The 144,179-nt window shown below is 42.2% G+C and overlaps 1 protein-coding gene and 1 pseudogene across 1 annotated transcript; one reads left to right on the forward strand and one right to left on the reverse strand.

The window, feature by feature from the left end:
- Positions 1–2,047: 2,047 nt before the first annotated feature.
- On the forward strand, positions 2,048–65,368 carry LOC124553368 (beta-1,3-galactosyltransferase 6-like; the record flags this gene model as incomplete). The annotated part of the gene is made up of 4 exons (XM_047127240.1): positions 2,048–2,293; positions 11,933–12,120; positions 27,322–27,438; positions 64,638–65,368. Coding segments are annotated over 4 exons (849 nt in total), but the record flags the coding sequence as incomplete, so codon positions are not given.
- A 72,794-nt stretch (positions 65,369–138,162) lies between these two features.
- Positions 138,163–138,280, reverse strand: LOC124554270 (annotated as a pseudogene).
- Positions 138,281–144,179: the final 5,899 nt, after the last annotated feature.

The raw sequence follows: 144,179 nt of genomic DNA on the forward strand, positions 1-144,179 counted from the left end.
CAAGCAAATCATTTAGTATTTCTGCACTATTAAGACTATTGAAAGCTTTCTTGAAGTCTACATAGAAGTTATGAAGCACAATATTGTAGTCATATACCTTTTCATATACTAGCCTCAGCACAAAATTCTGATCTGTTGTTGGTCTATTGGGCCAAAATCGACACTGATATTCTCCAAAAGTCTCCTCTGCATATGGAACTTGTCTGTTATAAATAATACTAGAGAGGATCTTATAGGTTACATTCAGCAGGGTACTGCCTCGGTAATTTGAACAAGTCTTGTCTACTTTCTTATGGCTTGGCTGGATTATCCGTAGGGTCCACTATTCTGGGGTTCTTTCCTGATTCTGTATCAACTTCATAAGTGTGTGGATTTGCTTATGGAGACCAATTCCCCATTTTTCAACAGTTCTGCTGTTATGTCATCAGACCTGGTCTCTTGTAGTTTTTTCAGACAGTGCAATATCTTCTGTAGCTCCTGTAAGGTGGGTTCTTCCATCTCTGGATCAGCAGTGTAATAGAGTGGTTGCACATTTCTGCTTGAATAGCCCTCCAGAATTTCCTTGATGCATTCTTTCCATCTATCCAGAACATCTTGTTTATTTGTCAGCAAATTTCTCTCTTTTTCCCTTACATGCTGCTGTTTTCTGTCTATATTCTTGAGTTTTTTCTTTAATTTTCTTACAAAACTTTCTGCTCTCATTCCTTTGACGGTGCTCTTCTATTCCTCTATCTTTCTCCTTATGACTTCCCTTTTTTTTCTCTCCTACACACCCTTGCTGCCTCTATGCCTCTATCTCTTTTCATTATACAGGGTGTTTATAAATGAATATCGGGGTTTTAACACTTCGTAATATTTATTACATAAAACTTACAGTTATAAATGATATGTCAAATGAAAGAGCAACTCAAACAGTTCTACCAAGAACCTTATAAATGTTCAATATGAGCACCATTTGTCACACAGCACGTATCAAGTCTATAGCCGAGCGCTGGATAGCCCGCAAGAGGCCCAATGACGGGGTGCGCTTTGCATCGCCTCCACATTCACCCGACTTAACACCATGCAATTTTTTCCTTTGGGGCTTCATCAAGGATCGTGTGTACGTGCTTCCGCTACCAGCAGACCTCCCTGAATCAAGAAACTGGATTGAAGCAGCTGTTGTTACAATTACTGAAGACACACGTATCAGCGTTTGGGAAGACCTCTTTCTATAAACTTGATGTGTGCCGTGTGACAAATGGTGCTCACATTGAACATTTATAAGGTTCTTGGCAAAACTATTTGAGTTGCTCTTTCATTTGACATATCATTTATAACTGTAAGTTTAATATAATAAATATTATGAAGTGCTAAAACCCCAATATTCATTTATAAACACCCTGTATAATGCCTGATCTGGTCTCGTATTTTGCTGTAAGCATTCCATCCTCACTTCCTTTTTCTGTTCTGCTGCCTGCATTCAATTTCATACCAGTCTTCATTTCTAATTCTCCTTGTTTCCCCCAGTACCTAACAAGCTGTTGTCAGAATGGCATTTTTAATAGAGTTCCATTCTTTGCCTACACGGTCTCCACCTTTAGTTTGGAGCTCATGTCTCAATCTGTTCTGATACTCTTGAACAGCAGACCTATCTTTCAGTTTTTATGTATTCCATTTCTTTGCCCTAGTGCTATTTCCTTTGGGAGACACAGCAAGTTTCTGTCTCATTTTGAAGCCTACTAGAGAACGGTCAGAATCTGAATTAGCTTCTCAGAAAGTGTGCACATTTTCCACATCATATGCCCACCACTGCGATACCAGTATACAGTGTATTGAGTTTGCCGTAGCAAACCCTATGCCACGGATTCGTGTTTTGCCCCAGAGCCGGGCGGGCGCCATGTTGACGCGGCTGCTGCTGCACGTGCTGGTGCGGCGCTTCTTCTCCGTCGCGTACGTGGCGGTGGCGCTCGTCCTGGCCGGCAGCTTCCTGCTGCTGGCAGTGACGAGCGGCGGGCTGCCCTCGCCGTGGCCGGCGTGCCCGGAACGGGGACCTCCGCCGGAGCAGCCGGCCGGCCACTTCCTGGTAGTGCTGGTGGTGTCGGCGCCGGCCAACGAGGGCGCCCGCGACACGCTGCGCGACACGTGGTTCCGCTCCTGCCCGCAGGACGGCGACGTGCGGTGCTACTTCGTGTTGGGGACCGCCGGTCTCCCGAAGGACACGGTGCGCGAGCTGGAGGACGAGCGTGACCGCCACCACGATCTGCTGCTGCTGCCCGAAGTCGCAGACACGTTCGCCAATCTCACGCTCAAGGTGCGTGGACCGCCCTGCCCTGTACGGTTCTCTCCCATTTTGTTCGCACGAGAGTGATCTGATTGTGGTGTCGGTTAACAGTTCCTTTTGCATTACATTACTTACAGGGTGTTTCAAAAATGACCGGTATTTTTGAAACGGCAATAAAAACTAAACGAGCAGCGATAGAAATACACTGTTTGTTGCAATATGCTTGGGACAACAGTACATTTTCAGGCGGACAAACTTTCGAAATTACAGTAGTTACAATTTTCAACAACAGATGGTGCTGCAAGTGATGTGAAAGATATAGAAGACAACGCAGTCTGTGGGTGCGCCATTCTGTACGTCGTCTTTCTGCTGTAAGCGTGTGCTGTTCACAACGTGCAAGTGTGCTGTAGACAACATGGTTTATTCCTTAGAACAGAGGATTTTTCTGGTGTTGGAATTCCACCGCCTAGAACATAGTGTTGTTGCAACAAGACGAAGTTTTCAACGGAGGTTTAATGTAACCAAAGGACCGAAAAGCGATACAATAAAGGATCTGTTTGAAAAATTTCAACGGACTGGGAACGTGACGGATGAACGTGCTGGAAAGGTAGGGCGACCGCGTACGGCAACCACAGAGGGCAACGCGCAGCTAGTGCAGCAGGTGATCCGACAGCGGCCTCGGGTTTCCGTTCGCCGTGTTGCAGCTGCGGTCCAAATGACGCCAACGTCCACGTATCGTCTCGTGCGCCAGAGTTTACACCTCTATCCGTACAAAATTCAAACGCGGCAACCCCTCAGCGCCGCTACCATTGCTGCACGAGAGACATTCGCTAACGATATAGCGCACAGGATTGATGACGGCGATATGCATGTGGGCAGCATTTGGTTTACTGACGAAGCTTATTTTTACCTGGACGGCTTCGTCAATAAACAGAACTGGCGCATATGGGGAACCGAAAAGCCCCATGTTGCAGTCCCATCGTCCCTGCATCCTCAAAATGTACTGGTCTGGGCCGCCATTTCTTCCAAAGGAATCATTGGCCCATTTTTCAGATCCGAAACGATTACTGCATCACGCTATCTGGACATTCTTCGTGAATTTGTGGCGGTACAAACTGCCTTAGACTCACGGCGAACACCTCGTGATTTATGCAAGATGGTGCCCGGCTACATCGCACGGCCGACGTCTTTAATTTCCTGAATGAATATTTCCATGATCGTGTGATTGCTTTGGGCTATCCGAAACATACAGGAGGCGGCGTAGATTGGCCTCCCTATTCGCCAGACATGAACCCCTGTGACTTCTTTCTGTGGGGACACTTGAGAGACCAGGTGTACCGCCAGAATCCAGAAACAATTGAACAGCTGAAGCAGTACATCTCATCTGCATGTGAAGCCATTCCGCCAGACACGTTGTCAAAGGTTTCGGGTAATTTCATTCAGAGACTACGCCATATTATTGCTACGCATGGTGGATATGTGGAAAATATCGTACTATAGAGTTTCCCAGACCGCAGCGCCATCTGTTGTTGAAAATTGTAACTACTGTAATTTCGAAAGTTTGTCTGCCTGAAAATGTACTGTTGTCCCAAGCATATTGCAACAAACGGTGTATTTCTATCGCTGCTCGTTTAGTTTTTATTGCCGTTTCAAATATACCGGTCATTTTTGAAACACCCTGTATATACCGTGGATCCTGCAATTAGAGATATCTGAAATGTGAAAAGTAGTCGAGCAGCTACCTTTAAATTAATTTTAGTTCAATCCAGTGGTATACGGGATATTCAAAAAGTGTCTCCGCAGTGCCATATGATTGTCAGCCGCGCGTGCCGTTTGATGTTCGACTGCCTGGGTTACTTCCCTCCAAGTGGACTCTCCCAACATTCCACTGTTCTTTTTATATCAGCCAGCATCAGTATTATTGTTGGTGTGTGTTTGACGTGAACGTTTAAGCTTAGTTCCTTTGTTCGTTTGTTTCATTTTTGTCACTGTTAAAATGCTAACCATTGAAGAACATGTGTTTTTAGTCGAACAAGTGTTCAAAGATGGCTTTAAATACACAGTTTCAGTTCATCAAACATTTAATTCAGTTTTCCTGGAGACAACACTCCCACATCGTGATACTGTGCGAGATTTGATTAACAAATTTTGAACAACGGGTTTAGTGACAGATGCACCGAGAAGTGGTCGTCCTAGTGTTTTGTCTGAGGGTAAACTACTCGATATTTCTGATAAAATGTCCACAAGTTTGAACAAGTCAGTAAGAAAACTCGCCCAGGAAATCGATGTTAGTGTCGGAACGGCCCACACAGCTGTTAGGAAAAAATTAGAACTTTTCCCATACAAAGTGACAGTCGTGCAAGAACTGAAAAATGCTAATCATAGCAAGAGACTGCATCATTGTCAATGGTTCAAAAATTTCGTTCAACAAAATGGAAGGGTTTTTCTTAATGAAACGTTTTTCACTGAGGAGGCGTGGTTTCATGTACTCAGGTACAAGAACTTGCAAAATTCTCATATGTGGAGCACTGAAAATCCATTGTGTACTCATGAGAAACCACTTCATTCTGTGAAAATAGGAGTTTGGATTGCTATTTCTAGACATTGGATTGTGGGTCCCATATTTTTCAATGAAACAATAAACACACAATGATACTGCAGTGATATTCTGTACCCATTCATAGGAGAACTTGTGTTAAGTGAAATACTGAACGGTTATTTTCAACAAGATGGTGCAACCGCGCATACAGCTAGTGTTTCAATGTCACTGCTTGCTGAGGTTTTTGGTGATGGCATAATTTCAGAGAGACTTTGGCCTCCACGATCGCCTGACCTAACATCACCTGACTTTTTCTTCTGGGGTGCAGCGAAAGCAACTGTCTATAAAAACCGTCCAAAATCCATCGATGGATTGAAAACTGCAATATCCACTTTGTCTGCTTCTCTTACAGAAGAAATGTTACAGCTTGTGTTTGGAAACATGATTAGACGAATTGAATTGTATATAATTGAATTGTATATTCAACAACAGGGGGGACACTTTTAACATTTAATGTGAAAATTTGTAAGTAAAAATGAATATTCAATAAATGAATAACTTGTATTTCACTGACTCTTGTTTCGGTATATTTACTGCAGCATACGGCACACACGGCTAACAATCATATGGTGCTGTGGAGAGGCTTTTTGAACACCCTGTAGTTTAACAATATTAAACACTATTATTATTTTCTATTTCCTTGCGTCCACACTGCTGCAGTCTTTTAAAAATAACATTTTCCAGCCAGCACTCTTATTAAATGTATGTATTCACAGCCACAATAGTGGCCATTCTGCCCATCTCCAGTGACAGCCCACTGTGGAGTGTGTGTGTCAGTGCCTAATCATTCCTTTTATGTGTACACCACTCCCATGTCACAAGTGTTTATTTCATATGCATATGCAGGTTATTCTGTACGCATAAGAAGACAGGATTCTTGGTCATATATAGATAAGTAAACTTTCGCCATTTGGAAACAACTTCCAACCCCCCCCCCCCCCCCCCTCGAAAAATGAGTGATTGTAGGACAGTGAAACTTGGTGGAAACATTTGTAAGGACAGGTGGAAGAGAAATAACAAATAAACCATTCAGAGAAACACACAGTACAATGGTTGAATGAAAAGTAATGCCACCACCTTTGTTAATTGGGTTTGGATGGGAATATTTTAATAAATCAAATGCAGAAATAATCCTTAGAATGTGATCTCTAATTACCAATATACACTTTTCGACATAATCACCAGTCAATTGGATACATTTCTGCTAATGATGAACAAGTTTTCTGAAGCCGTCACAGAAGAAGTTGACACTCTGTTTCCACAACCACAGTCTCACAGTTCTTTCAATTTGTTCATCAGAAGCATTATGAAGTCCCCGCAGATCGACTTTCATTATCGGGAACAGATGGAAGTCAGACGGCGCTAAATCTCGACTATACGGAGGATGCCATACGGTGGTGAGATTCAGTCTCTGACGTTCTGCTGTGGTGGCACGTGAAGTGTGTGGTTTGGCATTGTCGTGCTGCAGGAAAACATTTCCCTTTTCCTTTGGGACCCTTGTTAGTCACCGTTTCAGAATTTGCAGCATTGTGATATAACGCTCTGAATTTATTGTTGATACACGATCAAGGAAATCAACATGGATAACACCATCTGCATCCCAGAACACTGTGGCCATGATTTTTCCAGCTGAGAGCTGCATCTTGAATTTCTTTTTCTGGGGTGAGTGTTTGTGTCGATATTCAGTAGTCTGATGTTTCATCTACAGGTCGTAATGGTGTACCCACGTTCCGTCTCCTGTCACAGTTGAATGGATTAAGGCATCACCTTCATTCTCGTAACGCAAGAGGAGTTCCTGGCAAATTTCAAGTCCGTGCGCTTTCATTTCAGGAGTTGGCATCCAGGGTATCCATCGTGCACAGATCTTCCAATAGCCAAGGAAAGCAATAATGTGACCCACACATTCTTGTGAAATGCCGATCGTGCTTTCAATTTCTCTCCGAGTGATACGACAATCATCCTGAATCAATCTGTCAACATTTTGCTTGTGAAACTTGGTGGTTGCTGTCACAGGATGTTCAACCCTTTCTTAGCCATGCAGGTCAGTTATTCCCGCCTCAGCATCTTTAAACTTACCCAATGACACACAGTACTCACGTCGTCACAATCACCATAAACTGCTTTCATTCTCTGATGAATCTCCTTTGGGGTAACACCTTCTGCTGTCAGGAATTCAATGACTGCATGTTGCTTAAATCGCATTGACCGACCATCTGCGCAGGGTTCCGTACAGTTCACTGTAACAACACAACGGTTCAATGCTAAGGCTTCCCGCCAATTGGAGCTCTAGACAAGAGGTTACGGAACAAGCCAGTACCTGCCACATACCAATGCTGCCAACTGTTGAAGATCTATGAAGGTGGAAGCTTTACTTTTCAGTCAACCCTTGTAATTTCCATATGAGATGGTAATATTTGTTACTTGTGTGCAATGTTTACGTGAAGGGGTACAGACTTTGTACTGTGATGACCATCTGCATCTCCAGTAGCCTGCAGTCGCGTAAGAGATACCATTTCACAATTGTTCGCAGTACTTCTTGAATGGTGAGTCACGGAATCTTCAGTTATCGAACACAGCTCATGCACTGCTCGAAGATTATAGATTGAGTCCAACATTCTCAGCTGTGGTAATGGTAACTTCTTCAACAATTTGTAGAGCAATTGGGCGTCAGTCTCTATCAGGAGCAGTTCCCGAATCGCCAGTTAATGTGAAATTCTAAATTGTGTTCTTCAACCCACTTTGCAAAAAGAGGAACTCTCTGTATTCCTGTAACGTATCTGTACTTGTGAAGAGCAACAGCACTGTTGCTGTTGTTTTGATATACAGACATATGTTAACTGTCTAAACTGCAGTCCACACTGATGCCTGTGTTTCAACCGTATATCATACCAGTATCAGTACCGGTGCCTAATGGCAAATCATGACATTAACACTACTGACAACGCAAATCGTGCAGCACACAGTCAGAGCATCATTTCTATAAAGTTCAACAACAGCACTAACAGCTGTGTTTTAAAATTATGAATTACCTCGGAGAAAATGACTCGTTGCCACAGGGTCAACACAGTTCCAGAAAATGTCTTTCTTGTGAACCTCTCTTTCACATAAAGTAAGGACAGCAATGAACAGGGGATCTTGAGCTGATTCCATATTTATAGATTCTCGGAAGGCTTCTGATACTGTTGCTCACAAGTGGCTTCTAATCAGATTGTGTGCCCACGGAGTATTGTTGAAGTTATGTAACTGGATTCGTGATTTCCTGCCGAGGAAGTTTTGTAGGCTCCTTCCTATTCCTAGTCTATGTAAACAATTTAGAAGGCAATCTAAGCAGTCTTATTACATTGTTTGCATATAAACCTGTTGCTTAGTGTCTAGTAAAATCAACAGAAGATCAAAACCAACTGAAAAATGAGTGAATGTGTTAAATGCATGATATCAAGCATATAAGTGAGAATAGTTTATAAAAGGCTTGAAATTGTGCTTAAAGTTTGTTGGAAGTTACTAAGTACTCCCATTATGAAGCAATGGATGAATATACACTACCCTCCATAAGTTTAGGAACACCAGGCAATTATGGACACTGGAAACAAAATACATTATAAAATTGCATTTTATTGTTTTTTAAATGTTTATTAAGCTCAAGCAATACATAGGTAAATGCAGCTATTATATTTTAGATCCCTCAGAATGTTATTTGAAATTGTACCGGGCTGGGATTCGAACCTGGGATCTCCTGCTTTCTAGGCAGGTGTGGTAACCAGTGCACCACCCGGAACTCCGCATTATCACAACTGCACAAACTATCTCAGTATGCCTCACGGCCGATCGACACTCCCATTAGGTGCCACCTACCCGCAGTCCCAGTCCATTATACTCCTGTTCGCTACTTAGAGATTCCCACAGAAGGTCGGGTGTATTTATGCATTCGCACTGAAGAAAGTGGATCCATCATCCAGCCAGGCTTATAAGGCTTAGCGAAAATGTGTACCGGTTGCCAGTGATTCCTCTTATATCCCACTGCAACTGATAACAGTGATCCCCATTCAATTTCCATTCCTCAGAATAGCCACACATTTCTTCAGTCACTGTCTTGCATACTGTCGGCATGTGATGGGTCAGTTTTGGCAGGCTCTCAGTTGGAATTAGTTTCCATTCTTGCTGCAGGACTTCCCATAGGTGTGTCCCTCACAGATTCCCAGTTTTTGGATCGCCCTGGCTAACTCATACCATAGTAGCTCAATTGGGTTACAATCAGGGGACTGGGGTGGCCATTGCATGTTTTTCAAAATTTTCTGAGCCTCTTAAGACTTCACATAGTTCCGACACAGGTGGGGATGTATGTTTTGGGTCGTTGCCTTGCTGCAAGACAAACACTTTCCCAATCAGACGCATGCCTTGGCATGCTGCTGAAATAGCACGATAAACCTTTTGGTTCATTTTTCCATCTACTTTCACCAAATCTCCAACTTTATTCCCTCCAAAAGATCCCCATACCATCACAGTTGGAATTACACACTGAGGAATCAATCATTCGTCAGGTAAACAGTGTACGAATCAATGGTGTTTACTTCCAAATGTTTTGAACTTGGATTCGTCAGTGAATAAGTTTCTTTCCCAATCCTTGGATGTCCAGTGTTGGTGTGCTGTAGCCCATTGAAGCCATTTACTCTTTTATTCTTATTAACAGGATGTAAAAATGTTTTTCTTCCTGCTAACATAACACTGGAGGTTGTTTTCTGCCACGTGTCGTCTCACTGTTGACTCACCCACTGGTGTATGCTCATTGTGTTTAGTTCAGCAATCAATTTATGGACACTTTTGAATCTGCTACATTTACTGGTCATTACCAAGTACTTTTCCTGGCATTCTGATATTTTCCCAGGTACTCCTGAGTGGGGACGATCATCGTAGGAGAATCTATCTGATTGCTGGTGTACGGTCTTGACAACTCTGCTAATGGAAATTTTCAATTTCTGTGATGGTTGTCGGACACTATTGCCTTCTTGGTGCAAAGTGCTTATCTTTACTCACACATCATAAGGAATCTGACCTCTTGTGGCCATTTTCAGTTACTTTTGCTGTGTGTACTACCTTCTTCGGCAGTGTGTCCTCCCTTCGTACAAAAATAACTACAAGTGAACAAAACTGTGAACAACATACCTCTACACAGTCATGCTGTTTATTGGTGCCACCTGGTGTGTTTAGTAGAACTGTTTAGACAGGAAAAGTCAGTTTATATAAAAATGAGCAATACTGGTATGTACCAATATGTATGTATAAGTACAATAATTATTTGTAAAATACTGTAAGTGTCATTATTAATTGTTATTTGAGCATACTATTCTGTATTCTAACCAGTAACTCACATAGATCACTTCCATTTTGCACTGTTGTTTGGTGTTTCCACACTTATGGAGGGTACTGTAGTCTGAGTAATTTGTTCTCCATTTTAAGCAAAAGCAAGTATTTCACACATTTCAATGTTTGCAACATTGTATCTCATGAGCATGTCATTCAGCGATATAATTTTGCAGCTGCATTCAGTGCTATATGTGGGCACTATATGGGAATTTTGTTGCTAATACAGTTAGTAGTAAAGAAGAAATAAATTAAAACATTGAGCCTGATGCCATAGGTTTACTGTGTAAACAGTGAAACTGTAATAAGCGATAAACTATTTTACTTTCATCGTGATGTGGAAGGTGTCACTGACAAAAAGTTTCATAAAGGTTTGAAATTATGTGTAAAGTTAGCTGGAAGCCGCCAAGTGTTCTTTCTGATTCTGGACAAATAAAGCCTGGATATTTCTTGAAATTTGGTTGGCGTAACCCAGTTTATTCAGAATAATAAACATTGATCAGAAATTGTCTGTCTTTCGATCCTTCACTGCAGTTGATGTTTCCTGTAAGTTTCTTAAGTAAAATAAGATTAGAGAATACTATGGTTCTCAAATGAGGTGAAATGTTAGTTATTGTTTTAGGTGTACAGTTTATTACATCACAGAGTCCTGCTCAAGATCTTACGTTGTACTGCGTCTCTCACACAGTTTCTTGTGGATCTTATATACTCCTATTCACAATTGATGTATTGTTGTGTGTAGCAAATTTGCTGATTACAATTGCTGAAGTTGCCGATAACTACAGAAAATGTTATCCAGTGGTTGCAATTGAAATGCATGGAATATGATACAAAAACGATTACATACCTCTTGTTTTTAGAAAAAAAAAGGTGAAATGATATGAGTAAACAATGTAGTTACATTTTTGTATATTATACTGAAACTACTTTATCCTAAGCATTCCTACCATGTTTCTTGTTTCAAATATGAGTTGTTGTTGTTGTTGTTGTTGTTGTTGTTGTTGTGGTCTTCAGTCCTGAGACTGGTTTGATGCAGCTCTCTATGCTACTCTATCCTGTGCAAGCTTCTTCATCTCTCAGTACTTACTGCAACCTACATCCTTCTGAATCTGCTTAGTGTATTCATCTCTTGGGATCCCTCTACGATTTTTACTCTCCACGCTGCCCTCCAATGCTAAATTTGTGATCCCTTGATGCCTCAGAACATGCCCTACCAACCGGTCCCTTCTTCTTGTCAAGTTGTGCCACAAACTCCTCTTCTCCCCTGTTCTATTCCATATGAGTACAATATATAATACAGCAGCCAAAATAAACAATTTGTTTACATTCTGAATCTGGTTTCATTTTATGAAGTGCAGTAATTGAAAGGTAACTAGATGTTGTTATCTTAGCCAATAGCGTAGCAAGCTGACGGTATGATAAACAGTTGTTGTAGGTTTCGAACATTATAGTACAACATTTTTGCTATCTCTTTTGTTACTTGATAGTAAGTGAAAAGCCCTAATTGCATTTGAACACATTGACAATACTTGTTCCTCACAAAATTGTTGAAAGTTATGTTACAGAGCTCAAAAGGTGAAATTACTTATCTGGATCATACCTAATGATATAACAGTTAATCATGCAATCCGAGCTAGTTTCAAAATCGTATGAAAAATGAACTGTTATGTTTCAAGTCAGGCAAGTGTAATCAGCCAGTGCCCATTTGACAGGTGCTGACGGCTCTCGTTTGGGCGGACGAGAAGGCGGGGGCACAGTACGTGCTCAAGTGTGACGACGACACGTTCGTCCGGCTGCCGAAGATCGTCAACGAGCTGAAGGAGGGCGAGACGGCACCGTCGTCCGCGTCGCTCTACTGGGGGTTCTTTGACGGACGTGCTGCTGTGCAGAAGAAGGGCAAGTGAGTGCTGCTGCACCATCCCCCGTCCCTCCCACTCTGTTGCAAAAACTCCCTGACCGGCCATCTAACTCCACCTCCAATACTCATTCAAAATTATAGGTCTCAACTTAATTCAGTGAATGTCTCAGTTCCAGTTTGAGATGTCTGTTACTGATCGGTATTTGATGCTTTGAAAGCAGAAAGCAAATTAGTGAGCAAATTTACATGTTCTCACAGTGCACTACGTGGTCCATTAAATTGTAAGGATTCAGCTTGCGATGCCACTACCTGAATTTACTGTATTATTATTACACTGTGTGGCATCGGACTTCCGGAAAGCGGCTCTCGCATGTAATAGGTTTGAATAGACACCTTGTAGTGATCCAACTACTATACGGAATTTTTGGAATAAATAATGATAATGGCATGTAACAAACTTATTTTTACATCTATATTTGATTATTAGTAGCATTGATAATCTCTTTGAAGTGACTGAACAGGGAGCAGTTAATTCTGTATGTTTGATATTGCCTAGCAGGAGGTCATTATTCATTTAAAACAGTACCACAGCCTGAAATCGTTTCACAATACATAAACAAACATGATAACCACTTGAACTTGTTTTACGTTAATGTAAACTGCACAAAGTGTAATTACTGAATTTAATATTCAGCTTGCATTGCTGAAGGCACAATGTGTACCGTGGTGGCAGCAATTTCCTTGAATGCTTAATTAAAGCACAATATAGATATGCTTCTCAATATAGTTACTGAAAACACTAATTGAGAATCACGTTGCTCGGACAGAACTGAGTAATTTTTGACTATGGCAATGTACTGAAAAGCCACCACATTGAGCTGGATAGTAATTAAGGTGGCACAGTACCTGGCATCTTCCATCTGTTGCATGAAGCGGCGGTCTGCTGGCAATTTCGGCATTAATTCCGACTATTTTCTCTTGCAATATAGGTACACTGATACTCACGCACCATAACTTTTCACTGATGTGGCAGCACATAGAATTCACTGGATATGGAGTAATAATGAGCTATTTCCTTTAAATAATTGATTATACTCAGGGAATGCAATTTAAACCACAAAATTATTATTGCCCCCAAACTTTACACACTGTAGAGAACTTGGTTTGACTATTACACAAACTGATTTACAAAATATTAATGTACTGGTAATGGCGTCTGTATAACAACCGTTGTTCATAATAATACTCTTGTAAGATAACTTGTAGTTCATTGCTACCAAAGTGAGCTCACGAATGGACCTCATCAATTATTGAGATCACAATACGCCGTTGGATGCAGCTACTGGTCCTTTCACACCTCGCCGTTGTCACAAGCAACTCGTCGCAATTAACACAGCATTGCACCATGCAGTGCCATGTACCCCAGAGTGGGAAACCATACTATTTTGCTGCTCACAGCCCATCTCCGTCGAAATACCACGTCTTACAAGCCTTAGTGCCCATTTAGCTTGTAGCCATACGATAAACGAAGTCCACATCTGTTTTCAGCTCACTTCTAAATGGTCTGTTAGCAACGTTACCGTAGCACACACCGTCAGTCACTTTTACGCCACTTAACACTTGTTCTGCCTCAGAGCTATGACAACTTACTTCTACTGCCAATATTACGCGCCAACCTGTACACTGTTCTCATTCTCGGGGCTCCCCCCACACCTAAACATTATTTTACATTACACAAGTTCTCTATTTATAATTAAACATACCATAGCATTTCAATATTCAATTACAGTCATTTTCATATATTAAAGTAATATTACATTTATATTTTTACTACACATAACAATATTATTTAGTTTAATTCTTTTGTTATTTCGCTGTCAGAGTGCAGCACAAGCCAGCCGCATAGTGTTCTTTAATTTAGCTGCCACCAGGTGGAAGCACTTGTGATTTGCCTTCGATTCTGGCCCACAGATGGCATAAGTGTCCACTTTCTCTACCATTGCGCCTTGACTATGCCTGGCATTCACTAGACAGCACGTTGTCAGATTACGAGCTGTAACCAAACTTCGACTTCTGCTAATATTTCTGCTGCAAACTTTTCCACTATCTTGGGAGCTGGCTGTAGAGACTTGTGGTAAAGTGCTTCTGTCTACCTTGGGGGCCATTAGGGCAAGCCAGATGTGCTTCTATACACGGTAAATTGTAGTGAAAAAAAGTACCACACAGCAGAGATATGTACTACTGTGACATACTCCGTGGAGGATGTTATGTTACAAATTCTTGACAATACTGAGGTAATATAGTTGTCTGTCAGTGCTAATTATTGCCTTTGCCGGATTCAACATATTGACGGGGTTGAAACCATCATCACAATTAATTAAATCACTAATCAAATTTATTTCCCTGGAAACCCATCTTTCTCTCTCACTCGTGGTGTTTCTTTCACCATGATATGAAGTACCGGCTGATCAAAAAGTCAGTATAAATTTGAAAACAGAATAAATCACGGAATAATGTAGATAGAGAGGTACAAATTGACACACGTGCTTGGAATGACATTGGGTTTTATTAGAACCAAAAAAATAGAAACGTTCAAAAAATGTCCGACAGATGGCGCTTCATCTGATCAGAATAGCAATAATTAGCATAACATAGTAAGACAAAGCAAAGATGATGATCTTTACAGGAAATGCTCAATATGTCCACCATCATTCCTCAACAATAGCTGTAGTCAAGGAATAATGTTGTGAACAGCACTGTAAAGAATGTATGGAGTTACAGTGAGGCATTGGCGTCGGATGTTGTCTTTCAGCATTCCTAGAGATGTCGGTCGATCACGATACACTTGCGACTTCAGGTAACCCCAAAGCACGGACTGAGGGTCTGGGGACCTGGGAGGCCGAGCGTGACGAAAGTGGAAGCTGAGCACACAATCATCACCAAACGACGTGCACAAGAGATCTTTCACGCGTCTAGCAATACTTTTTTTTGTTCTAATAAAACCCCATGTCATTCCAAGCACGTGTGTCAATTTTTATCTCTCTATCTACATTATTCCGTGGTTTGTTAAGTTTTCAAATTTATACTGACTTTTTGATCACCCGGTATATTCCATATACATATGAACAATTTTGTCACTCTACCAGTATATTAGTGCCCATTCATGTGGACAGACAGTTGTCGGTTGTCAAGCCCACGTAGAATGCAGCACAGTGGTTGTAACTTAGCTTGTAGATCACATGACAGGTTTCGCAGGTAGCCCTGCCTTTGATGGGATAGGTGATGCTTGTGACCGGACTGGAGTATGTAGTGGTGGGAGAGTGTATGGGACAGGTCTTGTATCTAGGTCTATTACACAGGGTGTATACGACCCGGGACAACCGGGAGATGCGGGAAAAACCCGGGAATTTTTTCATCCGGGAGAAAACCGGGAAAAACCCAGGAATTGTTTAGAATTCCAGGAATTTTTCATTGTTTTAGTTATGAGTTAAATTTTTGTGATTTTGACTGGTGAGAACCAACACTCTAACAAAAGATATTACTGTATCCTGCTACTGCAGAATAATACTGCAGCAACAAAACATGAACAGGAGAAAAAAAAAGAAAGAAAATGAAACTTAAGTTGCAAAGGAAATGCGCCATATACAACAACAAAACAGTGTTCATACAAGCGTTTGCCAACTGTAAAGTGTGTCAAAGGCTTTAGGAAGACTATGCAATGCTTTGTAACAACAGATTGCCTCTGATGAGCATGGCGTGACAACTGTTTAAATTAGATTCATTTGAGCAGTTGCAGGTGGACTCTTGTGCGTGCGCAGTCGAGTCGCATATGAGTAGTACCTTCTCTTGCTTCTGGTTACAGAAGTGTGGCTGGACGCCACTACTTCATATTGCCCCGGTTTCGAAATTAGTAAGCCTGTGGCTGATGCACAGAGCAGTCTGAGTTATGGTGGGGAGGTGGGTCGTCTCCACGTGACCTGTGTTTACGTTTAGTGATTTTGTTGTTTCCTCTTCATTTATTGCTCTCATGTTAAATGATAACAAAATGGATTTTTGTGGCTGGGAGCTATCAAATGAATTAAAATACGTTCGCGTCATTACGGAAGGCTAAAATATGTTATTAGTTGTAGATTTTATTTCCACCTTTCTGACTGTCAAATATTAACCGTCTTACAGAACAATGAAGTTATTTTGGCCGGTTTGCTAAAGAGATTTTGCTTTTATTAATCTTTTCTGTTGAGGCAGTCAATTTATTTGAAACAAAGTGTTTAATTTCACACTATTGGCTAGTTTCAACTGTTCGCTGCATTTCAAGTGCACGTATGGCATTATGCCATAATAAAGAACCAAACATGAGATAATACAGTTCTGGTACTCCAAGAAAATTTGCATACGAATGTGCATTTAATTATGCGTTTTAGTATGGTTCACGAAATTCCGAGGCTCTTGAAGTATCCTCTGATGTCATGTTTCTTTTATGACATAATGTAAGATCTTTTAATGTTTTACACGTACGAACATATGGGCTTCCTGCATCATCGCAGCTGCGCAAGCACGGTGACGCTTGTTATCTGGCGCTCTCTGGCAACTGCTGAAACGACCCTATTTCTAACAGGTCGCGGGAAAATATTGTGAATGGTGCTTTGAAAAGCGTTACATTCAAAGCAGATTTCCTTTTACGTAAGATGAGCTATGTGTGAGAATGTACGATGAATTTCTTAAATCACAAAGTGTTTGACTCTCATTTAAAAATCAACTCTTTGAGGATGACCATTTAGAATAATTTCGGGCCCAGAAGATCAGACATTTATGTCGCTATTAAAAATTTTACTGGCACATTTGTGTGGTGTATCTTAAAGTGTAACAAACTTCTCTTCCAGCTTATTAATCTTAGAGACCAATATTATAGATGAATGGTATATATATTAATTTAAACCATTAACTTTTCTTATTTGTGTGTTCGCACAACTTAAGAGTGATGTTGCTATTGGCTGACTACATCACGTGTCCAATGCTGTCATCAGCTGGCGAGATCACGTGACATAAACTATGACTGGCTTACAAAAGTGCATCCCAATCTCAATTTCAATGCTTCGGAAAGTGACATGCAATGTTTGGTGGAATTCGAATTTATACCTTCATAGTAGGTACTGGGAGATGAAGTTTGCACAGGGTAGAGTAGCATGGAGAGCTGTATCAAACCAGTCTCAGGACTGAAGACCACAACAACAACAACAACAACAACAACAACACCTTCATAATACGAAAATATGCAGCGTACATGTTGCTGCACATCAAAGGTCTTTCAAAACGTGTTTTTCCCCCCTGAGTTAAGTTTTCTAAAGTGCTGGGAAATTCTACTCTGGTATATAAAACCATTAACATTCAAAGGATTGATGAGTTTTACAGTGCCGAATAAGAGTATACTGTCACCTGGGAGAAAGTGTATTTTGAACCGCAAAATCTGGGAAAATCTGGGAATTTTTTTTCCTTGTCCATGTATACACCCTATTACAGGGGTATGAGTCAGGAGGTAAGAGGTTGGGAGCAGGGGTTGTGCAGGGATGGACGAGTATATTGTGTACGTTCAGTGACGGTGAAATACCACTGTGGAAGGGGTGAGAAGGATAGTGGGCAGGACATTTCTCATTTCAGGGGATGATGAGAGGTAGTGGAAACCCAGGTGGAGAATGTAATTCAGTTGCTCCGGTCTTGGATGCTACTAAGATACGAGAAGAATGCTCCTCTGTGGCTAGACAGTGAGACTTTGGCACTGGAAAGATAAGGCAGAGGAGATTTGTTTTTGTACAAGGTCGGGAGGATAATTACAATCTGTAAAGGCCTCAGTGAGTTTCTCAGTATATTTCGTGAGGAGCCGCTCGTCACTACAGATGTGACGGCCACGGGTGGCTAAGCTGTATCGAAGGGACTTCTTGGTATGGAAAGGGTGGCAGCTGCCAAGTGGAGGTATTGCTACTGGTTAGAAGGTTTTATATGGATGGAGGTACTGCTGTAGCCATTAATGAGGTGGAGGTCAATACCTAGGAAGGTGGCTTGTTGGGTTGAGTAGGACCAGGTGGAGCGAAAGGGAGAGAAGGGGTTCCGGAGGAATGTGGATAGGGTGGATTGATGTGCTGTGGTCGTGTTTTTCATGGAGGGGGTTTGCACCCCTTGTTTTGCATGGCGCTATCACAGCACAGGCCTACATTGATGTTTTAACCACCTTCTTGCTTCCCACTGTTGAAGAGAAGTTCGGGGATGGCGATTGCACATGGTGTATACGACCCGGGACAACCGGGAAATCCAGAAAAAAAACCTGGGAATCTTTTCATCCGGGAGAAAACCAGGAAAAACCTGGGAATTTTTCATTTTTTTAGCTTTCAGTTAAATTTTTGTAATTTTGACTGGTAAGAATTGATTCTCTGGCAAAGAATGTTACTGCATCCTGCTACTGGAGAATGATACTGCAACAATAAAATATAAATGAGAAAAAAAATAAAACTTTAGTGGCAAAGGAAATGCACCATTTACAGCAACAGAACACCGTGCATGCACAAGAGTCTGCAAACAGCAAGAATATGTCAAAGGCCTTAGGGCGAAGATCATGTAATATTTAGTAGCAATAAACTGTTTTCTATGAGCGTGACGTCATAACTGTTTACATTAGGTTCGTTTGACCAGTTGGGCTCATGCACATGTGCAGTTGACTCGCATATGAGCAGTACGTTCTCCCGCTACTTGATGTGTGGCTGTTAGTTGTATCGGCAGTAAGCAGCAAGCAGCCAGATGCTAACGAGAAAATTTTTTCTCGCGCGCCCTAGCTGCCAGATTCGTGCATGCGCAGAGTTGTCTGAGGTGTAGTGGGGAGGGGTTTAGTCTCCATGTGACCTGTATGCAAGTTAAGTGATTTTGCTGTTTCCTCTTCATTTACAGCTCCCACGTCAAATGAAAACAAAACAGATTTCTGCGGCCAGGAGCTATCAAGTGAATTAAAATACATTCACGTGATTACGGAGGGCAGAAATATATTATTAGTTTCAGTTTTCTGATTTTATTTTATTTACAAATTATTAGCAGTCAAACATTAATTGCCTAGCAGAACAATGAAGTTATCTTTGTCAATTTGCTTAAGAAATTTGGCTTTATTAATCTTTCCGCTGAGGCAATCAATTTATTTGAAACGAAGTGTTTCGTTCCACAGTATTGGCTAGTTCCAACTGTTCGTGGAATTTCAAGTGCACCACGTTTTCATCTTCTGCCATGTATGGCATTATGCCATAATAAAGAACAAAATATGAGATAGTACAGTACTAGCACTCCAAGAAGATTTACACCCCAGAAAACCACACTGAAAACCTTAATATCATTAGGGACCTACTTCATTGTGAATCTGGAAAAAACCAACACTCACTTCAAGCCAAAGTATGCATTTTAGTATGGTTTACGAAATTCCGATGCTTTTGGAATATCCCCTAATGACCTGTTTCTTTTATGGAGCCAAGTAACCTCTCTTAGTGCTTTATACATACTAAGATGCGGGCTTTCTACACCACTGCAGCTGCCCCCACGCAATAATGCCTGTTTTCTGCCGCTCTCTTCCAGTTGCTAAATTGAATCTATTTCTAACAGTTTCGGGATAGTATTGTGAACAGTGGTTCGAAAAGCGTTACTTTCAGATTAAATTTCTTTTTACGCAAGATGAATTATGTTACATGAGAGTAGTGTGATGAATTTGTTGAATCACAGAGCGTTTAAAACTGAACACTTTGAGGACCGACCACTTACAAGAATTTCAAACCCAAAAGACCAGACATTTATGTCTTCATTTTAAATTTACTGTCACATTTATGTGATGTTTCCTAAAGTATAACACACACAAAATAGATCAATATTACATGTGAAAGCTTAGCTTCTCTTGCAGCTTATTAATCTTAGAGACCAATACTATATGTGAAAGCTTAGCTTTTTTTGTAGCTATACTATGTATATTAATGTAAACCATTAACTTTTCCTGTTTGTGTGTTTGCGCTATGTAACAGTGATGTTGCTATTGGCTGACTATAACATGTGTCGTGTGCTCTGAATATGTGCTGTCATCGACCGACAAGATCATGTGGTATGAGATATGACCGGCTTACAAAAGGACATCACAATCTCGATTTCAACGCCCTGGAAACTAACATGCTGTGTTTGGTGCAGTTCAAATTTATACTTTCATAATACAAAAATATGCAGCGTATATGTTGCTGCACATTAAAAGTCTTTCCAAATCTCCTCTCACCCGGATTATTTATTTATTTATTTATTTTTTTTTCTTCTCTTCTTTCCCCCACCCCCCTCTCAGGAAGGAAAAAGTATATTTTTAAATGGGATATCTGGGAATAATCCTGCAATTTTTTTTCCTTGTCCATGTATACACCCTGTTGCATCTTTCAACACAATCGAGCACCTGTTCATAATGCACAGCCTGTGGTGGCATAGTTACATGACAATAACATCCCTGTAATGGACTGGCCTGCACAGAGTCCTGACCTGAATCCTATAGAACACATTTGGGATGTTTTGGAACACCGACTTCGTGCCAGGCCTCACCGACCGACATCGATACCTGTCCTCAGTGCAGCACTCCGTGAAGAATGGGCTGACATCCCCAAGTAACCTTCCAGCACATGACTGAACATATGCCTGCGAGACTGGAAGCTGTCATCAAGGCTAAGGGTGGGCCAACACCATATTGAATTCCAGCATTACCGATGGAGGTCACCACGAACTTGTAAGTCATTTTCAGTCAGGTGTCCGGATACTGTTGATCACACAGTGTACACTAATATGGGGTCTCAAGTGAAGTTTGTGACTGGATTGAGGACTTTTTGGTAAGGAGGACACAGCATGATGGTGAAGTAGAGACTGTAGCAGGCCTGGAGGCTTTTAACAGTTGAGAAATTATTGCTTATCTGACAGTTCAGATTTTTGAGGTGTACACCTTATTATATGTCCACAATGCCTTTGGTTCTTGGGACAAGGAATCATTGCAAAATAAATGAGTCAGAGTCTGTGTCTGTATGGGGTAAAGGAGGTCTTAATTGCAGCCGGATGGATGGTCATCATCAGATGTAGAAGTAACTTCGGGTGTGCCCCAGGGAAGCGTTTTTGGACCCTTGCTGTTTGTGTTGTATATTAATGACCTTGCAGACAATTGTGGTGTCACCGCCAGACACCACACTTGCTAGGTGGTAGCTTTAAATCGGCCGCGGTCCATTAGTACATGTCGGACCCACGTGTCGCCACTGTCAGTGATCGCAGACCGAGCGCCACCACGAGGCAGGTCTCGAGATACGGACTAGCACTCACCCCAGTTGTACGGACGATGTAGCTAGCGATGCACACTGACGAAGCCTCGCTCATTTGCAGAGCATATAGTTAGAATAGCCTTCAGCTAAGTCAATGGCTACGACCTAGCAAGGCGCCATTAGTAGTTTATTGCCTGAATCTACAGAGTCTCACTTGTATCGTCAATAGCGATGTACAACAAGGATGGATTAAAGTTAAGTATTCCAGCAGCTACGTACTTTTCTTTATAGCATTCATTACGTATTCTGTTTCAGACCTCACGCCATCCTTCGTGTGTTTATAGCGTGCATTGCGGTCCCCTCAAATCACACTGTGTCAGCACTTCTGTCGATACATCAACAATATCAATAGTAACCTCACACTTTTTGCTGATGGTGCAGTTATCTGTGATGTACTTTCACGTCTGAAAGAAGCTGCATAAATATTCAGTCAGATCTTGATAAGATTTCAAGTGGAGCAAAGATTGGCAATTTGGTTTAAATGTTCATAAATGTAAAATTGTGCTCTTCACACACACACACAAATATGACTATAATATCGGTAAGTCACTGTTGGAATCGGCCAACTCATACAAATACCTCAGTGTAACACTTTGTAGGGATATGAAATGTAATGATCACATAGGTTCAGTTATAGGTAAAGCAGATGGTAGACTTCAGTTTATTGGTAGAACACTGGGAATAACAGTCAGTTTGCAAAGCCGATTGTTTACAAATCACCCCTGTGAGCAGTTCTAGAATATTGCTCAAGTATGTGGGACCTGTACCAAGTAGGACTAACGGGGGATATTGAAAGTATGCAGAGAAGGGCAGCACAAATGGTAACAGGTTTGTTTGAGCCATAGGCGAGTGTCACAGAGATACTGAAGGAACTGAACTGGCACATTCTTGAAGACAGATGTAAACTGTCCCAAGAAAGTCTGTTAACAAAGTTTCAAGAACCATCTTCAAATGATTACTCTAGGGGTATACTGCAACCCCCTGTGTATCAGTCACATAGGGATTGTGAGGATACGATTAGAATAATTGACAATGCATTCATTTTAATGTCTTATTGGAAACCAACAATCTGCAGAAAAGTAAAGTAAAATTTGGAAACAAGTGTTACATTGTAGTTAGTAATCCCCAAATATGTTACAAACAAAAATGAATTCTAGATGTGACAGCCAATGTACACTACTGGCCATTAAAATTGCTACACCAAGAAGAAATACAGATGATAAACGGGTATTCATTGGACAAATATATTGTACTAGAACTGACATGTGATTACATTTTCACGCAAATTGGGTGCATAGATCCTGAGAAATCAGTACCCAGAACAACCACCTCTGGCCATAATATCGGCCTTGATATGCCTGGGCATTGAGTCAAACAGAGCTCGGATGGGATGTACAGGTACAGCTGCCCAGGCAGCTTCAGCGCGATACCACAGTTCATCAAGAGTAGTGACTGGCGTATTGTGACGAGCCAGTTGCTCAGCTACCATTGACCAGACGTTTTCAATTGGTGAGAGATCTGGAGGATGTGCTGGCCAGGGCAGCAGTTGAACATTTTCTGTATCCAGAAAGGCCGGTACAGGACCTGCATCATGCGGTCATGCATTATCCTGCTGAAATCTAGGGTTTCGCAGGGATCGAATGAAGGGTAGAGCCACGGGTCGTAACACATCAGAAATGCAACGTCCACTGTTCAAAGTGCCATCAATGCGAACAAGAGGTGACCGAGACGTGTAACAAATGGCACCCCATACCATCACGCCAGGTGATAAGCCAGTATGGCGATGACGAATACACGCTTCCAATGTGCTTTCACTGCGATGTCGCCAAACACGGATGCAACCATCATGATGCTGTAAATAGAACCTGGATTCGTCCGAAAGAATGACTTTTTGCCATTCGTGAACCCAGGTTCGTTGTCGAGTACACCATCACAGGCGCTCCTGTCTGTGATGCAGCGTCAAGTTGTAACCGCAGCCACGGTCTCTGAGCTGATAGTCCGTGCTGCAAACGTCGTTGAACTGTTCGTGCAGATGGTTGTTGTCTTGCAAACGTCCCCATCTGTTGACTCAGGGATCGAGACATAGCTGCACGATCCGTTACAGCCGTGCGGATAAGATGCCTGCCATCTCGACTGCTAGTGATAAGAGGCCGTTGGGATCCAGCACAGCATTCCATATTACCCTCCTGAACCCACTGATTCCATATTCTGCTAACAGTCATTGGATCTCGACCGACGCGAGCAGCAGTGTCACGATACGATAAACCGCAATTACGATAGGCTACAATCCGACCTTTATCAAAGTCGGAAGCATGATGGTACGCATTCCTCCTCCTTACACGAGTCATCACAACAACGTTTCACCAGGCAACGCCGGTCAACTGCTGTTTGTGTATGAGAAATCGGTTGGAAACTTTCCTCATGTCAGCACGTTGTAGGTGTCGCCACCGGCGCCAACCTTGTGTGAATGCTCTGAAAAGCTAATCATTTGCATATCACAGCATGTTCTTTCTGTCGGTTAAATTTTGCGTCTGTAGCACGTCATCTTTGTGGTGTAGCAATGTTAGTGGCCAGTAGTGTATTTCTCCAAAAATGCAATAAAAAATACGTCGTTTTGTACGATAAAGCGATGTCGTACTACATATTGTTAAATATAGTATTTAATAGGATTCAAATGGGACCTTTAGATTTTGCTTTTTTAACCAATATGTCATTAAAAGTAATGTTGCTATAAACAGTACTGACTGTGCATGATGCGGTAACCGTGATTTGTAGTGTAGCCAGAGAACAAGGTTACATAACTCTCAGAATTCTGTAAAGTCAGGTGATTGTTTTAAATAGAAGGGAAGTGGTGGAATGCAATGCAAGATTAAAGTCTGGGGCATTTCTGCATTTCGAAAAAGTGTTTAGAGATGCCAGGATAGATGTGACTGCTGTAGAAAATTCAGAACACTTGAGAACCATAAGCATTGACAAATTGTGCGCTATTTCAAATTAAGAAACCATGCGTTAGATAATACTCTGAGAACATCGGCATCCCCACCGATGGGAAACCACAATGAAAAGGGTGACTAATTATTGAAGAAACTGTGGCTTTTTGATTAGCATGTGCAGTGAGCAAGCTGATTTCCAAAGTTATGTCCTTCTCACTACTTTAAGATACTTATTTTTTCCTAAGAAGACCAAGATGTAATGATTACTGTATGCCATGTGAAACACGATGTTGACAGCTATAATGGTTGCCAATCATACATGCACGTGTGTGTGTGTGTGTGTGTGTGTGTGTGTGTGTGTGTGTGTGTGTTTTATGGGGGGGGGGGGGGGGGGGGGGAGAGAGAGAGAGAGAGAGAGAGAGAGAGAGAGCACAAATATGAGCTGTGGTCAGTATTTGGAAAACATGACACATGCATGATGGGACACTACCACATGTTGCTGCTGATGTAAGATAATATCAAATGGCCGATACCGTTCAAGGTGAGTAGGTTGAGCAGGGTCTGTATCTGGGATTCTGAGGTCACCTTGTGGGGCGTCGAATAAGTTACTTCACTGGTTTAAAGTTTTGATGCCGTCTTTAATCACGTGAGCCTGGCAACTAATTTGGTGGTCAGCCAGAAAGCGAAGGGAGACATACTGACCTTAGTTTCCAGTCTGCACGGCCACATTCCAGTCCAGCCCACTGAAAGAAAAGTGTCTATTTCCCATTTCTTTGCGGGATCAGGACTATGACTTCAGTAAAAGTTTAAAGTTCCAACAAGATTTAATTTAATTAAAGATTCTCACAAACAACGCTTAAAATTCCGTTATGTTCAATTGAAAACAAGTCTTTCTAATCTAACAGCACCTTTAGCAGTTCAGAGGCGACCTCTACGGTAACTTCCTACCAGATCGTTTTTCGCCCTGACTGACATCACTCAATTGAAAGTTCACAATAAATGTTCAAAAATTAATGCTTGCCATAAAAGTGGAAATAAATTCACCACTTGCCACGCGAAATTGAATTCCACACGGACAGCACACTAACAGTTATTTTACCGAATTCTAAACGATCCAGGACGGTGTACAGTCCTCGCGAGTTCACTCTCCGTTTTCACTGCCAAATACGCCCTTGTCACAGCTCGGTTATGACATCATCCGAGGCAGAGCGCGACCAGACATTTAACTGGCGTGGACCTCACAGTGTCTGAGAGCGAAGTGAACCTTCCTACTGCTTCAGGGGCTGTATTTATAAGGTGCCGGTGCGGACTGCCGAGACAGCATCTGTTGTCTCTGTCCATTTGCATATGGCGGCAGTCTACAAACGACTGCTATCTCGGGCACATAATTTTTAATAATGTAGTTACCAATTACTTCAGAAACTTCTTAATTTTATGCTTGTATGCATATAAGCAGTTTGAAAGCATGTAGAAAGTTTCAGCTCTCTAGAACAAAAACTTTGCTTAATAGAATTTATTTAGTGGAACTAATGGTAGATTGTTACCTCTGAACCATACCTTTGCTAAGACTTATATCAGTTGCATTTTAGTTACAAAGCTATAATGGAAGTCTGAGCCTACAATGGAGCACCAGGATGGAATCGAGGCTCAGACAATGTTAGTCGGTGCTTACCAGTGGACTGCAAGGTCAGCAGCTCAGCAACTGCCTCTGCGTCAGCAGACCACACGTGCTGATGCTGGACAAGCCTTAAACTTGGTGTGGCTCTATTATTTGATATATTTGACCATCTGGTTTAACCAAAATCCTCTATCATTAAAATTTCAAGTACTTAATCTACAACACTTAGGTACATTTTAGTTACAAAATTAGTTTTTATTTAATTACTCAAAAACTATAAGAGGTAGATTAACGTGGACTCTCTGTTATTATTTTTGGGGTGTACTGAAGCATAAAACAAATTTTCAAGTTTCTAAGTCCATTATTTAGCACTTTTGATTTTTCCGAAAAATGTGGATTCTGGCGTTAATTTTTGTTTTATGGTTTTGGAAACCAGCATCACTTATTTATAACTTCTAACTGCACCTTCTGACCAAATTTTGGCTTCCTAGCGTCATTATTTAGTGCCTCTGATTTTTCTCTTAAAACGGCATTTTTCCGTAAACTATTAAGTTTAGAACATCAAGACGTGGTATTTGGAACATTATTACACTAAACTATAATTTAACAAAGTTTTAAACATAAATTTTGATTTTTAATTTCATACTAAATTTTGGTGCAATACTTGTGCGCTACATGCAGACGCGTGAAGGTAACGTGACGCTACTAGCAGTGAACCGGGGTAAGTCCCGGCGCACTCGTTTGCCTCTGTATCTCACACATGATACAGCGCTTGGTTTGCTTCAACCTGACCTCAGTCCTCTGAATTTTTCCATCTGGGGCCATCTCAAAAGTGTGCAGTACTTCCATTGATACAGTTGAACTGCAACAGCAAATTCTAAAGTTCTGTCAAGTTTTATGAAATGCAGTATAGCCTTGATATGTGATGACATGTAGAATATGTACTTTAACAGGTAACATGTAACATGCTGCAGTTGTATTGTAATTCTTGTTAAAGTGGGTGATGGGTGAAATTTGAGCCTGATTTAAAAGATTACATTTCAAATAAATTTGGATTAACAAGGACATTTCATGCTGAAATCTGAGCTGGTTGTTATGCAGTAACATGTTTGTAATAACTCACAATACAACTACTTTGTGGATCCATGTTCACTGTAAAGTTATTGCTTCTCTCATTATATACTTTCACCCACATCAGTTGTCGTTATTAATTATGGTACACCTCTGATGAATGTGCCTGCTCCATAAATCTCGTTACTGTGCTGTTAAAAGTAAATATAGTAATTCATTAATCTTTAAATTCACTAACATTATTTAGCTAAAGTACTGTTTGTCCTTGCAGGTGGCAGGAAAACGACTGGATTTTGTGCGACCATTACCTCCCGTATGCCCTCGGAGGTGGTTACGTCCTGGGTTCCAGACTGCTGCATTACATTACTCGTAACCGTCATGACCTCCAGTGAGTATCCATTATCTGTGTAATGTAATATTTTCTCAGTAGGTACTTCCATTTGATGCCATCTATTTGATTTTTTTGAAATCAATTTTTACCTTAAGGTGTTGTGGTTACCTGTAGTATATAACTATTCTGTGAATCATCATAATGATTTCAAGTTTTGCTGTGCTGAAGGCTGGACACACATAAAATCAAATCAATATGGAGCACCGTTAATGAGGGATGGGGAGAGAAGTCAAAGAAAATGATACTTCATCTATAAACCTGTTGGCTGAGATTCAGAAGACTTGTCTCATGCATTTTCTTCTCTTGCCGTGCACTGCCGCCTTAGTATTGATTACTTCTGATATTTCTCATTATCCTATAGGGGGAGCTATAGATTTTTATGTACAATATATACACCACTAACATTCATGTGTAATCAGTTTCTGTTGGGAGTATGAACACTTTTACAGTTACAACTTTAAACATAGCTGTGTGCAGCAACCGTAAAAATATTTTTTGTAGTAAAGACAGCCCACTGGTTGAATGGATTTTATAGTCAAATTGACAATGGTTTCGACTCCTAAACTAAGGGAGTCTTCATCAGAATTTATATTACCTAAATAAGGGGGATACAAAGTTAGTCAATAAGAAAAATACAAGACAGTAATAATTAATATTTGTATATAAAGATGTACTTACATATGTAAAAAGTTGAGCATTACAGCTCTCGTCATACAATTTTAACACCAAAAAGGCCACGTCACATAATAAAACATCCTACGTAAAAGTTTTACTGTCATTTCTAGTTAAAAATTAAAGATTGCCGCTAAGGGCTGCTTGTGTATACTGAAACAGGTGGCCGGTTATACTGTGATGTGGACATGAGGTGTCACGCCATCTAGTGATGAAAATTGGTAACATCTGCTTACGTGATGTTGCATAAAGAAGAAATAAAGATGACAACTAATTAAGAGAGTGAAATACATCCATATTGCTACTTTTTAGTTATGCATTGTCTTTTGTAACTGATCTGTCAGGAGGGGGGAAAGGGGGGGGGGGGGGTGCAGGAGGGTGGTTCATGTCCTGCCAAAAGTGTTTCCCCTACACGGGTTGACAGATATGTGTACTTTCAGGAAGTGTGATCTTGTTGTTCAGTAATATAGTGAGCTACAACCATCAAGTATTGAAAGTTGCATAGTATGGTTATAAGTTTCACATTTACAGTGATTTTGGAGACATTGAAAGTATAATGGTTCTCATAAAGTTTTGAGAAAATAAAGCTACAAACTAGACATTTGATGATTGTGTCAGTTCTGCTCTACATGTTTGCCCCTCACTGTGTTACATTTATTCAAATTGGATGACTCAGTGGAGACCTCTGTCGTACAAGTCTGTATTTTGCTGTTCAGTAAATGTTCAGAGTTGAAAATCACATTACCGTTCTGGAAATGCCTGCCGTGCAATGTTTTCTTTATCTGAGCCAAGACTAGGAAGTCTCTGGGCGCCATGTCAGCAGGATATAGGAGGTGGGGCATAATTTGATAGCTGAAAGAAGCCGCAAGTTAACTGTGTCCTGTGCATAAATAGCTGGGGCATTGTCATGCAGCAAAACATCCCCTCAAACAACTTCCTGTGATCCAGGACAGAAAGGAGATTAGCTTCAGTTGTAACGTCATCTGTCTTCTTATTGCATTGCAAATTCTAGATTTCAATTGACAGAGTGGCCATCATCATGTAGACTGAATGTAATTATAATGACACACATTTCAATCTAACTCAGGCATATAAAAACATGCTAGGCGCTCAGTCCGGAACCGCGGGACTGCTACGGTCGCAGGTTCGAATCCTGCCTCGGGCATGGATGTGTGTGATGTCCTTAGGTTAGTTAGGTTTAAGTAGTTCTGAGTTCTAGGGGACTGATGACCACAGATGTTAAGTCCCATAGTGCTCAGAGCCATATAAAAACATGGACTAATGCTTGTACATTCCTGAGTTAGACTGGAACATGTGGTGTTATAATTACGGTCAGTATCCATGACTGCTTATAACACACTGATGATGGCTGCACTGTCAGTTGAAACCTAGATCTGCAATGCAGTAAAAAAGAAAGAGGACATTACAACTGGTGCTGACCTTCTTCCTGTCATGAATTACATAATGGTCATGGGGCACAATCATCCTGTAGAATTGACTATGATGAACTTTCTGCGATTGCTTTAGCTTGACAGCCTCTCGTAACCTCATCATGATATTTCACAGGGTGTATACAACCCGGGCTAACCGGGAGATCTGGGAAAAACGCAGGAATTTTTTCATCCGGGAGAAAACTGTGAAAAACCCAGCAATTTTTTAGGATTCTGGGGATATTTCATTGTTTTAGTTTTCAGTTTAATTTTTGTCATTTTGACTGGTAAGAACCAAAACTCTAACAAAGGATGTTACTGTGTCCCGCTTCTGCAGAATAATACTGCAGCAACAAAACATGGACGAGAGGGGGGGGGGGGGGACTTAAGTCGCAAAGGAAATGTGCCATATACAACGGCATAACAGCTGTTTACATTAGATTCGACTGAGCAGTTGCAGGCGGGCTCTTGTGCACGCGCAGTTGAGTCGCGTATGAGTAGTACCTTCTCCCACTTCTGGCTACAGATGTGTGGCTGGGTGCCACTATCTAATATTGCCCTGGTTCTGAAATATCATAGATCTGGGGCTGATGCAAAGAGCAGCCTGAGTTGTAGTGGGGAGGTGGGTAGTCTCCACATGACCTGTGTTTACATTTAGTGATTTTGCTTTTTTTCCCTTCATTTATTGCTCTCACATTAAATGAAAACAAAATGGATTTCTGTGGCTGGGAGCTACAAAATGAATTAAAATACGTTTGCATAATTACAGAAGGCTAAAATATGTCATTAGTTTCATGTTTTATTTCCACCTTTCTGACACTCGAGCATTAATCACCTTGCAGAACAATGAATTCATTTTTGTCGGTTTGCTAAAGCGATTTTGCTTTTATTAATCTTTAGTGCTGAGGCAGTCACTTTATTTGAAACGAAGTGTGTAATTTCACACTGTTGGCTAGTTTCAACTGTTCACTGCATTTCAAGTGCACATTTTCCTTCTTCTAGCTTGTATGGCATTGTTGTTGTGTTGTTGTTGTTGTGGTCTTCAGTCCTGAGACTGGTTTGATGCAGCTCTCCATGCTACTCAATCATACAGTAAAGCTGCATGCCCTCAGGAAAAATTACAGCTGTAGTTTCCCCTTGCTTTCAGCCGTTCGCAGTACCACAACAGCAAGGCCATTTTGGTTAGTGTTACAAGGCCAGATCAGTCAATCATCCAGACTGTTGCCCTTGCAACAACTGAAAAGACTGCTGCCCCTCTTCAGGAACCACATGTTTGTCTGGCCTCTCAACAGATACCCCTCCATTGTGGTTGCACTTACGGTACGGCTGTCTGTATTGTTGAGGCATGCAAGCCTCCCCCACCAACGGCAAGGTCCATGGTTCATGGGGAGAAGCGTATGGCATTAATGCCATAACAAAGAACCAAACATGAGGTAATACAGTACTGGCACTCAAGAAAATTTACATCCGAATCTGGACATATGAATGTTCACTTTAAGCCGAATTATGCATTTTAGTATGGTTCACGAAATTCCGATGCTCTTGAAGTATCCTCTGATGTGTTGTTTCTTTTATAATATAACACAAGATCTTTTAATGTTTTACACGTGCGAACATGCGGGCTTCCTTCGTCATCGTAGCTGCGTAAGCGCAGTGACACCTGTTATCTGGCACTCTCTGGCAACTGCTGAAACGAACCGATTTCTAACAGGTCACGGGATAATATTGCGAATGGTAGTTTGAAAAGTGTTACTTTCAAAGTAAATTTCCTTTTACTCAAGCTGAGTGTGAGAATGTATGGTGAATTTCTTAAATCGCAAAGCGTTTGACTCACATTTAAAAATCAACTCCTTGAGGATGACCATCTAGAAGATTTTCGAGCCCAGATCGTCAGATATTTACGTCGTTATTAAAAATTTTACTGGCACATTTGTGTGATGTATCTTAAAGTGTAACACGCACAAAAAAGAGCAACATTATATGTGGAAGCTTAGCTTCTCTTGCAGCTTATTAATCTTCTAGACCAATATTATATGCAAAGGCCTTGTTTTCCTTGTAGCAACACTATGTATATTAATTTAAACCATTAACTTTTATTATTTGTGTGTTCACGCTACTTAACAGTGATCTTGCTATTGGCTGACTACATCGTGTGTCCTATGCTGTCATCGGCTGGTGAGATCACGTGACATGAGCTATGACTGGCTTACAAAAGCGCGTCGCAATCTCGATTTCAATGCTTCGGAAAGTAACGTGCGGTGTTTGGTGGAATTCGACTTTATACCTTCGCAACATGAAAATATGCAGCGTACATGTCGCTGCACATCCAAGATCTTTCTAAAACGTGTTTTTTTCCCCTCTGAGTTTCGTTTCCTAAAGTGCCAGGAAATTCTACGTCAGTGTATGAACCCATAAACATTCAAGGGGTTGATAAGAATATAATAGAAAGAAACATTCCACACTGGAAAAATATATTTAAAAAAAGATGCTGTGACTTACCAAACGAGAAAGTGCTGTTAGATAGACACAATAAAAAACACACACAAAAATTTCAAGCTTTCGGTGTCTATCTACCAGCACTTTCTCGTTTGGTAAGTCACAGCATCTTTTTTTAAATATATTTTTCCCAAAGATTTGATAAGTTTTACAGTGCTGAGGAAAAGTGTACTGTCACTTAACATGGAAAAAGTGTATTTTTACCTGGAAGAATGTGTATTTTCAACCAGGAAATTTGGGAAAAATTCGGGAATTTTTTTTCCTTGTCCATGTATACACCCTGTTTCAGTAGTGTAAAGGGTAAAGTTATAAATGAGACATAGTGCAAGCAGTGCAGCACCAGGACAGAATCAAGCCACAGTTCGACAGAGCTGCTAGCCTTTGTACTGCGTGCCCACTAGCCTTTGTACTGTGTGCCCACCAGTTTCGCAGTGCCGTCTGTGTCGACACACCGCACGTGCCGACGCCAGGCCAGTCCTCGGCAAGGAATTGCCTCCCCCGATTATTACGTCTGGGTCGTCATCCGTTCCAGATTATTTTTCTGTGACATACTAACACTGCCATTACTGTGAAGTCGGCAGGGAGAAACAGTATCGAAGCTTTCGCTGACCGACTCGTTATCGGGCTAACAGTCGGGCAGTTACGTGACGACGAGCACGTGCCGTTCGGCACCGCACCGATGACACGGAGGCATCTGCCACTGCCGGGACACGAACTGCTTTCTGCTGCCTAAGCACTGAGGTACCTCAGCAAACCTGCACTTTGCTGCCTTCCCAGAAGTACGACACGAAGCCCGGCCGTCTCTGCACGTGCCGCGCTGTCGACAGGAGGCCGACAAACCGTAGGCCCTGTAGCGTGGCACCGCTTGACGTCCTCAAAGCGACCACTGTTGCCACGAGAGGTGCTTGCTCATTTCTGTGAATAAAGTGCCAGCTTACCAGAGATGACAGTTTAGCACTCCGCCTGCTGAGCAGTGCGAGCACACCGTCTGCTGTACGCCATTGCCAGCTGCTGCGGTGCTGGAATATTATGAGGGAACACCGTGCCCTTCCAGAGAATAGAGTGGACTCAGAAGACATTCCGAGCACAGTGAATCTACACTGAAGTGCCAAAGAAACTGGTATAGACATGAGATATGCAAATGGGCAGAATATGGTGCTGCGATTGGCAACGCGTATATAAGACGCCAAAGAAACTGGTATAGGCGTGAGATATACAAACTGGCAGAAAATGGTGCTGTGATTGGCAGTGCCTATACAAGACGCCAAAGAAACTGGCATAGGCATGAGATATGCAAATGGGCAGAATATAGTGCTGCGATTGGCAATGCCTATGTAAGACGCCAAAGAAACTGGTATAGCCATGAGATAAGCAAACGGGCAGAATATGGTGCTGTGATTGGCAAGGCCTATATAAGACGCCAAAGAAACTGGTATACCCTTGAGGTATGCAAACGGGCAGAATATGGTGCTGCGATTGGCAACGCCTATATAAGATGCCAAAGAAACTGGTATAGGCATCAGATATGCAAACGGGCAGAATATGGGGCTGCGATTGGCAATGCCTATGTAAGACGCCAAAGAAACTGGCATAGGCATTGAGATATGCAAACGTGCAGACTATGGGGCTGCGATTGGCAATGCCTATGTAAGACGCCAAAGAAACTGGTATAGGCATGAGATATGCAAACGGGCAGAATATGGCAACGCCTATGTAAGACGCCAAAGAAACTGGTATAGGCATGAGGTATGCAAACGGGCAGAATATGGGGCTGCGATTGGCAACGCCTATGTAAGACGCCAAAGAAACTGGTATAGGCATCAGATATGCAAACGGGCAGAATATGGGGCTGCGATTGGCAACGCCTATATAAGACAAGTGTCTGGCACTGTCGTTAGCTCAGTTACTGCTGCTACAATGGCAGATAATCAAGATTTAAGTGAGTCTGACCATGGTGTCCTAGTCAGCGCACGTGTGATGGGACACAGCGTCTCCGAGGTAGCAGTGAAGTGGGAATTTTCCTGAATGACCATTTCATGAGTGTATCGTGGATATCAGGAATCCAGTAAAATTTCAAATCTCTGACATCGCTGCGGCTGGAAAAAGATCCTGCTAGAATGGGGCCAATGATGACTGAAGAGAATTGTTCAATGTGATAGAAGCGCAACCCTTCTGTAAATTGATACAGATATCAATGCTGACCATCAACAAGTGTCAGCATCCGAACCGTTCAACGAAACATCATCGATGTGGGCAGCTGAAGGCACACTTGTTTACCCTCGACGACTGCACGACACAAAGCCTTACGCCTCACCTGGGCCTGTCAACACCGAAATTGTACTTTTGGCGACTGCAAAAATTTTGCCTGGTCTGATGAGTCTCATTTCAAATTGTATTGAGCAGATGGACATGTACAGGTATGGAGACAACCTCATGAATCCATGGATGCTGAATCCATGAGACTGTTAGAGCTGGTGGAGGCTCTGCAATGGTTTGGCGCATGTGCAGTTGGAGTGATATGGGACCCCTGATACGTGACACGTACATAAGCATCCTGCTGGATCACCTGCATCCATTCATGTCCATTGTGCATTCTGATGGACTAGGGCAGTTCCAGCAGGACAATGTGACACCCCACAAATCCAGAATTGCTACAGAGTGGCTCCATGAACACACTTCTAAATTGAAACAATTCCGCTAGTCACCAAACTCCCCAGATATAAACGTTATTGAGCATATCCAGGATGCCTTGCAACATGCTGTTCAGAAATCTCCACCCACTCATACTTTTACAGGTTTATGAACGGCCCTGCTGGATTAATGGTCTCAATTCCTTCTATCACTACTTCAGACATTAGTTGAGTCTGTGCCATGTCGTGTTGCATTACTTCTGCCTACTCGTGGGGCTCTGCACGATAGTAGGCAGGTGTACAGTTTCTTTGGCTCGTCAGTGTATAGAGAACTGTTGTATGATCACGCTGGTTTGTCTGCAGCCTCCCTACATGCATCAAGTCATCCACCAAGCCTACGACACCCCCAGAAGACTCGAGCACATCCTGACAAGTGAGAAATATTCATGTCCAATGTAATGCACTGTTATAGTAGTATGCTCTTGTTACAGTTTGTCTCTTACAGACATAATCTATTGGCATCACACAGTGGCAGCTGCAAGAAAAACACTTAGCACCTCCTTGCCTGAAGGTGGTTGTATCGTGTGCATTTTAGGCAGTTGTTAATCAACGTGTTTCCACTGCTTGCTTTGCTACTTTGCCCCAGGATCATAGTGATATAAGTAGCACTCATCCACAGCGATTAGATGGCTAGACAAGGCATCTGGTTTGGCATGATATGGCTGTAACTTTCCGCTGCTGCCTCAGTTTGGATGGCTTTTTGAATGGGGACAAGCTGTTGCGGAAGCCAGAAAACAGCCTTTGTCATCTTAAAAATATTGTGCAAGATGTTTAAACTGATCTGTAGCTGATTTTTAGCTTTACCGCTGTTGCCTCGATTGTGAAATGCCAGTCTTTCAGCAACAGGGCCTGCAATTATCTTACAATTTCCAGTTCTTCACAGAGAGATTGTCTGCTATTTCGTTATTGCTCATTAAGACTTCTACATCTACATCTACATCTACATTTATACTCCGCAAGCCACCCAACAGTGTGTGGTGGAGGGCACTTTATGTGCCACTGTCATTACCTCCCTTTTCTGTTCCAGTTGCGTATGGTTCGCGGGAAGAACAACTGTCTGAAATCCTCCGTGCGCGCTCTAATCTCTCTAATTTTACATTCGTGATCTCCTCGGGAGGTATAAGTAGGAGGAAGCAATATATTCGATACCTCATCCAGAAACGCACCCTCTCGAAACATGGACAGCCAGCTACACCGCGATGCAGAGCGCCTCTCTTGCAGAGTCTGCCACTCGAGTTTGCTAAACATCTCCGTAACGCTATCACGGTTACCAAATAACCCTGTGACGAAACGCGCCGCTCTTCTTTGGATCTTCTCTATCTCCTCTGTCAACCCGATCTGGTACGGTTCCCACACTGATGAGCAATACTCAAGCGTAGGTCGAACAAGTGTTTTGTAAGCCACCTCCATTGTTGATCGACTACATTTTCTAAGGACTCTCCGAATGAATCTCAACCTGGTACCCGCCCTACCAACAATTAATTCTATATGATCATTCCACCTCAAATCGCTCCGCACGCATACTCCCAGATATTTTACAGAAGTAACTGCTACCAGTGTTTGTTCCGCTATCGTATAATCGTACAATAAAGGATCCTTCTTTCTATGTATTCGCAATACATTACATTTGTCTACGTTAAGGGTCAGTTGCCACTCCCTGCACCAAGTGCCTATCCGCTGCAGATCTTCCTGCATTTCGCTACAATTTTCTAATGCTGCAACTTCCCTGTATACTACAGCATCATCTGCGAAAATCTGCACGGAACTTCCGACACTGTCTACTAGGTCATTTATATATATTGTGAAAAGCAATGGTCCCATAAAAATCCCCTGTGGCACTTGCATGACAACACTTAAAATGAAATGTCTGCTACACCTTACCACTGTGTCACTCAGTGCTGCACCACTGCCTTACACTTCCACAGACTCTGTAGGGACTGTTACACCATCCTTCCCCTTCAATTGCAGAAAAGAATTGCTGCACAGTACATCATATTATCATTTTGTTTTGCCTCTTCTAGTAATTTGCCACAGTTCTGTGGTGAAGAAAATTCAGTGTGTATGAGGACTGCAGACCTGTACCTGCAAGCAAGCAAGCAAACAAACAAACAAAAAGTTACTTGACAAATTACCTGTTGGCTTCTGTCACAGGTTCTTTGGCCAACGTTTGTTTGACAGTTTTTCCGATCCTTTGCCAGCACAAATAAACTGTCAAAGTTTACTCATCCATTGCTGGTTGTGGACTATAGTCGAGCTAGCGGCCACAGATTATATGTACTGGCATGCTAACATCCGAGGTCTTTTTTGCGCTCATTTCCAGTGTGGTTCTCCCCTTGCTACCTGTAACAGTTGTTTGCTGCAGCATATAAGTCCAGAATCCGTTCACCTGGAGCCATTCTCCTTTCTTGTTGAAGCTACTGTCGTGATGTGTACGAGGGTTGCTCAGAAAGTAATGCACCACATTTTTTTTCTGCTGAACACAATGTTATGAATCGAAACATTATTTATATATTATTGGAAGTCTCCTGAGTGAGTGCACCAAGTTTCCGTCACTTCCGACAGATAATGTAGCTGCAGGACAGTTTCAAAATGGTGTCTCTAGGTTATGTACATTACAAGCAAAATGCCGTCATTGAATTTCTCACTGCAGAGAAAGAAACTGTGGGGAATATTCACAAATGCTTGTGCAAAGTCTGTGGAGGATCTGCTGTCAACAGAAGTACAGTTAGTCACTGGGCACAGAGGGTGAGGTCATCAGAAGGCAGTTCAGCAGAGCTCCACGACTTGTAGTGTTCGGGGAGACCATCCACGGCTGTTACGCCTGACACGTTGCAGTGAGCTGATGTTGTCATGAGGGCCGACGCATTACAACTCGGCAGTTGGCACTGCATCTGTCAATCGGCAGGGAAAGTGTGGATGCATTTATGTGCACTCTTAGATATTCAGAAGTGTGTGGAAGATGAGTCCCACAGTGTCTAATGGTGGATCACAAATTGAACAGAAAAAACGTTTGTCTCGATTTGCTGCAATGTTTTGAAACTGAGGGGGAGGCCTTCTTGTCCCGGATTGTGATGAAACCTGGGTTCACCAGTTTGAGTGAGAAACAAAATGACAGTCGATTGAATGGCACCATTCCTACTCCTCGCGGAAGAAAAAATTCAAAGCAACTGCTTCTGTCAGTAAGGTTATGATCACCGTGTTCTGGGACTGTGGAGGTGTGATTCTCATTGACATGATCCTAAGAAGTGGTACCATTAGTTCAGAAGCATATGACAACACATTAACAAAACTCAAGAGAGACTTCCGTGCCAAGCAACCCAAGAGATGTTTTGCTGCGACACGATAACACCCGGCCTCACACAAGTCTGAGGACTGCTGAACACATCGCAAAACGGGGTTGGACAGTGTTACCCTATCCACCCTAAAGCCCTGACTTAACCCCCTTGGACTTCCACTTTTGTCCTTTACTGGATGCCATTCGTGGAAGACACTTTGAGTACAATGAGGAGCTGATTCACACAGTGAAGCACTGGCTCCGCCACCAGGACAAGTATTGGTACTGACAGATTATACACGCCCTCTTTTCACGTTGGAGGAAGACCACAGAACGGGATGGAGATTATGTGGAAAAGTAGGTAGTAATAGTATGGTATTCTGCCTTATGGCAGGTCTTGTCATGGGTTAAGCCTCTTCCACTTTTGTTTGTCCATAGCCAGTCTTTTCATTTCTGGAAATCTGTCTCCTTTTATATTGTCTAGCATTTGATATCTTCCTTTTCCTCTTCTCCTTTTTCCCTACACCATCCTTTCTATTCCTTCGTTGAATAAACAGTCCCTCCTCAAACAGTGTCCAATCCAGTTCCGTTTTCTCTTTCCGATAACGTTCAGCATGTTTCTTTCTTCTCCAACTCTTCTTAATACTTCTTTATTTCTTACTTGGTCTTCCCATTTCGCTTTTTCCATTCTTCTCCATACCACATCTCTAGTGCCTCCAATCTTCTTTCATCTTCCTTCCTCAATGTCCAGGTCTCCACGCCATTCACTGCAACACTCCAGATGTAACATTTGGCAAGTTTTTTCCTCAGATCTTTGTTTAGTGGTCCACAAAGTAATTTCTGTTTCCTCTTGTATCCTTCTTTTGCCATTGCAATTCTTTTACTAATTTCTATCGAGCAATACATATCATCCATTATTACACTTCCCAAGTAATTGAAGTTATTCACTTGCTCTATTTCCTCTCCCCCTATTTTCATACGGCATTTTCTCCCCTTTCTTCCAGTTACCATGATTTTCATTTTCTTCTTGTTAATCTTCATTCCATATTCTTCTAATTTTGTGTTTAGATCATCTAACATTTGTTCTGTCTCTTGCACTCTCTGCCATCACAACCATGTCATCTGCAGATCTTATACACTCCACTCTCTGACCCCCTACACAAACTCCTCTCCTTCCATCAAAACTTTCACTAATAATTTCCTCCAGATATATACTGAACAGTGCTCTTGATAAACAACCACCTTGTCTTATGCCTCTTCCCAGTTCTATTTCTTCACTCATCACACATCCTATTCTTACTCTTCCTCTCTGTTTCAAACATAACTTTCTAATTAGCCATCTATCCCTCCAGTCAACTCCATGTTTCCTTACAATTTCCATCAGTTTGTCCCATCTGACACAGTCAAAAGCCTTTTCAGGATCATTGAACACAACATACACCTTCCTTTTCTTCTCCATGTACCTCTTCCCTATCACTCTCAGTAGCCCAATGGCATCTCTAGTTCCCACTCCTTGCCTGAGACCAAATTGTTCATAAATCTAAGAATTTTTAGCATATTGCAGCCCCATCAGCAACTGTGATAGACTAATATATTGAAAAACCCACCCCAGTTGCGAAAATTTTCTGGTCTTTACCCAGGTTTCGGCTAGAATGAATTACCCTTCTTCAAAAGCATAAAATTACTATAACATGCCAGCTTAAGGCACAGTCAGCATTAAAGATTTAAACCTGTAGTACCATGGCATCATGTCGAATTGAAAACTACTTAACTGAAGTCCAGCCCCAGCATCACTTCACCACGTGGTCAGTTGGCAGTGGCAACTACATTTTCTGCTTCTGAAGAAGGCTAGATTATTTTAGCCAAAACCTGGGTAAAGACCAGAAAATTTTCACAACTTAGGCTGATTTTTCAATATATATGAAATTTTTCATCTCGTATTACACAGTTCAGCTTTGCATATAGCCTTCTGTTGAGCGTCCTCAGCAAGACTATGGCTGCATGCGATATCAGGCTCATTGGTCTATGTTCCTCACACTTTTTGCTGTTCTTTTTCGTTTCTATAGGTATTAAGATAGTTTCTGTAAAGTCCTTTGGTCATTTTCCTGTCATGTATATTTGATTAAACATTTCAATGAATTCTCTTTTCCCTTCTTTCTCCAATGACTTAAACAGTTCTGCAGGAATCTCATCAATTCCCATTGCCTTTCCACTTTTCATCTCCTTCATAGATTCTTCAATCTCACTAGTTAATACTGCATTTACTTTGTCATCATCTTCAACTTTATCTTCTTCTTCTATCCCAAGGTCTTCTTCACTTAGTCTGCTGTCTGCAGCCTATAGCCATTCTACACATTCTTCTCATTTCTTGGTGTTCACTCACCATTTCACCATCTGCTGCCTCTACTTCATTTAGCCCATTGTTGTTTCTCTTTTCCCTGAATGTCAAATCCATTGCTTCTTTGTACACCAAATCATATTTTCCTTCTTTCTCTAATTTCTCTATCTTGTCACACTTTTCTGTCAGCCATTTCCTCTTTGCTTTTTCTGTCTCCCTTCTTAATTCAGTAGTTGTGCAGATAATCATCTAAGCTCTCCCGACCAAATTTAAGTTGGTTTGTCTACTTGGCAACAGTGAATATGAATATGAAGGAGCAGAGTCCCTCAGTGTATTCTGGAAATTGGTACGAATGTCCTTTGCTTTCATACCGTTCTTTATGGAGCACTTAATCACTGCTCGAATCTTGATTTTTTTTTATTTATTTATTTATTTTTTTTTTTTCATCTTCGCAAATCACTACACAGGAACAACAACAGAGCCACATCACCGCCACAGCTGTCTTCCAAGAGCACTGACGTGGCACGTGTTTACAGGCAACAGTCCAATGAATATCACGTGAGAAAGTCATTGGGCTAAGACTGACCTCTCGTAGTGATTCCGAAAACTTTTCAAACCGCCCTCATAGTTTGAAGTGTGTGGTATGGAAGGTATTATTTTCATGTGCAGCTGTAGTGAGAGAAGTCTGAACTATGGACTGTTTCATAGTTCAGACGCACATGTTACTGTTCTCAGCTTATGAAAAGCAGCAAAGTGTAGTTAGATATTTGTGGGTCAAAGGGCACAAACTGAGCCAAAGTCAAGGGATGTGCATGGCATCTATGCGGACGATTGTATAGATCATAGCAATGTCTCCAGGTGATATGCATTCTTCCAAGAGGACCGTGTGAACCTTAGTGAATCATCCTGTAACAGCTGCAACCCTGCAGAATGTCAGAGCCACTGAGGCAGTAATTTTGAACACCCAGTGTATGCAACTGTGAACCTTATCGCAACATTTCCTATAGTGTAGTGTACGATACTGTTCATGAAATGTTGAAATTTTAAATTCACTGGGTGCCTAAGAACCTGATAGACAACCACAAGGACCAGCAAATGATGACAAGCAAGCTTGGATCAGTTATACATTATGCTGCAGAAGGGCATGAGTTTCTGAAAGAAATCATCACTGGTGAAGAGCTGTGGTTGTACCATGACATGCTTGGAACTGAGCAGCCCTGTATGGAGTAGAAACACGCTGGTTCTCCAGAATGAAAAAAAAAATTCAGTGACTCAGTCTGTTAGGAAAGTGGTTGTGACAGTGTTCTGGGACATGTATGGTGTGTTACCGGTGGACTTTGCAGAATGCAGGTCCCACTGTGAATGCTGCAGCCCACATTAACACTTTGGTGAAGTTGTGTCATGCCCTTCGTAATGAACACCACAACGTTAATGCTTACAGTGTCAGACATCTTCATGAAAATGCTCGGCCGTATGTTGCTGCTTCTATTCGTGAGAAAATCACCAGATTTGCATGGGAGGTGCTCCAGCATCCGCCATACAATTTGGACGTTGCACCATTGGACTTTCATCTGCTTGGTTCCATGAAGAAATTCCTGGACAACTAATGTTTTGCAACAATTGCAGAAGTGAAATCAGCAGTCTGCAGATGGCTATAGTCCAACCAAACAGATGTCTATAAACAGGGCATATGGTACCACGATGAGAGAAACGTGTTGAGAATGTTGGTGACTGTGTAGAAAAGTACCGTATTTACTCGAATCTAAGCCGCACATTTTTTCCGATTTTTGAAATCCAAAAAACCGCCTGCGCCTTAGAATCGAGTGCAACGTAAGAGGAAGTCCTGTAAAATGTTGGTAGGTGCCGCCACAACTAACTTCTGCCATCGAATTTATGTAGCACTACACAGGCATGCTTTGCAGTCACAAAGATAAATACTGGCGCCAAAACCTCTGCGCCAGTAAATAAATTAAAAAAAAAAAGGTGGAAAACGAGCTTTTTTTCTCCGCCCCGAGTTTCGACCACTGCATTTTCATACATTATCCAACGAAGTAAATACAAATTCCATATTGTTCATCTTCGAATGTAGCAGTCTTTCAATGTACTACGAAAATCCGACTGGCAAGACTGTTCGGGATGTTTGTCAATATGGCCAACTCTACGTTCTGAATTGTTTCCTACCTGTGAGAAGATATGGTTGCTTATAGTAACTTTTATGAATTGTAAATCACATGCAGTATTCTCTTCATCATGAGAATAATACGAATATAAACATTTTGCTACTTATTCGTTCGTGTTTGCTGCTATCTCATTTAAATCCTGTCTGCCTAATAAACTACGAAACTGGATGAGACAACAGCAAACGCGGAAGAATGTACATATCATGTCATGTTCATATTCGTATTATTCTTATGCCTAATAGTGATACAGTCAGAAATAAAGCACGGCAATTGACTAAATTTTTCAATCTAAGATGACTCTAATTTCTGTGCAGAATGTTATGTACTAAAGAGGCGTGTGCAGAGATTTTCAGATGGAGAAAAATGTTCGCTAAACTCTCGTTCAGAACATCATCTATCATACGCAGTCTATTATCTGGTTCTTGTTGATCCTCTCTTTTTTTTTTAAATAAAAAAAGGGCGGCTGTAGCGCGCACAAAAGTAAGCCATGCCGCGAGCAGTGACAGGCCGTAAACACTCACTATCAGAATGCGACAAACAATGCATGACACAGCACAGTAATGCGTTTTCAGCTTAGAGTGACGTAAACAAGTATAACAAAGAGAACGGCACTTATCAGATCGAAGAAAAATAAGCAATCAATTCAATCCAGATGAAGCACGTGAAAAAGGAAGGGTACCGGTACCTAAATATGGACGGAGCGCCTGACGCATAGCAGTGGCTACCTGGTAAAGCATAACTGCTAAACTTACGACTCGAACCACACTACTGTAGCGGTATCGTCATTCGTTCTACCTGAATTGTGTCTCATATTACAATGGACCAACTTTGTTTCTCCCCTTGAATTTCGAGTCTCAAATCAAATTTCAGGTGCGGCTTAGATTCGGGAAATTTTTTTTTCCTTGATTTCGAGTCTCATTTTTCAGGTGCGGCTTAGATTTGAGTGCAGTTTAGATTCGAGTAAATACGGTAGATAAATGGTGTAAGTTCATTTGTAATTATTTTGGTTTTGTTACCTGTTAAACTTTTTGATAAAAAAATTATTGTGCAGTACCTTCCGATCTTCCCTCATACTTTCAGAAAAGGCTTCCTGAAATTTCAGGTTTATTTATTTATTTATTTTTTCAGAAATATTTTTCTTGCTATTGGCAGTTGGCACTTTATATGCTCATGCCTTCTGCCATCTCTAGTTACTCTGCTGCCTAATTATCAGAATTCATTTACTGCTTTCAGCATCTGATATCGTAATATCATCCCTTACATATCGTCAGACCACATTCCACTACACTTCATTAGCATTGCTTTAATTCTTTTTATGATCATCTTATAACCTGTTTTCAGGACAATATCCATTTTGTTAAACTACTTATATAAGTACTTTGCCATCTCTGAGGGAATTACATCATCATTGGCAAATGTCAATGTTTTATTTCATCTCCTCGAACTTTAATTACCTTTCCAAGTCTCTTCTTCGATTCCTTCACAGCATGCTCAATGTACAGATTGAATAATGTTGGGGATCAGTTAGAACCACGTCTCACTCCCTTCTGAACTGTTGCTTCTCTTTCACGTCCGTCGACTCGTATCACCACGGTCTGATTTCTGAACAAGTTTGAGATAACCTACCACTTCCAAATTTTGTGCCAGCTATCTTCAGAATACCAGTAAGTGTGAATAACAGCAATTATAGTTAACACTGTCAAAGGTTCATTCTGTAGACGCAAATACTGTAATTCTAAATGAAGGTTTCCCTTCCTTCTTCTAAAGTATATTGTAGTTTTAGTATTGTCTTCTACATTTCTTTAGCGTCCAAATTGATCTTTCTCCATATTAGGTTCTACCAGTCAATCTATTCTTCTATAAACAATCTTCCCTTCTCTTTTCTGTCAACACTACTCCCACCCCATCCAGATTGTGCACTATCTCCTTCCACCACTCTTCCTCTTACCCACCCCCTACCCCCCCCCCCCCCTCCCGCATGTTGGCATTCTCTCTCTCCCCCTCACTCTCTCTTCATCCCTTTCCCCCTCTTCTTCTCTCCCATTCTCCTTCCCAACGAATTCCTCTTTTCAGTTCCACCTTCCTCTCCCCCTCCTCCCTCCACCTCTTATATGCTGTACCCTCTGAACTACTCTCATCTTATTGAGCTGCCATCAAGTCATGTATCAAAAGAAATGCCTCACACTATCCCACTTCCCCCGCCTTTCCTTGTTCATCCTTCCCTACACCATCCCCATCTCCAACAACCCAGCCAATTGCTTGTAATAAATGAAAATCAGTGGCAGGAGTGTACATTTGTGTGTGTGAGTGAATGTATGTAGTTTTACCAGAGAAAGAATAAGAGCTCAAAAGCTGGTGTGAATGCTGTTTCTGTTGCATGTTTATACAGACCACACATGAGCCCACTATATGTGAGTGTTTGCCTTTCCCATAATTTACTGGAGGACAATGGTTCAAGTCTGCATCTGGACATTACCATTTAGGTTTTCAGTGATTTCCCAAAATCACTCAGGCAAATGCACAGATGGTTCCTGTGCAAGATGGCCAGTTTCATTGCCCATCCTTGAAACTTAAACCCTAATCTTCCTTCCTTCATATTTTATGTATTGTATCATGTTAGTCTGAGTTGTTGTTGTTGTGGTCTTCAGTCCTGAGACTGGTTTGATGCAGCTCTCCACGCTACTCTATCCTGTGCAAGCTTCTTCATCTCCCAGTACCTACTGCAACCTACATCCTTCTGAATCTGCTTAGTGTATTCATCTCTTGGTCTCCCTCTACGATTTTTACCCTCCACGCTGCCCTCCAATACTAAATTGGTGATCCCTTGATGCCTCAGAACATGTTCTACCAACCGATCCCTTTTTCTAGTCAAGTTGTGCCACAAACTCCTCTTCTCCCCAATCCTATTCAGTACTTCCTCATTCGTTGTGTGATCTACCCATCTAATCTTCAGCATTCTTCTGTAGCACCACATTTCGAAAGCTTCTATTCTCTTCTTGTCCAAACTATTTATCGTCCATGTTTCACTTCCATACATGGCTACACTCCATACATATATTTTCAGAAACGACTTCCTGACACTTAAATCTATACTCGATGTTAACAAATTTCTCTTCTTCAGAAATGCTTTCCTTGCCATTGCCAGTCTACATTTTATATCCTCTCTACTTCGACCATCATCAGTTATTTTGCTCCCCAAATAGCAAAACTCCTTTACTACTTTAAGTGTCTCATTTCCTAATCTAATTCCCTCAGCATCACCCGACTTAATTCGACTAAATTCCATTACCCTTGTTTTGATTTTGTTGATGTTCATCTTATATCCTCCTTTCAAGACAATGTCCATTCCGTTCAACTGCTCGTCCAGGTCCTTTGCTGTCTCTGACAGAATTACAATGTCATCGGCGAACCCCAAAGTTTTTATTTCTTCTCCATGGATTTTAATACCTACTCCGAATTTTTGTTTTGTTTCCTTTACTGCTTGCTCAATATACAGATTGAACAACATCGGGGAGAGGCTACAACCCTGTCTCACTCCTTTCCCAACCACTGCTTCCCTTTCATGTCCCTCGACTCTTATAACTGCCATCTGGTTTCTGTACAAATTGTAAATAGCCTTTCGCTCCCTGTATTTTACCCCTGCCACCTTTAGAATTTGAAAGAGAGTATTCCAGTCAACATTGTCAAAAGCTTTCTCTAAGTCTGCAAATGCTAGAAACGTAGGTTTGCCTTTTCTTAATCTAGCTTCTAAAATAAATCGTAGGGTCAGTATTGCCTCACGTGCCCCCATATTTCTACGGAATCCAAACTGATCTTCCCCAAGGTCGGCTTCTACCAGTTTTTCCATTAGTCTGTAAAGAATTTGCGTTAGTATTTTGCAGCCGTGACTTATTAAACTGATAGTTCGGTAATTATCACATCTGTGAACGCCTGCTTTCTTTGGTATTGGAATTATTATATTCTTCTTGAAGTCTGAGGGTATTTCGCCTGTCTCATACATTTTGCTTAACAGGTGGTAGAGTTTTGTCAGGACTGGCTCTCCCGAGGCCGTCAGTAGTTCTAATGGAATGTTGTCTACTCCCGGGGCCTTGTTTCGACTCAGGTCTTTCAGTGCTCTGTCAAACTCTTCACGCAGTATCATATTTCCCATTTCATCTTCATCTACATCCTCTTCCATTTCCATAATATTGTCCTCAAGCACATCTCCCTTGTATAGACCCTCTATATACTCTTTCCACCTTTCTGTTTTCCCTTCTTTGCTTAGAACTGGGTTTCCATCTGAGCTCTTGATATTCATACAAGTCATTCTCTTTTCTCCAAAGGTCTCTTAATTTTCCTGTAGGCAGTATCTATCTTACCTCTAGTGAGATAAGCCTCTATATCCTTACATTTGTCCTCTAGCCGTGCCTGCTTAGCCATTTTGCACTTCCTGTCGATCTCATTTTTGCCTGCTTCATTTACTGCATTTTTATATTTTCTCCTTTCGTCAATTAAATTCAATATTTCTTCTGTCACCCAAGGATTTCTATTAGCCCTCATCTTTTTACGTACTTGGTCCTCTGCTGCCTTCACTACTTCATCCCTCAAAGCTACCCATTCTTCTTCTACTGTATTTCTTTCCCCCATTCTTGTCAATTGTTCCCTTATGTTCTCCCTGAAACTCTGTATAACCTCTGGTTTAGTCAGTTTATCCAGGTCCCATCTCCTTAAATTCCCACCTTTTTGAAGTTTCTTCAATTTTAATCTACAGTTCATAACCAATAGATTGTGGTCAGAGTCCACATCTGCCCCTGGAAATGTCTTACAATTTAAAACCTGGTTCCTAAATCTCTGTCTTACCATTATATAATCTATCTGATACCTTTTAGTATCTCCAGGGTTCTTCCATGTATACAACCTTCTATGATGATTCTTGAACCAAGTGTTAGCTATGATTAAGTTATGCTCTGCGCAAAATTCTACCAGGCGGCTTCCTCTTTCATTTCTTACCCCCAATCCATATTCACCTACTACGTTTCCTTCTCTCCCTTTTCCTACTACCGAATTCCAGTCACCCATGACTATTAAATTTTCGTCTCCCTTCACTGTCTGAATAATTTCTTTTAATTCATCATACATTTCTTCAATTTCTTCGTCATCTGCAGAGCTAGTTGGCATATAGACTTGTATTATTGTCGTAGGCGTGGGCTTTGTGTCTATCTTGGCCACAACAATGTGTTCGCTGTGCTGTTTGTAGTAGCTTACCCGCATTCCTATTGTTTTATTCATTATTAAACCTACTCCTGCATTACCCCTATTTGATTTTGTATTTATAACCCTGTATTCACCTGACCAAAAGTCTTGTTCCTCCTGCCACCGAACTTCACTAATTCCCACTATATCCAACTTTAACCTATCCATTTCCCTTTTTAAATTTTCTAACCTACCTGCCTGATTAAGGGATCTGACATTCCACGCTCCGATCCGTAGAATGCCAGTTTTCTTTCTCCTGATAATGAGTCTGAGGGAAGGTCAGAAAGTAGTGCACAATAGTTTTATTACCAGAAAGTTTAATAAGTAACCAAAAAAAAAAAAAAAAAAAAAACACAAATGAACTTGTATCTTTTACCTACTTTCATACATAGTCACCATCATTCTTAACCCATTTCTCCCACAATGGTACCAGTGAAATTAAAACATTCCAGCTGCAGTACCAGAAGGGAAAAGTTACTGTGTGTTACTTTCTGTTCCTCCCTCATATTTTGTAGCCATGATGTATTAAACTTATGGTTTAGTTATGTTCACACTTGTCAGTACATTCCTTCTTTGGAATTGGGATTGCTAAATTAGTTTTGAAGTCAGAAAGTATTCCACTTGCATCATATATCCCACATGCCAGATGGAACAGTTTTTTAACTATTGATTTTTAGCAAAGATCTTAATAATTTTGAAGAAATGTTGTCTACTGAAGTGGCCCTGTTTTGACTTTGGCTTCCTGGGCTCCGTTAAATTCTTCTCACACTTACCTTTTCTCTTTCCACTGTATTGTCATCTACTTTCCTTCCTTTACTGGGTGTTACAAAAAGGTATGGCCAGACTTTCAGGAAACATTCCTCACACACAAATAAACGAAAGATGTTATGTGGACATGTTTCCGGAAACGCTTAATTTCCATGTTAGAGCTCATTTTAGTTTTGTCAGTATGTACTGTACTTCCTCGATTCACCGCCAGTTGGCCCAATTGAAGGGAGGTAATGTTGACTTCGATGCTTGTGTTGACATGCAACTCATTGCTCTACAGTACTAGCATCAAGCACATCAGTACGTAGCATCGACAGGTTAGTGTTCATCATCATGAACGTGGTTTTGCAGTCAGTGCAATGTTTACAAATAAGGAGTTGGCAGATGCCCATTTGATGTACGGATTAGCACGGGACAATAGCCGTGGCGCAGTACATTTGTATAGAAACAGATGTACAGAACGAAGGTGTCCCGACAGGAAGATGTTCGAAGCAATTGATCGGCGTCTTAGGGAGCACGGAACATTCCAGCCTATGACTCATGACAGGGGAAGACCTAGAACGACGAGGACACCTGCAATGGATGAGGCAATTCTTCGTGCAATTGACGATAACCCTAATGTCAGTGTCAGAGAAGTTGCTGTTGTACAAGGTAACGTTGACCACGTCACTGTATGAAGAGTGCTACGGCAGAACCAGTTGTGTCCGTACCATGTACAGCGTGTGCAGGCACTATCAGCAGCTGATTGGCCTCCACGGGTACACTTCTGCGAATGGTTCATCCGACAATGTGTCAATCCTTATTTCAGTGCAAATGTTCTCTTTACGGATGAGGCTTCATTCCAACGTGATCAAATTGTAAATTTTCACAATCAACATGTAAGGGCTGACGAGAATCCGCATGGAATTGTGCAATCACGTCATCAAAACAGATTTTCTGTGAACGTTTTGGCAGCCATAGTTGGTGATGTCTCGATTGGGCCCCATGTTCTTCCACCTACGCTCAATGGAGCACGTTATCATGATTTCATACGGGATACTCTACCTGTGCTGCTAGAACATGTGCCTTTACAAGTATGATACAACATGTGGTTCATGCATGATGGAGCTCCTGCACATTTCAGTCGAAGTGTTCGTACGCTTCTCGACAACAGATTTGGTGACCAATGGATTGGTAGAGGCAGACCAATTCCATGGCCTCCATGCTCTCCTGACCTCAACCCTTTTGACTTTCATTTATGGGGGCATTTGAAAGCTCTTGTCTACGCAACCCCGGTACCAAATGTAGAGATTCTTCGTGCTTGTATTGTGGATGGCTGTGATACAATAAGCCATTCTCCAGGGCTGCATCAGCACATCAGGGATTCCATGTGACAGAGGGTGGATGCATGTATCCTCGCTAACGGAGGACATTTTGAACATTTCCTGTAACAAAGTGTTTGAAGTTACGCTGGTACATTCTGTTGCTGTGTGTTTCCATTCGATGATTAATGTGATTTGAAGAGAAGTAATAAAATGAGCTCTAACATGGAAAGTAAGCGTTTCCGGACACATGCCCACATAACATATTTTCTTTCTTTGTGTGTGAGGAATGTTTCCTGAAAGTTTGGCCGTACCTTTTTGTAACACCCTGTATACATCCCTTCTATATGTTGCTTCTGTCTTCCCTTCTTGTTTGAGCTCATAAGCTAGCTGCCTTTTCTCTAAAGATTTTATAATTTTCCTGAAAGTAGCGTCTGTGTTTTCCATAGACATGCACGCTGCTTCTGCTGTGCAAATATTCACTTGTCACTCCTGTTTTGTCACTTTGTGCGTGATGGTCATATAATTCAGGCATCTATATTCCATGCTACCTGTTACATTTGCCACATTTTTATGTTTTCTGTTTTCATAACGCAGATTTATCTTGTTTGTTAGAAGAAGTTTTCTTTTGAGCCTTCCTTTTTTGCTTACAGGATGATTATAATTAAAGTGAAACTTTCAAACAGCTGTAGAAATAACACCACTGATCAGAATTACATCAAATTGTGACGGGATATTATTGGAGAAGGGGGAAAACGCATGACAGAAGAAAAATATATAGTTACAAAATATACCAATAGATGATGCTGTAAGCATCATAACTACAAATGACAAATGACTCATACAACAATGCCTGAGGTGTACTTTTGACATTAAACAAAATGTACTACTCAGTGTGCATGGGTGTACAGGTGTGATACTGTTAGTTACGTAAGCCCATCCATCAGCAAGGTCATATCACATTGTATGGGAAAAATCGGTTTTTAATTGTCCTGTGGCCAAAAACGGCATAAAAAGCATTACTCAGACCTGTTTTTAATTGTCCCGAGGCCAAAAATCACATAAAAAGCATCAATCATATTCGTTTTTAATTGTTCTAAGGCCAAAAACCACATGAAAAGCACCAATAAAAATCATATTGGATTATTAATTTCCATGTGACTGGTGCAGAACATGGTCAATATGTTGTCCACCATTTTCTGCAACAAGTTGAAATCGAGAAACAGCACGTTCCACAACTGATCGAAGTGTTTCCGGGGTCACATTCAGAATGTGTTGCACAATGCGTGACTTCAATGCAGCCAAGCTTACAATCAGAACATTGAACACAACATCTTTCAGCTATCCCCACAGCCAGATGTCACACAGATTAAGATCAGGTGATCGGGACGGCCAGGCTGTAGGGAAATGGTGGCGGCTGATAATTCTAGCATTTCCAAAATGGTGCTTCAGCAGCTACTTAACTGGATTTTCAATGCACGGAGGTGCGCCATCTTGCATAAAAATGATCCCATCCACACATCCATGCTGTTGGAGAGCTGGTTGCGCAAAAGACATTCATAACACTTGCCAGTGACTGTACAGGTAACAGGACCGGAAGCACCTGTCTCTTCGAAAAAATATGGCCCTATTATAAATGATGCTGTAAACCTTTTCAGGATGAAGTGGTTCTGGTTGATTTGCATGTGGATTTTCCATTGCCCATATTTGGCAAGTCTGTGTATTGACGTATCCTGTCAGATGGAAGTGGGCTTCGTCTGTGCACAAAATCTTTCATGGCCAATCATTGTCCACTTCCCTTGCGAGCAAGAAATTCTAAAGCAAAGGTCTCTCTTGCTGGCAGGTCAACAGGAAGCAACTTGTGCACATGGGTAATTTTAAATGGATAGCAAAGAAGGGTGTTTTGTATGATTTTACACACCGTGCTCATGGTTATGTCCAATGTTCGGGCAATTATCCGTGCAGTACACATTTGCCCACCCCCACTCGTCTTCTCCTGCATTGCTGTGGCCACTACATCCACTGACTTGGAATAAATTCGTTTCCTCCCTCTACCAGGTTGCACACCAGAAGAACCTGTATTTTTGAATCATTTTCTTCAGATCCATGGCAGTCATCGGACCAATGCCTTTTTTTCAAACCCTTCAGTGTCAGGAACTTCTTGAGGGCGATATGTGCACTGTCATGATTATTGTAATACAACTTTACAAGCAGAGCACAATCCTGCATTGAGATAGTCATGGCGAACTTTGCAGAAGCAATAGGAGGAAAAGGCGTGTAGCCGGTGTGTTTATAACAAACTTCAGTGGGCCGTGCGCATGACAGGTGTTTTCATTTACATATTCTGACACATACAGCGCCACCTATTGATCAATTTTCACAGTATTTTTTTTCTTCTGCCATACGTTTTCTACCTTCTCCGATAATATTCCGTTGCAGTTTGATGTCATTCTGGCCAGTGGTGTTATTTCTACAGCATTTTCAAAGTTTAACTTTAATTATAATCACCTGTAGTTCCCCCTCTGCTGCCTGCAACAATTTATTTCTCAGAGCTACTCATTCCTCCCTACTTGTATTCCTTTCCTATTTGAGTTAGTCTTTGTGTAACATTCTCTTGGAAACTATCATCAGTGTTTGGGTTTCAGCCTAATCGGGTGCCATCTCCTCCATTTCCTGTCCTTTTATAATTTCTTCAGCTTTTCTTTCTATTTGTCTGGCTATCAGTTTGCAAACATGCAAGTCGCACAGATTGCTCGATAGTTTTCACAAATTTTCTGCACGACTTTAACATTGTCAGCAGTATTCGGAGACTTAAAGACTTAGTACGGCACTGTTCTCTGTGCCTATTGCAAGACTTGAGTGGGAAGGTGTTAAAATGCAGAACTGTTACATGTTCAGTAACAATGTAAAAGACTGGAACTATTAGGAATACTTTGACACATTATGATGAAGCTATTTTGATTAACCAGTGACCGTATATTCATTAAATGGCTTTTGTGTTAGGTTATATTTTTATGAGTTGGTTTTTGGCCATTTGTTATTGTGAATACCAAGAAATTTCCAAAAACCCGAATGTTATATTTCACATATTTTACCACACAACATGTTTTCATAATAGAAGTAACAATATTTTGAGGCAGAAGAATTAGGGCTACAAGAGAACAACGCTGGGTTTCTGAAAGGTTTGCATTCAAAAAATTTAATTTAGGGAATGTGTAGGGATTTGCCAATAAAATGCCCACCCACGTGTTGCCAAGATTGTTTCAAGTATGCAGCAGAAGTTTCATTGGGAAATCCATATACATCCTCTGTGCAGTCCCAGTCTCTCTCCTTGTGATGATTTCCACATTTTTGGATCCCTAAAGAAAGACATTTGTGGCCATCAATTTGCTTCAGACAAAGAGGTGCACGCCTCTGTACAATCATCGTCCCGTAAACAACTGCAAACATTTTCCCATGAAGGCATTCACCAACTTGTCTCACAGTGTATTAACAGTCATGGTGATCACTTTTGAAATAATAAACAGTAGACTTACATTTTTCCATCTGTCTTGTTTTCTTTTGACTGCCCGTCATAAGTATTGCTTAGTTCACCATGGATGCAGCAGTTACAGACTTCTTCACTTGATTATGCAGTATGTGCTGGAAGACAATGATATAGAACAAACTCTACTTTTCTTTAACAAGTATGCTGATATTCTCAGAAATATGTGTCATGTACCTTCAAACCCGATGTAGGAATCCTCATGTAACAAGTACTCTACTCTTCATCTCGCAGTCAAGAACACTACTAACAAACTCGGATTTGAGAATGTGAATTGACAGTTCAGTATGACAGATTTTAATAAAATTGCAGTACAGTGTTTGTTTATCTTTGTCATTGTCCTGTTTGCCTTATCTTACTGTTGGGACAATATGCTACCCCAACATGGGCTGGTGATTCGTGGACTGTACAGATCGTGTGGCCGGCTGCTGCGGCCGAGCGGTTCTAGAGGCTTCAGTCCGGAACTGCACTGCTAGGCAAACCTATGTTTCTAGCATTTGTAGACTCAGAGAAAGCTTTTGGCAATGTTGACTGGAATATCCTCTTTCAAATTCTGAAGGTGGCAGGTGTAAAATACAGGGAGCGAAAGGCTATTTACAATTTGTACAGAAACCAGATGGCAGTTATAAGAGTCGAGGGACATGAAAGGGAAGCAGTGGTTGGGAAGGGAGTGAGGCAGGGTTGTAGCCTCTCCCCGATGTTATTCAATCTGTATATTGAGCAAGCAATAAGGGCTACAAAAGAAAACTTCGAAGTAGGTATTAAAATCCATGGAGAAGAAATAAAAACTTCGAGGTTCGCCAATGACATTGTAATTCTGTCAGAGACAGCAAAGGACTTGGAAGAGCAGTTGAACGGAATGAACAGTGTCTTGAAAGGAGGATATAAGATGAACATCAACAAAAGCAAATCGACGATAATGGAATGTTGTCAAATTAAGTCAGGTGATGCTGAGGGAATTAGATTAAGAAATGAGACACTTAAAGTAGTAAAGGAGTTTTGCTATTTGGGGAGCAAAATAACTGACGATGGTCGAAGTAGAGAGGATATAAAATGTAGACTGGCAACATATGTCACAGGTTTTGACAACCTTTCCCATTTTATATTACTTGAGTTAAAATTTTTCTTTGTCCATCTGTTTTGGTTTTTGACAAATGGTTCCACACACTTATGGACTACCTCCTTTCAAAGTGAACACCTCACTTGTCCCGGTACCGAGATGTTTTAACTCCTATTGTGTTCCATTGTGTTGGATGTGATTTAATTAATGACAATTTAACAAATTGTTTTCTTGGTATCTTTTAGCTGCTTTCCCTTACCTTGTGTAAAACTGTGACAGGCAGCTTAACTTTCCTTGAAAAATGTACGAAAACCTTTGGAATTTATAATCCATGTATTGTCCATCAACATATACATCATCAACTGGATGACACCAAACTTCTGTCAAAGCATAACATCCAGCATGTAACCTCTAAATAAAAGTCTGGCCAAAGAATTATTTATATTTCATTAACAGTCAAAAATGTATATGCTTTGAGGGCTTGGTACTTCTCCAAAGCAGGCCAATGTTGTCAGGAATTCCAGTATTCATGTCTGGACAGCTACTTCCTTATGTCAAGTTGTCCCATATTGAAGGCATGCATCATCATCCCTTAACATGATTCCCATATGCAAATAAAATAACAGATCACACAATATTTGTGCTCTCCTCTATGACGACACATTTTATTACTTTCATTCAGTTCTATGGAATTTTATCTAACACTACATATCCCACACCTAGACAATTGATCTCATGGTGTATACAGCTATTTTTCTTAATTTACAAGCTTTTATCATTTTACTATATTTTTGTGTTACCAATAAAATCTTTTGATAAATCTCTCAAATTACTGAGATATTATAAAGTTAACAACACTTACCAAATAGTGAGAATAAGGTGCCTCTTGTTTGAACATTTCATTGTTTCAGGTTAACCAACAATACAGTAGTAATGATGGCTCTGTTTTAATTCGTGGAATGTGTCTTTACTTCTGCACATAACATTTTCTTAATATGATAAATATTCAAACCTAGATGCCCACTAAAATATATCTGTTTTAAAGTGCCTGCACTTGTTTTAATTAATACTGTTTTATCATTATTATATTTGCCCCTTCTTGGTAGTACAATACAGTTGTAATAATGTATTTTCAAGGCCTAGTTTACAAGAAAGAATTTTGTAAGCATGTTGTTTGTATGAGATTCAGGTTGCCTTACCCATCCATAACAACTTAATTTCATTCATAATAGTTTTAAAGTTTTGTCTTAATAACAGTACAGGCAAACAACATTCAGAGTGCTTACAAATCTTAAACTTTCCTATGATTACCTCATAACACCTTTTTCTTTTAGACATCTATCATTTTTATGGTAAAACTCTTCATATCTTTAATAGTTTCCTATTAAAGTACTGTATTTTTCCAATTATAAGACAAGGTGTTTTTCCCAAATTCATCATTCAAAAAATACTACTCCTGAGGTCAATGTTTTTATGTTGTGGAACAGATTAATATAAGTGTCATCTTACATTTACAGATAAAAGCTTTGGCAGTTGAGGTCATGTTATTTTAAAGCATTCAGACAGTTTGTGTAGTGTCAAGAAATTGCTGACACTAGCAATTTGCTTTAATGGGTCATTATTTAATATATTTAATCCTTTCTTTCACAAGGATTTATTTCTTTATTTAATTTTGTGTGAGACGAGTGAACACTGTTGCTGACTAGCCCTGTGACATAGACTGGCCAATGCTGCAGCTGCCATGCAGGCCAAAGATGGTGAGAGGACTAACTCTATAACATTGCATCAAGGTGGTTACCCTATTCTAACCTCCTTGTGCTGCAGATACTGTTCTTTTTAAACAGTTATAGTTAATTGTTTTCCTTTATTGGTTGGAGAAAGGTGTCACAAAAGTAATAATATTTGTTAATTATCTCCATTGAGCAAAATGTAATGTCAATTTTTCCAAAATATATTATACATGAACAAACGAAAAAATTTGAATTATTGTAGTAGCAATGAAGAAGATATTGCAACTGACTCTCTGTTTTTGGATTAGCTGCTTCACAGAGGTCCAGTGTGAGCTAGAATTATTGTATAGTAGCAAAACTTGGTAGATATGCTAACGCATTAATGCAGAACTGATGTACACCGAGAAAAAAAAAAAAATTCCGATTGTGACCACCAGGTGCACAGCTGACACTGTAAACTGTTTTTATGACGGTATGAAACCCGTGCTGTCATTTGACAACCCAAAATGTGAGTCTGCAGTGTGGCTATTGAAAAGAGAGAGTGTATACTAGTGGTGAAACTGTTTCATGCGAACGACAGCATTTAAAGTGCTGCATTGAGTATTGCCGACTGAAAATTCTGAGGACTGGCCCGGCCCGATGTCATTAAATGGTTTAAAGAAGATGACAGCGAAATTCGAAAACTTCAGTGAGTGTGGTGCGGCACGTGGAAGAGGAAGGCAGTGTATCCTGGTGGAAGTTCTTGGTGAGGTTGCTGTTGCTGTAACTGACCACACAGTGTGTCCTCTGGGTAGTGCTAGTGTTGTCCATCCCATGGTCAACAGTACAGGAAGTTTCTGTGGTCTATTTTACACTGGCACCAATGCAAGATCTAGACAGTGCAACAGCTGAAATCTCGTGATCCGCAACAATGTTCTGTATTTGCTGTTTGGTTTCTGGCATATATCAAAGTTTATGACATGTGGCTGGGCAATATTCTGTGGAATGATGAGAGACATCTTACACTACAGGGTGCAGGGAATACACAGCTCAGTCAGATTTGGGTTACCGTTAAGCTACGTGTTGTGCATAAAGAGCCATTGCATTCACCATACGAGGGGGGACCCAACAGTAACCGGAATCGTAATGCTGCAAATCACGTACTTATAGTAGCAGGTTGCACCGACAGTTGGTTGTAGTAGGAGCTCTGCTGAGTCATTCTGCCACCCAACAGTGAGAATTGTGGTTTCTTTGGCAGTTCTTTGAGTGTGCGTGCAGACGTGACACAAGGAAGTGGCTAGTTTCTACGGATGACGTGCGGCAGTGAAGTTTTGTTTCTTGCTCGGCAAGAACGCAGCATAAACTGTTGCGATGGTTCAGACAGCATACAAAGACCGTGCTGTTAGTAAAACGCAAGTGTACGAATGGTTTTCTCGGTTTAAAAAGGGAGAAATGGTGATTGAAGATGAGCCCCATTTTGGTTGACCTTCAACAGCTCGAGCCGAAGACAACATAGACAAAATCTGTGATCTCATCAGTGAAGATCGATGCAGGACAATCGAACAACTCGAGAACTTGTCCGGGTTGTCCTGGAGCTCAATTCAGCACATCTTGTCTGTCGATTTGGGGATGCGAAGAGTGACAGCAAAATTCGTGCCGAAGCTTCTTACCGGAGATCAAAGGGATCGTCGTGTTCGAGCCTGTCTCGAAATGAAGGACGTGTTCAAAGATGATCCACATTTTTCAACAAAATCATTACAGGTGATGAGTCACGGTGTTATGGGTATGATCCAGAAAGTAAATAACAGTCATCACATGGAAGTCAGCTGGCTCACCTCGACCAAATAAAGCTCGACATGTGAAATCGAATGTGAAAACAATGTTGATCTGTTTTTCTTTACATTGTAGGGATCGTACACTCTGAATTTGTCCCTGAAAACCAGACAGTAAACCAACAATTCTATTTGGAGGTTATGAAACGGCTTCACAGAAGTTTGTCATGAAAACGTCCAGCTTTGTGGGATTCTGGCCTGTGGTTCCTGCATCACGACAACACTCCCACGCACGCGGCTCTCAGCGTTCACCAGTTTTTGGCCTCAAAGAAGACGACTACCTGGACCCACGCGTCCTATTTGCCAGATTTAGCACCCTCGGTCTTCTCCCTGTTCCCGAGGATGAAAAGAGACTTGAGAAGGAAGGATTTTGTGGATGTGGAAGACGTAAAACGCAATGTCATGAAAGTGCTAGTATCAAAGAGGACGAATTTGAAAGGTGCTCCAAACACTGGAATGAATGTTTGGACAAGTGTATTAATGCTAATGGAGAGTACTTCGAAGGAGATTAAGGTTGTATTTGAAAACAATAAAGCATATGCTTTCTAGAAAGAAATTCCAGTTATTTTTGGGTCCCCCCCTCGTATGTGACTCTATGGTGTGGATTCACAAGTACCTCTGTTCTCGGTCCTTTCTTCCTGGAAGAGAACACACCCGTAGGACCTGTCGGGTGTATCATGACTCTGCACGAGACCTCGTTTTACGACATGTAATTCCTGCTTTGGAAGAGCACAACTGTGTAGAAACCACTGGTTTCATCCAGTATGGGCAAAACCTCATGTTGCTCACCCAGTGAAAGATGCAACCTCCACGAACATGTTATCTGCAGAGGTGTCCCAGATGCAAGGGCTGCAAGACCACATGATATGAATCCATGTGACTTCTGGGGCTGTCTAAAAGAACACATTTACCATGTACACGTTTGATCTCTATCTGATCTGAAGGCCAGTATGCAGGAACATGTTGCATTGATCCCCCGGAACTGCTGCAACCAACTGTTGATTATGTTGTTTTGCAGATGCAACATCTAGTTGACATGTTCAGTGCTCATATTGAACAAATTATGTAAGCTGCTGTTAATAATAAAACATTATGCCTTTCTCACTTGTTTGACGTGTTCTGCCCGCGTCCCGTTCCTAATCTATTACGTATAGAAACTTTTCTGTATATCTTTCTTGCATTCACAGCACCAGATTTGCACCTGGTGGCCAGAATTGGAACTAGCTTTTTTTGCAGTGTAAATCACTTCTGCAGTAATGCACTAGAGTAATTACCAGGTTTTGTGCTACCATATGATAATTGCAGCCAACATTGAACCTCTGTGAGTAGTTGCACTTCAATTATGACCACCCAGTATTTCCACTGTTTACCACTATCACACACCTCTTTCCTCAGACATAGTTCTTCTATTTCACCACTATTTCACTTTCTCAACAGAGTTGCTGTCCATATATGTACACTACTTGTCATTAAAATTGCTACACCAAGAAGAAATGCAGATGATAAATGGGTATTCATTGGACAAATATATTATACTAGAACTGACATGTGATTACATTTTCACGCAATTTGGGTGCGTAGATCCTGAGAAGTCAGTACCCCGAACAACCACCTCTGGCCATAATAAAGGCCTTGATACGCCTGGGCATTGAGTCAAACAGAGCTCGGATGGTGTGTACAGGTACAGCTGACAATGCAGCGTCAACACGATACCAGAGTTCATAAAGAGTAGTGACTAGCGTATTGTGACGAGCCAGTTGCTCGGCCACCATTGACCAGACGTTTTCAGTTGGCGAGAGATCTGGAGAATGTGCTGGCCAGGGCAGCAGTCAAACATTTTCTTTATCCAGAAAGGCCCGTACAGAACCTGCAACATGCGGTCGTGCAATATCCTGCTGAAATGTAGGGTTTCGCAGGGATCGAATGAAGGGTAGAGCCACGAGTCATAACACGTCTGAAATGTAACATCCACTGTTCAAAGTGCCGTCAATGCGAACAAGAGGTGACTGAGACGTGTAACGAGTGGCACCCCATACCATCACGCCAGGTGATACACCAGTATGGCGGTGACGAATACACGCTTCCAATGTGCGTTCACCGCGATGTCACCAAACACGGGTGCGACCATCGCGATGCTGTAAACAGAACCTGGATTCATCCAAAAAATGATGTTTTGCTATTCGTGCACCCAGGTTCGTCATCGAGTGCACCACCGCAAGCGCTCCTGTCTGTGATGCAGCGCCAAGGGTAACCGCAGCCACGGTCTCCGAGCTGATAGTCCGTGCTGCTGCAAACGTCGTCGAACTGTTCGTGCGGATGGTTGTTGTCTTGCAAACGTCCCCATCTGTTGACTCAGGGATCGAGACGTGGCTGCACGATCCATTACAGCCGTGCGGATAAGATGCCTGTCATCTCGAATGCTAGTGACACGAGGCCATTGGGATCCAGCACAGCATTCCGTATTACCCTCCTGAACCCACCGATTCCATATTCTGCTAACAGTCATTGGATCTCGACCACCGCGAGCAGCAATAACGTGATATGATAAACCGCAATCGCAATTGGCTACAATCCGACCTTTATCGAAGTCGGAAACGTGATGGTACGCATTTCTCCTCCTTACACGAGGCATCACAACAACATTTCACCAGGCAACGCTGGTCAACTGCTGTTTGTGTATGAGAAATCGGTTGGAAACTTTTCTCATGTCAGCACGTTGTAGGTTTTGCTACCGGCGCCAACCTTGTGTGAATGCTCTGAAAAGCCAATCATTTGCATATCACAGCATCTTCTTCCTGTCGTGTAAATTTTGTGTCTGTAGCACGTCATCTTCATGGTGTAGCAATTTTAATGGCCAGTAGTGTATATACTATCAACTTGCCTAGGCTCTGAACATGTACCACTAAGTGTCTATGGCTGGAGATCTTGTCTGGCATAACAGAAAATCTGTTTACGGGCCACTGCACAGAGTTACACATAAAATTCTGAGAACAGTGACAGATAATTAAATATCATAAATTTCATATACTTGAATGATTTATACAGCACAAGCCGGGAAACTTCTTAGGGGTTGTCATTGTTATCTGTTCCATATGTAATTGGTGTTGGGAGTGACATTTTGTGGCCATGATGGGAACACATCATGGTTTAATTAATATGTTTACAACCAGTGTAAAGATTCTGTGTGAATCATGCTTGTATGAATGTGTAAGGGTGGATATGTTTTTGAATTTATAGCATATTATGTATCAAAGGCTGGCTGATCAGAGCATGGCAGAAGGCCACAAATAGTAGAAATTGATACAGAAAGAAATGTACCTGATCCAAATGTATACCTCGTGACAGGACTCCTCTTGTAAAGCTTAGCACACACTGATTCAGTATTCAGACTCAGTGCCCCAATACTCTGTGGCAGACTAATTTGCCCTGCCATGCAAAGAATTGTGTTCACATCTAGGTTTGTTTTAAGGGAAGCAGAAAGCTGAAAGATGAGTCATCTACTTCGTTGCTGAAAAAAATCATCTTTATGTAAACAAATTAAAGATGCATCCTTTGCTGAAGCAGTTATTTTGGAAATGTTTTACTTTTTGCATAAAATATTAAGAACCCCCTATGTATTTGTTCTCAAATGATTGCTTACAATACTTGGAAGTTAAATAACTCACTGTCCATTGTTTGAAGAATGTGAAGTAAATTGTGCGTATTGTGGTTGCAACTGAGAGGGAAGCAGAAATGGACAGTCTGAAATTGTCTTCTTTTTTAGGGTTTCGTGCCTCAGTCAGTAAAAATGAAGCCATTAATAGGATCGCTTTGTTAATCTGTCTGACTGTCAAAAACCTTTAGTCTCAGGAAAAGTTGGACTTACCACATTGAAATTTATGTAACATAAATGTGGTCTCTTGGCAGTGTAAAACATTGAAGCTCCTAAGTCAATGCAATCAAAAGATACCAAGGAAGGTTTCACACTACAAGCAAAGGAAAAAATCTGAAAACTATAAATTAATAATCATATCCTACAAAAGTTTCTAAGTCAATGCCATCTATGTCACATATTTTGATACTCACAAACCCACTCGTGAAAACCTGTAGGGGACAATGAAATTTGGCAAAAAGAAGAATTTCACAGTACAACCAAAGGCAAAAACCTGAAAACTGTATTGCATGAGAATTTTTTTTTTTTAATTATTTTTTTAAATCTGACTCTGTCTGTTCATCCATCTGCTAAGAACATTTTTTCTTGGGAATGGGTAGCTGTATCAAGTTGAAATTTATGTCACATAACAAGTTCTATAGGCCCTTGGCCATCTAATAAATGTAAGCTTTTAAATCAGTGCAACCAAAAGCTACAGCCATTTAGGTAACATATTTTGGTACTTGCAAATCCACTCCTCAAAACCTAAAGGGTACTTCTTGTTGGCAAGAAGAAAGATATTACATTACAAGCAAAGGAAAACGTCCAAAAATTGTTAATTTTTAATTGTATATTGTATTTGTTATCCAATGTAAAACTTGAAATTAAAACAATCATTAGTTCTTCATTCAGGCAGACTAGTTTACAATGGTAAAAATCAAACATCAGGCTGATATTACTCTTTTAGGAATTTATGCATTATTAGATATCCAGGAGTGATTACTGCGTGTAGATATTGTGTTTCAAGTAGTATGTGAAACAGATATTTGCAGAATAGTCTGATGCCTCATGTTTTACTTTTGCCATTGCAACCCAGTCAGCCTGAATGCAGAACTGCTGTTCGTTATAATAATGGTTGCCTGCTTCCTGCTTTATTTTGTGTCACATTTATATTATTGAAATTAAAAGATTCTCAGAAATCTGTGAATCACTGGGATTGGTGTCTTGCCAGTACCAATGTCGATAACAGGCGAAAATGGCCAAGATTCTTGATTCCCAGACTCGTGGAATTATCTACAGGACGTACATAAAATTCAGGAACACTTACATTCATTTATTTATTGTACGAGAACCAAACATTGTACAGATATCATACATATGTCATTTTGAAGAGAAACCCTGAAAGTTTTTTTCACGTATATCGCCACAGTGTAGTTTGGTGATTTGCCAAGTTGCACTAGTTGCAAACATAGCGAGTTCATGTGCGGAGTGAGCTGTTTCACGAAATGGCCTCTCCGGTCACCAGATCTCACTCTGTGTGACTTTTTTCTGTGGGGACACATTAAAGGTCTGCCTCTACCACGTGATGTAGCAGAGCTCCGGGAGAGAATACGGGAAGCGACTGCCACAGTCAATGGTGCCATGCTGAGATGGGTGTGGCAAGAATTTGATTACTGTATTGCCGTCTGCCAGGTCAGTCGTGGTTCTTAAATAAAAAAAAAATAAAAAAGAAACTTTCAGAGTTTCTCTTCAAAATGCAATGTGTATGACATCTGTACAATCTACATCTACATTTATACTCCACAAGCCACACAACGGTGCGTAGTGGAGGGGACTTTACGTGTCACTATCATTACCTCCCTTTCCTGTTCCAGTCGCATACAGTTCGTGGGAAGAACAACTGCCAGAAAGCCTCCGTGCGCACTCGAATCTCTCTAATTTTACATTCGTGATCTCCTCGGGAGGTATAAGTAGGGGGAAGCAATATATTTGATACCTCATCCGGAAACACACCCTCTCGAAACCTGGACAGCAAGCTACACCGCGATATAGAGTGCCTCTCTTGCAGAGTCTGCCACTTGTGTTTGCTAAACATATCCTTAACGCTATCATGCTTACCAAATAACCCTGTGACCAAACGCACCGCTCTTCTTTGGATCTTCTCTATCTCCTCTGCAAACCATCCCACACGGATGAGCAATACTCAAGTATAGGTTGAACGAGTGTTTTGTAAGCCACCTACTTTGTTGATGGACTACATTTTCTAAGGACTCTCCCAATGAATCTCAACCTGGCACTCGCCTTACCAACAATTAATTTTATATGATCATTCCACTTCAAATCATTCCGCACGCATACTCCCAGATATTGTACAGAAGTAACCGCTACCAGTGTTTGTTCCACTATCATATAATCATACAATAAAGGATCCTTCTTTCTATGTATCTGCAATACATTACATTTGTCTGTGTTAAGGGTCAATTGCCACTCCCTGCACCAAGTGCCTATCCGCTGCAGATCTTCCTGCATTTTGCTGCAGTTTTCTAATGCTGCAACTTCTCTGTATACTACAGCATCATCCGCGAAAACTGCACGGAACTTCCGACACTATCTACCAGGTCAATGTTTAGTTCTTGTGCAATAAATAATGGAAAGTGTTCCCGGACTTTATATACACCCTGTATTTACATAAGTAAGTCTGTACAGAATCCTCAGTGCGCGAGTCCTAATTGCACTTGGCCAATTTTTCTAAATGTGTCCCCCAGACATCTGTAGAAGTATTTTGAAATTATCTGTAGTTATCTGATATCAGTTTTGGTATGCCATTCCATCCTCTACTTTTAAGGTATCGAGAAGATTGTGCCCACATCTGTTTCATTCTTTAAGCTCACGAATCCACTGACGTGCTACTATTCGGACGGGGCACTTTACGTTGTAGAGAGATGCGCACGAAATGTAGCTTAATTTCAAACTGGCCAGACAAATAATATCCGAATACGTTTACATTACCCGTTTGCGATTACCGAAATGTGTCGGCAGGCTGTTCTACAATGAGGACGTGTCGGTGGGGACGTGGCTGGCCCCCCTGAAGGAGGTGCGGCGCGTGCACGACCCGCGGTTCGACACGGAGTACAAGTCGCGGGGCTGCCACAACAGCTACCTGGTGACGCACAAGAAGAGCGCCGCGGAGATGGCGGCCATGTGGGAGCAGTTGCGCTGGGGCTCGGACCGGCTGTGCCCCGGGGGGCAGGAGACGCGCCTGCGGCTGTCCTACCGCTACGACTGGCTGGCGCCGCCCTCTCTCTGCTGCCGCCGGCACGACCCCTCCATCCCGTGAGGCCCGGCGTCGGCACTGCACCACTGTTCCCCTCTTCTCCTCCGTCGTCTTCGTATTCCCCCTTATCGTTCGACAGTTTGTGCGCATAATTTCCTATTCTGATTACTACTGAAAACTTGATACTGTCGTGTGATCTCGCTGTTCAGATATCTGGGTTCACACCCGAATTACTGTAGTCACATTCCACAGTGTTTCCAACAGCTTCCCTAATTGTCTTTGTCACGTGTGGTATGCAGATTTCATCACTCACCGTTCAGAATGGGACTCTGCACACCATCCTAACAAATGTTTCCAGGCACCCTGAAGAATAAAAAAGTCTTGTAAAATTCTAAAGCTGAACAAAAGGCTGTGTCAAACTGTTCAAAGGAAAACTTCTTATGAGAACATCGACATCTACATATATACCGGGTGATCAAAAAATCAGTATAAATTTGAAAACTGAATAAATCACAGAATAATGTAGATAGAGAGGTACAAATTGACACACATGCTTGGAATGACATGGGGTTTTATTACAAACAAAAAAATACAAAGGTTCAAAAAATGCCCGACAGATGGCACTTCATCTGATGAGAATAGCAATAATTAGCATAACAAAGTAAGACAAAGCAAAGATGATGTTCTTTACAGGAAATGCTCAATATGTCCACCATCATTCCTCGACAATAGCTGTAGTCGAGGAATAACGTTGTGAACAGCACTGTAAAGCATGTCCGGAGTTATGGTGAGGTATTGGCATCGGATGTTGTCTTTCAGCAACCCTAGAGATGTCGGTCGATCACGATACACATGTGACTTCAGGTAACCCCAAAGCCAATAATCGCACGGACTGAGGTCTGGGGACCTGGCAGGCCAAGCATGACGAAAGTGGCGGCTGAGCACATGATCGTCACTAAACGACGTGCACAAGAGATCTTTCACGCATCTAGCAATATGGATTGGAGCGCATCCTACATAAACACCGTACGTTCCAGCAGGTGTTTATCAGCCAGGCTGTGGATGATGTGATTCTGTAACATATCGGCATACCTCTCACCCATCACGGTAGCAGTCACTGACGTTCTGCTGTCCAGTGCCATCTGTCGATCATTTTGTGAACTTTTTTTTTTTCTTCCTAATAAAACCCCATGTCATTCCAAGCATGTGTCATTTACCTCTCTATCTACATTATTCCGTGGTTTATTAAGTTTTCAAATTTACACTGACTTTTTGATCACCCGGTACTCTGCTAGCCACCAAGCGGTGTGTGACAGAGGGCACTATTTGCACCAAAGTCATATCCCCCCCCTCTGTTCCACGCGCAGATCGCATGAGGGAAAAACAACTGTCTGAATGCCTCAGTACGAGCTCTAATTTCCCTTATCTTTGCATGGTGATCACTGCATGATTTGAAAGTTGGTGGTAATAATATATGCTCTACGTCCTTGACAAAGATCGGATTTTGGAGTTTAGTGAGCAGCCCCTTCCAGTTAGCGCATCGTCAAGTGTGTTCCACTTCAAACTTTCTATGAGATTTGTAACGCTCTTGCGATGGCTAAAAGTACCAGTCACGAATCTTGATGCTCTTCTTTGGATCTCCTCAGTCTCTTGAATCAGACCCAACTGGTAAGGGTCCCATACAGACAAACAATACTCTAAGACTGGACGAAGTAACATATTGTAAGCAATTTCCGTTATTGAAGGACTGCATCGCTTCAGGATTCTACAAATAAACCTCAATCGAGAGTTCGCCTTGCCCGTTACTTATGTAACCTGATCATTCCATTTGAGATCATTTCGAATAGTCACACCCAGATACTTGATGGATGTTACCGCTCCCAAAGACTGGCCATTCATTTTGTGCTCGTACATTAATGAGGATTTTCACTTTGTTATACGCAGTAGGTTACATTTATTAATATTGAGAGATAACTGCCAGGCATTACACCACGCATTTATTTTCTGCAAATCCTCACTGATTTGTTCACAACTTTCGTATGATACTACTTTCCTGTAGACTACAGCATCATTGGCAAACAGTCTAATGCCACTGTCAGTACCATCAACCAGATCGTTTGTGTAAATTGTAAAAAGTGGCAGACTTTTTTGGGGCGCACCTGATGTTACACTTGTTTCTGTTGAAGTCTCCCCATTCAGGACGACATACTGCTCTCTGTCTGTCAGAAAACTTTCTATCCAACTGCATATGCCAATACTGTAAGGGATGCCTTAATGGGAACTTATTTATGAACAGGCACAGAGAGAGTGAGTGAGAGTTTTGATATGTATCCTGACACATACTAAACAGAATGAGATTTTTCACTCTGCAGCGGAGTGTGCGCTGATATGAAACTTCCTGGCAGATTAAAACTGTGTGCCAGACCGAGACTCGAACTCGGGACCTTTGCCTTTCGCGGGCAAGTGCTCTACCAACTGAGCTACCCAAGCACGACTCACGCCCTGTCCCCACAGCTTCCTGGAAACATTCCCCAGGCTGTGGCTAAGCCGTCTCTCCGCAATATCCTTTCTTTCTGGAGTGTTAGCTCTGCAAGGTTTGCAGGTGAGCTTCTGTAAAGTTTGGAAGGTAGGAGACGAGATACTGGCAGAAGTAAAGCTGTGAGGACGGGGCGTGAGTCGTGCTGGGGTAGCTCAGTTGGTAGAGTACTTGCCCGTGAAAGGCAAAGGTCCCGAGTTAGAGTCTCGGTCTGGCACACAGTTTTAATCTGCCAGGAAGTTTCACATACTAAGCAATTCGAACCCCAGATCCTAAACTGAAGCTGATGCTTCTCTTAGCTGTGTTATCCACCACTGCTTGATTGTCTTCTTCATTACAAGATTATGAAGTCCAGTGCTTACATTGTTGATGCTAATTACATTTCATGCTCAATTTGCAGCAGTGTTTAGTGACAACTGATTTAGTTGGTTGCTCCAGTTGCATGTAATTTGACAACATCATAACACTGCTTTCCTTGGTCAGCTATTTAGTTTTACTAATTATTTGAGAGTTTATTGTTAAGTTTTCCACTCTTTACATGACGTGACTAATCACTGCAGTAGTACATTCTCTACAGTTTTTGAGTGCCCGTGTTTGAAGTGAAGTTGTCATATTCCATCCTTTAATTGTTATCATCAAATATAGAGTGCAGATTTTGTCACACTCTATTTGTACTCTGACCAAACTGTGAATCAATCTTCATGATGCATATGTAAATTTACATCCAAGGATGGGGTGAACATAAAGTTAATGTACTTTCAAAAATGTATGTTTCGAGGCACAATTTGTTTTCGTGGTGTGTCAGGGAAGCGGTGCCATTGATATTGGTGCATTACATTGTAAACATTAGTGTCACAGACACTATGATTTTGACTTTATGTGCTAGGAGCACTGCTGTCGAGTTATGTGATGAGCCTGTCCCCATACTCAAGTAAGTATATGAATCAGGTCCGTGGGTCACCAAATGTTGCCCATGTCTGCTTTAATGTTACCTGGTGGGGATCCCAAACACTCGAGCAGTACTCAGGGGGGTTGCACAAGTGTTTTGTGTGCACTGTCCATTGTAGATGAGCTGCACTTTTCTAAAACTCTCCCAGTAATCCAAAGCCATTCACCTTTCCTACTAGCATCCTTATGTGCCCGTTCAATTTGCAATATTACACCTAGCTATTTAATTGATGCAACTGTGTTGAGCAGCACACTGCAAATACTGTGCTTGAATGTTATGGGATGATGATTCCTAATTTGCATTAACTTACATTTTTGTACATTTAAAGCATGCTGCCATTCATAACACAAAATAGATTGGTTCAAATGGCTCTGAGCACTATGGGTCTTAACATCTGAGGTCATCAGTCCCCTAGAACTTAGAACTACTTAAGGCTACCCAACCTAAGGGTGTCACACACATCCATGCCCGAGGTAGGATTCGAACCTGCGACTGTAGCGGTCACGCGGTTTCAGACTGAAGTGCCTAGAACCACTTGGCTTTGGTGGCAATACTTTGCCCTATACTACTGTGTCGTCAGCAACCAGTTGCAGATTGCTGCTCCTAGTCTCCAACCTAGCAATAGGAGTACTGCTAGTTTCACCATTATGGCTTGGAAGGCCTTCACAAACTTCTTAGTAGTCTTATTGGAGTTTTGAGATCAGTTCCTGTGCTTGCAGAAAAATAATAGTGAATTAAAGAGGGGTCTAACTTTTTGCAAGTACACAAATTATTGTTTTATTTTATTACTCAAAAATGCTTCACACATTTGTGGCACCCTCAGTGCTTTTCTTTAATTATTATTTTCTTCTTATTTTACATTGTGTGTGTCCTATGCCTGCCAACCAAAATCAGCCACAGGTCTAAATTAGTACACCATATCATCATTGTAGCATTTTGCTAGTACTTAGATGTGACAATTTGTTTTTCTGTGCCAGATGTGTTTTGTGTAGCTGATTTGAATGTTTTCTTCTGTTTGTTTGTAAATACTGTGTTATTATGTTGCCGTAGCTCTGATCAGAGACATACATTTGTGCAGTAAAACGTGTCCAAGTCACAGCAATATGACGTATTTACAAACGATCATGGGAAACATTCAACTTGACTACACAAAACACTCCTGTTACATAAAAACTTATCACAGCTAAGGACCAGCAAAATACTACAATTATGATATGCTGTATTAATTTAGACCTGTGCCTGATTTTGGTCGGCAGCCACAGGACACACAAAATGTAAAATAAGAGAAAAATAGTAATAAAAAACCACTAAAGGTCCCACAACTGTGCTGAAACTTGTTTGGGCTATAAGACAAAACAATAATTTGTTTACTTGCAAAAAGGCAGACCCATCCTTACTTCATTATTACTTTCCTTAATAGTAATTTTCTGTTCTGCTTTATTCCATCGTACTGTTCCCCATAAGTTATCAAATGCTTTATTATGGTGGTGTGTGTGGATGAGTGTTAGTAGACAGTATAAAAAACAAATAAAGATGTGCAAGCATAATTTTTAGTACTTCTTTGTCCACGACACCTTTTGGTTAACGTATCCCATCCAGAAGCTGCAAGGACGAAAATCCAAACTGTGTAGGCTCGTATACAGACTCAACGCCACTGTCAAGTGCCTCACGGTTCTCCACCATGCTCCTTTTTATTGGTACTGTACAACAAGTTGTGGAATCTTCTTCTCAATGCAGTTGCTATGGATGTTTAAAACAACACAAATTTTCTGCAGTCTAGTTTCCCCTTATTGTTCTCGCAGTCCTCGTTCCAAACATTCCACGGGCGCACTTCTCCGCAGTGACACCACCCCCGTAGTCTGCTGCCTCGTCCACTCCTTTATTAAACAGTTTGTGAAACAAACTCGGCACCTGGCAAACAAAATCACAACTCAGATTGTAAAAAAAGCTAGTGCCGTGTGGCGATGATGTGGATAGCTGGCAGAAACATTATTTCCTTTGATGTGTTCTGACACTATCACAGACAGCAATGTGTTGCAAACGTAGGCCATTCAGCAGGCATGTTGCAGACTCAGTGTGTGTGGGGCTGTACTTATCCGTAGATATTCAGTGTTCTCTTTTCTCCCAGATTTTGTAATAATTACTTCATTTTAAGTATTTGTGTCCTTATTTTTTATTAATTCCATATCAACCACATATGAAACCGAGCGAGGTGGTGCAGTGGTAAGACACTGGACTCGCATTCCGGAGGACGACGGTTCAATCCCTTCGTCCGGCCGTCCTGATTTAGGTTTTCCTTTCAAAGGGCACGGCCGACTTCCTTCCCTAATCCCATGAGACCGATGACCTCGCTGTCTGGTCTCCTTCCCCAAAACAACCAACCAAACACATATGAAATGTAATAATGTTTTCCCTCAGCAGTTGGAGTCTCTTGGGTGAGGGGTCAGTTTTAGCAAATTCTTTGTCAGTATTCTGTAAGACAAGTTTAAGTAATACGGGTGTCTCAGCCCACTATACAACTTTAATTTCAGTTTCTCGTACCGATGTCTTATTCAGCACGAGGTTTCTTCAATATACATTTTAACTAGTCTGATTAATTTGAGGCTATTTCAGAGTCTTTAACAATGTTCACTCTCATCTGTTAGTCTTAATATCTTCTTACAGTAATGAACAGTTATGTAACTGCCACACTTGACGTGATAACTAGTCAGTATTGGTATGTGAAATGCCTGATGTGTGCAAAATTGTGAATAGGCGAACAAAATGGCAACTTATCATAAGTGCGCATTCAGTATAGGGAAACGTTGCTTGGCTGTGACCTGGAAAATATTTGTTATTTGACTGTGTAGCTGTCAGTACACACAACTCCCCAATGATATCTAGTCCAAAGGCTTCTGTTCTTAGTTGTTTAAGTTTCGTCGCCAGGCACGTCGGTGGGACGAGTAATTTGTGCCATATAAATGGAGCATTTACTATGTGATATTTATTTGCAGCAGTATTCTTCTTGTCATGTCCCGTCTACATTTGTATCTCCTTTGTATTTGTGTACTTCAGTGTTTGTGTACCCTGTTAATTCAGAGGAATAACTGTTATTGGAAAAACCATAAAATGCTTGAACACTGGTAGCTAAAGGCAAAACCAAAAAAGTTATCTGCACAAAAGCTACATACAAGTATAATTTGTGATGGTGTTCCATTTATTGAATTTTGTGTATGTCAGTTTACAATAACTGGCTCTCTGTGTCCATATATGTGTAGGATATTGATGTTTTAGAATATATGACATGATAGGGTGGTGATAAATTGTCAGCTGTTTTTAAAAAATAAAGTAAAAAAATTATACAACACCCTATCCTTTGCTACATTATTTGTGTAACTTGCTTAATAATCATATTTCTTAGCTTTGTTGTACTACACATATTTCTTTCATAGTTAATTCTGTGCCCAATTTTGAAGTTAATGAATGAAATGCTGCAACAGGTAAACTTGGATACAGTTGCATGCACGCCCACATATGCATTCTCTCTCTCTCTCTCTCTCTCTCTCTCTCTCTCTCTCTCTCTAACACACACACGCGCACACACACACACACACACACACACACACACACACACACACACACACACACAGCCATATAACAACAGCATGCACAGGATAGATCCACATAGAGGAGGCATTGAGTTGTAGACAGGCATAATGAAAAAGTCTGCTAAAATATTATGCTTTAGAACAAAGTCATCCTTCCAAAATAGAAAGCAAACACACACACACACAGATATATATATAATAGAGGGAAACATTCCACGCGGGAAAAATACACTCCTGGAAATTGAAATAAGAACACCGTGAATTCATTGTCCCAGGAAGGGGAAACTTTATTGACACATTCCTGGGGTCAGATACATCACATGATCACACTGACAGAACCACAGGCACATAGACACAGGCAACAGAGCATGCACAATGTCGGCAATAGTACAGTGTATATCCACCTTTCGCAGCAATGCAGGCTGCTATTCTCCCATGGAGACGATCGTAGAGATGCTGGATGTAGTCCTGTGGAACGGCTTGCCATGCCATTTCCACCTGGCGCCTCAGTTGGACCAGCGTTCGTGCTGGACGTGCAGACCGCGTGAGACGACGCTTCATCCAGTCCCAAACATGCTCAATGGGGGACAGATCCGGAGATCTTGCTGGCCAGGGTAGTTGACTTACACCTTCTAGAGCACGTTGGGTGGCACGGGATACATGCGGACGTGCATTGTCCTGTTGGAACAGCAAGTTCCCTTGCCGGTCTAGGAATGGTAGAACGATGGGTTCGATGACGGTTTGGATGTACCGTGAACTATTCAGTGTCCCTTCGATGATCACCAGTGGTGTACGGCCAGTGTAGGAGATCGCTCCCCACACCATGATGCCGGGTGTTGGCCCTGTGTGCCTCAGTCGTATGCAGTCTTGATTGTGGCGCTCACCTGCACGGCGCCAAACACGCATACGACCATCATTGGCACCAAGGCAGAAGCGACTCTCATCGCTGAAGACGACACGTCTCCATTTGTCCCTCCATTCACGCCTGTCGCGACACCACTGGAGGCGGGCTGCACGATGTTGGGGCGTGAGTGGAAGACGGCCTAACGGTGTGCGGGACCGTAGCCCAGCTTCATGGAGACGGTTGCGAATGGTCCTCGCCGATACCCCAGGAGCAACAGTGTCCCTAATTTGCTGGGAAGTGGCGGTGCGTAGGCACTGCGTAGGATCCTACGGTCTTGGCGTGCATCCGTGCGTCGCTGTGGTCCGGTCCCAGGTCGACGGGCATGTGCACCTTCCGCCAACCACTGGCGACAACATCGATGTACTGTGGAGACCTCACGCCCCACGTGTTGAGCAATTCGGCGGTACGTCCACCCGGCCTCCCGCATGCCCACTATACGCCCTCGCTCAAAGTCCGTCAACTGCACATACGGTTCACGTCCACGCTGTCGCGGCATGCTACCAGTGTTAAAGACTGCGGTGGAGCTCCGTATGCCACGGCAAACTGGCTGACACTGACGGCGGCGGTGCACAAATGCTGCGCAGCTAGCGCCATTCGAAGGCCAACACCGCGGTTCCTGGTGTGTCCGCTGTGCCGTGCGTGTGATCATTGCTTGTACAGCCCTCTCGCAGTGTCCGGAGCAAGTATGGTGGGTCTGACACACCGGTGTCAATGTGTTCTTTTTTCCATTTCCAGGAGTGTATATTTAAAAACAAAGATGATGTGACTTACCATACGAAAGCGCTGGCAGGTCGATAGAAACACAAACAGACACATACATACACACAAAATTCAAGCTTTCGCAACAAACTGTTGCCTCATCAGGAAAGAGGGAAGGAGAGGGAAAGACGAAAGGAAATGGGTTTTAAGGGAGAGGGTAAGGAGTCATTCCAATCCCGGGAGCGGAAAGACTTACCTTAGGGGGAAAAAAGGACGGGTACACACACACACACACACACACACATCCATCCACACATATACAGACACAAGCAGACATAAATATGTAAAGGCCTTTACAAATGTCTGCTTGTGTCTGTGTATGTGCGGATGGATATGTGTGTGTGTGCGAGTGTATACCTGTCCTTTTTTCCCCCTAAGGTAAGTCTTTCCACTCCCGGGATTGGAATGACTCCTTACCCTCTCCCTTAAAACCCACATCCTTTCGTCTTCCCCTCTCCTTCCCTCTTTCCTGATGAGGCAACAGTTTGTTGCGAAAGCTTGAATTTTGTGTGTATGTTTGTGTTTGTTTGTGTTTCTATCGACCTGCCAGCGCTTTCGTTCGGTAAGTCACCTCATCTTTGTTTTTTTATATATATATATATATATATATATATATATATATATATATATATATATATATATATATATATATATATATAGGGAAACATTCCACGTGGGAATGTTGTCTTTAAATATGTCTGCTTGTGTCTGTATAAATTTTTCCCGCATGGAATGTTTCCCTCTATTTTTTATATATATATATATATATATATATATATATATGTATAATTTTACAAACTTGAAATGGTGCTTGATAAGTGAAGTTTAGAATTTGTGAATGTACATTAAAAGATTAGATGGGTTGATCACATAACTAATGAGGAGGTATTGTATAGAATTGGAGGGAGAAGAGGAGGTTGTGGCACAACTTGACAAGAAGAAGGGACTGGTTGGGAGGACATGTTCTGAGGCATCAAGGGATCACAAATTTAGCATTGGAGGGCAGCGTGGAGGGTAAAAATCGTAGAGGGAGACCAAGAGCTGAATACACTAAGCAGATTCAGAAGGATGTAGGTTGCAGTAGGTACTGGGAGATGAAGAAGCTTTCACAGGATAGAGTAGCATGGAGAGCTGCATCAAACCAATCTCTGGACTGAAGACCACAACAACAACACATTAAAAGATCTAAATATCTTCTTTTTTTTTCCTCTTGCTTTTTCATTGAAACGGGGGGCATCCCACTATCTTGATACTTTTCATTTAAAGTAGCATTGAGGTTTTTGCACTTTCCATTCCATTATTCACAGTCAATTGATAGCTTGTGCAGAGCTATAACTTTTGGATTAGAAGAACACTTGGGTCATCGAGACGGCTTCACAAGACATGATGTAAGTAAAGCTCTAAATATTTCAGGTGAAATACTAACATCAGCTGCAATTGGGCATTGAAATATTTCAGTAGAGAAAGATGAAAAAACTTTACCAGACTGGGACTCGATCCCGGACTTTGTGCTTTGCATGAGCAGTCGTCTTAACCGCCTTGACTTTCCGTGCGTGGTTCATCACTGATTCAAATTCTCATTTGATTATTGCACAGTTGCCTGCATTCCCATAAGAGATTTGGACCCTATTGTACACACGCCTTGAAAATATAGCAGTCAAGCTTACAGATGTACTGCTCATAGCCAGAACAGACACACTGTTTATGTGTGGTGTCCGGTGTGTCGGACATGCTCCCCTAAATGGTGAATCAGTAACTTGTAGGTGTGGTGGAACTTCTCTTTATGAGCTGGTCATCAAAACCCTCCAGACACGATAATTCATAAGGAACAACTTGTCAGTAGTGTGTCTGACACAGTAATGAGTAGTGGCAGGAACAATCCATATCTCGCCCTAATTAATTAATTAAGGAGGGTAGGGTGTTACAAAGTCATAAGTGCAATAGCAGTAGTTGAGGATGATGTGGAAATGATGAAGGCTGTAAAATGCAAATGGACATAACACAGTGTGTTGAAAATAACTGAAAATGGACAAAGATCATACCAGAGCGAAGTCCAGAGAAAGACGAAGACCACAAGGCATACCAATCGACTGTGGGGGTAAAGGACTGAGGAAAGTTGCAGGCTTCAACAGGTAGAGAGAGGATAGTGCAAGACAGAGACATGTGGAAACAGTGACTGAAATTTATTTGCTAGCTTCATGTTTAAGGCGTGTAGTCAGCTAGCTTGTATTGGGGGAATAACAGCCTTGCAAGAAGGTATGAACTGTTTTGGACAAATGAGGTGTTTTCGAGCCTTCAGCTTGATATAAAACTAAACAGTATTTCTGAGAGTGAGCAGGTGAAACATCTTAAATGTACTGCAATATAACAGCCAGAAGTGTGCTGTAATTTTAGAACCACTTTTCAGGTAAATTTTTAATGAAGTTTTGAAAGAAGTGCCAACAGCTTAGAATTTTTTCCTGTTTCTGGACAGCATATGCATACGAGAGTTTTATCCTCGAACTTTCCCATTCATTGGAAAAATTCACAGCCATGGCCTGAAAATCTTGTGATTATTCATTTACATATCATATTCAATAAATCTCATCATGAAGGAGAATCTTTTTGTATGTGGAATCAGTAAAGTTATACATTAAGAGGCAGAAACAATCACAGCTGGCTAATTGTGTAAACTGTACTAACAAAAAATTGCAACAGGTGCTGACCGCCTCAAATAACTTTTCGCCCAGAAAAAAAATTAAAAAATGTTTCAAGCACATGCTTAACTACCAGGGTGAAATTAACCTGCACAACCATCTTCCTTTTAACTTTCTACATTATAAAGATATGAACAGCTTTTTAAATAGCACCCTGCGTTTTTTATTGTTATCCCAGTGCTCTGATCAAAATCTGTTCAAAAATGTATCATGCTAACATTTACGAGGTGTGTTCAAAAAGTAAGGTGACTTAATATTTGTATGAAAAAATATTTATTTGTTCATCAATATTCATGTTTTCCCCTTCAAATTAATTCCTCCAGATACAATACACTTGTGCCAATGATTCTTCCAATCCTCGAAGCAGTTCTCATAAGCACTTTTTGATACAGCCTTGAGTACTTCCAGCGATGCAGTTTTTATTTCCTCAGACGCTGAAAATCTTCGTCCTTTCATAGGTCTTTTCAGTTTTGGGAACAGGATAAGGCACAGGGGGCCAAATTCAGTGAATATGGTGGCTGAGGCATGATTGTCTTGTTGCTTTTGAGCAAAAAATCTCTCTCAAGCAACGATGAATGAGCAGGTGCATTGTCGTGATGCAAAAGCCATGAATTGTTTTTGCACAATTCTGGACTTTTTTGCGTGTTGCTTCTTGTAAATGGCCCATAACGTCAAGGTAATATGCCTTATTGACCTTATGACATTGAGGCAAAAATTCACGGTACGCTACGCCACGGTAATTGAAAAGAACAGTGAGCAGAACTTTGACATTTGATCGAACTTGACATGCTTTTTCCAGCCTTGGCTCTCCGGGTTGCTTCCATTGGGACGATTGGGCTTTCATTTTGACATCATAACTGTAAACCCACGTTTCATCGCCAGTTATGACCCTTTTGAGCAAATCAGGATCATCTTTGACATCATTCAAGAGCTCCTGAACGATGCTCATACATGGTTCTTCTGATCAAACTTGAGAAGTTTTGGAACAAACTTCGCTGAAACACATCTCGTGCCCAAAACGTGAAAAAATTGCATGACACAAGTCGACTGATAATCCAACATCCTCTGCAACTTCTCTTACGGTAATTTGATGATTTACCAAAATAATTTTCTTCACAGCTTCAAAGTTATCATCTGTTGTTGATGTGCTGGGGCCTCTAGACCGAGGTACATTGTTGGTATCTTCTCTGCCATCTTAGAAGAGCTTGTACCACTTGTAAACATTTTCTTTACTTAGAACAGACTCACCGTATGCCACTCTCAACATTTAAAGTGTTTTAGAGCACTTGATTCCATTTTTCACACAAAATTTGATGCAAATTCTTTGCTCCATTTTTTTATAAGGATTGAAAATTGCTGAGCACACTGAAACACATCTAATCTTTCTATCTGTCAAAAGCAAACAAAGTATGCTGTACACTTGAACCTGTGAAGATATGTTCGGGACATGTGAACCAACATAACAAAAAAAAAAAAAAGATCAATAATCAAATATACTTTGCCTGTGCAATTTGAAAAGTCACCTTACTAATTGTATAGACCTCATTTACAAACATGATGTTATTAAAAACATAACACAAAATTTACTTTGACTCTGCTGCACTAGCACACAGTACATATATTTGGGCTAACGTTAACTTCTCCACTTGCTGAAGTTGAAATTATACAAGTGGAAACATTAGGGAAATGCAAAATTACATTCTCCAAAGGGGAGTAGCATTTCTACCTTCTTTTCACCTTTACTCGCACAAATCTTCAACTGAAGATGGTTGACTGATTGTCTGGTGTACATTTTCTACATCTACATGATTACTCCACAATTCACAATTAAGTGCCTAGCGGAGTGTTGATCAAACTACCTTTAAGCTACTTCTTTACAGTTCCGCTCTCAAACAGCGACTGGGAAAAATGAGCAGTTAAGTCTTTCCATGCAAGCTTTGATTTCTCTTATTTCAATATGATGATTGTTTTTTCATATGTAGGTGAGCACCAACAAAATATTTTCACACTTTGTGGAGAAAGTTGGTGATTGAAATTTCATGAGAGAGTCCCGTCGCAATGAAAAATCCCTTTGTTTTAATAATTGCTATCCCGTTTCACATATCACATCTGTGGCAATCTCTCCTCTATTTCGATACAGTACAAAACAAGCAGTCCTATCTGATGCAGATGCCACGCACAGCAATACTCCACAAGAGGGCAGACAAGCATAGTGTAAGCAGTCTCTTCAGTAGACCTGTTGCATCTTCTAAATATTCTGCCACTAAATCACAGTCATTGGTTCGCTTTCCTCACTACATTATCTATGTGATCGTTGCAATTGAAGTTATTTGTAATTTTAATCCTTAAGTATTTAGTTGAATTTACAACCTTTAGATTTGTGTGATTTATCGTGTAACTGTAATTTGGTGACTGGTCAGAGGAAGAGCGAGAAATTACAGTATAAGTTTAGCAGACGAGAAGGAAGAAAGAAAATAGAAATACAAAGGGATGAGAAAAGTATGGATAGTGTTGACACTGTGACAGTGTCACTGATTCACTGTTGGCAGAAAGGAAAAACCGTAGAGTGTCCCAAGAGAGAAACTACGATGATGCCAACACATGAAGCTCTCTTAATACAGAGTGGCTTTGGACAAGATGCAGGTTGTAGGGTAGTTTGTTAACAGTTGTAGTGCCGGAATGGAGAGGCAGACAGAGATATAGTTAGTGTTAAGCAAAGGTACAGCCAAAATGGTGGACACAAGCGATTGCAATTACGGAATGAGAACAGGTGTTTGATAATTGAAAGGAGATTTTGAGGACCCCAGTCACTAGGAACTGATGAAGAAAACCAATCGTGTGATAGCATCCACCCGAAATCAGCACCGGAAACGCTGACGTGGTCAAAGAACCGAATGTTAATCACATACAGTAGACAGATGATGATGGCTACTTCTAGTCATCTGGAGTTTCCTTCGAGTCGCGTTGGACATCATAGTAGTAAATATGTGATAGGAGTAAAGACAGACTAACGTTTCTTTAATTTGAGATGGAAATATTTTTTAATTTTTTTGGGCTATATGCATACAAGAGAGAAATTTCCTGCATGCCAAAACAGTTTGTTCTTCCCAATTTAGATGTTGGTCCAAGATTGTGCCAAGATCTTCGGCTGCTTTTTTATAGGGTAATTGAATGTGAAAATGTTTGTTGAATGACTTTCTGTGTGATATCTGGTTGACAACCGTCCCATATAGTAAGCAATTTTCCACATTTGACGGTTAAAAAAATCATCCCATATGGACCACATGCGAGACGCTAGAATTTCGCGTTTTATGTATTTCACCTATTTGTGAAACTCATTTCTTGAAATTACATGAATGTTAGGCTTATATGTCACTGATAAATATACCAAAGTGCGAATTTGTCTCACACGAGAAACGTGAAACTTCTTGGCAGATTGAAATTGTGTGCCGGGCTGGCGCTCAAACCGGCGGCATTTGCCTTTCGCAGGCAAGTGCAAGTAAGCTATTCGAGCAAGGTTCACAACCTGCGCTCACAGCTTTACATCCACCAGTATCTCTTCTCATGTCTTCACTTTATGTGAATGATTTCAACTTTTCATAATTTAGAGTAAACTGCCACTTTTTGTACCATACAGACATGTTGTCTAAATCATTTTGCAATTAGTTTTGATTATCTGATGACATTACATGATAGTAAATGACAGCTTCATAGGCAAACAACCTAAGAGGACTGTTCAGATTGTCTCCTAAATAGTTTATGTAGATCAGGAACAACAGAGGGCCTGTAACAACACTCCCTTGGAGAGTGCCAGATATTACTTCTGTTTTACTCAATGACTTTCTGTCAGTTACTACGAACTGTGACCTTTCTGACAGAAAATAATGAGTCCTTCCATACAATTGAGATGACACTCCATAGGCACGCAATTTAGTTGTGCGGAATGGTGTCAAAAGCCTTCCGGAAATCTAAATATATTGACTCAATTTGAAGTCCGTGTCAACAGCACCTATTACATTGTGAGAATAAAAAGCTAGCTGTGTTTCACAAGAATGATAGTTTCTGAATACATGTTGGTTATTTGTCAATAAGTTGTTCTCTTCAAGGTGATTGGTGGTGATATCCTAGCACAGTGTATTTTCCAAATCTCTATAGCAAATTGACATTAGTGATGCGGGTCCATAATTCAGTGGATTACTCCTATTCCCTTTCTTGGATTTTGGTGTCACTTGCATAACTTTCCATTTGTTTACTGTCATCTCCAGCAAGTGTACATGTTACTTTATTCTAGGCATGTGCACTGTGTTCTAGCACAGAACAGTCTGAGTTAGTTTTATGTTATGTTTATTAAAAACATCATGCGTACATGAATTGTACACTGTGACATGTTTTTGAAAGGTCTTGAGAAGAGCACGTGGATCACCAAATAAAACTAATACGGGTTGTTTAAAGAAGTGGCAACTGTCCAATTTTTTGATGCATTAATCACAATCCTTCAATATGTGGGCCCTCCCTCACACAACACACATCTACACAGTAATCAAATTCTTCCCATACTCATTGTAGCACGTTCTCAGTGACGGTCTGAAGCGCACCGTTTATGCGATTGTACACTTCCTCGAGGGACGCGGTCATTGGCAGTACATAAACTTGGTCTTTCACAAAACATCAGAGAAAGAAATCACACGGTGTTAAATCCAGCAAATGGGGTGCCCAGGGGAGAAGATTGTGTTGCAGCACATCCAATCCAGCATGGTAAAGATCACAGTTAAGAAGCTCATGTGCATTCCTGTGAAAATTGGGCAGAGCACTGTCCATTTGTAAAATGTAATCATCATAATTGGTGTTCAGCTGGGGTTACGAACTAGGCTTCCAACATGTCTCGAAATGAGTTACCCTTCACCGCTTGTTGCTCAAAGAAAAAGTTCTCGTGTGACACTGCACACAAAACATTCACTTTTGGAGAGTCATGCTGATACTGTGATGGTATTTCACACCCTCAGTTACAAACCTTGTGTGTGTTTACCTTGCCACTTACATGGAAAATGGCTTCATGGCATAAGACAAGTCTTTCAACAAAAACAGTGTCCCCCATTTCTAACTGCAACTCTTCAAAAAAGTCATGCCTTTTCACTTTGTCTGCTGGTGTAAGGACCTGCACTACACCTACTTTTTCCAATTTAAAACACAACCACTTACATACCACCAACATCATAACCGTGGGCACAAACAGTTACCTGCTTGCTTTATTAAGTGATTTACGAGGCCTTTTTGAACATTTCCATCAAATACACGAGGTCGATCAGGACTCTTAACCTTACAAAGGCATCTCATTTTCACGAACTGTGCCCAAAACTCACACTGCACTGTGACCATACATCTGGACACCCCGAAATGGAGCACACACAATACTTTCTTTGGTGCGATGCCATTTTGGAAACATACACACTGCCTGTGCAATAACCGTGACAAGCGCATGCTTCTACTGAGTTATCAGTCTCATGACTAATGTGACCTGTCATAAATTCTTCTCCTTCCGGCATCTCAGAGTAGCACTTGCAACCTACATCCTCAATTATTTGCTAAATATATGCTATGTAGCTAGAGGAGGCCGAAATGCACGCGTTTAATTACACGCAGACTGGCGTGAGGTCTGGAACAGTTAACTGTAATTAATATAGCCAATAAGGTACGCTGTTGCTAGAATACTTAACTTTAATCCATAATCGGTGTACATCGCTCTTGACGGTACATTAATAATTATCTCAATATAAACTGGTAATGGCGCCTTGCTGGGTCGTAGCAAATGACGTAGCTGAAGGCTATGCTAACTATCGTCTCGGCAAATGAGAGCGTATTTGTCAGTGTAGCATCGCTAGCAAAGTCGGCTGTACAATTGGGGCAAGTGCTAGGAAGTCTCTCTAGACCTGCCGTGTGGCAGCGCTCGGTCTGCAATCACTGACAGTGGCGACACGCGGGTCCAACGTATACTAACGGACCGCAGCCGATTTAAAGGCTACCACCTAGCAAGTGTGGTGTCTGGCGGTGACACCACAATATATTCCAATTTCTACACTTTTTACCCTCTGCAGCTCTCTAGTACCATGGAAGTTATTCTGCAGAGTACCTCCTCATACCTTACTTTATCAGTTCACTTAATTTTCAACATTCATCTGTAGCACCACATCTCAAATGCTTTGATTCTCTTCTGTTCCAGTTTTCCTCACAGTCCATGTTTCACTACTGCTCCAAACGTACATTCTCAGAAATTTCTTCATCAAGTTAACACCCATGTTTCTCTCAGCTAGGGATGCTGTTTTCGCCAGTGCTAGTCTGCTCTTAATGTCCTTATACCACCTGTTATGGGTTATTTTGCTTCTAAGATAGCAATACTCCTTAAGTTAATATATTTCGGGATCACCAGTTCTGATGTTAAGTCTCTCACTGTTCTCATTTCAGCAGGTAGCACATCAAAACTTTGACAGTTGCTGCTGCCTATGCTGTAAGGTTTGCCCATATAATTTGTAAATAAGCATATTATTGATTTTTAAAACCACAACCATTCATTTATAAACATCCTGTATAGGGTCCTATTTATAAAAAAAAAAAAAAAAAAAAGTACTGCTGTTGATTTCTTTGTAGCAGAGTTACAAGAAACACTGCAATACTGGGTAATGTCCCCCTGGTAGCTAAACATGTACTTGATACACTTTTTATTTTGCTTCTGGACCAAAACATACTTGTGGTGGCCAGGACGAGTGGGACAGCCTGGTGATACACAAGAGGCAGTCACAAGGTTTTCATTATCACCCTGAAAAAATAAGTTATGTTTTTTTTCCCCCCTTGAAGCACAGGTCTGCAGTCCTGGTACACATTGCAACCCCTGCCCCACATATTGTATTGCATAAAGGGAATCCAGACAGCTAATGAAGTTGTCTGTATTGGCCAGACTCGGCACAATACTGTGATGCAGGGGTCACAATGTGTACCTGGACTGCAGGTCTGTGCCCCATAAGAAGAGTTACATAACCTTATTTTACCATCGTGGTGGCGCCTACTTTTAACCCTTAACTCACAAGATGACATTTCTGTAACATATACCACGAGGTGGGATCTCTGGGACCCCTATGTTAAAACCGAGATTTAAGGCAAAACTTATTTAAAATTTTTAATTTATGCTATATAACATTTTGGCAACGCAGTGGATACACCGGTTCCCGTGAGATCACCGAAGTTAAGCACTGTCGGGCGTGGCCGGCACTTGGATGGGTGACCATCCAGCTGCTATGCGCTGTTGCCATTTTTCAGGGTGCACTCAGCCTCGTGATGCCAACTGAGGAGCTACTCAACCGAATAGTAGCGGCTCCAATCAAGAAAACCATCGTAACGACCAGGAGAGCGGTTTGCTGACCCCACGCCCCTCCTATCCGCATCCTCCACTGAGGATGACACGGCAGTCAGATGGTACCGGTAGGCCACTCGTGGCCTGAAGACGGAGTGCTTTTTTATATAACATTTATTTTTACAATTATTTAAATGCTGCTTAAATGCTTATAATTCATTTTATTGCACTAAACAAAGCCTGCAGCATTTTACTATTCATCACATAACACACACAATTTTGTGTGGTCCTTTTAAATAATACACAAAAATGGACTGTTTAGAGTACTAAATTTTACACTCCAAAAAATTATACAATCTCTGCAGCAAATAAATTTCCAAATAAAACTAAATTCCAGGGTTTCAATTTGTGCAAAAAAATTCCACCCCATAGGTACAAAAATAAAGTCTGTCAAATTGACATTCATTGCTGGGAACTACACTTTTAGCACCACTCAGAACACATTCAATTTTCACAGACACTTTAAGTATTTCATTGAAGAAACAGAACTGTCATCACTGGCTAATGTTAAATCGTCATCTTTTCTGCTTATTTCTTGATCTATATCACTGACACCTTCCTCCAGAGACTGACTAACAATTTTATCAAACTTGGGAAAGTTAAAAATGACATTCGTGCGAACACATTTTGAGCTATACGGTACCGTACTGGAGAAAACAGTACGTAGTTCACGAGGTGCGGTCTAGGAGACTCTCAACACCTATCAATAACACGTGTCAACAATAAACACAGAAGGTGATGATGCAACCGACAGAAAAACATTGTAGGATTGGCAATTAAGGTGGGTAAGGGGATTATAGAAGCATTCACCACTGCTGGCCTCGGGGAGCAAGTTCGGAAATTTTTGTGCGGTCTGAGAGACCACACCTCACGAATTAAGGGTTAAAAAGCCACTGCTCCTCACCTCACCGTACTCAGAGACTGGTTTTATCTTTACACTAGCAATTATGTAACTTTACACAGAACACTAGCAACTGTCTGTATACTGGCAAAGTTAGAACCTGTTTAATACAAACATTTAGAGTTAACTTCCATCCATGAGTCAAAATATTCTGATGAATTATAAGAAGCATGGGTAATGTGGTATTCTTTTACATTGTTTTTGAGTATATAAGCATTCTATATGCCCTGCCCGATGGCTATCAGCTCTCTGTGGTAGAATATACACAGTTCAGTCACAGTAATGTGACCACTACTTACGTTTGATGTCTACATGCAGTAACCACTTGCAGACGGCAGGTGGCAGCACTAGAAGAGGAAGGAATGTAAAGTTTGTCGGGAAAACATAGAGAACAGTACAGTCGTTGTAGTAATGTGGAAACGGAGCGATTTATCTGATATCCAAAAGAGCGTGATCATTGGATTTTGGGCCAAATGTGTAAGGATTTCTGAAATGCAAACTAGTTTGAATGCTGCTGTGATTAAAGTATACTGTGCAGGGCAAAACAGCAGTATCCAAAACTAGTGCCAAAGCAACAGTGGTGCACCAAGTGCCATAGGTGATGAGTAAACTGTGGAGAGGAGATACACTATGTGATCAACAGTATCTGGACACCACCAAAACCATACGTTGTGCTGCCAGGTACTCCATATCAACAACCTCAATAGACATTAGACATAGTGTGAGAGTGGAGTGGGGTGCTCTGCAGAACTCACGGACTTCAAACATGGTCAGGAGATTGGATGTCACTTGTGTCACATGTCTGTATGGGAGATGTCCACGCTCGTAAACATCCCTAGGTCCCCTGTTTCTGATGTGATAGCAAAGTGGAAACGTGAAGGGACACGTACAGCACAAAAGCGTACAGGCCGACCTCATCTGTTGACTGACAGAGACTGCCGACAGTTGAATAAGGTCATAATGTGTAATAGGCAGACATCTCTCCAGACCATTACACAGGAATTCCGAACTGTATCAGAATCCTGTGCAAGTACTATGACAGTTAGTATGTAAATAAGTTATACACAACTGCAGCCACACTTTTTTTTTTATAATAATGTTTTATTACATGAACCGGTTTTCGAACCTTTTCAGGTTCATCTTCAGATGGTTTCGGGAGGATCTGGGAAGTTACATCATTACTGGTAGTAGCATAATGCTGGGTGCTGGTTCTATGGCAGAAAGATGGGTCGCACTTTAATGTCACATAAAACGTCAATTTGCATTCGAAATCATAACTTCAGTCCTGATCACGAACCTACACAGGGTCCTCATCTAATGTGTTTAAAAGTGATTTTTTGTCTAAAGTAAAAGGAGTAGCAAAAGTTAAAGTAAAAGTAACATTTTGATGCTTTATTAATGAGCTACTCCAAGTGAAATTGTTAAGGTAGGAAGTTTAAGTGCATAAATTCAAAGATCAATTAATAGGAAAGTGAAAACCTTAATTATTTAAAAGCTAAAACCACAAAACTGATGTTGGATACGCTTTTGCTAAAATATCCTTAGTTTATTATAAAACATAGTTTTGTAGGATTACAGTGCAAGATTGTGTAAATATTGTTGCCAAGAATACCTGCTTCACAGGCGAGTAAAGTTCAAGTACATATAACGAACAGATTTCCGGTAGTACTGTTAGAAGTGAAGTTATACACATTTTCAAGGATGGCGTAGTTTTGGTATCCATCATGAGTGGTTCCTTTTTAAGTTAATTAAGCCCAGTGTTGTATTTTATTACCTTGCAAAATAATTTAAGTGAATGATCAGCTTTTAGACTTAGTTTTTACTATTGCAATAATCAAAGATCGTTGGCTACTGAAACTATACAAGTTTGTGGATCCCCATCATACTCTCCACCTATTAAGAAAAAATTGAAATATTGATGTTATTAAGGAAAACTGCTATATGCAGACGAGCTTAAACAGTGTATGTAAGATATAATTCATCTTTATTAGTGTTTTTCATGTCAATCAACATAGAAGCCCCTCATATCCAAAATTAGTTCTTCACTTCATGCACTGATGCTTCAGTATTTGATAAAGTAATGCTCTTGAGTGTGGCTGTCATTAGTATGAGCTCAGTGCAATTTTTCTCCCCATAATTTACTGGCGTGTGTGAGTTACTGGTAACTGCTGTACAAAGTGCACTGTGTCAGTTTGTATCCTGTTTGCTATTCAAAGGGAAATCTCAACTAAAGTAACTTCAACAACTAATATCCAATTTTCTCAAATATATATTTCCAAATTACTGTGCCTAATTAGGCTGGCAACGGTTTATTTTTTTTTTTTTTTCATTCATTTATGATTTTACCACTTCTGTTAACTCCTGAGGTTAAAGGAAGTTTGGTTTTTCTGTTAGCTTAGCAAAATTTGAAATTATAGTCCAATACCCTTTTCCATTAGACACGTGCATGGTCGAACTTTTAAATCCTCTCAGAAGGTAACATTAGCATGTTTCATGGCATGTTAGTGTAATAACTGCAACATGTCACACGGCTTACAGTGTGAGTTGTGAATTGTATTTTATTCATCTCATGATGTACATTTGCAATCCATTTGGTTTGCGTACAGGAGACATGTCAAAAATTTATAAAACAATTACAATGATTTTTACATTAATAAGTAATAGCACTATAATAAATAACAACACTATAAGGACCATGGACCTTGCCGTTGGTGGGGAGGCTTGCGTGTCTCAACGATACAGATAGCCGTACCGTAGGTTCAACCCCAACGGAGGGGTATCTCTTGAGAGGCCAGACAAACATGTGGTTCCTGAAGAGGGGCAGCACCCTTTTCAGTAGTTGCAGGAGCAACAGTCTGGATGATTGACTGATCTGGCCTTGTAACACTAACCAAAACGGCCTTGCTGTTGTTTTGGTACTGCAAACGGCTGAAAGCAAGGGGAAACTACAGCCGTAATTTTTCCCGAGGGCATGCAGCTTTAATGTATGGTTAAATGATGATGGCGTCCTCTTGGGTAAAATATTCCGGAGGTAAAATAGTCCCCCATTTGGATCTCCAGGCGGGGACTACTCAGGAGGGCGTCGTTATCAGGAAAAAGATAACTGGCGTTCTACGGATCGGAGCGTGGAATGTCAGATCCCTTAATCGGGCAGGTAGGTTAGAAAATTTAAAAAGGGAAATGGATAGGTTAAAGTTAGATATAGTGGGAATTAGTGAAGTTCGGTGGCAGGAGGAACAAGACTTCTGGTCAGGTGAATACAGGATTATAAATACAAAATGAAATAGGGGTAATGCAGGAGTAGGTTTAATAATGAATAAAAAAATAGGAGTGCGGGTGAGCTACTTCAAACAGCATAGTGAACGTATTATAGTGGCCAAGATAGACACGAAGCCCATGCCTACTACAGTAGTACAAGTTTATAAGCCAACTAGCTCTGCAGATGACGAGGAAATTGAAGAAATGTATGATGAGATAAAAGAAATTATTCAGGTAGTGAAGGGAGACGTAAATTTAATAGTCATGGGTGACTGGAATTCGACAGTAGGAAAAGGGAGAGAAGGAAACATAGTAGGTGAATATGGATTGGGGCTAAGAAATGAAAGAGGAAGCCGTCTGGTAGAATTTTGCACAGAGCATAACTTAATCATAGCTAACACTTGGTTCAAGAATCATAAAAGAAGGTTGTATACATGGAAGAATCCTGGAGATACTAAAAGGTATCAGATAGATTATATAATGGTACGACAGAGATTTAGGAACCAGGTTTTAAATTGTAGGACATTTCCAGGGGCAGATGTGGACTCTGACCACAATCTATTGGTTATGAACTGTAAATTAAAACTGAAGAAATTGCAAAAAGGTGGGAATTTAAGGAGATGGGACCTGGATAAACTGACTAAACCAGAGGTTGTACAGAGTTTCAGGGAAAGCATAAGGGAATGATTGACAGAAATGGGGGAAAGAAATACAGTAGAATACGAATGGGTAGCTCTGAGGGATGAAGTAGTGAAGGCAGCAGAGGATCAAGTAGGTAAAAAGACGAGGGCTAGTAGAAATCCTTGGGTAACAGAAGAAATATTGAATTTAATTGATGAAAGGAGAAAATATAAAAATGCAGTAAATGAAGCAGGCGAAAAGGAATACAAACGTCTCAAAAATGAGATCGACAGGAAGTGCAAAATGGCTAAGCAGGGATGGCTAGAGGACAAATGTAAGGATGTAGAGGCTTATCTCACTAGGGGTAAGATAGACACTGCCTACAGGAAAATTAAAGAGACCTTTGGAGAAAAGAGAGCCACTTGTATGAATATCAAGAGCTCAGATGGAAACCCAGTTCTAAGCAAAGAAGGGAAAGCAGAAAGGTGGAAGGAGTATATAGAGGGTCTATACAAGTGCGATGTACTTGAGGACAATATTATGGAAATGGAAGAGGATGTAGATGAAGATGAAATGGGAGATATGATACTGCGTGAAGAGTTCGACAGAGCACTGAAAGACCTGAGTTGAAACAAGGCCCCGGGAGTAGGCAACATTCCATTAGAACTACTGATGGCCTTGGGAGAGCCAGTCATGACAAAACTCTACCATCTGGTGAGCAAGATGTATGAGATAGGCGAAATACCCTCGGACTTCAAGAAGAATATAATAATTCTAATCCCAAAGAAGACAGATGTGAAAATTACCGAACTATCAGTTTAATAAGTCACATCTGCAAAATACTAACGTGAATTATTTACAGACGAATGGAAAGATCAGTTTGGATTCCATAGAAATGTTGGAACATGTGAGGCAGTACTGACCTTACGACTTATCTTAGAAGAAAGATTAAGGAAAGGCAAACCTACGTTTCTAGCATTTGTAGACTTAGAGAAAGCTTTTGACAATGTTGACTGGAATACTCTCTTTCAAATTCTAAAAGTGGCAGGCGTGAAATACAGGGAGCGAAAGGCTATTTGCAATTTGTACAGAAACCAGATGGCATTTATAAGAGTTGAGGGGCATGAAAGGGAAGCAGTGGTTGGGAAGGGAGTGAGACAGGGTTGTAGCCTCTCCCCGATGTTATTCAATCTGTATATTGAGCAAGCAGTAAAGGAAATGAAAGAAAAATTTGGAGTAGGTATTAAAATTCATGGAGAAGAAATAAAAATTTTGAGGTTCGCCGATGACGTAATTCTGTCAGAGACAGCAAAGGACTTGGAAGGGCAGTTGAACGGAATGGACAGTGTCTTGAAAGGAGGATATAAGATGAACATCAACAAAAGCAAAACGAGGATAATGAAATGTAGTCAAATTAAATCGGGTGATGCTGGGGGAATTAGATTAGAAAATGAGACACTTAAAGTAGTAAAGGAGTGATTTGCTATTTGGGGAGCAAAATAACTGATGATGGTTGAAGTAGAGAGGATATAAAATGTAGGCTGGCAATGGCAAGGAAAGCGTTTCTGAAGAAGAGATATTTGTTAACATCGAGTATAGATTTAAGTGTCAGGAAGTCGTTTCTGAAAGGATTTGTATGGAGTGTAGCCATGTATGGAATTGAAACATGGAGGATAAATAGTTTGGACAAGAAGAGAATAGAAGCTTTCGAAATGTGGTGCTAGAGAAGAATGTTGAAGATTAGGTGGGTAGATCACGTAACTAATGAGGAGGTATTGAATAGGATTGGGGAGAAGTTTGTGGCACTACTTGACTAGAAGAAGGGATCGGTTGGTAGGACATGTCCTGAGGCATCAAGGGATCACAAATTTAGCATTGGAGGGCAGTGTGGAGGGTAAAAATCGTAGAGGGAGACCAAGAGATGAATACTCTAAGCAGATTCAGAAGGATGTAGATTGCAGTAGGTACTGGGAGATGAAGAAGCTTGCACAGCATGGAGAGCTGCATCAAACCAGTCTCAGGACTGAAGACCACAACAACAACAAGGATAACACATCATACCCAGCTCAAATTTCCAGTTTGTCCCACATAAATTCATCCACTGAGTAATAACTCTTCTGTGTCAGTACCTCACATAGCTTTCTTTTAAGTGAACCTAAATTCATCTGCATCAACTTGTTCCCTTTTAATTTATTACAAATTTTCATTCCCATGTGTTGAGGTCCCTAGGCATACAGTCTGAGGCGGTGAGTGGGGAGCATAAAATTTTCTTTGTTTCTGGTATCATGTGAATGGACAAAATGGTTTCCCTCAAATAATTCATGTCTGGTGTACAAAAATATAATAATCTCATATATGTATAAGGATGGCAGAGTTAATATTTTAAGTTTTCTAAATAGTGGTTGACACGGTTCTTTGTGATTTGCAGTGCACATATTTCGTATGATTTTATTCTGTATTTTTAGTATCCGCACTATGTTTGTCGAGTTACCCCAAAAAACAATACCGTACCTAATAATGGATTCGAAGTAGCTCGCATATGCTACTTTTCGGGTGTCCATGTCAGTTGCAGTTGACAATACTTGCATTGCAAATGCAAAGCTGCTCAGTTTGTTTGGCAGGTATTCAATGTGTGCCTGCCAGCTCAAATTTTTATCTACATTTAAACCTAAAAATTTGACTGAGTCAGCTTCTTCTATACCTTGGTTGTTGTGTACAATCTTAATCTGCTCACATTTTGACTGTTTAGTTCTGAACTGCATCACATGAGTTTTAGATATGTTTAGATTCAACTGATTTAGCTGAAACCAAGTTTCTTAGGTACTGAGGGTACTGATTTGGGAATTTTTTCCGAGTCCTGATCTTCAACTAAGACATGGTTCAAAAACCACCAGTATGAGTTCACCATGCCCCCTGGCTACCCAATTCCCCAGGTTTAAACCCTATTGAGAATCTATGGGACCACCTCAGTCGGGCTGTTCGTGCCGTGGATCCTCAGCTGAGAACTCTAGCACAGCTGGCCACAGCATTGGAGTCAGTACCTTCCATTATCTCACTGACACTCTCCCTGCTTGTGTTGCACCATTCTGTGCTGTAAAAGGTGGTTATTGTGGCTTTTGACAGATGTTCACATTCATGTGACTGGACAATGTATGGCTCCATTCTGAATGCTTAATAGGATTGCACAGTCTTCAATCTGTATATTGTGCAAGCAGTAAAGGAAACAAAAGAAAAATTCGGAGTAGGTATTAAAATCCATGGAGAAGAAATAAAAACTTCGAGGTTCGCCGATGACATTGTAATTCTGTCAGAGACAGCAAAGGACTTGGAAGAGCAGTTGAACGGAATGGACAGTGTCTTGAAAGGAGGATATCAGATGAACATCAACAAAAGCAAAACGAGGATAATGGAATGTAGTCGAATTAAGTCGGGTGATGCTGAGGGAATTAGATTAGGAAATGAGACGCTTAAAGTAGTAAAGGAGTTTTGCTATTTGGGGAGCAAAATAACTGACGATGGTCAAAGTAGACAGGATATAAAATGTAGACTGGCAATGGCAAGGAAAGCGTTTCTGAAGAAGAGAAATTTGTTAACGTTGAGTATAGATTTGAGTGTCAGGAAGTCGTTTCCGAAAGTATTTGTATGGAGTGTAGTCATGTATGGAAGTGAAACATGGACGATAAATAGTTTGGGCAAGAAGAGAATAGAAGCTTTCGAAATGTGGTGCTACAGAAGAATGCTGAAGATTAGATGGGTAGATCACATAACTAATGAGGAGGTACTGAATAGAATTAGGGAGAAGAGAAATTCATGGCACACCTTCACTAGCAGAAGGGATCGGTTGGTAGGGCATATTCTAAGGCATCAAGGGATCACCAATTGCGTTTTGGAGGGCAGTGTGGAGGGTAAAAATCGCAGAGGGAGACCAAGAGATGAATACACTAAGCAGATTCAGAAGGATGTAGGTTGCAGTAGGTACTGGGAGATGAAGAAGCTTGCACAGGATAGAGTAGCATGGAGAGCTGCATCAGACCAGTCTCAGGACTGAAGACAACAACAACAACAACAACAACAACAACAATGTTGTAAATGTTTCTACTTCTAGTTTTGTGGTTGTGAACTGCCAAGTTTGTCTTAAACTCACTCTTATTATTAACGACAAACACCATTATGGAGTAAATGTCTTCACATGTAGATCTAAGAATCCCTAACTCCCTGAAGAGGGCTTCTACTAGATGTTCAGTTATCAACTTCAAACAGTGTTGTTACTGCAGCAGTTCTGTAGAATAAATGGTTTTCACCTTAGCTGCAATGCCCCAGAAGACAACACCATAGCCGGCCGGTGTGGCCGTGCGGTTCTAAGCGCGTCAGTTTGGAACCGCGTGACGGCTACGGTCGCAGGTTCGAATCCTGCCTCGGGCATGGATGTGTGTGATGTCCTTAGGTTAGTTAGGTTTAAGTAGTTCTAAGTTCTAGGGGACTGATGACCTCAGTAGTTAAGTCCCATAGTGCTCAGAGCCATTTGAACCATTTGACAACACCATAAGACTAGTAATCTTGTCTGCAGTTAACAGCTGGCCACGGTGGCCGAGCGGTTCTAGGCGCTACAGTCTGGAACTGTGCGACCGCTATTGTCGCAGGTTCGAATCCTGCCTTGGGCATGGATATTTGTGATGTCCTTAGGTTAGTTAGGTTTAAGTAGTTCTAAGTTCTAGGGGACTGGTGACCTCAGATGTTAAGTCCCATAGTGCTCAGAGCCATTTGAACCATTTTGCAGTTAACATAATGAGAGATATGTCTAACTGCGAAGCAGGAAGAACTGTGATTTTTGCTAACTTAACCACATGCTAGTGCCACCACAATTTATTATCTATGTGGATGCCTAGGAGATTCTTACATGCAGCCTTGCTTTCTTTTTAATGACAATGGTTTAACCATTCAAACACATAGTGTATGAAATAAAAGTCACTTGAGAATTGATCACAAAGCTAGCATCGGTTGGTCATTTGCTCAGCGGTACGTGTACAGTGCTCGACAGCAAAGTCATCACCGATGTTACTACATTAGCCTGAGATAAATGTCTCTGAAATGTTTCATATTATGTGTTTCAAAAAGGTAATATATCAACTTTTAAATGTGATACTCTTTGCTCCACTGGCAGTCACACTCACACAGAAGCACATACACAAAATACATACATCAGTTTGTAAAATCCATTTTTAAAATATGCTTACTAATACTACACCACAGCTAAAATAATGTAACAGTGAACTGTGACTGGTTAATCACTTGGAAAACTTATGATGAGCCAGCTACAAAGAAAATGCATTAAAATCTTCTTCTAATCCATGTAGATCAGACATTACACAGAATCTTAAAACACAAACTATAAGCCAGTTACAATCTTGATAATAAGCACATTCTGTTAAAATATGGCACTCTCAGATCTGTACACCACAAGCACTGCACACTAGTAAGATTTTTACAATGTGATCGAAATTATAAGTGCTCACACTGAATTCTGATTAAGAGTACTGCTTTCTAGGCAAGCTGCTGGCAATGTCGGCACAAAAAAAGAAAGACAATGGACACAAATGAATAACTGAATATATATTAAAATTGCAATTTATAGGTTTAATGTGACCATTCATGTGAGTGTACAATTACTTGTCGCGCCAACATAGGATTCTGTACGGTAATTGCAGCGTAGCTGATTATAACGTGGCTGCTTTCTGTGTGCAGCAATGTGTAAAATAAGGGAAAGGCAACCTATCACTTATACTGAAACGATGCTTGGAGCAGAGAAACACAGAACTGCAAACAGCATTCACACTAGCAACAAACTTTCAGCAGCAAATTGAAAAGTAAGAATGTAGGGAAATCAGTAAAGAGAAAGAAAGTGTTGTTGTTAGGTAGTTCCCATGGAAGAGGTGTTGGCCAACTCTTGCAGGATGAACTAGGATCAGAATACCAGGTCACCAATTTTTTTAAACCTAGTGCTGGTCTGGAGCAGGTGACAGAGGATTTAGGATCACTTTGCAAAGATTTCACTAAGGAAGACACCGTGGTTATAGTGGGTGGGGCAGGTAACAGTATTGACAGAGATCCTGGGTACAGCATAGAGTGTGACCTGGCGAAGATTGCATCAGCATCGAGGCATACCAGTGTTGAGTTTGTATCTGTTCTTGGGCGCCATGACCGACCTCATTTGAACTCTTCTGTCAAGAGAGTTAATTTGGAGCTGGAACGGCTGCTCATGTCGGGTGCGGGGTCACACATTGGTGTGGTTCATGTTGATTCTGTCAGTAGGTGGGATTATACTAGGCATGGCCTTCACCTCAACAGGAAGGGGAAGGGTAAATTGGCTGGGGAAATAGCAGGAAAGTTAAAGGGGGGAGGCACTGTCATGAGTGGTAAAATACCAGTGGTTATAGGATTCAGAAAAGACCCTTTTTTAGGGTAGGGAGGACAGAAAGAAAACAAATTTTAAGAGAGGTTAGAACTGAGACAAACCTTCAGTTTGAGAAAGAAATCAAAAAACATAATTCCAGCTTATTACATCAACATAAACAGCCATTGGTTAAGAATTTTCAACTGTCAGCAGATATTTTAACTCCATCCAATTTTAAGTCAGTCAATGTGAAATGTCAGCTATCTTTATTGCATCAAAATATTCGAGGACTGAGAAATAAAATTAATGAATTAACTATCTGCATAGATGAATTAGAGTCTTCAAACCCAGCTGACATAATCTGCCTCTCTGAACATCATGTGACCACTGGTATAGAACTTTTAAGTGTTACAGGGTTTAGGTTAGCATCTCACTATTGTAGATCAGAAATGGAGAAAGGAGGAGTTGCCACATTCATCAGGAACTGTCATAAATTTAAGAACATAGACATTCATAAATTTTGCCTAGAACAGCATATGGAAGCATGTGCAACAGAATTAGATTTTCACAAAAAATCTTTCATAATATTAAGTGTATATCGAGCACCTGCAGGTAACTTTAATCTGTTTGTAAACCACCTTGAAGCTGTACTGGCCCATTTAACAACCAAAAACAAAGAAATAGTGGTTGCTGGTGATTTCAATGTAGATTTCCTTAAAGACTCTCCCAATAAGAACCTATTTGAGTTAGTAACACTATCATTCAACTTAATTCCCACAGTAAAGTTCCCCACTAGGATAACCACTTGCTCACAAACAGCCATTGATAATATCTTTATAGAAAAGTCAAATGAACAAAATTATATTACAAAACCAATAGTCAATGGCCTCTCAGACCATGACATGCAGTTCCTTCTGTTAAATGTTAATACTGAACAGGATATAAAATCTGTTAAATCTGAGCTCAAGAGGGTAATCAGTAAGCCAAAAATTGATTATTTTAGGACACTCCTCAGAGACATTCACTGGACTGATGTTTACAGTGCTCATGGCATGAATGAAAAATATAACATTTTTGCTAATAAAGTGCTTACCTTATTTGAACACTGCTTTCCCCCAAAACTTACCAAGGTTAGAGCAAAGTCTACAAAGAAGCCATGGATTACTCGAGGAATAGGGGTATCTTGTAAAACAAAAAGAAAACTGTATCTGTCAATCCGTAACATTTCCAATGTTGATGCTATAGCACATTATAAGAAATACTGCAAAATATTAAAGACTGTAATACGGATGTCAAAGCAAATATATTACAAGGAAAAGATAGTCATATCAGATAACAAAATAAAGACAATATGGGATATAGTGAAGGAGGAGACCGGTAGAACCAGACATGAAGAGGAACAAATAGCATTAAGAGTAAATGATGCATTGGTGACAGATGTGTATAGTGTTGCAGAACTTTTTAACAAACATTTTATAACTGTTACTGAAAAGATGGGGTTGTCAGGTTCGGTAGATGCTGCTATGGATTACCTTAGACCAGACATTTCAAGTAACTTCCATAATATGAATTTGACCCTCACTACCCCAACAGAAATAATGTCCATCATAAAATCTTTAAAATCAAAAACATCTAGTGGGTATGATGAAATATCAACAAAGTTAATTAAAGAATGTGATTCTGAGCTAAGTAACATATTAAGCTATCTGTGTAACCAGTCGTTTATCAGTGGAATATTTCCCGAATGGCTGAAATATGCTGAAGTTAAGCCACTGTTTAAGAAGGGAGATAAAGAAATAGCATCAAATTTCCGTCCAATTTCACTGTTGCCAGCATTCTCAAAAATTTTCGAAAAAGTAATGTACAGTCGTCTTTATAACCATCTTATCTCAAATAACATACTGTCAAAGTCACAGTTTGGATTTCTAAAAGGTTCTGATATTGAGAAGGCTATCTACACTTACAGTGAAAATGTACTTAATTCATTAGACAAAAAATTGCAGGCAACTGGTATATTTTGTGATCTGTCAAAGGCATTTGACTGTGTAAATCACAATATCCTTTTAAGTAAACTAGAATATTATAGTGTAACAGGAAATGCTGCAAAATGGTTCAAATCTTATATCTCTGGCAGGAAACAAAGGGTGTTATTAGGAAAGAGACATGTATCAAGCTATCAGGCATCATCCAACTGGGAACTAATTACATGTGGGGTCCCACAAGGTTCCATTTTGGGGCCCTTACTTTTTCTTGTGTATATCAATGACCTTTCATCAGTAACATTACCAGATGCCAAGTTTGTTTTGTTTGCTGATGATACAAACATTGCAATAAATAGCAAATCAAGTGTAGTCTTAGAAAGATCAGCCAATAAAATATTTGTAGACATTAATCACTGGTTCCTAGCCAATTCTTTGTCACTAAACTTTGAAAAAACACACTACATGCAGTTCAGAACTTGTAAGGGGTGTCCCAAGAGTATATGTCTAACATATGATGACAAGAAGATAGAAGAAGTGGACGGTGTTAAATTCTTGGGATTACAGCTTGATAATAAATTCAACTGGGAGGAGCACACCACAGAACTGCTGAAGCGTCTTAACAAATCTCTGTTTGCAATGCGAATTTTGTCAGACATAGGGGATATAAAAATGAAAAAGCTGGCATACTATGCTAACTTTCATTCCATAATGTCATATGGGATTATTTTCTGGGGTAATTCATCAAGCCAAGCTAAAGTTTTCCGGGCACAAAAACGTGCAGTAAGAATTATATGTGGTGTGAACTCAAGAACATCCTGCAGAAGCCTGTTTAGGGAACTAGGGATACTAACTACAGCTTCCCAATATATTTATTCCTTAATGAAATTTGTCATTAAAAATATATCACTTTTTCAAACCAACAGCTCAATTCATGGAATCAATACTAGAAATAAGAATAATCTTCACAAGGATTTAAAGTCACTTAGTCTTGTACAAAAAGGTGTGCATTATTCAGGAACACACATTTTCAATAACTTGCCAGCAGCCATAAAAAGCTTAACAACCAATGAAATTCAGTTTAAGAGAAGCCTAAAGGATTTATTGGTGGCCAACTCCTTCTACTCCATTGATGAATTTCTGAGGAAAACCAACTGATTTGTATATAAGTACAACATAACTTCTGCACAATTTCAGTGCAGTAATGTGTTCACTGAAAATTTGTGTGTGTGTGTGTGTGTGTGTGTGTGTGTGTGTGTGTGTAAGTATAATCTAACTTCTGCACCATTTCAGTGCAGTAATGTGTTCATTGTAAATAAGTATTACAGTAGTTGTATTACATGTTTCTTACCTTATAAATAAATATAAAACTTTTTTATTTTAAATTCAGTGCAATAGTATTTGTAAAATGACTCTTAGTGTTCATTAAAAAATGACGATCATTCCACTTGGGACCTGTGGAATGGTACATTAGCTTATTTGTTTTAGTTTAAATATTTGTCATGTATTGTTGTTTTTCTGACATGTTCCACATCCTGGAGGACCTCCTCACTACGGATCAATTGGAATGAAACTAAATCTAATCTAATCTAATTCCAAGCTCTCGCTCTTTTTATAGCAGGGTCATTCCATCTGAAATCAACTAACAGTCTGAAATTTGATATCTCAGATTTGAAGGATTTTTTTTTTCACGTAATGTATCCACCAACACTAGTTCAAATATTAAAATTCAAATTTTTCTGACCTTTGGGTTTTGAGTTTCAAGGATTTAAAAATTAAAAAAAAAAAAAAGACGTCCGTTTTTGATCAATCGATGATTGTTTTAAAATGCTGTAGCGCAAAAACTATACAACCTAGAGAGCTCAAACTTGCACCATTGTTTTCCTCTATAAATTCACTTCAATTTGATATGTTACATCACTATGCTACCTAAATCTGAAAATTTTAAACTATTCCAAAAAAACATTTTCTTAAATTTCCAAAATACATACCCTCTGATATTTTTATAAAAATTTTATGTGTTGTCCAGTCTAACTGACTACATGCATGCAAAATTTCAAAATGGGATTTCAATGGGTTGTTGTATAAAATAATATTTTACTACCGCAATACACACCAGTGAGGTGAAAAGCAGACTATTTCTAGGCTATGAATACTAAGGTAGGCCTATGTAATTCTAACAAACTTAAATTATTATCCAGAATGAGATTTTCACTCTGCAGCGGAGTGTGCGCTGATATGAAACTTCCTGGCAGATTAAAACTGTGTGCCCGACCGAGACTCGAACTCGGGACCTTTGCCTTTCGCGGGCAAGCGCTCTACCATCTGAGCTACCGAAGCACGACTCACGCCCGGTACTCACAGCTTTACTTCTGCCAGTATCTCGTCTCCTACCTTCCAAACTTTACAGAAGCTCTCCTGCAAAATTATTATGTTAGCCTTTTTATGCAACATTACCCTCTTATTGTTTGTTAATTCATTAAATGTTATTTTAATTCGAGAATAAAATATATAAAAAAATAATAACTTAAGAATCTTACGATTTTGTACGACACTCACTTTTCATTATAAAAAAACGTGAGATTTTCATATAGGGTCAAGGCTCTAGTTTTGGCCAAGCTACACTGCATCCTTTCATCCTGTATTATAAATAGGAGGGAAAACTAAAACATCTTCAGTATGTCTTCACATCAGATTGCCTGATACATAATGCAGTCGCTTTCTATGTATTCCAGTAAAACTGCTAGAAATCATAAAGCAAAACTTGCCTTTTGCACTTAAAAAGATTACTTACCTTTCTGATGGCAGCGCTGCAGAGGAAGACTGCACTGTAGTTCCTTCTCTAGATTGTCGCACAGATGACAAAACGGTAGATATCGAAATAGACGACAGAGGGATAGAGAAACAATTAAAATCGCTCAAAAGAGGGAACGCCGCTGGACCTGATGGTATACCAGTTCGATTTTACACAGAGTACGCGAAGGAACTTGCCCCCCTTCTTGCAGTGGTGTACCGTAGGTCTCTAGAAGAGCGTAGCGTTCCAAAGGATTGGAAAAGGGCACAGGTCATCCCCGTTTTCAAGAAGGGACGTCGAACAGATGTGCAGACCTATATCTCTAACGTCGATCAGTTGTAGAATTTTGGAACACGTATTGTGTTCGAGTATAATGACTTTTCTGGAGACTAGAAATCTACGCTGTAGGAATCAGCATGGGTTTCGAAAAAGACGATCGTGTGAAACCCAGCTCGCGCTATTCGTCCACGAGACTCAGAGGGCCATAGACACAGGTTCCCAGGTGGATGCCGTGTTTCTTGACTTCCGAAAGGCATTCGATACAGTTCCCCACAGTCGTTTAATGAACAAAGTAAGAGCATATGGACTATCAGACCAATTGTGTGGTTGGATTGAAGAGTTCCTAGAGAACACAACGCAGCATGTCATTCTCAATGGAGAGAAGTCTTCCGAAGTAACAGTGATTTCAGGTGTGCCGCAGGGGAGTGTCGTAGGTCCGTTGCTATTCACAATATACATAAATGACCTTGTGGATGACATCGGAAGTTCACTGAGGCTTTTTGCAGATAATGCTGTGGTGTATCGAGAGGTTGTAACAATGGAAAATTGTACTGAAATGCAGGAAGATTTGCAGTGAATTGACGCATGGTACAGGGAATGGTAATTGGATCTCAATGTAGACAAGTGTAATGTGCTGCGAATACACAGAAAGATAGTTCCCTTATCATTTAGCTACAAAATAGCAGGTCAGCTACTGGAAGCAGTTAATTCCATAAATTATCTGGGAGTGCGTATTAGGAGTGATTTAAAATAGAATGATCATATAAAGCTGATCATTGCTAGCGCAGATGCCAGACTGAGATTCATTGGAAGAATGCTAAGGAAATGCAATCCAAAAACAAAGGAAGTAGGTTACAGTACGCTTGTTTGTCCACTGCTTGAATACTGCTCAACAGTGTGGGATCTGTACCAGATAGGGTTGATAGAAGAGATAGAGAAGGTCCAATGGAGAGCAGCGTGCTTCATTCCAGGATCTTTTAGTAATCGCGAAAGCGTTACGGAGATGATAGATAAACTCCAGTGGAAGACACCGCAGGAGAGACGCTCAGTAGCTCGGTACGGGCTTTTGTTAAAGTTTCGAGAACATACCTTCACCGAAGAGTCAAGCAGTATATTGCTCTCTCCTACGTATATCTCGTGAAGAGACCGTGAGGATAAAATCAGAGAGATTAGAGCCCACACAGAAGCATACCGACAATCCTTCTTTCCACGAACAATACGAGACTGGAATAGAAGGGAGAACTGATAGGTGTACTCAAGGTACCCTCCGCCCCACACCGTCAGGTGGCTTGCGGAGTATGGATGTAGATGTAGATGTAGATGTAGAAAAATAAGAAAAATTTCCTTAATTTGAGTTTGCATAAAACTGATTTTGAAGTTGAGGCAGAGTGGGAGTTCTTTGCAACATTCCATGGCAAGAGCGCATGCGATGGTCTTGGCGGAACTGTTAAGCAGCTAGCTGCTAAAGCCAGCTTACAAAGGCGGTATGACCAACAAATCTTAACACTCAGATCACTTTATGTATTTGCCATGGAAAACATAAAAAACATTGACTTTGAATATTGCACAACAGAGGACTATGAACTGACCAAAGAATACTGACTTCCTCGGTTTGGTGACTCAAAAGCGATTGTGGGAACACAAAAGTTCCACTCATATAAACGCTGCACAGAGAGTCAAATTACTGTCAAGCCTTATCATTTTAGTCTGGATGAGTCTCTTGAATATGTGGCAACACTGAACCAAATAACAACATCACATATGGAAAATATTACTGTTGGTTTTGTGACAGTACCATATGATGACTCTTGGTGGCTAGGATGCATTGAAGAAAAATACAATGACATGTACTGAATACATTTTTTACACCCAAAGGGTCCAGCCCAGTCTTTTTACTATCAACAACCAAGAGATACATTAGATGTCGCAGGAAATACTCTTTTACAAAAAGCGAATCCAACAACAGCTACGGGTAGAACCTACACTTTAAGTGTTAAAGAAATGAAGTTATCTTCTCTTGCTTTGGAAAAATATCTTAAAAGATCATAAAAGAAGTGCGTTTAAATTATGTTACACCTACCCTCACTAAACACTAAGTTGTATAAATACCATGTGTATTAACTTTGTAAATACCAACTGGTATTAGAAATACAGTTCTATCCGTGCAGATATCAACAAGTTAATCTTTTTCCCAAATGAAATTACTTATATGCGAATTTCTAATATAAGGAACTTGTTGTAAATGATTACAAATAACACTGGAAAACCAAGAAAAAGATAATCTCTGCCATTTACAACTAAGGACAAAGGTGAGTGGCTTTATTCAAAATTTTAACTTGTAGCACATATATTACTAATTAAAATGTGTTCACTTCCTTCTGATGCATAGTTAAAAGAATCATGAACATTAAATTAAAACAACACTATATCGTTTAATGAATTAACAAACAATAAGAGGGTAAAAAGGCTAACATAATAATTTAAGTTTGTTGGAATTACATAGGCCTACCTTAGTATTCATAGCCTAGAAATAGTCTGCTTTTCACCTCACTAGTGTGTATTGCGGTAGTAAAATATTATTTTATACAACAATCCATTGAGATCCCATCTTGAAATTTTGCATGCATGTAGTCAGTTAAGACTGGACAACACGTATAATTTTTATAAAAAAATCCGAGGGTACGTATTTTGGAAATTTCAAAAAATGCTTTTTTTGGAATAGTTTAAAATTTTCAGATTTAGGTAGCATAGTCATGTAACACATCAAATTGAAGTGAATTTTTGGAGGAAAACAATGGTGCAAGTTTGAGCACTCTAGGTTGTATAGTTTTTGAGCTACAGCATTTTAAAACAATCATCGATTGATCAAAAACAGAGGGTTTTTTTTAATTTTTTTTAATTTTTAAACGCTTGAAAATCAAAAACCAAAGATGAGAAAAATTGAAATCTCAAATTTAAAGTAGTGTTAGTGGGTACATACCCTGAAAAAAAATTCATCCAAATCTGAGAGGTAATCTCAGAGTAAATCATGTAGTACAATTGGTTGATTTGACATGGAATGACCCAGCAGAAGTACACATATTCACACACACAGATATCCAAATGCACACTCTCATTGCCTTGGAAAGACTGATTGTTGCCAATCGATTATTAAAAGCGGCTGCCAGAGCTGATGGAGGTGGGGGGAAAGTAGGGAAGGATGCAAAGAGCTGAAGTGGGGAAGGGGCAGAGTTTTGGACAGATGACTCCGTGGCACATGGCAGCACAAGAAGACAAAAGCAATACAGAGAGTACAGCAAAAAGAGATAGAGGGGATGGGGGGAGGAGAGGAAGGTGGAGATGAAGAGGATGAAAGAAAAGAAAGAGAGAGAGAGAGAGAGAGAGAGAGAGAGAGAGAGAGAGAGATGATATGCCGATATGAATGGAAAATAGTAGTACGAGAAGGTAGTGCGCAACCTGGATCGGGGTGAGGAGATTGTGAGAACACAGGATATGCTGGAGAGACAATTTTCATCTGTGCAGTTCACAGTAACTTGCGTTGGAAGAGAGTATCCAAATGGCCCATGTAGTGAAGCAGCAGTTGAGGTCATTTGTGTTGTGCTGCACAGCATGTTCGGCAACTAGATGGTCAAGTGTGTGATTCGTCACAGTTCGGCAGTGACCATTCGTGCAAGTGTACAATTACTTGTCGTGCCAACATAGCATTCTGTACAGTAATTGCAGCAAAGCTGATTATAACATATCTACTTTCACACATGGTCCTGTCATTTGTAGTTACTGAATGCGGTACACCCACCCACCACCTCCTATCACGGTCCGGTCACAGACATTTCCTATGCAATAACAGACAGGGCCATGTGTGAAAGCAACCATGTTATATATAAGTTGTGCAGCAATTACTGTACAGAATTCTATGTTGGCACGACAAGTAACCAATTGTATACTCACTTGAATGGCCACTGCCAAACTGTGCTGAACTGCAAATTCAACCATCCAGTTGCCCAACGTGCTGCACACCAGAACAAAAATGATTACAACAGCTGCTTCACTATGCAGGCCATTTGGGTACTCTCTTACAGCAGAAGCTTCTCTGAGCTATGCAAGTGGGAATTGCGTATGTAGCATATCCTGCTCTCTCACAATTCTCCTGCTCTAAACCTCCTCTAACCTGTTCATACTGTCTCACCTTACCTTCTCCCTTCTGTCCACACCACTCTTCCCTATCCAGATCATGTACTTCCATCACCCTTCCCCCTCCCCTCTCCTTTCCTCCACACACCCATGTGAGCATAACCCTCCCCTTCTACCCTCACTTCCCCCCCCCCCCCCCCATCCTTTCTACCATCCTTTTCTCCCTCTTAATCCCACATTCCTCTCATTTTCCTCCTTCCCTTTACCCATGGGCCGGCCAAACGCTTCACAGTAGAATTGTGGCGATTCTTGAATGAATCGTTCATTTGAACGACTCTAAATAAAGAATCGTAAGAATCGAATCGTGATACGGACGAATCGTCATTCAAAAGAATCGTAAGAACGATTGCGTGCTTCCGAGTCGTGACAATTATTAAAAGCGGCTGTCAGAGCTGATGCAGGTGGGGTGAAAGTAGGAAAGGATGCAAAGAGCTGAAGTGGGGAAGGGGCTATGCTTCGAAGGCAACTTCCGAATCATGCCGAGTCGTGCCGAATGATTATGACTGACAGATGGCAGTCAAGTGGAGGATGCGTGTGAACAAAGGAAGCTCGGAATAAACAAACGAAGTTCGTGGACCGTAATATTACTCGTGAAAACCAAGCTGACACTTGGCGGTGGCTGACGGGAACGAGCGTAAAGGCGTTTCCCATTTACCATCGCTACCATCAGCCACCGCGCCGACGTCAGCTTAGTTTGCGTGAGTAATACCAGAAACGATATACAGCGAGTACACAGCTCCCAATACACACGATTAAAGTCAAGAAATCCAAGTTTGATGAATAAATACGTACCTCTTATTTGTTGCAGATGCAATGCAAAACACACACACACACACACACACACACACACACACACACACACACACACCTTCTATACACACGAGCAATAGCACTTGGATTATGTATTATATTTCGCGTATCTCGAAAGCGGCCCTAACGATTTGGATGAAATTTTGTATTTAGACTGGTTTTTGCTTTTTGAGTTCACCTACATAGTTCCACGGCGACCGATGGATTGGTAGAGGCGGACCAATTCCGTGGCCTCCACGCTCTCCTGACCTCAACCCTCTTGACTTTCATTTATGGGGGCATTTGAAAGCTCTTGTCTACTGTAGAGACTCTTCGTGCTCGTATTGTGGACGGCTGTGATACAATACGCCATTCTCCAGGGCTGCATCAGTGCATCAGGGATTCCATGCGACGGAGGGTGGATGCATGTATCCTCGCTAACGGAGGACATTTTGAACATTTCCTGTAACAAAGTGTTTGAAGTCACGCTGGTACGTTTTGTTGCTGTGTGTATCCATTCCATGATTAATGTGATTTGAAGAGAAGTAATAAAATGAGCTCTAACATGGAAAGTAAGCGTTTCCGGACACATGTCCACATAACATATTTTCTTTCTTTGTGTGTGAGGAATGTTTCTTGAAAGTTTGGCCGTACCTTTTTGTAACACCCTGTATATCCTACATAGTTCCATTCGCAAAAACGCTATTTCACATGTTTTTATAACGCCATCTCGTAAAACTTTTTTAGTACGTATTGAATGTAGTTAAGGTTTTGGTTTTTATGTTTATCTGTATATAGGTGTCTTTCCTTACAGCACGCGATTTTACACAAAAGAATTTTTTAAATAAAAACGCGAATTTCCGGTTTCTTGGGAACGGCTTTAACAGTTTGGATAAAATTTTATATTTAGATACGGATTTTGATTTTTAAGTTTATCTTTAAACAAAAGCTTTTTAATTTCAATTTCGAGTTTTCGAATGTTATCATGTTCAGATTCATATCAAATTTTAATGAAGTAATGTCGATGTATACGATTGAATCCCACTGTTTAGAAGTATGTCGTCTTCTCACGTAAACAGTAGTGACAGCGGCAAGTTCCATAGAGTAAATATCTCTGGAGCGAGCATTGCGTTCTGCGCATGTTGTCAACATTCAACCAGGATTGTCACGTGATCTCGGGACTTCGCTGTGCCTGTGTGCTTCCTGCAGCGTTTGAAGTTTATAATACCAAGAGTTTTTGTTGTTTCACCGTTTGTTGATAGTGTAATAGCGATGGTGAATTACGTTGTTGCTACGGATGGAAAGAAAAATATGTTAAAGGAGGGATAGTAACTTTTCATGGGTACATTCCGTATAGCTCTAATTATAGTTTTCATTTTAGTAAGAGACACTGTATATGTTTAAAAATTTCGAGACGCATTATAATTAAGACTTGATTCTGTAGACCTATTTTTCTACGATTTTATGTCTATATAATAGATATTACAAAAGCTTACAAACAATCGCTTCCTCTCGTAAATTTGCTAGTGGAACAGGAAAGGGAAAGGTTAGTTGTTTCAGTAAATACTATCCTCCATGCATTTATCAGTGACTTGTCAATTATGTATATAGATTACTCCATCTACTATTTATTTAATAAACTGGGAGCAAGTACTTAAACTGCGTTAAATAAATACCTCAAAGTGCCACCAGTAAGAAAAATTGTGCTTTAGGTCGCAAAAACGAGAAAAGCAATACGCAGAAATACAAGGAAAAAGGACGAATTAGCAGGGATATAATCGCTAATGTGTGGCAAATTCGGTGTTTTTCGGACACTTGCGAAAGTACTAACGTACTGTCAAGTCGTTTTGCAGGACTATCACTGCAAAAATGTACTTCAGGCTCTGTAATACTATAAAGTGCGGTATCATACCAAAAACTACCAAAAATCGAGTGCATCTGAACTATGACACCTATCGCAAAAAAGCTGAATGTAATATCACTTGCCCTTAAAAGTTACGTAGCTGGTTTATTCCCGGTATCAAACGGATACTGTTAAAATGTCTTCGCAACATATATAAACAATCCACGACACGTACGAAAAGAATTCGTCTGTACTAGGGATGTAGTGACATTCTAAATATACAGGGCGCTATACGAACAAACACACGACGTCCCGAGATCATGTGACCAGGCCAGCTATGTATGTTGACAACACAAAATCTGTTCTGCGCATGTGAGTGCTCACTCCAGAGATATTTACTCTATGGCAAGTTCTCAGACAAATTAAAAGCAGAATACCTATGCTTTGTATTTAGAAGAAATGAAAGTCAAGCAGGGCTGTCAGCAGGGTGATGTGGACTTGGAAAGACATCTTAGCACAGAAAAACATAGGATGATATAGGCCAAACCACGTCTGCCTCACAGCTAGATTTTGTTGCTATAAAACAGACGTCTGCAGTTAGATACGTTCAAGCCACAAAACCAAACTGGCATACCACGTAATTTTGCACCACCTTTCGCACAAATCGACTCCTCTTTCGTGGCATACTGAAATAAAACAATAGATGCAATCAAATCAAACGTGACCTTTCATCAATTAAGGCATTACACGTGTAAATCGAGACCCACACTTGTAACGTCATATGCATGTTTACTCATAAAAAAAAATGGTTCAAATGGTTCTGAGCACTATGGGACTCAACTGCTGAGGTTATTAGTCCCCTAGAACTTAGAACTAGTTAAACCTAACTAACCTAAGGACATCACAAACATCCATGCCCGAGGCAGGATTCGAACCTGCGACCGTAGCGGTCTTGTGGTTCCAGACTGCAGCGCCTTTAACCACACGGCCACTTCGGCCGGCCGTTTACTCATAAATAAACTATTTCTGGCATATCTTATCATGACACAGTTCGATTCTAACCCCATTGACAATTTCAGACATGTCCTGCCATCTGTGAGTAAGATGAAGAACTTTTTGCATTCCGTAAGAATCGTGCCATCGCAGACTAGAATGAATCGTGAACGAATTGTAGGAATCGATTCGCAATGTGATATTGAATCGTAGGAATCGAATCGGGAAAAAGAATCGTGTTGCCCAACTCTACCGCACAGTGTGCAGACGTGCGGAAGTGCTGCACATGTGCGCACGTGTGCGACAGCGACATCTGTTATTTGACACGTGTCCTAAATGAACGGCGGCGGCTCCACTTCCCTGGTTATGTGGTACAAGCAAGAGCGCAACATACCCAGTCTCTTTTACCCCTGGTGACCGTAACCTTAACAGAGAAGTACTGAGAAATGGGAGGTACTATGAAAAATCAAAGGACGGGAGATCTATGTTCTCAGTCGTTTAAAAATGACTGGGAACTGCAATTCTTATTTGTAGCCGTTGGTGAAAACTCTCAGTGTTTGCTGTGCCGACGAATAATAGGCGGGCAGCGTAAGTTTTCAATTGAAAGACACTACAATACATATCACAAAGACTTCTTTGCAATGCGAAGTACAAAAGAATTCTACGAAAATTTTTCACAACAAGAATTTCCACGCCTGCACCGAGAAGCCGAGAGAGTTATGTCGACGTTCGGGTCGACATATGATTGTGAAAGATTTTTCTCAGTGATGAAAATGAATAAATCAAGGTTTCGATCAAGCATAAGTGTTGAAAATCTTCGCAACTGCTTGCGTTTGTCAATGAGCCGTGATTTTGTGCCCGATATTAACTATATCATTTCTCATGACCAGTGATAAACGTGTTTGGATTTATTCCTTTCATAATTAAAAATTATTGTTTACTAACTGTGCAGTACTGCCTCATTCTGCTCCATGTTACATTATTATCAGGGACATCGGTCATTAAACCGATTGTTCCAATGTATACTTACATTTAGGGTTTCTTTTTTAATGTGTGAAGGGCTACGCTCAGCTGAAGTCGATAAAACATAACATTCATCTAATTGTCGGTTATTATGCAGATTTCAGACGGAACTGATGAAAGATATAGTAATAATGGTATTGAAATAGCATGTGATCATCGAGCGGTCTGCGGTTATCATTCTGTTCAGAGGTCAGTGAAATAGAAATTATGTGGGTGTAACTGAGGGCCAGCCTGATACCCTCATGGTGTACTGCGTCAAGAATCTTCAGATACGAAGGCCTCGCTGACCCATACACAGTGCATCCATAGTCAAGACGCGACCGGGCGAAAGCCCTATAAAACTGCAGCAGACGCGCCCGATCTGCTCCCCAGGACCGATGGCTCAGACACTTCAAAATATTCAGCGCCTTCAGGGCCCGCACCTTGAGGTCTTTAAGGTGCGGCAACCACGACAACTTGGAATCAAAAGTGAGGCCCAAGAACCTCACAGTGTCTCTAAAAGGAAGAATGGTACCCCTCAGACGCAATTCAGGGGAGGTAAAAGCACGTCGAGAACGATTAAAATGAACACACACACATTTGTCTGCAGAAAAGGTAAAACCCGTCTTCGCAGTCCATGCCTCTAATCGCTTTATCGTAAGCTGCAGCTGCTGACTAGCAGTGACAAGACTGGAGGAAGAACAGAAAACAGCAAAATCGTCCACAAACAAGGAGCACTGGGTAGGACTCCGGATAGTGGACGTGATACTGTTAATGGCGACGGCAAAGAGGGTGACACTTAAAACGCTTCCCTGAGGAACACCATTCTCCTGCACGTACAAATCAGATAGCACATTACCAACCCGATAACGAAAGAGGTGGTGGGAAAGAAAGGACCGAATGAAGATGGGGAGATGGCCACGAAAGCCCCACTGATGGAGTTGATTGAGGATAAGGCGGCGCCAAGTAGTGTCTTACGCCTTATTAATGTCAAAGAATACACCTAGACAATGCTGGTTACGTAAGAAGGCCTGCTGGATGACCGCCTCAAGCAGGGTCAAGTTGTCTATAGTGAAACGACATCTCCGAAAGCCACACTGAGAGTGGCTAAGGAGCTGCCTGGTCTCGAGCAGGCAAACCAGGCGACGGTTGACCATGCGTTCCAATGTCTTCCCGACACAGCTCGTCAAAGCAATACTCCGATAGCTACTGGGATGCATTCGGTCCTTTCCCGGCTTGAGGAGGGGAACCAAAATCGCCTCCCTCCACGAGTCAGGGAACGTGCCGGATGACCATATCATATTAAAACAATTCAGGAGTACTTCCTTGGATGGCAGCAACAAGTGCTGCAGCATGCTGTACAGGATTTGATCATCACCTGGCGCAGTATCATGAGCCACAGACAGCGCCGAATCCAGTTCCCACATTGTGAAGGGGGAGTTGTAGGGTTCAGAATTCGGAGACCGGAAGTCCAAGTGATCCCTCTCGATGGCAGTGCGGTAGCGGCAGAAATCTGGATCACAGTTAATAGTGGCAGTAGATTCGGCAAAATACATGGCCAGTGTCTGGGCAATGTCTCTCGGCGCCGTGAGTAGACTACCCTGATGCAGCAATGCCGTGACAGGTAGTTGGCTGCGTTTCCCGGAGATCCTCCTGATGGCTTCCCACACTTTTGTAGAACTAGTGGAGCGGGAGATGGAGTTCAAGAACGATTGCCATGACCGTCGTTTGCTCTCTTTAATCACTCGCCGCGCCTTGGCCCTTGCCACCCGAAAGGCCGCAAGATTGTCAGCGGAGGGACGGCACTTGAAGCGGCGCAGAGCTGCACGGCGGGCTCGGATAGCTGAGCGGCACTCAGTGGTCCACCAAGGGACAGGGCGCCTCTTGGGATGACCGGATGACCGTGGGATCGACAATTCAGCAGCATGGGAGATCACGGCTGTAACATGGTCGACCCATTCGTGGACGCTGGCACGGTGTTCCAAAACAGCTAAATCGCTGAAAAGTGTCCAGTCAGCTCTGCAGAGGTTCCACCTGGGCGGCACTGGAGGCGAATCCAAAGGGGGAAGTGGTCACTAGAATGGAGGTCAGCGGCAACCTCCCACAGAGCAGAATCCGCGAGTGCTGGAGAGCAAAAGGAAAGGTCAATAGCTGATGACGACTCAGAAGCAGTACAGAAATGAGTGGGAGCACCAGAGTTGAGGATGCACAGTTCTTCGGATGCCATGAGGCTTTCCAGAATGCGACCCCTGGGGCAAGTAGTTGTAGAGCCCCATAAGACATTATTAGCATTGAAGTCCCCCAGAAGGAGAAATGGGCGGGGGAGTTGGGTAATAAGGTCTGTGAGAGCCTCAGAGTCTATGGCGTCCTGAGGCGGTAAGTAAACGGAACAGATTGTGAGCCTCTGCCCCACAAGAAGGTCAACTGCAACTGCTTGCAAGTCCGTAACGAGAGGGAGCTCAGATGAGTGGTGCATGTCACGGACAAAAACCGCAACACCACCCTTTGCCCTTTCCCCCATCAGATCATCTTTTCGATACACGGTATAGCCCCGTAAAGAAGGAGCATCAGTGGCCCGGAAATGTGTCTCTTGGAGACATAAGCACAAGGGGCGCTCTCGTACAAGGAGTTGTAATTCGGCCACATGCGTCCTGAACCCACTCAGGTTCCACTGTAATATGGGAGCCAGTGATCAGGGTGGCTGAATTTTCACCCTGCCCCTGTGCTTTGGAGGAGAGCCCGTACTGGCCGGAGATTTATTCCTGGGGCGAGAAGATCGCCCCCGGTCGACATCAATGTCCATCAGCTCCGATGGCGACCCAAGGGAGATGTCAGATAGTACGATGGCATCATCATCGGACTGACCGTGACTAGTCTCCTCAGGTGGCAAAACCTTCACCTTTGGCGTCTTCGTCTTGGGGGCTTAGAATGCAGAACCTTGTCAACAGTTGGAGCTTTACTCGCCTGGGCAGAAGGTGCCATATGGGGAGGTGCAGGAAGTACCCCAATGTCAGCAACCACGGCCTTGTCCGATGTTGTGGGGAGAGCTGCAGGTTGCAAAACAACCGCAGCAGCACAAGTGCACTGGCAAATGCAGGTATTAGTGCTGACACTAGCAACCTCCGTTTGTGTAGCAACAGTGGCCAACTGTACCGGTTTCTGCAGAGTGGAAGCGAAAGATATTGTAAACACAGGAGGCTGCATGGCCTTAAAGAGCTTCTTGGCCTCACCATAGGGGATGCACTTAGATGTTTTGATCTCCTGTATCTTCCGTTCCTCGAGATAGATGGGGCAGACCCGGCTCCAGACAGGGTGACTCCCAGAGCAATTCACGCACTTCACAGGCGATGAACAATCGGCTCCTTCATGGGCAGGCTGACCACATTTACCACAAGTGGCTATCCTATTGCACCCCAACGTAGTATGCCCAAAGCGCTGACATTTAAAACAGCGCATTGGATTGGGGAAATATGGCCGTACTGGCAAACGTAAGAAACCCGCTTTAACATGCTCTGGGAGTCTCGGGCGATTGAACGTGAGAATAAACGAGTCGGATTTGACTAGGTCCCCATCGACTCGTTTCATAATATGCTGCACATCGACAATACCTTCGTCAGCCCACTCAGATTTCAACTCGTCCTTGGGGATATCCACCAAGTCCCTACATGTCACAACACCCTTACTATAGCTCAAAGTGGAGTGGAGCTCGGTCTCGATAGCGTACTCTCCGAGACAGGTTGCTTTCCTAAGAGAAGTGACTTGTCGGGAACTAGAAGTTTCAACTAACAGAGTCCCATTGCGCAGACGCTTCACAGATTTCAGTGTTCCTGCAATTCCCTCAAGACCCTTGTGGATGTAAAAGGGAGAAACTCTCTCAAAGCTACCTTCCTTCCGTTTGACAATCAAAAACACATTCTGATTTTCAGCATGTGCTCTGTTACGACAGCCTGATAAATCTCTAGTAACACCAGGCGCTGGAGGACTCGCAGCACGAAGTCGCTTTTTCGATTGGGTGTGTTTTCCTACCAGTGGCCCACCCAATCCACTGGTAGGGGGAAACGTAGAGGTCGAAGGGTCCATTGTGGTCCCACGAGCAGCTAGGGAACTAAAGGTCCGCTCACACAGAGCCCCGCGTGCCTGAGTAAGCCTTATACAACTGGAGTGCGGCAGGTGCCCCAGAGGTTGCCCACTTGCGACTGTTCCACCCCAAAAGCCATGCATCTTATAGGCGCGCAGCACACCGTAAGATTGAGGGGTGTTTATAGAGGTTTACCTTCCTCGCAATCCAGGCGGTCAAGCCAAGATTACCATTCCCCGCAGCATACAACATTCCACCGCTGCGCCATGCGGTGGTCGCTGAAGCATGTCCGGGGGTTACGGTGACAGGAGACTGGCGGCACTGACCAGTCCCCAGCTCAGGACCCCGGGGTCGCCAAGGCCGTACTCAGCAAATGAACGCTGAGCCCCTGGGGGGGGGGGTGATGCCTCGTGTAAGGAGGAGAAATGCGTACCATCACGATTCCGACCTTCATAAAGGTCGGATTGTAGGCTATCGCGATTGCGGTTTATCGTATCGCGACATTGCTGCTCACGTCGGTCGAGATCCAATGACTTAGCAGAATACGGAATCGGTGGGTTCAGGAGGGTAATACGGAACGCCGTGCTGGATCCCGACGGCCTCGTATCACTAGCAGTCGAGATGACAGGCATCTTATCCGCACGGCTGTAACGGATCGTGCAGCCACGTCTCGATCCCCGAGTCAACAGATGGGGACGTTTGCAAGACAACAACCATCTGCACGAACAGTTCGACGACGTTTGCAGCAGCACGGACTATCAGCTCGGAGACTGTGGTTGCGGTTACCCTTGACGTTGTATCACAGACAGGAGCGCCTGCGATGGTGTACTCGACGACGAACCTGGGCGCACGAATACCAAAACGTCATATTTTCGGATGAATCCAGGTTCCGTTTACAGCATCACGGTGGACGCATCCGTGTTTGGTGACATCGCGGTGAACTCACATTGGAAGCGTGTATTCGTCATTGCCATACTGGCTTTTCACCCGGCGTGACGGTATGGGGTGCCACTGGTTACACGTCTCGGTCAACTCTTGTTCGCATTGACGGCACTTTGAACAGTGGACGTTACATTTCAGATGTGTTACGACCCGTCGCTCTACCCTTCATTCGATCCCTGCGAAACCCTACATTTCGGCAGGATGATGCACGACCGCATGTTGCAGGTCCTGTACGGGTCTTTCTGGATACAGAAAATGTTCGACTGCTGCCCTGGCCAGCCGATTGTCCAGATCTCTCACCAATTGAAAACGTCTGGTCAATGCTGGCCGAGCAACTGGCTCGTCATAATACACTAGTCACTACTCTCGATGAACTGTGGTATCGTGTTGAAGCTGCATGTACACGCCATCCAAGCTCTGTCTGACTCTATGCCCAGGCGTATGAAGGCCGTTATTACGGCCAGAGGTGGTTGTTCTGGGTACTGATTTCTCAGGATCTATGCACCCAAATTGCGTGAAAATGTAATCACATGTCAGTTCATGTCGCCGAAGTGGCGTCAAATCGAAAGACTTGCACCAGGGGAACGGTCTACCCGACGGGAGGCCCTAGTCACACGTTTCTTTTTTTTTTTTAGTTCTAGTATAATACATTTGCCCATGAATACCCGTTTATCATCTGCATTTCTTCTTGATGTAGTAATTTTAGTGGCCAGTAGTCTATTTCGCGTGAAGCGCTGTTGCGACACAGGCAATAATCAATCGTGGAAACTAAGCGACTGAATATTACGAATAATGTTATTAAAATATACGGTCGACTGACAACATCAAATAAGAGGGCACGTACATTCGCGAATGAGTGGCAAAAAAAAAAAAAAAAAAAGAAGAGCGTTAATACTGTGTATACTGTGTAGGAAATGTGTCTTAAATATACACTCCTGGAAATTGAAATAAGAACACCGTGAATTCATTGTCCCAGGAAGGGGAAACTTTATTGACACATTCCTGGGGTCAGATACATCACATGATCACACTGACAGAACCACAGGCACATAGACACAGGCAACAGAGCATGCGCAATGTCGGCACTAGTACAGTGTATATCCACCTTTCGCAGCAATGCAGGCTGCTATTCTCCCATGGAGACGATCGTAGAGATGCTAGATGTAGTCCTGTGGAACGGCTTGCCATGCCATTTCCACCTGGCGCCTCAGTTGGACCAGCGTTCGTGCTGGACGTGCAGACCACGTGAGACGACGCTTCATCCAGTCCCAAACATGCTCAATGGGGGACAGATCCGGAGATCTTGCTGGCCAGGGTCGTTGACTTACACCTTCTAGAGCACGTTGGGTGACACGGGATACATGCGGACGTGCATTGTCCTGTTGGAACAGCAAGTTCCCTTGCCGGTCTAGGAATGGTAGAACGATGGGTTCGATGACGGTTTGGATGTACCGTGCACTATTCAGTGTCCCCTCGACGATCACCAGTGGTGTACGGCCAGAGTAGGAGATCGCTCCCCACACCATGATGCCGGGTGTTGGCCCTGTGTGCGTCGGTCGTATGCAGTCCTGATTGTGGCGCTCACCTGCACGGCGCCAAACACGCATACGACCATCATTGGCACCAAGGCGGAAGCGACTCTCATCGCTGAAGACGACACGTCTCCATTCGTCCCTCCATTCACGCCTGTCGCGACACCACTGGAGGCGGGCTGCACGATGTTGGGGCGTGAGCGGAAGACGGCCTAACGGTGTGCGGGACCGTAGCCCAGCTTCATGGAGACGGTTGCGAATGGTCCTCGCCGATACCCCAGGAGCAACAGTGTCCCTAATTTGCTGGGAAGTGGCGGTGCGGTCCCCTACGGCACTGCGTAGGATCCTACGGTCTTGGCGCGCATCCGTGCGTCGCTGCGGTCCGGTCCCAGGTCGACGGGCACGTGCACCTTCCGCCGACCACTGGCGACAACATCGATGTACTGTGGAGACCTCACGCCCCACGTGTTGAGCAATTCGGCGGTACGTCCACCCGGCCTCCCGCATGCCCACTATACGCCCTCGCTCAAAGTCCGTCAACTGCACATACGGTTCACGTCCACGCTGTCGCGGCATGCTACCAGTGTTAAAGACTGCGATGGAGCTCCGTATGCCACGGCAAACTGGCTGACACTGACGGGGGCGGTGCACAAATGCTGCGCAGCCAGCGCCATTCGACGGCCAACACCGCGGTTCCTGGTGTGTCCGCTGTGCCGTGCGTGTGATCATTGCTTGTACAGCCCTCTCGCAGTGTCCGGAGCAAGTATGGTGGGTCTGACACACCGGTGTCAATGTGTTCTTTTTTCCATTTCCAGGAGTGTAGTTACGCTTGTAAACACTCAAATGTATGCGAACATACGAACGGGATAGAGGGACATACATTTTGAGTGCTGTCATCCCCCCGAAATGAAAAGAAAGACTGCAGGTTCTGAATGTCTCAGCAAATATATTGAAACTGACGGTAGCGGCCACGAAAGGAAAAAAGATGAACACACTCACGTACCTCTATTGTTGAGCAGCGTCGCCATGAAGATCGTCGCCTCCATCTAAATTCTCTGCACAAAATTAAAATAGTAGTAATAATTTTCCAGAATTTCATGAGCTGGGACCCATGGTATCACAAAAGACGGAATCACTCCGCTTCAAAATCACTTTCATTATTTAACCCAATTTTATCAGTTAGAAATGGCACAACACGTCTTAATACTAGGACAAGATAACAGCGAAAGGTAACTTATTTTAAAACTAATAAACGAAGAGCGTAAAGCTTCTTTTGTTCAGCAAAAGCTTTACGCATTAACCTCTGGTAGTTGAAATAGAGTCGCGTGTGTGTCCGTATAGCGCTCTGTATATTTAGAATGTCACTACATCCGTAGTACAGACGGATTCTTTTCGTACGTGTCGTGGATTATTTATATATGTTGCGCAGACATTTTAACAGTATCCATTTGATACCGGGAATAAACCAGCTACGTAACTTTTAAGGGCAAGTGATATTGCATTCTCCTTCTTTGCGATAGTTGCCACAGTTCAGATACACTCGATTTTTGGTAGTTTTCGGTATGATACGGCACTTTATAGTATTACAGAGCCTGACGTACATTTTTGCAGTGATAGTTGCAAAACGACTTGACAGTACGCTAGTACTTTTGCAAGTATCCGAAAAACACCGAATTTGCCTCACATTAGCGATTATATCCCTGTTAATTCGTCCTTATTTCTGCGTATTTATTTTCTCGTTTTTGCAACCTAAAGCACAATTTTTGTCACTGGGGACACTTTGAAGTGTTTATTTAACGCTCTCAGTTTATTAAATAAATAGTAGACTGAGTAAGAAGGGGGAAAAAGGCGATCGGAGAATAAATGTACTGTAAAGCAAATTCTGTTGGTCATGTAACAGTCAACCCATATAACACCATCAAGGGAAGTGAAAAGTGACACAAATGAAAGAGTTTGGGGACATGTTTACTAATATTTTACGCTTCTTAATCAAATGGTGAAGAAAATAAATTGAAGGCAAAATACACCAAAGAATGTGTACTTTGATTAGCTACACGGTTGTGTTTTTTATTTGATTTGTGCAGAAAATGTATATAAGCTGAACACAGAAATTGGTAGTCGGTGATGTGGAAAATTAAAAATAGTTGGTATAGCATCTACCTTCATCCACACACGTCCATATTTTTCTCTTTCTAAACATTCCTCTTCAAAGCGTTTTGAACATACTGTGGAATATTTTGTGAGGACAAAATTGCTCCTCCTTATTTTCTGGAGCCACATCTTTACTCGTTGTTCATCCTTCGGGAAACTAAAATATAAATGACACATAATCATTCTGCATGTCCTAGACACACTTAGCATGGTCTCCTACTGTAACTTTATAATAAACAAAAAGGTTTGGACACACATATTATACGAAGACAATTACAGACTCCAACTCTATTTGATTTATCTGTCTCCCGTCTTTCAAATCTATATACATAATCGACAAGTCACTGATAAATTCATGGAGGATAGTATTTGCTGAAACAACTAATCATTCCCTTTCCTGAAACTTCCTGGCAGATTAAAACTGTGTGCCCGATCGAGACTCGAACTCGGGACCTTTGCCTTTCGCGGGCAAGTGCTCTACCACTGAGCTACCGAAGCACGACTCACGTCAGGTACTCACAGCTTTACTTCTGCCAATACTTCGTCTCCTACCTTCCAAACTTTACAGAAGCTCTCCTGCGAACCTTGCAGAACTAGCACTCCTGAAAGAAAGGATATTGCGGAGACATGGCTTAGCCACAGCCTGGGGGATGTTTCCAGAATGAGATTTTCACTCTGCAGCGGAGTGTGCGCTGATATGAAACTTCCTGGCAGATTAAAACTCTGTACCCAACCGAGACTCGAACTCGGGACCTTTGCCTATCGCGGGCAAGTGCTCTACCATCTGAGCTACCGAAGCACGACTCACGTCCGGTACTCACAGTAGAGCACTTGCCCGCGAAAGGCAAAGGTCCCGAGTTCGAGTCCCGGTCGGGCACAGAGTTTTAATCTGCCAGGAAGTTTCATATCAGCGCACACTCCGCTGCAGAGTGAAAATCTCATTCTGGATTCCCTTTCCTGTTCCACCAGCAAATTTACGAGACGAAGCGATTGTTTGTAAGCTTTTGTACGAGCCGTAATATCTATTATATAGTCATAAAATCGTAGAAAAATAGGTCTACACAATCAAGCCTTAATTATAATGCGTCTCGAAAATTTTAAACATAGTACCCATGAAAATTTACTATCCCTCCTTTCACATATTTTTCTTTGCATCCGTAGCAACAACAGTAATTCACCACCGCTATTACACTATCAACAAACGGTGAAAACACAACAAAAACTCTTGATATTATAACCTTTAAACTCTGCGGAAAGCGCACACGCACAGCGAAATTCCGTAAACACGTGACAATACTGGTTTAATGTTGACAACATGCGCAGAACGCAGTGCTCACTCCAGAGATACTCTATGGTAGTTGAACTAGCGTCTATATATTCATAAATTTTTTAAATATAATTCCTGTACACACACTACTGAGTGTTTGTGTCCTTCCCTACCTGCTCCCACCTTCATCGCCTCAGGCCACTGCTTTCACTCTTAAGTTACCAATAATCAGTATGACTGTGACCACGGGATTGTGTTTTTGGTTTTCAGTGCGGCTGTGCTTGTAAATGTGTGTACTTGTACTAGTAAAAGAGCAAGAACTTTTAAAAGTTAATGTGATTGCTGTTTCCTGCTACACGTTTCTGTGTCCTGTGCATCAGTCCGCTATAGGTAATTTACAGGTTTACAACAAAACGGCACTTTTGATTTAATTTATTGTTATAAAAAAATGTGGTCGAATTTTCACATATTGTAACTTGACTAACGTTGTCATTGTAATGTGTTACCTATTATTCTGTACTTTAATATAATACTTGCGAAAGTGTTAATTTATTTACTTACTTTAAGTCAGGTGCAGGGCTTCGTTTCAGCTGGAACACACCAGATGGCGTTCCAGCGCCTCCCAGGCGTTTTTTTTTTTTTTTTTTTTTTTTTTTTTTTTTTTTTTTTTTTTTTTTTTTTTTTTTTTTCCAGCTCACTAGAACAAGTAGGCACCAAAGATTTGAAATGGTCGACATGTATTAAATCACAATGTAACTATAATCTGCCACTGTGCCAGCATCAGTGAATGTCACAATAGGTGACCAATGTAATGTGATGGACAGGGATGTGGGGTGAGGTACTGTGTAACTACGAGGGTGGTTAGAAAAGTTCTCAGAACGGAATAGAAAAAATGTACTTACATCACTGAAACTTTTTTTATTTTTCAATGTAGTCTCCTTGTACAACTTCCGCCATTTTTCCCCAACATTTGAGGCTTTAATGAAACAAATTGGTTACACATGTATCATTCAAAGTATTTTTCATTGCTGGCCACTACTTTCTCCCATCTTTCGGACAGTGTACGAATCCCGCGTCGAAAGAATTCTTCATCTTTCGAAGTGATCCGTGAATCGATCCAATTTGTGACTTCTTCATGAGATCGGAAGTGTTGGTCAGCCAGGCCATGCATCATTGATCTAAACAGGTGATAGTCAGAGGGAGCAATGTCTGGAGAATACGGCAGGTGAGGTACGACCTCCCATTTTAACGTTTCCAGGTACGTTTTGACTTCTTTTGCGACGTGGGGTCGAGCGTTGTCGTGCTGCAAAATCATTTTATCGTGCCTCTCGCTGTATTGCGGCCGTTGCTCTTTTAATGCTCTGCTCAAACGCATTAATTGCGTTCGATATCGAGCACCTGTGATTGTTTCACTTGGTTTTAACACCTCACAGTACACCATGCCGAGCTGGTTCCACCAAATGCAGAGCATGACCTTGGAGCCGTGAATATTCGGCTTGGCCGTTGACGTGGAAGCATGGCCGGGATATCACTGTGATTTTTTGCGTTTGGGGTTATCGTAATGAACCCATTTTTCGTCCCTGGTCACAATGTGATGCAGAAATCCTTTCCGTTTTTGCCTCTGAAGCAAGTTCCTTCTTTCTGAATCGCGCCCATAGCCTTGAGACGTTTTGCAATGTCTTGTTGTGTCACTCCCACTAATCGTGCCAATTCTTCTTGAGTTTGACGCGAGTCTTCACTCAGCAACGCCTCCAATTCTGCATCTTCGAAAACAGTCTCCCTTCCACCACTATGCCTGTCTACGACGTTAAAATCACCGTTCTTGAAGCGTTGAAACCACTCACGACACCTTCTTTCACTAATAGCGTCCTTACCGTACGTACTTGAGAGCATTCGATTGAGACTTGGCCGCTGTTTTCTTCATATTGAAACAAAACAGTAACACTTCCCGCAAATGACGAGGATTAGGCTCGTAAACTGACATTTTCAATCAGAACAACTTTATGATACAGACACAAATCGAGTAATGTTTGAATGAGTTTATTTTGACGGAGGTCCAAGCTGCCTGTCATCTGCGATCTGTCTCTTTCGACCGCTACTTACTGTCGTCGCCGCCTATCAGCAAACCGCGGAAGCAGAGTTGTACTCCTTGTAAACTGATGCACTTGGTCCAACGATGTTACAGTGCATTGATCTCATCTCAGAAATTAGTTTCCTCCAAGCCTGCAAAATACACTCCTGGAAATGGAAAAAAGAACACATTGACACCGGTGTGTCAGACCCACCATACTTGCTCCGGACACTGCGAGAGGGCTGTACAAGCAATAATCACACGCACGGCACAGCGGACACACCAGGAACCGCGGTGTTGGCCGTCGAATGGCGCTAGCTGCGCAGCATTTGTGCACCGCCGCCGTCAGTGTCAGCCAGTTTGCCGTGGCATACGGAGCTCCATCGCAGTCTTTAACACTGGTAGCATGCCGCGACAGCGTGGACGTGAACCGTATGTGCAGTTGACGGACTTTGAGCGAGGGCGTATAGTGGGCATGCGGGAGGCCGGGTGGACGTACCGCCGAATTGCTCAACACGTGGGGCGTGAGGTCTCCACAGTACATCGATGTTGTCGCCAGTGGCCGGCGGAAGGTGCACGTGCCCGTCGACCTGGGACCGGACCGCAGCGACGCACGGATGCACGCCAAGACCGTAGGATCCTACGCAGTGCCGTAGGGGACCGCACCGCCACTTCCCAGCAAATTAGGGACCCTGTTGCTCCTGGGGTATCGGCGAGGACCATTCGCAACCGTCTCCATGAAGCTGGGCTACGGTCCCGCACACCGTTAGGCCGTCTTCCGCTCACGCCCCAACATCGTGCAGCCGCGACAGGCGTGAATGGAGGGACGAATGGAGACGTGTCGTCTTCAGCGATGAGAGTCGCTTCTGCCTTGGTGCCAATGATGGTCGTATGCGTGTTTGGCGCCGTGCAGGTGAGCGCCACAATCAGGACTGCATACGACCGAGGCACACAGGGCCAACACCCGGCATCATGGTGTGGGGAGCGATCTCCTACACTGGCCGTACACCACTGGTGATCGTCGAGGGGACACTGAATAGTGCACGGTACATCCAAACCGTCATCGAACCCATCGTTCTTCCACTCCTAGACCGGCAAGGGAACTTGGTGTTCCAACAGGACAATGCACGTCCGCATGTTTCCCGTGCCACCCAACGTGCTCTAGAAGGTGTAAGTCAACTACCCTGGCCAGCAAGATCTCCGTATCTGTCCCCCATTGAGCATGTTTGGGACTGGATGAAGCGTCGTCTCAGGCGGTCTGCACGTCCAGCACGAACGCTGGTCCAACTGAGGCGCCAGGTGGAAATGGCATGGCAAGCCGTTCCACAGGACTACATCCAGCATCTCTACGATCGTCTCCATGGGAGAATAGCAGCCTGCATTGCTGCGAAAGGTGGATATACACTGTACTAGTGCCGACATTGTGCATGCTCTGTTGCCTGTGTCTATGTGCCTGTGGTTCTGTCAGTGTGATCATGTGATGTATCTGACCCCAGGAATGTGTCAATAAAGTTTCCCCTTCCTGGGACAATGAATTCACGGTGTTCTTATTTCAATTTCCAGGAGTGTAGATGACTCAGACTACTATTTATTTAATAAACTGGGAGCAAGTACTTAAAATGCGTTAAATAAATACCTCAAAGTGCCATCATTAAGAAAAATTGTGCTTTAGGTCGCAAAAACGAGAAATAAATACGCAGAAATACAAGCAAATAAGACGAATTAGCAGGGATATAATCGCTAATGTGTGGCAAATTCGGTGTTTTTCGGGCACTTGCAAAAGTACTAGCGTACTGTCAAGTCGTTTTGCAGGACTATCACTGCAAAAATGTACGTCAGGCTCTGTAGTACTATAAAGTGCGGTATCATACCAAAAACTACCAAAAATCGAGTGCATCTGAACTATGACACCTATTGCAAAGAAGCAGAATGTAATATCACGTTCCAGGTTCGATTCCCGGCGGGGTCAGGGATTTTCTCTGCCTCGTGATGACTGGGTGTTGTGTGACGTCCTTAGGCTAGTTAGGTTTAAGTAGTTCTAAGTTATAGGGGACTGATAACCATAGATGTTAAGTCCCATAGTGCTCAGAGCCATTTGAACCATTTTGCAATATCACTTGCACTTAAAAGTTACGTAGCTGGTTTATTCCCGGTATCAAATGGATACTGTTAAAATGTCTGTGCAACATATATAAATAATCCACGACACGTACGAATAGAATCCGTCTGTACTAGGGATGTAGTGACATTCTAAATATACAGGGCGCTATACGGACACACACACGACGTCCCGAGAACACGTGACCAGGCCGGCAGTGTATGTTGACAACACAAAATCTGTTCTGCGCATGTGAGTGCTCACTTCAGAGATATTTACTCTATGACTCCTACCTCTCTTAATGGCTATGTACACGCGTGATTTTTTGTGCACGTCTGTGGCAAAGTACCTTTCGAATTATATAAGTTTCATTGGCCTCTTTGTACAATTAATTTTAAAAATCGGTATTTCAGTTTTCCATGTTCACGTATTAATATTATGGTCGTTCAGTAAAACAAATGCATTATCATTATGCATGTCAGCATTCGTCACCCTTTCGCTACGTAAAAATTGTGTCTATCTCGCTCTGCGTCTTTGACTCCGGATTCTTAGCGTTTACATTCTAGTCACATACTAAAACAAACAAAATTTCTGTATAATAAGGGAAGTCTGAAGTCATAGTTATTCAAAACGAAGAAATTAAAAATCAGGAACTTACCAAATTTTCTAGTGACGGCGGCAAATACACACAAAGTTACTCTTACAGAAAAGTAAGCGAAACAACGTCGCCATTTTACGTGATTTACAAACTTCGTTACTTTACTCCTTTCAATATAAGAATAAATCAGATGTAAACAAACACAAACCCTATGATTGGTGAGCAGCCGTAGCTTTCGTACACTGCTGTTGTTTCGCTCTTGGAAGTAGGTCCGACTTATGTATTAGATATCTTATTAGGAATTTTGCTATTTAGGGAGTAAAATAACTGATGATGGTCAAAGTAGAGAGGATATAAAATGTAGACTGGCAATGGCAAGGAAAGCGTGTCTGAAGAAGAGAAATTTGTTAACATCGAGCATAGATTTAAATGTCAGGAAGTCGTTTCTGAAAGTTTTTGTATGGAGTGTAGCCATGTATGGAAGTGAAACATGGACGATATCTAGTATGGACAAGAAGAGAATAGAAGCTTTCGAAATGTGGTGCTACAGAAGAATGCTGAAGATAAGGTGGGTAGATCACGTAACTAATGAGGAGGTATTGAATAGGATTGGGGAGAAGAGAAGTTTGTGGCACAACTTGACTAGAAGAAGGGATCGGTTGGTAGGACATGTTTTGAGGCATCAAGGGATCACAAATTTAGCATTGGAGGGCAGCGTGGAGGGTAAAAATCGTAGAGGGAGACCAAGAGATGAATACACTAAGCAGATTAAGAAGGATGTAGGTTGCAGTAGGTACTGGGAGATGAAGAAGCTTGCACAGGATTGAGTAGCATGGAGAGCTGCATCAAACCAGTCTCAGGACTGAAGACCACAACAACAACAACAACAACATTAGTGTGTCATTGTAAATGAAACTTTAAGACATTCTGATGTGTTGACAGCCATCAACGGTTTTCCTAATCATACTTTAGGTAGGTAATTTTTATTTCAGAACTCGTGTTCAGTCACAGTATCTGTAAGCGCCACTTCTGCTCTTGATTGTCTCGCTTCTACGTATCGTGAAAATAGATGACACTGCTTCCTGCTTCGTAGTGAAACGCACACGGAACACCATTAATGGCTAGAAAAAAGCTGTACTTAATGCTTTACAGAGAAAAATCAGCTATGACGATTATCAAGAAACGCTATGTAGTATACAGGGCGGTCCATTGATCGTGACCGGGCCAAAAAAATTACGAAATAAGGGTCAAACGAAAAAACTAGCCGGCCGGGGTGGCCGAGCGGTTCTAGGCGCTACAGTCTGGAACCGCGCGACCGCTACGGTCACAGGTTCCAATCCTGCCTCGGGCATGGAGGTGTGTGATGTCCTTAGGTTAGTTAGGTTTAAGTAGTTCTAAGTTCTAGGGGACTGATGACCTCAGATGTTAAGTCCCATAGTGCTCAGAGCCATTTTTCGAAAAAAACTACAAAGAACGAAACTTGTCTAGCTTGAAGGGGGAAACCAGATGGTGCTATGGTTTGCCCGCTAGATGGCGCTCCCATAGGTCAAACGGATATCAACTGCGTTTTTTTAAATAGGAAACCCCATTTCTATTACATATTCGTGTAGTACGTAAAGAAATATTAATGTTTTAGTTGGACCACTTTTTTCGTTTCGTGATAGATGGCGCTGTAATAGTCACAAACATATGGCTCACAATTTTAGACGAACAGTTGGTAACAGGTATGTTTTTTAAAATTAAAATACAGAACGTAGGTACGTTTGAACATTTTATTTCGATTGTTCCAATGTGATACATGTATCTTAGTAAACTTATCATTTCTGAGAACACATGCTGTTACAGCGTGATTACCTGTAAATACCACATTAATGCAATAAATACTCAAACAGATGTCCGTCAACCTCAGTGCATTTGGCAATACGTGCAACGACATTCCTCTCAACAGCGAGTAGTTCACATTCCGCAATGCTCGCACATGCATTGACAATGCGCTGACGCATGTTGTCAGGCGTTGTCGGTGGATCACGATAGCAAATATCCTTCAACTTTCCCCACAGAAAGAAATCCGGGGACGTCACATCCGGTGAACGTGCGGGCCATGGTATGGTGCTTCGACGACCAGTCCACCTGTCATGAAATATGCTATTCAATACCGCTTCAACCGCACGCGAGCTATGTGCCGGACATCCATCATGTTGGAAGTACATCCCCATTCTGTCATGCAGTGAAACATCTTGTAGTATCATCGGTAGAACATTACGTAGGAAATCGGCATACATTGCACCGTTTAGATTGCCATCAATAAAATGGGGGCCAATTATCCTTCCTCCCATAATGCCGCACCATACATTAACCCGCCAAGGTCGCTGATGTTACACTTGTCGCAGCCATCGTGAATTTTCCGTTGCCCAATAGTGCATATTATGCCAGTTTACGTTACCGCTGTTGGTGCATGACGCTTAGTCGCTAAATAGAAAACGTGGAAAAAATCTGTCATCGTCCCGTAATTTCTCTTGCGTCCAGGGGCAAAACTGTACACAACGTTCAAAATTGTCGACATGCAGTTCCTAGCGCATAGAAATATGGTACGGGTGCAATCGATGTTGATGTAGCATTCTCAACACAGACGTTTTTGAGGTTCCCAATTCTCGCGCAATTTGTCTGCTACTGATGTGCGGATTAGCCGCGACAGCAGCTAAAACACCTACTTGGGCATCATCATTTGTTGACGTTTCACATGTGGCAGAACACTTCCTGTTTCCTTAAATAACAAAACTATCCGGCGAACGGTCTGGACACTTGGATGATGTCCAGGATACCGAGCAGCATACATAGCACACGCCCGTTGGGAATCTTGGTCACAATAGCCATACATCAACACGATATCGACCTTTTCCACAATTGGTAAACGGTCCATTTTAACACGGGTAATGTATCACGAAGCAAATACCGTCCGCGCTGGCGGAATGTTACATGATACCACGTACTTATACGTTTGTGACTATTACAGCGCCATCTATTACAAAGCGAAAAAAGTGGTCCAACTAAAACATTCATACTTCTTTACGTACTACACGAATATGTAATAAAAATGGGGGTTCCTATTTAAAAAAAACGCAGTTGATATCCGTTTCACCTATGGCAGCGCCATCTAGCGGGCCAACCACAGCACGATCTGCATTCCCCCTTCAAGCTAGACGAGTTTCGTTCTCTTTAGTTTTTTCGTTTCATGCTTATTTCGTGAGATATTTGGCCCGGTCACTATCAAAGGACCACCCTGTATATATTGTAGTAACTCAATTATATGCGTGACATAATCTGTAGGGTAATTGGATGTACTGGCGGACGGCGATATGGAACACCTTATGGTCTACAATTTTTTTTGGTCCATTTGAATACCTAAATCATTTAATATGAAATTCATGAAAGATATGGTAATTAACTCATACTTAACCATCATTTTTTTTTTCAAGAAAAAATGCACGTCTTCTAGTTTCTAATTTCATATCGCAATTCTGGTTTTCATTGCAAATACACATTCAGAATTGTCGATATTTCATAAAAGATTGTTAAAGTTAAGAAAACATTGTCACAATTAAATTTTTTGGAGAAAATGAAAAATCAAATGCTGTTTGTTTGAATATGCTAATTGTTTTGTAGGACAGATGTGGTCTCACATGGGCCAGAGTGATAAGGGTCGCAGAAACATGGAAAACAATTTTCACGGCGCCCAGCACACCACAGGAATGCTGTATTTTTACAGTTGTCACCTTAACACTGCAATGTGAACCAAATAGGACTGATCTGAAGCCGAGTTAAGGGATTTGTCGTGATGGACTTCTTGGTGGTTTGGGATTCTGTTGTGATCGCCTCGTTATCAACGTAATAGTACTGAAATATATTCCTCGGAGCCTGATATGGAAGGAGTTCGGAGATTACCAGACCACTGACTGACTAATACCTTCAGTGGCTTCAATATTTAACTACATGGTGAAATCCCAGTAGTGCGCTTTTACGCCACACATAGATCATGCAGAAAAATTACCTCGATAAGTCAGCAATTTTTATCACTCTTGTTTTTAATTACAATATTATTTTTGCTATAATCTCGTGAGCATGTTATGTTTTCCATCATATCACGTAAAAAGTGTGAGTTTTGCCGTTATTTCGTTCTGCTTAAAAACAGAATGACATTCAAAGTTATTTTGTTCTCTTCTCGTCTCTTTTTGCGTCTTAGCTGCAACTGCTCGCATCATGGCAGGTTAGTTGGACCGGGTGGTTACCCGAGTTTAATGCGCCGTTAAAGCTGCTGTCCTATATATGGCTGAGTCGATGTACGCGTAACGCACAACATAAACCGTATCTTCATTATCGTACTTGTCTACTCGAGACAGTTTGGCTTCCGCACCATGTGAAACGAAATCCAGTGAGATACCAGCCAACGCGGAAGAATACATAGTGTAATGTTTACATGAGGTTTATTCTTGTGATGAACGGAATATATTCTCTGCGCGATTGCAATAGAGATACTATCGAAGACAGTGCTGCCAAAGCAGAGGTGCTAAACACAGCCTTCCGAAATGCCTTCACGAAAGAAGAAGAAGTAAATAATCCAGAATTCGAATCAAGAACAGCTTCCTTTCGGAGTATGCTGATGCATTATCTCCATACTTTAACAATCACATACAAACTTTCGCTCGACGAAAGATCCGTACCCAAAGACTGGAAAGTTGCTCAGGTCACACCAATATTCAAGAAAGGTAGTACGAGTAATCCACTACATTACAGGCCCATATCGTTAACGTCGATATGTAGCACGATTTTAGAACATACATTGTGTTCGAACATTATGAATTACCTCGAAGTAAACGGTCTATTGACACATAGTCAACATGGGTTTAGAAAACATCGTGCCTGTGAATCACAGCTAGCTCTTTATTCACATGCAGTGCTGAGTGCTATTGACAAGGGATTTAAGATCTATTCCGTATTTCCACACAAGCGGCTCGTAGTGGAATTGCGTGCTTATGGAATATCGTCTCAGTTATGTGACTGGATTTGTGATTTCCTGTCAGAGAGGTCACACAGTTCGTAGTAATTGACGGAAAGTCATCGAGTAAAACAGAAGTGTTTTCTGTCGTTCCCCGGGGTTGTTTTATAGGCCCTTCGCTGTTCCTTATCTATATAAACGATTTTGGAGACAATCCGAGCAGCCGTCTTCGGTTGTTCGCAGATGACGCTGTCGTTTATCGACTAATAAAGCCATCAGAACATCAAAACAAACTACAGAGCGATTTAGAAAAAATATCTGAATGGTGCGAAAAGTGGCATGTGACCCTAAATAACAAAAAGTGTGACGTCATCCACATGAGTGCAAAAAGGAACTCGTTAAACTTCGGTTACACGGCAAATCAGTCTAATCTAAAAGCCGTAAATTCAGCTAAATACCTAGGAATTACAATTACAAACAACTTAAATTGGAAGGAACACATAGAAAATGTTGTGGGGCAGGCTAACCAAAGACTGCGTTTTATTGGCAGTACACTAAGAAAATGTAACAGACCTACTAAGGAGACTGCCTACACTACGCTTGTCCGTCCTCTTTTAGAATACTGCTGTGCGGTGTGGGATCCTTACCAGATAGGACTGACGGAGTACATCGAAAAAGTTCAAAGAAAGGCAGCACGTTTTGTATTATCGCGAAATATGGGATAGAGTGTCACAGAAATGATACCGGATTTGGGCTGGAAATCGTTAAAAGAAAGGCGTTTTTCGTTGCGACGGAATCTTCTCACGAAATTCTAATCACCAACATTCTCCTCCGAATGCGAAAATATTTTGTTGATACCGATCTACATCGGAAGAAACCATCACCAAGACAAAATAAGGGCAATCAGAGCTCGTACGGAAAGATGTAGGTGTTCATTCTTTCCGCGCCATACGAGATTGGAATAATAGAGAATTGTGAAGGTGGTTCGATGAACCCTCTGCCAGGCACTTAAATGTGATTTGCAGAGTATCGATGTAGATGTAGATGTACGACATGTTCATTTCCACTTTTGACGACATCATCGACCTAGCAGTTGTCGCTTTGCAGCTGTCTGGTGTGCATGTTTTACTGCCAATGAACCACGTGAACATGAACGTCCCTAGAATGGGATTGCTTCCTTGCGTTAGTTCTACCATGGCACCTGATCGCTACGCAGGGGCATAAGTTGGCAGCACTGCAATTGTCGATGCTCACATATTGGAATACACACTTATCGGCTAGGTATACGCATGATTTTTCTTTGTGGACATCTATGGCAAAGTACCTTACGAATCATACAAGTTTCATTGGCCTCCTTGTACGGGGTGCATTCAAGTTCTAAGGCCTCCGATTTTTTTTCTAATTAACTACTCACCCGAAATCGATGAAACTGGCGTTACTTCTCGACGTAATCGCCCTGCAGACGTACACATAATTCACAACGCTGACGCCATGATTCCATGGCAGCGGCGAAGGAGTCAGTTTTGACCACTGGAAAATCGCTGAGGCAATAGCAGCACGGCTGGTGAATGTGCAGCCACAGAGAGTGTCTTTCATTGTTGGAAAAACCCAAAAGTCACTAGGAGCCAGGTCAGGTGAGTAGGGAGCATGAGGAATCACTTCAAAGTTGTTATCACGAAGAAATAGTTGCGTAACGTTAGCTCGATGTGCGGGTGCGTTGTCTCGGTGAAACAGCACACGCGCAGCCCTTCCCGGACGTTTTTGTTGCAGTGCAGGAAGGAATTTGTTCTTCAAAACATTTTCGTAGTATGCACCTGTTACCGTAGTGCCCTTTGGAACGCAATGGGTAAGGATTACGCCCTCGCTGTCCCAGAACATGGACACCATCATTTTTTCAGCACTGGCGGTTACCCGAAATTTATTGGTGGCGGTGAATCTGTGTGCTTCCCTTGAGCTGACTGGCGCTTTGTTTCTGGATTGAAAAATGGCATCCACGTCTCATCCATTGTCACAAGCGACGAAAAGAAAGTCCCATTCGTGCTGTCGTTGCGCGTCAACATTGCTCGGCAACATGCCACACGGGCAGCCGTGTGGTCGTCCGTCAGCATTCGTGGCACCCACCTGGATGACACTTTTCGCATTTTCAGGTCGTCATGCAGGATTGTGTGCACAGAACCCACAGAAATGCCAGCTCTGAAGGCGATCTGTTCAACAGTCATTCGGCGATCCCCCAAAACAATTCTCTCCACTTTCTCGATCGTGTCGTCAGACCGGCTTGTGCGAGCCCGAGGTTGTTTCGGTTTGTTGTCAGACGATGTTCTGCCTTCATTAAACTGTCGCACCCACGAACGCACTTTCGACACATCCGTAACTCCATCACCACACGTCTCCTTCAACTGTCGATGAATTTCAGTTGGTTTCACACCACGCAAATTCAGAAAACGAATGGTTGCACACTGTTCAAGTAAGGAAAACGTCGCCATTTTAAGTATTTAAAACAGTTCTCATTCTCGCCGCTGGCGGTAAATTCCATCTGTCGTACGGTGCTGCCATCTCTGGGACGTATTGACAATGAACGCGGCCTCATTTTAAAACAATGCGCATGTTTCTATCTCTTTCCAGTCCGGAGAAAAAAAATGGGAGGCCTTAGATCTTGAATGCACCTCGTATATTAATATTTGGAGTTGGTACTTCAATTTTCGTGTTCATGTGTTAATGTTATGATAGACAGTTCTTTGATTCCGGTAGTCTTGACCATATTTGTTGTTACCGATATCGATACTGGCAAGATTTTCGAGATTGTTTTCATTACAATAATAAAAATGTGACAAAGTGATGCAGGAGCCAGGGTACCATTATTATAATAATCAGTACTTCTCCATTCTGGCTGACTGGATGGCGAAGGTAAAAGCCAAACATGACTTTATTATTCCTCGTATGACGTGTTTCGGAATTTATGCATCATCAGATATCCAGGTGCGGTTACTGCACGCAGATACGTTTGTTTCACATACAACTTGAAACGCCGCGTCTACATCCAGTAATGGCTGCTAGATGTATGATGAGGGGCAAAATTCCGAAACAGGTCATACGAGCAATACACTCTATCCTTGACTGAGTTTGATTTTTACCAGTACCAGCAAGTCAGTTGGAATACAGAAGTACACTACTGGCCATTAAAATTGCTACTCCATGAAGATGACGTGCTACAGACGCGAAATTTAACCGACAGGAAGAAGATGCTGTGATGTGCAAATGATTAGCTTTTCAGAGCATTCACACAAGGTTGGCGCCGTTGGCGACTCCTACAACGTGCTGACATGAGGAAAAGTTTCCAACCGATTTCTCATACACAAACAGCAGTTGACTGGCGTTGCCTGCAGAAACGTTGTTGTGATCCCTCGTGTAAGGAGGAGAAATGCGTTCCATCACGTTTCCGACTTTGATAAAGGTCGGATTGTAGTCAATCGCGATTGCGGTTTATCGTATAGCGACATTGCTGCTCGCGTTGGTCGAGATCCAATGACTGTTAGCAGAATATGGAATCGGTGGGTTCAGGAGGGTAATACGGAACGCCGTGCTGGATCTCAACGGCCTCGTATCACTAGCAGTCGAGATGAAAGGCATCTTATCTGCACGGCTGTAACGGATCGTGCAGCCACTTCTCGATCCCTGAGTCAACAGATGGGGACGGTTGCAAGACAACAACCATCTGCACGAACAGTTCCACGACGTTTGCAGCAGCACGGACTATCAGCTTAGAGACCATGGCTGCGGTTACCCTTCACGCTGCATCACAGACAGGAGCGCCTGCAATGGTGTACTCGCGAACGAACCTGGGTTCACAAATGGCAAAAAGTCATTTTTTTCGGATGAATCCAGGTTCTGTTTACAGCATCACGATGGTCGCATCCGTGTTTGGCGACATCGCGTCGAATGCACATTGGAAGCGTGTATACGTCATAGCCATACTGACGTATCAACTGGCGTGATGGTATGGGGCGCCATCGGTTACACATCTCGGCCACCTCTTGTTCGCATTGACGGCACTTTGAACAGTGGAAGTTACATTTTAGATGTGTTACGACCCGTGGCTCTACCCTTCATTCGATCCCTGCGAAACCCTACATTTCAGCAGGATAATGCACGACCGCATGTTGCAGGTCCTGTATGGGCCCTTCTGGATACACAAAATGTTCGACTGCTGCCCTGGCCAGCACATTCTCCAGACCTCTCACCAATTGAAAACGTCTGGTCAATGGTGGCTGAGCAACTGAGTCGTCACAATACGCGTCACTACTCTTGATGAACTGTGGTATCGTGTTGAAGCTGCATGGGCAGCTGTACCTGTACACGCCATGCGAGCTCTGTTTGAGTCAATGCCCAGGCGTTTCAAGCCCGTTATTACGGCCGGAGATGGTTGTTCTGGGTACTGATATCTCAGGATCTATGCAGCCAAGTTGCGTGAAAATGTATTCATGTCAGTTCTAGTATAATATATTTGTCCAGTGAATACCCGTTTATAATCTGCATTTCTTCTTGGTGTAGTAGTTTTAATGGCCAGTGGTGCAGGTGACTTGTATGTCCAGATGTGGTGCTCCAGCTACTTACTAAGGGCTTCCATGCCACGACGCATCGCCGCTGCTATCCGGCTGTTGCTGGACATTCCAGCGCGTTAGGTAGGTGGTTATAATGTTCTGGCTGATCAGTGCAGATGCCAGTTTGATAGGTCTACCCGTTCTACATCTACATCTACATCCGTACTCCGCAAGCCACCTGGCGGTGTGTGGCGGAGGGTACCTTGAGTACCTCTATCGGTTCTCCCTTCTATTCCAGTCTCGTATTGTTCGTGGAAAGAAAGATTGTCTTTATGCTTCTGTGTGAGCTCTAATCTCTCTGATTTTATCTTCATGGTCTCTTCGCGAGATATACGTAGGAGGGAGCAATATACTGCTTGACTCCTCGGTGAAGGTATGTTCTCGAAACTTCAACAAAAGCCCGTACCGAGCTACTGAGCGTCTCTCTTGCAGAGTCTTCCACTGGAGTTTGTCTATCATCCCCGTAACGCTTTCGCCATTACTAAATGATCCTGTAACGAAGCGCGCTGCTCTCCGTTGGATCTTCTCTATCTTTTCTATCAACCCTACCTGGTACCGATCCCACGCCGGTGAGCAGTATTCGAGCAGTGGGCGAACGAGTGTACTGCAACCTACTTCCTTTGTTTTAGGGCTGCATTTCCTTAGGATTCTTCAATAAATCTCAGTCTGGCATCTGCTTTACCGGCGATTAATTTTATATGGTCATTCTATTTTAAATCACTCCAAATGCCTGCTCCCAGATTTTATGGAATTAACTGCTTCCAGTTGCTGAGCTGCTATATTGCAGCTAAATGGTAAAGGATCTTTCTTTCTATGTATTCGCAGCAGATTACACTTGTCTACATTGAGATTCAGTTGCCATTCCCTGGCCCACACGTCAACTCTTGGCAGATCCTACTCCATTTCAGTACAATTTTCCATTGTTACAATCTCTCGATATAATACAGCATCATCCGCTAAAGGCTTCAGTGAACTTCCAATATTATCCACAAGGTCATTTATATATATTGTGAATAACAACGGTCCTACGACACTCCCCTGCGGCACACCTGAAATCTCTCTTACTTCGGAAGACTTCTGTTGAGAATGACATGCTGCGTTCTGTTATCTAGAAACTCTTCAATTCAATCACACAATTGGTTTGATAGTCTAATGCTCTTACTCTGTTCATTAAATGACTGTGGGGAACTGTAACAAACGCCTTGCGGAAGTCAAGAAACACGGCATCTACCTGGGAACCCGTGTCTATGGCCCTCTGAGTCTCGTGGACGAATAGTTTTTCGAAACCCATGCTGATTCCTACAGAGTAGATTTCTAGTCTCCAGAAAAGTCCAACTTTGAACATGGATGACGCCTACAGCAACCGTATACACAAAGTTGAAAAATATGTAAAAATCTGCCAACCAGTTGCATAGGGTTTCTGTATACCTTGACCAGGTTTCGTCACCACTAAGGGTGACTTCATCAGAAGGTAAGGTAATTGCATGAAGAACATATCGTCAAAGATGAAGTCACCCTTAGAGGACCGAGCGAGGTGGCTTAGTGGTTAGACACCGGCCTCACATTTGGGAGGACGACGGTTCAATCCCGCGTCCGGCCATCCTGATTTAGGTTTTCCGTGATTTCCCTAAATCGCTCCAGGCAAATGCCGGGATGGTTCCTTTGAAAGGGCACGGCCGACTTCCTGCCCCGTCCTTCCCTAATCCGATGAAACCGATGACCTCGCTGTCTGGTCTCCTTCCCCAAAGAACCCAACCCAACCCTTAGAGGTGACGAAACCTGGTCAAGGTGTACTCGAAGATAATACGTGTTCCAAAATTCTGCAACTGATCGACGTTAGAGATATAGGTCTATAGTTATGCACATCTGTTCGACGTCCCTTCTTGAAAACGGGGATGACCTATGCCCTTTTCCAATGTTTTGGAACGCTACGCTCTTCTAGAGACCTACGGTACACCGCTGCAAGAAGGGGGCAAGTTCCTTCGAACTGGTATGTCATCAGGTCCAGAGGTCTTTCTTCTTTTGAGCGATTTTTATTGTTTTTCTATCCCTCTGTCATCTTTTTCGATATCGGCCATTTTGTCATCTGTGCGACAATCTAGAGAAGGAACTACAGTGCAATTTTCCTCTATGAAACAGCTTTGGAAAAAGACATTTAGTTCAAATGGCTCTGAGCACTATGGGACTTAACATCTATGGTCATCAGTCCCCTAGAACTTAGAACTACTTAAAGCTAACTAACCTAAGGACATCACACAACACCCAGTCATCACGAGGCAGAGAAAGTCCCTGACGCCGCCGGGAATCGATCCCGGGAACCCGGGCGTGGGAAGCGAGAACGCTACCGCACGACCACGAGCTGCGCACCAGACATTTAGTATTTCGGTCTTTAGTCTGTCATCCTCTCTTTCAGTAACATTGTGGTTCCTGAGAAAAACTGTCGGATAGACAGGCAGATCCTGTAATGGCTCCGCTTTTACCGATGAGACACGAAACCCTAAAAAGAATCATCGGGACGTGGAGATATGACATTTCTTGGTGGCCACGTAGCGCAGCGGTGATAGGCGGTGGCTGCCGCCTGGAGACGAGATACGAGCTGCGTTTCGTCACGCAGCGCGGCTGACCTCCTCAGGCAGAGGTTATCTGCTTCGCGGGGGACCCACCAGCGCCACGCCCCCCGCCATGCGGTTGGTAACACAGCCCGTGGGGTCGCCACTATCTCTCTCTGATAGCCCGGCTGCGTACGGCTCCATCTGGTCCCTCGGCTGTGACTCAGCCGCGCGATGAAAGAAAAAAAAAAAAGTCCACGGAATATTCCCTGCAGTACCAGCGCGGTCACAGAAAGGGTCTTCTCAGCAATTATTGAGGTTATCAGTTGGCGTCGGCTGTTCCCTAGTCGTACAAGGGCGTGAATTACGAGGAGCGTTCAATAAATAGTGCAAGATTTTTTCTTTCCTCGTCCAATTTCGGTTGAAAGAATGTGCAAATCGTTGTGTGGCATCGTGGAATACTGCCGCTTCAGCCCCCACAGTTTCATGAAGTTCCGACAGGCGGCGGCGCCGTACGTAACCTTCAAAATGGCGTCTGTAGCGGAGATGCGTTCCAAGCAGAGAACTGTCATTGAGTTTCCTTTGGCGGAAAATTATAGCATCACAGATATTCATATGCGCTTGCAGAATGTCTACGGGGACTGGAAGTAAACAAAAGCACGGTGAGTCGTTGGTGGAGGCCTCGCAAACTTGTCCGATCTCCCGCGCGCTGGTCGGCCACACACAGCTGTGACTCTTGCAAGGGTGGAACGTGCGGACACTCTCATTGGACGTGATCGACGGATCACAATCAAACACTGTCGAGTACAATGACTTATCTGGAGACTAGGAATCTACTTTGTAGCGATCATCATGGGTTTCGAAAAAGACGGTCGTGTGAAACCCAGCTCGCGCTGTTCGTTCACGAGACTCAGAGGGCCATAGACACGGGTTCCCAGGTAGATGCCGTGTTTCTCGACTTCCGCAAGGCGTTCGATACAGTTCCCCACAGTCGTTTAATGAACAAAGTAAGAGCATATGGACTATCAGACCAATTGTGTGATTGGATTGAAGAGTTCCCAGATAACAGAACGCAGCATGTCATTCTTAACGGAGAGAAGTCTTACAAAGTAAGAGTGATTTCAGGTGTGCCGTAGGGGAGTGTCGTAGGACCGCTGCTATTCACAATATACATAAATGACCTTGTGGATGACATCGGAAGTTCACTGAGGCTATTTGTGGATGATGCTGTGGTGTATCGAGAGGTTGTAACAATGGAAAATTGTACTGAAATGTAGGAGGATCTGCAACGAATTGACGCATGGTGCAGGGAATGGCAATTGAATCTCAGTGTAGACCAATGTAATGTGCTGCGATTACATAGACAGAAAGATCCTTTATCTTTTAGCTACAATATAGCAGGTCAGCAACTGGAAGCAGTTAATTACATAAATTATGTGGGAGTAGGCATTAGGAGTGATCTAAAATGGAATGACAATATAAAATTAATCATCGGTAAAGCAGATGCCAGACTGAGATTCATTGGAAGAATCCTAAGGAAATGCAATCCGAAAACAAAGGAAGTAGGTTACAAAAATCGCTCTGAGCACTATGAGACTCAACATCTGAGGTCATCAGTCCCCTAGAACTTAGAAATACTTAAACCTAACTAACCTAAGGACATCACACACATCCATGCCCGAGGCAGGATTCGAACCTGCGACCATAGCAGTCACGCGGTTCCGGACTGAAGTGCCTAGAACCGCACGGCCACCGCGGCCGGCGAAGTAGGTTGCAGTACGCTTGTTCGCCCACTGCTTGAATACTGCTGAGTAGTGCGGGATCCGTACCAGATACGGTTGATAGAAGAGATAGAGAAGATGCAACGGAGAGCAGCGCGCTTCGTTACAGGATCATTTAGTAATCGCGAAAGCGTTACGGAGATGATAGATAAACTCCAGTGGAAGACTCTGCAGGAGAGACGCTCAGTAGCTCGGTACGGGCTTTTGTTGAAGTTTCGAGAACATACCTTCACCGAGGAGTCAAGCAGTATATTGCTCCCTCCCACGTATATCTCGTGAAGAGACCGTGAGGATAAAATGAGAGAGATTAGAGCCCACACAGAAGCATACCGACAATCCTTCTTTCCACGAACAATACGAGACTGGAATAGAAGAGAGAACCGATGAGGTACTCAAGGTACACACCGTCAGGTGGCTTGCGGAGTATGGATGTAGATGTAGACCTTACTGTTCAACTGCACTTGGCTAGTGCTGAGACACTCGTCCAGCAGTTGGGGAACTCATAGATGTGTGCCCCTTGAGTTCATCACCACATAACAGGAGACCATTGACTCCTCCCGAAAAGGCCATGAAGGCTCAAAGGACCGACCGGCCGCCAAGTCACCCTCAGCCCACAGGCGTCACTGGATGCGGATATGGAGGGGCATGTGGTCAGCACACCGCTCTCTCGGCCGTATGTCAGTTTCCGAGACCGGAGCCGCTACTCCTCAATCAAGTAGCTCCTGAGTTTGCCTCACAGGGGCTGAGTGCACCCCGCTTGCCAACAGCGCTCGGCAGACCGGATGGTCACCCATCCAAGTGCCAGCCCAGCCCGACAGCGCTTAACTTCGGTGATCTGACGGGAACCGGTGTTACCACTGCGGCAAGGCTGTTGGCCAACAGGAGACCATAGAGAACAACAAAGGACCATCTGTGCGGAATTGCTCACGCGTTACGAGACTCATAGCGACAATTTTTCGCAGAACACTGTCACCACAGGCACTGAAACTTGAGTTCAACAGTTCGAACAGGAAAGGAAGTGGCAATCCATGAAGTGGGACCACACCACCTCTCCTCGGAAGAAAAAGTTCAAAGCGGCATCCTCGGCTGGCAGAGTCGTGGCGACGGCCTCCTCGGACTCTGAAGAGGTTATTCTGTTTGATGTCCTCCATTGTGGAGCAACGATCAGTTCCTAAGTGTATTGTCCTACTTTCAGAAAACTGAAGAAACGACAAAATCGTGTTCATCGCCATAAAAATGCAACTCAACTTCTTCTTCCTCACAAGCTTCTTCTAAACAAATTGCGGTCCTGCGGAATATCGCCTCAGTTGTGCGACTGGATTTTTGATTTCCTGGCGGAAAGGTCACAGTTCGTAGTAATAGACGGGAAGTCATCGAGTAAAACAGAAGTAATATCCGGCGTTCCCCAAGGAAGTGTTAAAGGCCCTCTATTCTTCCTTATCTATATTAACGACATAGGAGACAATCTGAGTAGCAGCCTTAGATTGTTTGCAGATGATGCTGTCATTTACCGTCTTGTAAAGTCATCATATGATCAAAACGAATTGAAAAATGATTTAGATAAGATATCTGTACGGTGCGGAAAGTGGCAATTGACCCCGAACAAAGAAAAGTGCGAAGTTATTCATATGAGTACTAAAAGAAATCAGCTAAATTTCAATTACGCGCTGTCACACAAATCTGAAGGCTGTAAATTCAACTAAATACTTAGGGACTACAATTACAAATAACCTAAACTGGAACGATCACATAGATAATGTTGTGGGTAGAGTCAACCAAAGACTGCGATTCCGTGGCAGAACACGTAGACGGTGCAACAGGTGTACTAAAGAGACTGCTTACACCTCGCTTGTCCGTCCTGTTCTGGAGTACAGCTGTGCGGTGTGGGATCCGCATCAGGTGGGACTGACAGATGACATCGAAAAAGTACAAAGAAGGGCAGCTCGTTTTGTGTTATCGCGCAATAGGGAGGGTAGTGCCACACGCATGATAAGTGAGTTGGAATAGCAATCATTAAAACAAAGGCGTTTTTCGTTGCGACGGGATCTTCTCATGAAACTTCAATCACCAGTTTTCTCCTCCTATTGCGAAAAAGTTCTGTTGGCACCCACCTACATAGGGAGAAATGATCACCACGATAGAATAAGATGTATCACGGCTCGCACAGAAAAATTTAAGTGCTCGTTTTTCCTGCGCGCAGTTCGAGAGTGGAACTGTAGAGAGACAGCTTGAAGGTGGTTCATTAAAGCCTCTGCTAGGCATTTTATTGTGAATAGCAGAGTATTCACGTAGATGTAGATATCGCAAGCTCTCACACATGTCTCTTCACCAGAGGGGAGCTGACAAAACTTCATTGAACTGTTCTTCCTCATACACCTTCCGACTTCCGTCTGTTTGGACAAATGAAAGATGCACTCCGTGGAAGCAGTACGTGGATTATTGGGGAGGTTACTGATGCAGCAAGACTGTATGATGTCGACCTGATTAGTGGTGCCATGTGGGCATTGAGTCCCTCCCAGGAAGGTGGCGTACGGCTGTCGCACTGAGCGGAGATTATGTTGGAAATATAGGGTTTTGTAGCCAAAAGAGTGGGGAATAATATGGTGTATTGGAATCCTGAATAAGATCAGCCTGTTTTCAGAAAGAATTGTATTCCATTACTTGCTGGTCATCGGCCTTGCCGCAATGGTAATATCGGTTCCCGTCAGATCACCGCAGTTAAGCGCTGTCGGGCTGGGCTAGCACTTGGATGGGTGACCATCCGGTCTGCCGAGCGCTGTTGGCAAGCGGGGTGCACTCAGCCCTTGTGAGGCAAACTGAGGAGCTACTTGGCTGAGAAGTAGCGGCTGTGGTCTCGTAAACTGACATACGGCCGGGAGAGCGGTGTGCTGACCACACGCCCCAACAGATCCGCATCCAGTGACGCTTGTGGTCTGAGGATGACATGGCGGCCGGTCGGTACCGTTGGGCCTTCATTGCCTGTTCGGACGGAGTTTAGTTATTACTAGTTGAACGGCCCTCGTAACTGCCTATAGAAAATAATTATACAGAAACAGCCTGAAAAGCTTGCAAGGGTGTTGCAAGGTAGGTTGTGCTGAGAAACAATTGTTAAGAAAAAATTCGTTTACGAGTTAATTAGCATTGAAGTTGGTCAGTCAGGCAGTTGCGCGCGCAAATCCAAGCGGCCCACAAGCTATGCTGTGAAACTTCGTGGCAGATTAAAACTGTGTGCCGGACCGAGACTTGAACTCGGGACCTTTGCCTTTCGCGGGCAAGTGCTCTACTAACTGGGCTACCCAAGCACGACTCACGCCCCGTTCTCACAGCCTCACTTCTGCCAGTACCTCGTCTCCTACCTTCCAAACTTTACAGAAGCTCTCCTGCGAACCTTGCAGAACTAGCACTCCTGAAAGAAAGGATATTGCGGAGACATGGCTGAGCCACAGCCTGGGGGATGTTTCCAGAATGAGATTTTCACTCTGCAGCGGAGTGTGCACTGATTTGAAACTTGGTTGAGCACTTGCCCGCGAAAGGCAAAGGTCCCGAGTTCGAGTCTCGGTCCGGCACACGGTTTTAATCTGCCAGGAAGTTTCATATCAGTGCACACTCCGCTGCAGAGTGAAAATCTCATTCTGGAAGCTATGGTGTGAACAAACGTGTTCTTCGTTTGGTTTCCTAAAACTGAACAAGAGAGCGTTACAAAAATTGGGCATGGGATGATGGTAAGGATCGAACCCGAGCCGAAGAGAGAGCAGTCTCGTACGCAGTCATCTATGCTATGAGAACAACTGATATTATGTATAGCGGGCAGCTTGAATTTGCACAAGCAGCGGCTTGATTGACTAAATTTAGTGCTAATTATCAATGCTACTTAAGTAAGTGAGACTCTCTGACCACCTTGCATACTCTGGTGTGCAAAACTGAAGGACGGGAGTAACTTCCACATAATGTTCACTGCCACGTAATAGAGCTCGATGAAACTACGGCCATACATCGAAACAAGAGCTGTTGATATTATATCGATATAACGAATTTATTATTAGTTACGAAATACATCGGCGATACTTTTTCCCCCGACATATCGATATCGACATGGTATAGCGAGTGCCGATATTTTTACGTTATTTATATTTTTTCGCAATTATCGGTAGTATTTGAATTGTTATTTCGAAATTGAAGTGCACGAAATTTCACTATCATTGTGTGAAGGAGTCTTACTACTTTTTGAGATTACGTCACGTCCAGTCTTCCTCTTTCACTGTATGAATCAAGTATAGACCGCACTGAGGGGTGGCGGTGTGAAAGGAATAACAAGATTTCCGATGTGAAGAAATAGTATACCACCTGCGTTAAAAAACAGTTTTTAACGCAACCAGTCTGCTATTTCTTCACATCAGCATCCTCCATAAAAAGCTGCTGAAAATTATCAATAAAAATCTAAATGATAAGGACTCTGAGGGCAAATGCTGACGTAATCGGCACTCAGCGCAACCGACAGAAACTGCAACGTTTAGCTTCACCACACAATTTTGACAGTACAACTGCTAGGTCGCTGGCCTTGGGAAAAAGAAACAAAAAAAACCATGGAAGCTGACATGAAATATTTCCGACAAATCCGATATGTGACGAAACCGAACGATGGGCTAACCAAACACCTTATTGTGGCACTTACATGCAGTTACCATTGTTGTGCTAACAAGTTATCGCGAAGTGTGAACGTGCAGCGTTTTCATTTCAATTCTTGCTGTAAAGGGGATAAGTAGGCTGGTAGTTTGTTGATGTGCACCATGTCTATTAATAAACATATAGTTATACATCTCTAAAACCGACAATATGTCTACAATGCGCGGCCGATATTTATATAGGCTGGTACGTCGATACTCCCTTCGTCGATGTATCGAGACTTTCCTTCGATGTATTGGTGGCCGGCAGGGACACATTTTAAACTATCGATATATCGGACTATCATATTTTTAAAACTATCAACAGTCCTAATCGAAACAACTACTGCACTATAGTACAAAGATAACTGAAAGAAATGCACACTGAGGCGAACAGAAATGACACTGCTGTCGAAAGGCAATAATTACACTAAACTCACCGCGATTTATGATGGTCTCGCAGGAGAGTGTGTGATCACCACAGGCGTCAATGCAAGGCACCCTCTGCTACATCCTCCCACGCTGCCACTGGCCACAATATTGGTGAGTTCGTTCCATTCCTTTAGTTCCGCAGTTCACACCGTCAGATGGTCGATTGGGCGCGCTGACGCGCTGCAGCATGCCTCGCCAATGCATCCCACACGTGCTCCGTGCGATTCAAGTCGGGTAAATGGCCAGGCGACTCCATACGTCGAATATCCTGTGGTTCCGAAGCGTTCGTCGTCGATTATCCCTGACTGCAGTCATATGTTAGGTACTGCTCCCGCCTAGAGAGCCTGTATAGGGACAGAATGGCCAACCGGCGATACGGCGGCCATTTTTCTGTTAAACTGCGCGCGGGAGTTTTGAATGTCCAGTAGTGGAGTAGTGGAGTACACACTCACCGAATCAAAAGCCCAGACAATATGGCGAAATCATTCGTTAAATGCCTTTGTTTATAAGAATAATGTGTTATAATAATTTTCACACAGCCAATTTACAGGTCTGTTTTCAATTTCATATGCAGTAAAAAGTAAAAACGACTTACTTCGCATAGATAAGAGTACTTGGTTGGTTTCCACAAGGCTCCTGTTTGGTTTATGTCAGCCCTGTTGACTGCGACTGCCCACTGCTTTCGTCTTTCTTCATTGCGTGGAAATGATAACAGGCGAAATCCATCATCGCCTTATTGGAACAACCAAATGCAGCACAACCTGGCATCGTTTACGAACGTCTGCAGAACGAATTACAGATGCCAAAAACAATACTGTACAATTACTAACGTGTTTACTTCAAACATGTAGGCCTACTGACTTCATCACAATACGCTTCATTATTTCAAATCGTATTTAAGATCGGAAACGCTAATTACGTACTAAGAAACGATATACAACTAAATCGAACATGCGTGCACAACGCATAACAAGTCTCTCAATAATTCAAATACCTTTTAATCGTTTCCAAAAGTCCTCTGAACTTCAACTCAAAAGCACAGCGAACATAGGAAGCGCGAGAGACGTTTGGCGCAATTTTTCTGCCAAAGCTAATCCACCAATGACGGGCAACTTCACCAATGGCAACTCTCTCCCTATACAGGCTCTCTAACCCCACCCCCGTCCCCGCCAGACTCCACCCTCCCAACTATAACAACACTCTGCCCCAGCCCCCCCCCCCCCTCCTTTCGCCGCCCCTACACCCTCCCCCTCTCTCCAGCATCATCAAATGTATTGCCTAGCACCCTGGCGCGTATCTACATTTTAGAATGAAAAGAATTTTCTTGAATACTTATTTTTGAAATCATGAAAGACATTTAGTTTTTTTGAGTGTTTTGTAGTTGTTGTGGTCTCCATGCTACTCTGTCCTGTGCAAGCTTCTTAACCTCCCAGTGCCTACTGCAACCTACATCCTTCTGAATCTGCTTAGTGTATTCATCTCTTGGTCTCCCTCTTCGATTTTTACCCTCCACACTGCCCTCCAAAACCCAATTGGTGATCCCCTGATGCCTCAGAACATGTCCTACAAAACGGTCCCTTCGTCTTGTCAAGTTATGCCACAAATTCCTCTTCTCCCCAATGCTATTCAATACCTCCTTATTAGTTATGTGATCTACCCATCTAATCTTCAGCATTCTTCTG

The sequence above is a fragment of the Schistocerca americana genome, chromosome 11, assembly GCF_021461395.2.
Source record: "Schistocerca americana isolate TAMUIC-IGC-003095 chromosome 11, iqSchAmer2.1, whole genome shotgun sequence".
NCBI lineage: Eukaryota > Metazoa > Arthropoda > Insecta > Orthoptera > Acrididae > Schistocerca > Schistocerca americana.